Raw genomic sequence first — 109,232 nt, forward strand, 5'->3', positions numbered from 1 at the left:
TTGAATTCTCATGAAGCATCAACATTCTGGCAGACAGAATGGCGTGTCACTTATTCTGGAGAGCATGGTGAAGTTCCCTTAAGGTCACACAATACTTGCTGTCAAGTTCTACAACAATTGGCTTAACGTCACACCAACACAGATAAGTCTTATGGTGATGAAGGGATAGGAAAGGCCTAGGAGTTGGAAGGAAGCAGCCGTGGCCTTAAGGTACAGCCCCAGATTTGACCCTTTTGGGTCCATGTAGTGTATGTATCCATTTCCTTTTTTTGAAATTTGGTGTTTATTTTCTTTCGGTTTGGAATTATTTACCTTTTCTTTCCATTTTCATTTCAAGGCTTGTCGTAATTTGAGTGATCTTTATTCTAACAAATTTAACTACTGGTTTCCTGGTTTTGTTTCTGGGACCACCACTATTTCTTTAGAGTTGAGATGTGTCTGTCTCGCTCGGCATTCTTGTTGTACTCCTTGTAAGTGTCAATTTTTATTACTATATTCAATCAACAGGTAACACACTTATTACTCTCCTGATTTTGGTCTTTAACAAAAAAATCACAAAACTGATCTCCTTTAAATAACGACCTTAAGTGGAATTTAATTAAACAAAAGTTGTATTATAATATCCGAACATAATTTGATTTAGGTTTAACTAACCATCTTTGGTATTGTTTTTTAATAACCTAATTCTTTTTAAAAAACGTTTCTTCTTGTATTTATATTGAACCTTATTAAATCGTTGTTAAAATTAATTCAGGGTTATCATTATGTACTCTGACCAGCAAGTTGGCAATCACGTAAAGATCTCATAGACTTTGGGTAAGTTATGGGGTTACCTTCTTCTACGTCACCTTGATTTTGAGTGTTTTCATATTTGATGTCCATGGTTAATCAATTAATTAATCATGATAAAGTCACAAAAAACCATCTTCAAGCTGCCGACAGTAGGATTCGAACGCAACATCTCCCAATCATAAGCTCACAGATGAACAATGCTAACCACAAGGCCGACTCATTTGGTCCCGTGTGAATAAGGAATGAGCCGGAACTTGTGTCAAAGAGCTGAAAATTAGGATGAGGAACTATGGGTTTTGTCACACAAGAACAAGAAGTCAGACTAACTTAAGTAGCTAATTCATTGTACAATTTATTTTCTTTGAAATTCATGTTTAACACTTATATACTCAGTCTCTGTCAAGAAATAGTTCCAGGGTCCTACCTTTGCAGATACGACATGATGAAATAACTAGTCCTAAACACAATGAAATATCCATTCTGAGTTCAGCTGTCTTTAAACTTAAAAGAACAAAATCATACGTTTCTATCTTTGGATGCTTTCTCATTCGGTTCTTCTTAGTTCTGGTAGATACGCAATAAAAAATGGAGCAAGAATTATGAGTGTGTGAGAGAACTTCTTTGTTAAGGCAATGCCTGAACTGTAATGCCTGTTGCTCACGGTAAAACTTTCTGTCAAATTTATTGTATAATAATTTAATTTTATAAAATTTCTGTTGCTCACGGTCAAATTCAAGTTTTATAAAACCTTTGATAAAACTTTTCATAAAATAGGACAGGTTTTATTCCGTAAAATTAATTTTACGAAACGAACCAATCAGCGAAGCTGACATCACGATAATGCTGGCGCTACGTCGTGAGAAGATTGTGAAGCTCGATTGTAAACAAACACTTCTTTGTAAAATGGCAGGACCCGGGTGGACTAAGGAAGCTATTAGTGTTTTACTGGACGAATACCAGAATTATCCATATTTGTACGAGGTTAAAATGCTACTTTACCACAATAGAAATGCAAGAAGATAGGCAGAAAACACAATCGCCGAATTCCTATATGAATGCTGGTCTTCTAACCTCAACTAATTTTTGACCAACGACAGCAAACCTCTACCTTCTTCTCTTCTTTTGATCCAATCCCGAGTCTAGCATTTCCTGGCATTTCTTTTCTTCCTTTTTAATAATGTTATTTGCTTTACGTCCCACTAACTAATCTTCTACGGTTTTCGGAGACGCCGAGGTGCCCGAATTTTGTCCCGCAGGAGTTCTTTTACGTGCCAGTAAATCTACTGACATGAGGCTGACGTATTTGAGCACCTTCAAATACCACCGGACTGAGCCAGGATCGAACCTGCCAAGTTAGGGTCAGAAGGCCAGCGCCTCAAACGTCTGAGCCACTCAGCCCGGCTTTCCTCCTTTTTACCACCGTACAACATATAATTGCAGCCAAAGCAGCAAGTTTTGCTTTGTTTGTTGGAGCCATACTCTCAAACACACTGTTAAGTTGAACGGCTGATTCTTGGTTTATAAGTTTATCGATGGATGGCAGCACATATACGTCTTAGTTCAGAAGGGAGTTCATAGATGGTCATCCCAATGTTTCCACGGATTTTATAAAATAATTTTACCGTGAGCAACACAACTTGTTTTCACCAAATTTTTATAAAATTAATTGTACAACAAATTTTACAAAACATTTTACCGTGAGCAATAGGCATAACTGTGTATTGTGCAAAGAGGTGGACAAAATTGTAATTCTGCTGAGTGGTTGATTTGTCACAATGTTCAAAATAATAAAACAATTGTTATATATTGCCTGTCTCTTCCCCATCACAAAAACAGAGTATTTTCGTAGCTAGTCTACGTGCTTTCTTGTTCCATATAAAGCAGAGTAACTCTTCTTGAGACTAAATTTCTTATGGTGTAGGTGAACTGAAATATTTCATCTTTTACAATCAGCAGCAGCTTCACTTCCAAGTAAAATAGCAGCTACTTGACACATGTTCCTGTCACTGTAATGTTTCATATTATTAAGAGTATGACAAAAATGTTTTAACATAGACTCACGTTCAACAACGGGTACATGGAAAGAAAAATGTTTAAGACGCTTTTAGTGTTTGGGTAGAACGCGTATATTGCCGAGAGTATTAACAATAACTCAACTGACAGATAAAAGAGGAGGCTATCTGTTACAAAGAAAAGAAATCGAAAATCTGAAACAGAGTTTATATGAAATACTGCTTCAAAGTAAGGCTAAACATGTGACGTCACATCCATATCTGTTATATGATATGCTTAGTTGGAGGCGAATACATTGTGGTCAGTTGTACAGAATGACAAATTTAATAACAGAAGAGTATAACTGACATCGTATGCATACTCTGTTAATAATAATAATAATGTTATTGGCTTTACGTCCCACTAACTACTTTTTTGTTTTCAGAGATGCTGAGGTGCTGGAATGTAGTCCCGCAGGAGTTCTTTTAAGTGCTAGTAAATCTACCGACATGAAGCTGACGTATTTGAGCACCTTCGAACACCACCAGACTGAGCCAGGATCGAACCTGCCAAACTGGGGTCAGAAGGCCAGCGCCTCAACCGCCTGAGCCACTCAGCCCGGCACTTACTCTGTTATAAGATGACGCTGTGTTGTCTCGTGAGCTCAGCTGTAGGTTAGCTGTCGTCGTGAATACATCGTAGTCAGTGTACCATGTTCTATTGAATAAAGTTTATTATCCACATAACATTCATCTTTTATTTCTAATAAGTAAATCTAGGAATCCCTCAAAACCCTGCACCCGTTACTATAGTGAAAGCTTAATCTGTCAGGTAAATTTTTCTGTTTATGTGGACTGTGTGTGCCTTCTGTAGCTAAGCAGCTAATTTCTTGATACTGAACATCCTGAAGTCTCTTTTACACTATTGAAATGAGTGGCTTTTCTAAAAATCTGTCCTTTTCATCGCAAAGCTGAAGTACTGGCTGATATGTGCTCAAAAACCAAGTGCAACATCCTCTGCATCCAGGAGACCCACCGTGCTGCTGATCAGTGAACTGCCAGCAATTCCAGCTCAACAGAGTAATGAGAATCATCTAAAACCACTCCACTACACTGGTTCCCAACACTCAGTCGTATAGACCCCTCTGCATTAGGGAGACAAGATACACTACTAAAGGAATATTTGAAAATAATGAACAATCTCAAAGTTCCGATTCATGATGACATTTGAACACATCTGACAATAAATCGGCTTCATACCACTAGCCCAACTGCTTGCTAATAGCAACTTCAACATTGATGCTAACTGACATGACTTTTACTCGTGCCTGTCATTTTCATGCAGTCAAAGATGAAAGTGAATGTGTTCTAGTTTACACCAACTATATCTTACCACAGACGGATATGGATTTTATAAATATATGAGGTACAAGAACAATGAAACAAAAAGCAATAGACCTATATAACAATTTCTATTCATGAACAAAAAAGAAACTACTTTTCCCTTTTGAAAATCAAACGACCACAGATATGTCTTCCGGTCATGGCTGCTAATTTCAGATGGTAACCAGCCACAAGACAAAGCCTGCATGGTTGCTATGGTTACACTTCTGCCACACATTTTGTCATGTCACAAGGAAGGAATTTGACAGAAAGGTAGAAGGAAGATGACCCGTGGGAAGGCCACGAAGGAAATGGATAGATTTAGTTAAGAGCGATGTAATGCTGAGAGGTCATGATTGGGACGAGTTGGTGGAGGAAGAATGGTACAAGGACAGGATGAGATGGAGGAGGCTCATATACCACACCCGGGAAACTGGAGATGGTTTAGGATGATGATGATGATGACATTACACAAATTTTTGGATGACTTCCAAGCTCAAAACATATTTATGTCAAAATTCACGTTTGCAGAAGATCACCGAGTGTTTCAATGTAAAGCATTCAGCACAGTCCGTTCGTTGAGCGCTTAGTGGATAATAAGGTTTGGGAAATTGACTAACCAGTCCAGAGTTCCAAATTAAATTCTACTGAACTCCTCCCACAGAGGAGCTAGTACGATGACTTTGCTCCAGGTGGGTATGACCCCGCCCCCCCCAACTGCCTGGAAAACAGCCAATATTATACCAGTATTCCTAAGAGTTTAGACCCACAATCACCCTCTGACTATCGTCCTGTGTCTATACTCCTTGTGCTTTCTGAATCCTTTGAACGTTTAATATAAGAGCAAGTTCTGGAATACCTAAATAAAAATGCTCTTTGGGCCCTTTGCAATCTGGATTTAAGAAGGATCACAGTACCACAACAGCACTTTTGAAGGTTACTGAAGAAATTAGAAATGCTGTGGACAAACGACTGCTCACTATACTTATCCTTCTTGACTTCAGTAGCGCCTTTGACACTACAGAAATTCAGTCTATGTTTAAGAAAATGGAACTGCTAAATTTCGACCTGGCTGCACTTAAGTTTTTTAGTTCTTATTTGAGTAACCGTCAACAGCGTGTAATAGTAAGCGACAAGGCCTCTAAATGTAAAATGAAACTTGGCGGTGCCCCACAGGGCAGTATTCTAGGGCCCTTACTTTTCTGTATTTACATCAATGACATACCATCTGTGACCGGAAATAACACGCACCACCTCTATGCTGACGATCTTCAAATTTATCGACACTGCAAGACTTCAGACTTAGGTGAAACAATACAAGATATTAACAATGATCTCCGACAACTCAGTATGTATGCACAACAAAATTCTCTCTCCACAAAATCTCAGGCAATCGTAATTGGATCATGAAAATTACTGAACTGCTCAAACAATGTTGCAATCCTGCCTATCCTACTGTATGGTAACATTATTCCCTGCAGTAAAACAGTTAAAAATCTCGGCGTAATTATGAATGAAGCACTTGATTTGTCTGATCACATGAAAGGAATCCATAAAAAGATTTTTGGAGTGCTTCACCCTCAAATGGCAGAGGGATGTATTTCCATTTGAGCTAAAGGCCAAACTAACACAGGCACTGGTTCTCCCTATTCTTGATTATTGTGACGTCGTTTTAGTTGACATGATGAGAGAAGAAACACTTAAACAACGAGCACTGAATTCCTGCCTGCGATTCATTTATAATATCGGGTACGATGTTCATATCACCCCGTACTATCAGGCTTTCTCATGGCTGAAGCCTGATCAACGTCGCCAACTACACATTTTAATGATGGTGTTTAGAGTGTTAGCTAAATGTCAGCCACTGTATATTTCATCTAAATTCACCTTTTCATCATCATTTCACAACTTAAATACACGCTCTAGATCCTTTTTTTCTATTCCAGTGCACCGCACAAATAAAATTAATAGATCATTTGTGGTGACCAGCACCAGATTATGGAATTTCCTACTAGCTCAGGTCAGAGAAACTAGCTCTTTACTAAGATTTAAGGTCACCTGCCAAGACGATCTGCTGCGGACAGCTGACTGAATGGTTGAAGTATGAATGTGTGCATACCTGAGGATTAGTCATTATTAAGAGTTTTTAATGTTAATTAGTTTTAATGTTAATTTAGTTAAATTTATTTTCAATTCTATTAATTTATGTAGTTTTAACTATTTTAAGTATCTTAGTATTTTATTTAAGATTTTGATTAGTATGTGGTTAAGTGTAAGAGAGGGCCTCGAGCCCCAACTTTGCCACTGTAAAAACGGCATTAATAAATAAAATTTCCTTTTTACAGTAAAGTACTTCTTCACTGTGGTTAGGTGACCTGCATACATGTGTTCCTAAGTACGCTTGCTACACCACTAAAATCTGCCATTCCCCTAGAGACGTTTTGATACCCGCAGGATTCGAGCCATAATAAAGACCAAAGATGGTTAATCCCATATTAATGTCAACGTCTGGGCAGTACTTGAAAGGGAAGGGAGGGTACTGGGAAATTGCCGAACTCACGTAAATTTTCTCATGTTAGAGGACGCTTTTGATCGGATAGTGTATTTACTTTCCTCAAGAATTCAGTTCTGAAATTTGCTTTCAGAGACAGGAAACAAACCCTTCAAAGTACCAAAAACTTATTTTTTTCTTCCCCCCCCCCCCTTTTTTATTTTTTTTATTTTTTACAGTAAGGTATTTTTCATTGCAGTTAGGTGACGTGCATGCATGTGTTCCTTAGACTGCTAGCAAGCATACACAAGAAAGTGAAATGTTCTCAGAGTTTCTACATGAGAAAGCACCCCCAAAAAAATCTAATTTGATATTCATGAGCCTAGAGAAATAAAACTAATCATTCCTTACAACCTCACTTTAGTACATATAAATACAATACTGAGAAAAGAGTAATGTTATAACCTAAAAGTAAAACATAAGTGGAAAAAGGGCATTTCATGTATTGTAATTCTTTACATATATTTCAGCAGACATTTTAAAAACTGCAATCTTCTTTAAAGCTAAAACATATACACTCTCAATGTGCGGATGTAAGGTCCAGGTAATGCCCGAGAATCCTTTGACCTTTCTTACATCTCGGTTAAACTCTATGTTTCACGATGCTTGCCTATGTATATCCTGTACACTATTGCTATCAACCACATCTCCATACCGTCACACGCATTATCAATCTGCTGTTTTGCTCTCTGGGTACAGAGATGAGACATCTAACAAAATGGTTAAAAAACATGTGTGTATCAAAAACCTGTCAGTCTGTAATATTTACACTTCACTAGATCTCACAAGACTCTGTACTTGTAGAAGTTCATCACAGTCACTGAAACGTTCCATCCTGTCGTCATAATTACTATAAAGATGATCACAAGAGCAGTCAATGGGTATAACAACACATGTGTTCTGTGAAGAATTGATAGACCTGAAACAAGAAGAAATCATGTCACCACAGAAGTACCAGCTGTATAGCTCAATTATGGTCAAGAGTGGATTCCAGTACAGATCCAGACCCCCTGGCCCTTTTTCCCCAGACCTGCATGCTTTATACCAGCGCTCGACAAGCCCCAGACACCTGGTCGCCGTAATGACGAAAAGAAATGTGTATATAATAGGAATTAATTGAGAGATGTTCCACCATTCAACACAATATGTAATACATAATATTTATTAAGTGAAAACCAGTTTTGATTCCCTTGGAATCATCAGTTCACAGTAAATAAATAAATCAAAGGATCTTAACAACAATCAATATGAAATCTGCCTTTAAATATATTTAGAACAGTTGACATGGGTTATAGACATAAAAAACATTAATATTTACTGAACGTCCTAGCATCCAGGTCACAGATGACTGCAGGGCATTTGTACAATGTTGAACAGAGCTTTAAGATAAACTTGAAGTTGAGGAATACTGTGAGTTTCTGATTTGTTACTGTAGATGTAAAAAAAAAAACATATACATTCAAAGATAAAGGTAGAGGATTTTCCACCTGTTCAATACAACTTCTAATGTGATATACATTAAAATGTCACATTTTATTATTAATTTTTAGGTACCGGTTTTGGCATTTTTTATGCCATCATCAGCCTAAGGTTAAGCAAAAAAGGACATTGAGTAAATTACATATATAATCAAATAAACCTTCTAAAAGTCTAGCAACTAAAATTAGCATCACAACATAAAACATTTGACTGTATAAAACTCTCATATGTACATCAGAGTAAAGTTCAGAACAAAAGGTAAAATTGATTTATGTACAGCTCTGTGCATTTCTATCACCTGGTGATGTTAAATGCTATGATTGTGTATAGAGTTACTGTAGCCAATAAGTTTTTGTAAAATCTTCTGTCTAGACTATTTACACAGCTGATTAAAATTGGAGTATTGACCTTCATGTAATATATAAAAACTTTTTGAACATTCTACCATGAGAGATTTCAGCATATATATATATATATATACAATATTAGCTAAATTTTTTCAGAGTATTACTATAGTATAAGAGAGAAGAGCATTTATTGTCCGATGTTTGTAAAGGATAGAATAAAATGTGACGTTTTAATTTATATCACATTTGAAGTTGTATTGAACAGGTGGAAAATCCTATACCTTTATCTTTGAATGTAAATCTGTTTTTCAATACGGACCAGTTATGAAGTTTTTGACATTAAAAAAAAAAAAAAAAAAAAAAAAAAAAAAAGTTAAAATGTTCAAATATTCGCAGTTGAATCGTCAATGGAGGGTATAAACATGCACCAAACTTGACGATCTTGTAAAGTGCCTATGTTAATACAATTTGCAGTTAAAACGATTAGCTGAGAAGTTGGGGGAACATCCTTAGTTGTTTTGTAACATGTGCTTGGTTGTTGAGTGCAGCTCCTACTTTTCTGGCGGCAAATTAAGAAGAGTGAGGAATAAGGGAACATCCACCTTTCACGATACTGTGCCATACAACCAAAGCCATACCATCATTCAACTTTTACTTCAACAACAATAACAGCAACAGTTTCAACAACCATACCCAAGGTGTTCCTCACATAAGTGCACTAACTGCAGGGACTTGCACTATACCGTAGTGTTCCTCACACAGTGGGTGCAAATCACAGGCAATGCAGACCAATGGTGTCACTCATATAGTGGTACTAATCACAGGCAACACCCAGACCGATAGTGTTTCTCACACAATGGTGCAAATCACAGGCAATGCAGACCAATGGTGTCACTCATATAGTGGTACTAATCACAGGCAACACCCAGACCGATAGTGTTTCTCACACAATGGTGCAAATCACAGGCAATGCAGACCAATGGTGTCACTCATATAGTGGTACTAATCACAGGCACTGGAAACCGACAGTGAACCGCTCTCTGCTGCTACTAATAACAAACGTACTGTGTACCTAACATAGTGATGCTACTCATAAGTAAAGGCGACCCATGGTGTTCCCCACGTGATGGTACTAATCACAAGTAGTTTCGTTGTTCTAATTCAGTCATCCCTTAGTCGCCCCTTTTAGTCACCTCCTACCATAGGCAGGGGATACTGTGGATGTATTTTTCGTCAGCATCCCCCACCCACAAACATTTACTTGAATCAATATGAGCGTTCGATATATCTCGCGATCGCTCATAACAATTAAAATGATAAGCTAAACTTTCACTTTTAACTGATCTTGGTGCCGAATTTTCTCCATCATATTCTTTGAGTACTGCACTACTATGTAATTCATACTGCTCGGGGTTTAGTACATTTGAACTCATGAAATGAAGTGCCTAGAGTAGTGAATGTGATTTAAGAGTGATTAAGATGAATTATTTTTATTTTATGTCTGGCAACCCAAAAAATTTTACTGGTTCCTAGAATGTCTTCTGCTTTGTCCAGCCCTGGTTTTTACAAAAATAAGAGTAAGAAATAAAGGGAAAACAATTGCATTTAGAAACAGTAAAAATATTTTAGAGAGTAATACAGTAGAACCTTGATAATTCAAAATCGGTAAACTAAAATTCCCGCCTAATTCGAAGAGGAAGGACAACAGATATGAAGTTCATATTCACAGGAAATGTTCATTAGTATGTTCTGCAGAAACGATTAGCATTTCAGTCACCTAGGTTCAGCATGGGTCTGTAGCCTAGTAGGAACTGGGTCCTCCACGGGCACTGATAACTTGTTGCACGCTTGATGGCATTGACGTGTATAAGGCGTGAATGGCATCCTGGGGTATAGCCATCCATGCTGCATTCACCTGGTTCCACAGTTCATCTCAGGTGGTTGGCATTAGGTCACAGCACCGCACCCGTCATTTCACCATATCCCACACATTTTCGACTGGCGACAAGTCTGGCGATGGGGCGTGCCAGGCCTACAGTCTGACATCCTGCGACAACAAGAAGGCACATGTTCGTGCAGCAACATGTGGTCGCGCATTGTCCTTCTGAAATATGGAGTCTGGGGTGTCGTGCTGAAAGGGTATGGCTACGGGTGGCAGGATGTCATTCACGTAGGTCAAACTGGTCACAGTGCCCTGGACACGCACCAACTGTGATTTGTGGTTGTACCCAACAGCACCCCACACCATGAGGCCTTGAGATGGCCCTGTATGTCTTGTGCGAATGCAGTCAATGTGATCCTCTCCCCGTCTGTAGCAAACGAAAATGCGGATATCATTTTCAAAAAAAACAGAACCTGGATTCATCCAAAAACACTATCTGCTGCCATTCCTGTCCTCAGTGACATCGTTCCATACATCATTACAGTCTAGCATGTTTATGCACATTAGTTAACGGTAGGCGGAGAAGTGGATGACGCGCCGGAAACCTAGACCGCAATAAATGGCGACAGACTGTCACTCCTAATAGTGTAGAAAGTGTTATACTGTTCCACTGTTGTGTCAGAGCTGAGAAGGATACAGATCTGTCCTGCAATGCCATTCGGATGAGGTGTCGTTCTTTTCGGGGGAGGGGGGGGTGGTCTGGGTGGTGCGACCAGACCCATCTCGTCATGTTCTATGGCCTTCTGTGAACCATTCTGTACACACCCATTGCACTGCCGACACAATTTGTACCACAGAGCAGCAATTTCCCAGATGGATCATGTTCTCTCATGCCAATAATGCTATTTGCTTTACGTCGCACCGACACAGATAGGTCTTGTAGCGACGATGGGACAGGAAAAGCCTAGGAAGTGGAAGGAAGTGGCAGTGGCCTTAATTAAGGTACAGCCCCGGCATTTGCCTGGTGTGAAAATGGGAAACCACGGAAAACCATCTTCAGGGCTGCTGAAAGTGGGGCTCGAACCCACTATCTCCCAATTACTGGATACTGGTCGCACTTAAGCGACTGCAGCTATCGAGCTCGGTGCCAATAATGCACCCTCTTTCAAACTCACTCATTTGGCGGTATGGTACGATAAAAATACGCATTAACAACTCAATACTGGTTAGCAGAGGAGGATACTGCTAGCAAGTAAGGCCACACAGTGCCCTTGTTAACTGAGTTCACCCAAGAATTGTCGAGCTGCTGTTCGTACTTCTGTGACGATAGAAATACGCATTAACAACTCAATTTTACAAAGGTGAAAAAATGAGAGTGTCCTCCTAATTCAATACATCAAATATTCCATCATTAGACGGAGTAAAGAAATACAAATTCCAAGTTCAGTGTGTGAGTGAAAGCATCACAAAATGGAAGTCAACAAGCAGGAGCAACAATCGTATATTAAAATAGCAGTTCTCTGTGGCAGAATTGCACGCCAATGCCATACAGAGCTGCGGGAAACATTAGGTGTGCATGTCATGCCCTATAGAACAGAGGCAACGTACATGGAGACGTTCAAACGGGGTAGAGCATCAACTGCCGATTTGCCTCCCCCAGCCGTCCAGTGTCCATGGTGATGGGAGGTTCTTCCACAACCACCTTATTCGCCTGATCTGAGCCTATGTTACTATCATCTAATCCCCAAAGTCAAGAAGTCATTATGTGGACAATGGTTTGTTAACAAAGGACATCGTAACAGCATTTCAGAGAGAGGTGTCGCACGTTACCGATACACATGCAGCGAATGGTATTCAGCACCTGCCCCACCACTGCCAACGCACAGTGGAAACCTTGGGCGATTATTTTGAAGGTCTGTAACCAGTGGAGACCTGTCCTTTGTATGTAGTCTTGTGTATATGCTGCCTATACCATAATAAAACAATGTTTACCAATGGCCTGTGTCCTGCCACTTTCCTACAAGAATCTCCTGAAGTCAGAATTTGTCTTCAGGCATTATACATAAGTACATGCCCTATATTCCCAAATGCATATCTTAGATTTTCCGTGTTGTCTCCTGTTACAATAGAGTAAATTAATGTATTACTTGGGTCCACCTTTTCAATACAAAATGTAAATAGTTTAAATTACATAAATGATTAGGGACTAGTTTCGACCTAGTAATAGGTCATCGTCAGCCTAAAGCAAAATTAAAACACAAATAACGAAGAAATTAAACAATCTAAAGACACGTACGGTCTCGTAAAAGTACATACCATGTGAGATATTGTGCAGCACTATGTTAAAAAATAACTCTCTGAAAGAGATTCATAATAAGTCCAGTGCATATTAAAGAGATGTTATAGATAGGAATCCTTGAGTTGCTGGAATATGCTAGCTCCTTTAAGATGCAGGTATCCAATTGAAGAACCACTGAGCTGAAGTTACGTCGTTTATTTATGAATGAAGTTCAGTGCGCCGTATAGCATTAAAAAGTCCAGTGCGCACTAAAAAGATGTTATAGAAAAGAATTCTTGAGTTGCTGGATAAGGAGATTAGAATATTCTGGCTCCTTTAAGATACTGGTATCCAATTGAAGAACCACTGAGCCGAAGTCACGTCATTTATTTACGATTAAAGACCGGTGCGCCGTATATCATTAAAAAGTTGATAGGGATGGAAATTTTTCAGTTGTTGGTCAAGGAATTCAACATATGCTACGGGCTTCTTAAATTTGCTGCTGTATATTCGAAGAACAACCGAGATGAAGTTACGTCGTTTTTTAAGATATTCATAGACGTAAAAACACATGGATGCTGGAAAGGCTCTTCAGTTTTTTGGAACATGAAGGAAGGCAATTGTTGCGCATGGAGGCTTAGGAATCCAGAGATGCACTACATTATGTTAAAAAATGAAGATCCATAAAAAGGTCCCGTGTGCCGTATAAAAGTAACAAGTTGTAAAAGTAACACTTAAGTTGTTGGTCATGGAAATCGAAAAAAGTTGGTTTTCAAGCGATGCTGCTGTTCATTCAGAGATCAATTGAAATTACAGTACCGTAACATTGTCTTCTCAAGATGTTTATAAACTTGAAATAAATGTCAATCCGAAGTAAGATGCTAGAAGAAAGCTCTTCTGTTTCTAGAATCTTGAAGGACGATGGATGTTACGCGAGGAGGATTAACATATATGGAGTTAAATAAAGGTGGATAGAAATTCGCAGTTCAATGCGGACAATACATTTGACTGAGAATGCTATACGGCGCACTGGACTTCATTCATAAATAAACAGCTTAACTTCGGCTCAGTGGTTCTTCAATTGGATACCTGCATCTTAAAGGAGCTAGCATATTCCAGCAACTCAAGGATTCCTATCTATAACATCTCTTTAATATGTACTGGACTTATTATGAATCTCTTTCAGAGAGTTATTTTTTAACATAGTGCTGCAAAATATCTCACATGATATGTACTTTTACGAGACCGTACGTGTCTTTAGATTGTTTAATTTCTTCGTTATTTGTTTAATTTTGCTTTAGGCTGACGATGACCTATTACTAGGTCGAAACTAGTCCCTAATCATTTATGTAATTTAAACTATTTACATTTTGTATTGAAAAGGTGGACCCAAATAATACATTAATTTACTCTGAGTCAAATGCATGGTCCGCACTGAACTGTGAATTTCTATCCACCTTTATTTAACTCCATATATGTTAATCCTCCTCGCGTAACATCCATCATCCTTCAAGATTCTAGAAACAAAAGAGTTTTCTTCTAGCATCTTACTTCGCATCGACATTTATTTCAAGTTTATAAACATCTTGAAGACAATGTTACGGTACTGTAATTTCAATTGATCTTAGAATGAACAGCAGCATTGCTTAAAAACCAACTTTTTCGATTTCCATGACCAACAACTTAAGTATTACTTTTACAACTTGTTACTTTTATACAGCGCACAGGACCTTTTTATGGATCTCCATTTTTTAACATAATGTAGTGCATCTCTGGATTCTTAAGCCTCCACGCGCAACAATTACCTTCCTTCAAGTTCCAAAAAACTGAAGAGCCTTTCCAGCATCCATGTGTTTTTTTTTTTTTGCTAGGGGCTTTACGTCGCACCGACACAGATAGGTCTTATGGCGATGATCCCATGTGTTTTTACGTCTATGAATATTTTAAAAAAACGGCGTAACTTCATCTCAGTTGTTCTTTGAATATACAGCAGCAAATTTAAGAAGCCAGCATATGTTGAATTCCTTGACCAACAACTGAAAAATTTCCATTCCTATCAACGTTTTAATGCTATACGGCGCACTGGTCTTTAATAGTAAATAAACGACGCGACTTCGGCTCAGTGGTTCTTCTATTGGATACCAGTATCTTAAAGGAGCCAGAATATTCTAATCTCCTTATCCAGCAACTCAAGAATTCTTTTTTATAACATCTTTTTAGTGCGCACTGGACTTTTTAATGCTATACGGCGCACTGGACTTCATTCATAAATAAAAGACGTAACTTCGGCTCAGTGGTTCTTCAGTTGGATACCTGCATCTTAAAGGAGCTAGCATATTCCAGCAACTCAAGGATTCCTATCTATAACATCTCTTTAATATGCACTGGACTTATTATGAATCTCTTTCAGAGAGTTATTTTTTAACATAGTGCTGCAAAATATCTCACATGGTATGTACTTTTACGAGACCGTACGTGTCTTTAGATTGTTTAATTTCTTCGTTATTTGTGTTTTAATTTTGCTTTAGGCTGACGATGACCTATTACTAGGTCGAAACTAGTCCCTAATCATTTATGTAATTTAAACTATTTACATTTTGTATTGAAAAGGTGGACCCAAATAATACATTAATTTACTCTATTGTAATCACAGTTCAATACGGATCTATCATTATGAAACTTATTTCATTTAATTGTCTCCTGTCCGCGAGAAAAAAAATAGTTGCCATGATTTATGACTCGACCGTCGTATATATTAATACGAGTTTATTTAATGTAAGAACACGTAATTAATAGTATATAATTTATTATTACCTTTATATATGATGTATAATCCACTGCAATATTGTGCAACACACTGTAATAGTCCAGAACAAAGCTATGTGCAACCAGAATTATGTAGAAAATTTCTTACATTGGAAATAGGCTCTTGGAGACTCAAAATTACGAGAAAACTATTGTGTTATATTCTCCTAGAAGCCTGGCCAGGCAACGTATGTAAAGAGGCAGTCTTGAGAGTATAGTTGAGTTGTTTTAATGAGACTTATGTGGAAGTCGTTAACTCGTGTTGTGACAAGCTAATGGAGTAGTCGTAGTAGTAGTAGATTTAGTGAGAGTAATGAATGCAAATCCAATATGTGAATTTGTTACGTTGGTAGTTGGTGGTAGTGTTGCAGTCTCCAGTCTACTTCTTATTCTTTGTAGTAGTGTTTTGTTTATGATGGCAGTTTATTAGTGCGCGTGTGTAAAGTACGTAAATAACTTGTAAATAAAACAGTGCACACAATGACAGCATTTTGTGTGTGTCTTTGTGGCTACATCAGTCCCCTGGCCTGAAACAATATTTGCTCCACGGATGGCATTGAGTATTTACTTTGTGTCCTCTTCCCTGCCTCGGTCAGTAGTTAGCCATTGCTTGCTCCACACACAAATTACAACATAACGTGTTCTTTATACATCAGTGATCTAGGGGTACCTTGTCTACCTTTGACTCAGGGGCCCCATTTCTGGCCAGGTCAGGGATTTTTCCTTGGATCTGCAGGCAGTTTCACGGTCCACTCTGCCCACATGAGAACAACTGAGAACCTATCTGAAGGTGAGATATAGGCCTCATTCTAGAAAACCAAAAATAATGTTGTAAGAGAGGACTCATCGTGCTGACCATGTATCACCTCATAATGTGCAGGCCATCGAGCTGAGCAGCAGTTGCATAGTAAGCCAAGTTTGTCAAGGCTGTAGCACCATGGGATTTGGAATTTTAAATTTTAAAAAATCAGGATTAGAGGTTCCAACATAAATCTCTTATAACAAAAGGTTCAGAATAAAGTATTTAGTTAAAACTCAAAATGAATATTTTTGTTATGACTTATGATAAGGCTTCCTGAATACAAAAGGTCATCCAAAGCCTGTAAGTGTTCTATCCCACCCCTCTGTGGTGGTGGCGGCAGAATACATAAGCTGTATCCCATGCCTGTCATAAAAGGCGGCTAAAGGGGCTCTCATCATTCCCCCTCGCCCCCCACCCCAAAGGGAGCTGAACTTGGACTTTAATAAAAAATATCTGGAGTGTCACTATTCATCTCAAAGACCCCAAAAAGTATGGATTCGACACTATTTTCGATTATTTTTATATATCACTCCCCCCTTGCCCCCCCACCCCCCACCCCAAAGGGGGCTGAATGAGGCCTTCAAACAAAATCCGAAATGTCACTATTCATCTCAGCGACCCCGAAAAGTATGGGAGTGTGGGTTGGCTTCCACTTAATTGTGCCAGGCTCCTCACTTTCATTTATCCTATCACACAACTCTTGTTCTTTTCTAACCCTGACGGTATTAGGTTTCCGAGGCCTTGGGAGTCTTTCATTTTCATGCCCATTGTGGCCTTTGTCTTCCTTTAGCCGATACCTTCATTCTTAAAAGATTCAGACCCCTTCAGATTTTTCCCTCTCATTAGTGTTAATAGAGGATGGAGAAAATAATAATCATAACTTCCTTAAGTTAAAAATACCAGGTTGAAGGGGTCTGAAGAATCCTGTCTGTCGAGAGACTGACCCAATCACCGGCACAATGAAGACGAAAAGGATCTCGTATTTCTTTCACATCTTGCGACTGCCAGGAAACTGGATTTTACGGCAACCAGAGATGAGAAATCTTGGAAAGAAGACAGAAGAGCAATGGATCCACGAAATTTAGCAAAATATCAATGTAGGAGGACTCGAGATAGAAGATGCAGGGAACAAAAATAAAACTAGCACCCTTTTTAAGGCTCACAAATTTCCAGCAGGAACGACACAGAGGGCTACAGCAATTACAGACAAATTGAGAAAATTACGATCGGAAAGAATGAAAGAGTAGTCGGCAGATCACCACCACCGAACAGCACAACCTTTGAAGAGAAAGTCAACTTGCAATGACTCAATTGGTTCAATATGGTCAATAATAATAATAATAATAATAATAATAATAATAATAATAATAATAATAATAATAATAATAATAATAATAATAATTCCTTCCAGAGAACACTGGATTACGGATGGGGATTAAAGCCGACAACCTAAGGATACCATGCCTAGCCTTTGCAGACGATCTGACTTTATTGGCAAATGACATACAGGGGGGCTACTACTCAGCTCCAAACTCAGCACTCAATAGCGGCTAAAACGGGTCTTTTGATCAATATAGGAAAGACCGAGTTTGTTACTAACATCAAAGATGCCCCTGGAATGATGAGAGTCAGTGATAATATCTACATCAAGAGAGTCAAAAGTGTAAAGTACTTTGGGGAATGGTTCTCAGAGGACCTCAGCGAAACAATGGCTCTTGAACACAGGAGACTCAAACTAGATAAGGCTTACCATGCCTGTAGAAACCTATATGCTTCAAAAAATCTGTCAATGAATGTCAAACTAAGACACTACAATGCAGTAATCAGACCTTCAGTCCTCTATGCAGCAGAGTGTCTATATTTAACTAAGAAGGCCCCACTAAGAGCCCTCGAGATACTAGAAAGAAAGTTCCTGACACGGATAGTGGGACCAAGAATTTTACCAGATGAAAGCCGACGCTATCAACCAAATCGTGAGCTATATAAACACCAAGAAAATCTCATAGATGCCATCAGAAGAAGGCGACTGGCTTTTTACGGCCCTATCCAGAATGGACTCAAATAGGTTATCCCATAGGATCTTCAAGGCTGCTAACAAGGGCAAAGCTACTGGATTCGTGTGGATGAAGCAAGTGGAAAAGGACCTTTCGGAACTCCATACAAATCAAAATGACATAGCTGATCAGAGTAACTATCATACAACTCTTAAAACTAAATCCTTTGTAACATCCCTCACAGAAGTTACCCACAGACAAAAAGACGAGACCAGGAAATGGTCTGAGGAACGTAAGATTGAATTTACTCAGAAAATGAAGGACTACTGGGCCATCAGAAAAGCTCGAGGTACCAACAAGGAAACAGCTACCAAACCAACTGTTAAGAACACCAATTGTGGCAAACAACGACGATGACATCAAGAAACACAAGAAACAGCTAAAACACAAGCACCGTGGTCCATAGATGGCCCTAACGAAAAAAAAAAAAGAAAAAAAAAATAATAATAATAATAATAATAGAGGATGGTTGCCAAGATGTAATTCCTCTTAAAACAATAATCACAACCACCACCTTAGGATTCCATCTTTATAATGCACTGACTCATGATCTGGTTTCTGTACACACATTAATATCACAGAAATAGAGAGAAAAAAAATACTTACTACTATATCCCAGGAATGTCACATAAAGGTAGTATCCCAGGGCTATGAGCCATAATGTGTTTCCAAACAGCCTTGACAATAACCAGTCTTGACTAATGAAAACTGAAACAGAAATTAGAGCATTTTATACATAAGTCACAACAATTACACAATGTCAACATTTACACCAATTACATAATACTTGTCACTATGTATAATGTTGGAAAAAGAACTTTTCTGGGGTTAGATTGTGAGCTGGCCAACCCGACAATGCTACTACTTAGAATGTCACATGAGAAATAAAAATGAAAGATGGGGGGCAAAAGCAGAAGGAAATGACCAGCTCCCAGTTACCATCTCTGAATAGTAAATCATTAGATCAGTCTATGGGTGTTGCGGACAATGATGTAAATATCTGCTGTACATTAATCAACAGTTGAAATTGTCACATTAGCTGAGGAACGCTTCAGAGAAGATACTGAGACTTTTGAAAGCACAGAGGTAATCTTAAATACATCACTTAAAAGTATTGATATTTAGAAGTAAATATACATGGTCTTTATTCTCCATATTTCTTTATGGATGCAAAACCTGGATCATGCAGGCTGTGGACATAAAATGCATCAACGTGTATGAAATGTGGTGCTGGCACAGGATGATGAGAACACTGAACAGCTAGGCAAACAAAATGTTTCCATCCTCCATCAAGCGGGAGTAAAAACTCAGGTCTGCAATATTGTTTAACAGAGAATCCTACAGTTCTTTGCTTACATTATGCAGAAGAAAGATAAAAACCTGGAGAAAAGGTCAGGAGGACATGCAGCAAAAAGGTTGTTACACCAGGTTAAGGATGCAAAACCTTGGGTCATGATACTCAACCATGAGTGGATTGACTGAGTAGACCTAGAGCACGCAGAGCTACAAAGTTGTTACACATCAAATCGTACAGGTTTACATGGGCCCACTGTTTAAAATCTGTTGATCCAGCCACAACAGTGAGATACTGTGAGTGGTATCTTGCATCATTGAATGATCGTTATTCGACCCACAGCTTGTGTTCTTTCATCTTAACAGTCGTGTGAAAAGTCATAACTCTCGCTACTGGTGAGCAGAAAATTCTAATGATGTTTATGAAGTCCCTCATTATGATAGGAAGATTGGAGTTTGGTTTGCTGTTAGTGCAAGGTGAATAACGGGGCCTATTTTTTTTCTTTTTTTTTTTTCAAGACAACAGTAAAGGCAGAGAGGTACCAAGAAGACATTTTGATGGTGTTCTTCCATCACTTAATGGAAGAAGAATCGCATGGGTGGTTTCAACAAGATTCAGACCCTGCTCATCTAGCAGAAGATTCCCTTCTTACAATCTCGGAAGTGTTTGCAGACAGCGTGATCAGTGCTGGTCTATTTCCCCCTAACAGTGCGTGATTTTTACTCGAGGGGTAAACTGAAAGAAAAAGTGTATAGAACAAATCCTCACTCATTGAAGGATCTGAAAGAAAACATTACGAATGAATCGGAGACATTACAGAGGCAGAACTCACTTGCGTCAGCCAGAATATGCCAGTATAATCCAGGAAGGACGACACTTCCAGCATCTTTTATAAGGTAAGATTGTATACATGCTTAGAGCAGGGCGATCGCACGTGACGTAAGTTCAGCTGAGGCTACTGCTGTAGCGCAGAGTACAAGCACCGTGCGTTTCGTCTGGGTTCATGTGAGAGACCCTGGACATGAAGATTACTGTATTGTACTAATTCCACGAACCGAATAGACTGTACTTAGGTTGCATATAAATTTCTTTGTGATGGAGAGTAGTAGTGTGCTTTACTAAATGTTTTAACAATAATTTAAATAATCCTGTGTACCTGTCATATCTATATAGTCATACAAAGAATAACAAACTTACCATTATAAAAAAATAACTGGAATACATGAAGAATAATAAGTAATGGGAAAAATGCATTCAAATGTACATCAAATGCGTAACCCCACTCCACATCTTGATCTCTACACGTTGGCTTGATGAGATACTTATTTGTAACAAGCCTGGAAAGAAGAGACAAGAAAACAATTAGCCCCTTTTGAAAGTTACTTACCTTCAATAATAAGACTAACATTACCAATATCACCAATGAATAAGTAGACTTAAAAATACAAGTACAGTAAAGCTCCAATTATATGCGGAATTGGACGACAAGGGCACCACCGATAACTTGAAAAAACTAAAAATGAGGTGTAAACGCGAAAAAATATTTTAGCATAAGAAGTGCATTTTAATGTACAAAAAAGGTAATAAGGGAAACTTTTAAAATATCTACAGCACAGCAGAAACCTTTGCTCTACATCTAAATCACTAAAATAAACAAGAAACAAAAACAATACTGCACTGTTAACAAAAAATGTTCAGTTACACATTTAAAGAAAATCAATCACTCATTTTTGCTTCTTGCTTTGGACACTTTTCTTTATTCTATACAGTAGAACCTCGATAATTCGAAATTGGTTACTTCAAAATGCCGCCTAATTTGAAGAATCTCTCGTTCCCGGAAACACAAGGTATGGTTTTGCATGTTATTTAAAATTGTTTAATTTGAAATACGAACCATTCGTAATTTGAAGAACAACGTCGGTCCCAGTATTGAAATTCAGACTTTTAATTCAAAATTGGCCTTCATTTTGTTAAAAATAATATTTTACGGCGTAATTTGAGTGGAAAATTCTCTGCATCACGATAGAAGGCGTGTTCTGGAACGTGCAGGCGTATATTTCCGCACTTTCACTTTGACGTGTCTACAGCGTCCTTCAGAGTTGCCAAGTTCTAGTGAAATCATAGTTCTTTTATATTCTTGTAGTTACTCGTTTTATTTAAAGTTTATTGAGCAGTTATAAACTTCGAAGTTGTTATATTTTATTAATACTGTGTTTTAGTTTATTGTAATGGTATTTTAGTTTAGGGCACATGTGTTGCTTTTTTATGTTGTGATAAGGCTAAGCGTCAGTATTCTTCCAAGACACTCAGCAAAAAAGTGAAAATTATAAGGGAAATAGCTAAAGACTTTGGAATTCCTGTGTCCATGCTTCCAACATTTTAAAAAAATTGTGAGAGCATAGAAGCTCAGAAAATGTAGGGTGTAAATGCAAAGCGAATGTGCATTTGAGGAGCTAAACGCTCTGATTTTTAAGTACAACTGATTGAGTGGTTTCGGCACGTTCGGGCAAACAATATCCCTGTTGATGGCAAGATTATTAAGGGGAAGGCGAATAACTGGCGCTAAAGATGGGGCTTGAGTTTCAGTGTTCAAAGGGGTGGATTCAGTGTTTTAAGGAATGGCACAATATCACGTGGCAGGCAGTGTGTGGAGAAGCAGAATCAGTGAACACTAGCGATACAGGCAGTTGACGAAAAAGCGAGGCTCACATAATCAATTTGTATTCACTGAACAATATCTTCAATGCCGATGAGACTGCATTGTTTTTTAATGCCGAGGCCAAACGGACTTATGGTTTTAAGGGAGCGAAATGCCATGGCGGGAAAATTACAAGGATTGGGACACGGTCCTTCTGTAAAATGCGAACGGAAGCGAGAGACTTCCTCCCCCCGTCATAGGCAAGTTCGAGAAGCGATGATGCTTTAAAGGCATCAGGCACTTCCCGTGCAAATACAAGTCGTCTAAAAATTCCTGGATGACAGGCAAAATTTTTGAGGAGTGGCTGGTATGCCTTGAGTGCAAAATGGCATGCCAGAACAGAAAAACACAATGTAGATACGGCGCAGGCGGCAACTATTCTGTCAATAAATGATGTACTTGCCACTCTAGACGTGTTGGATTCTGTGATAAGTGCAAGTGATGCTGACGACTGTGTACTGCCCACATGGAGCAGTTCGTAGCTAGTGTTTATAAAAAAAAAAAAAAAAAAAGATGAAGCAACCTCTCATACATTCTTTCTTTAAAAGGCAATAAGCCTAATGTGTGAAAAAAAAAAAAGCCCTACTGGACCATTAAACATCTGCAAACTATTCAGGTACTGTACAAAGTTATTATTCTTGATATTTGTGTTATATCGCTATATGTCTGGGTTTTTAGAGTTTGTTTTGTTGGTGTCATGTGTTTCCAATTTGGACAGTCTTGTTGGTTCCCCTGTGCAAGTACTGTATACTGCATGTTGAGAAAAGTGCTTATAATGTAACGTTAACACAATTTAACACAAATGCTCCAATTTATTTACATAAAACAAGTTTACAATTCACTGCACTGACCAAGAGATACATTGTACGCCATGATCTACACCACAACCAAAGATTACACAAACAAGATAAACAGTGTTGTGTCACTTGTAATGTTCATAGATATACCAGTAAGATATGACACGGCAGTCCATGGAATAAATGTGGTTCCGTAACATCCTCCCACCTTGCAATTGTTATTTTCAATTGCAAAATACTCCGTACCACAACTGAAACAAAAACACATAACACAATAAATAAATGAACACAAAAGCAAGGTCACATCAAGAGTATTCACAAATCAAGTCTTGATGGCACTTTAATTCTCCGCCCCCCTTTTGACAATTTGAATTCTTCATGTGGAGGCTTTGTCTCAGGCGAAGTGATAGTCACAGTTTCAGGCTGCTTCCACTCCTCTGGAGTTGTGTGCACCTCCAATGGATAGAGACGCTGGAGTGGTCTGATCAGCTCTCCCTCAGATGTCTTCAGTTTGGCTACTCTTGCTACTTCATCCTTCCCTGGATACACTTCCACGACGAGCGCGAGGGGCCAGTTGATACGTTTTGTGGAATCTGCTCCTATCAATACCACACTGCACTTAAAATCAAGTAGGTTATAACCTATTTGCTTAAATTGTGTCAAGCATATACAGTAGATTACCGTACCCTTTGTCTCTGGATCGTGTTTTATTTTTCCCAGGTGTGAGGTTACGTTTGACAGTGTATGGCATTATCCAAGAGCATTATTTCAATAAATGCACCTTGTTGGATACATTTAGGAATTCTTTTTTCCACGGCATTTGAAATGTTTAACTGTGAATCAAGATGATTACATGCTATAAAGGATCTTAGAATATTTTGTGATGCAGCAGGGGCTGGCATTTCTGAATTTCGAGTTAGTGGCGGTTAATTCGAAGTCCGATTTTTGCGTCTCAACGACTTTGAATTAAAAAGGTTTTACTGTATTGTACTTTCCTTACCATGAGTTTTTTTTTGCCAGATGTGTGTCATCGTCTTGTTCCTCTACAAGTTGAAGCAATCCGCCCACGTGCTGCAAAGCAGCTCTGTGCGTCATTCACGTACTTTCACTTTGTTATTTTTCGTTCTTGTTCACTCCCATTGCCTTGTTCGTTATATCTATGTCAGTCAGTCGTTCAAACACTGGCTCATTTGCGTCGCATTCCAGCCACTCTTCTGCATTTTCTTCCACCTTCTGGAACGGATGTCACTAACTCAACAAGTGTAGCGGTTGGCGTGAATTCATACTCTTCTGCATAAATGTTTTGGTTGACATTTGTTTTGATACTCAGAAAGAGTTTTCTCCATGATTTAACAAAGGTTGAGAGTTTGATGCAATCCCATGCAGATGTAATATCGTAAATGCTATCCAAAGTTGCATAATTCTTCCAAAATTCTTTGAGATCGCAGTCTTCTTCGATTTTTGACAGTGACAACTTTGTTCTGTATGTTCTCTTCGTGGTTGCAAAGACTCCCTGGTCCATAGATTGTATCAGCGCAGTAACGTCTGGGGGCAAAAACTTTGCAAAGATTTAAGCACACTTGTAGTTGGGAGTGAAGGTGCATTGTCAATTAACAAAACGGCGCTGTAGGCCTATAGGATTATGATGCACACTAAAATTGTTGTTGTGTACTCCTCCGGAGATACAAACTCAGGACAGCGGCTTCCTCTGAGAATCGACCCACAGGGAAGTAGGAAAAACTGCTATGACATTATGTACCAGAGTTAACCACCGTAAGGAGCTGGGATTCATTCGGTCGCAAGGGAATACCGTAAGAGTCATGAGGATGATAATTCGGTGTACACAGGACATAGATCAGACTCGGGAGTTGGCCGAATCGTAAGAGGAAGAATACGGGTTTCCACGCCTATGCCCGGTCGAGCCCGTAACCCTGTAGAATGATATAGATGTTGATTCCCATAGGGAACCTGAAATATTTGTCCTGAATCAGTAAATTTATAATACCAGTATAGTTGGTCCGTTATTGGACATTATACATTTCTCAGCCAACTCATTCCTGGTTGCCAGCATTTCGGGACAAATATTTCAGGTTCCCTATGCAAATCAACATCTGATGGCCGGGCAGGCACCAATTTTTGAAAATGAGACAAAGTCTCTCATAGTGCATTGGCACTACCGGTGGCTCCAAGTAGCCTATGCAGTGGCCTCCACAGTATGCACTAGCCATGCGTTTTGGTAGGTGTTCTGATGAGCTCAACTTAGCACACTGGGGCAAAATACTGGCAACCAGGAATGAATTAGATGAAAAATTATAATGTCCAATAACGGACCAACTATATTGCTATTACCCTGTAGAATGTTCTATGGTACGACATCAAAGAACATTTCCATAAGCTTCGAGAAAGGCAGCCCTACCCCGAGGCCTTCCGTTAAGAACTTGCTGGAGCAGGTGCCAGATGAATCTCTGTCAGTCGACAACGAGATTGAGCAAATAATAATAATAATAATAATAATAATAATAATAATAATAATAATAATAATAATAATAATAATAATAATAATAATAATAATAATAATAATAATAATAATACCCGTGTGGGGATTTACCAGTTACCTCCATCGGGCACGTCCCATTGGAATTGGAGAAGCTCGCTGGCTCTGCTGCTCTTTGAATCGAGGAATGCCAATTCAATCAGATGCAACATTCGGTGTCAGCTGAGCATCATGTCTGCAGCTAGGGTGTCTCCACCTTCCATGTTGGCGCTTACTATTGAAGTGAAGTTAAGTTACCTCTCTTAGGATATGGCTATACCATTTCAGATGCCCTTCTCGCATTTTGTTCTTGAATGGAAACAACTGCCATCCTCTGCTGGATCGTGTCGTTGGTTATGTGATCTATACTGAAAGTCAACTCAAGGGCTTAGGAAAAGTATCCTTCTGCATGTGAGCATGTCCCCTGCTCCCCCTACCCGTCTCCGTTCTCCATCTCCATCTCCACCACAACCAGCTTATTATTAACGTCGTGCATCTATCTGACAAGTACTTCAATCTCAAATAGTGAAGCATCAGAAGAAATCACTTACTTTCACATAGCTGTACTTTGATTACGTACCATACCTATTTATTCCTTTACTGAGCATAAAAAACCTACAGATTACCGATGAATACCGAGGCAAGAGAAGCAAGGTTTATTTGTATTTCCTAATGCAATTTGTGTGAGACACATGGGGACTTAAAACATAAGTATACGATTCCTCTCTCGTGCAACGACTGTCAGTGGCAGTTTCTGACAGTTCAACAATGTGAAAATTCCACCTGTGAGTGGGATTGCAAAATACAATTTTCCAGGAATGTTGTAAATGTTGTAGTCTCATCATTCAGAAGGTAAAAACGAACTCATGATCCCGTCATGACAACATTTCTGCAGGTAGAGGGTGGTTATGAATATAAAGTCCAAATTATTATTATTATTATTATTATTATTATTATTATTATTATCATCATCATCATCATCATCATCATTATCATCATCGAATACGCCAAGGATCCTATTCCCATATCATGTTAAGGCCCTTCCTGTTTTACTTACGGAGAGTGCATAATTCGAACTGAGCTGACACATAGCCCTACTGACGAACAGCCAAACGAGCAAACGTTTTCTATCACATAAATGTGGCATGCAGCTTAGTTGAGTGACATTTTCCTTATCACCTTGACTGCTTGTTTACATCCAGTCCTGCCATACCTTAGATGCTGTATGTCCAGCACTGCACCAAGTTTTGTCGAGATAATAAACCGTGCGCTTCTGTTTAAGATAATCCTTGATTGACCTTAGGTACCTGTGATGCCACTGAATTAAATCCGCTCATTCCAGTAAAGCTGAAGCTCTATTCCACCTCTTTAAGACAAATCCTAAATCCGTTATCAATCTCCGAATTGTACTCTCACTGAAATTAGGTAACTCGGCATCCCTATTTACTGCAGTTGTCACTTTCTTGACAGTCGGAATTTTGTTCTTAAGAAAAAAACTACGCACTTTTTCTCCGAACGCCACTTAAAACAAAATCAGAATATTGTGACACACGAACACGCTTCCCTTTGGATGCCGGTCGACCTTTCACTGGAGACTTGGATTTTCCGTGGAGTTTAAATTCCGCGCGAGCGGTGTAAACACTGTACACAGAAACGCCGGTCAGGTCAGCTGCGCTGTCTTTTCCACCACATCTTCCACAGTCCACAGCGGATTCTCATCTTGTAGGCTACTGTAAATGTTTAAAACAATTTGTTTAGGTTTCCTACTCAATTTTTCTCCACTTTTGTTAGCTTTAAAGTATTTCACAGGGGACTCAAGCGTCACAGCATCACACACACGTGTTGCTCACAGCTGGCACCCATTATGAATACTGAACATGCTGTTGCAGCCAGTATTGCCAACAGTTTTCTTGGATCTATCTTCAATGTCGCAAATATTATGCGAACTTATCAGCAATGGAATGAACTCAAACAAAACTTTTTTTGTTTTGCTATTTGCTTTACGTCGCACTGACACAGATAGGTCTTATAGCAATGATGGGATAGGAAAGGGCTAGGAATGGGAAGGAAACGGCCGTGGCCTTAATTAAGGTACAGTCCCAGCATTTGCCTGGTATGATAATGGGAAACCACGGAAAACCATCTTCAGGGCTGCCGAAAGAGGGGTTCGAACCCACTAACTCCCGATTACTGGATGAACAAAGCTTACTAAGTACACAGTGCAATAAGATATCAATCTCATATTAAATAATAATTATTTATTTTGCTACATGCACCACTCAGAACAATAACTATTCATAGCCATCTACGTATGAAATATAAGCGTTGGTAAAGAACCCGAATAACATACAACCTGGGATATATTTTCTATATTTATACAGGAAAAAAATTTTTAATTCGTCAAGTCAGTTCACCAGAATATCTAACCAAACTGAAGGAAGCTCCTGACTTCAGGAACAAGTAACAAACCTGGGGAACTATTTAGCGCTGCGGAAGCCTTTTCCCCGACCATAAGTCTGACTATCAAAGGGACTGCTTAGGTCTTGAGTTGACTCTCAGTAGTAGTAAAACTCCAAGACACCAATGATTTAACATGCATCTCAATGGAGTGTACAGGGTGCTCCCATACAACGTTGCACGAATGACAGTAAAGTACACCTCTGATATGAGGTGCCAATTGCACAGTACTCCTGTGACTTCCCTATTGCATTCGCTCTAGCTCGCACTTCCTGATCAATGCCATTGTCACTCTGCAGGTGCTATCCTAAATATTGGAAGCAGTTAGTTTTCACTAGACTGTGAATGTGAGTGTTAGTTTCCGCATACTTGGTCTTCTTAACAATTAGATGCAGGCTGTATTGGCCTACACAACACAGGTCTGCAGTTCATGATTGGTTGTAGCTGCAGGTAGGATGTCGCCTACTCTCATGCAGGTCAAGTACGATGAGCAGCGATGGCAGGACTGCTACTCATACTCTCACAGGACCACTGGCTAATAACAGGCCTGGTGACATCAAGTCTATACCGTCTGACACTGTGGTTAGCCGGTTTGAATGTCAGGCAGCGGCAGCCAGTGGTCTCTCAGGTCGGAGGGGGGAGTCTTCTGCACGAAAACAAACTAATTCACTGCTGCCAACCCTCATAACACACGGGATACAAGCCGAGGCCCAATTTGAATCAAAATTACTGGTCTCAAATATACATACATACATACATACATACATACATACATACATACATACATATATTATCATTATAGACTGTTATGCCTTTCAGCGTTCAGTCTGCAAGCCTCTGAGAATTTACTAAACGTCGCCACAATCCTCGATTTGCAACTAGTGTTGTGGCCTCATTTAGTTCTATACCTCCTATCTTTAAATCGTTAGAAACCGAGTCTAACCATCGTCGTCTTGGTCTCCCTCTACTTCTCTTACCCTCCATAACAGAGTCCATTATTCTCCTAGGTAACCTATCCTCCTCCATTCGCCTCACATGACCCCACCACCGAAGCCGGTTTATGCGTACAGCTTCATCCATCGAGTTCATTCCTAAATTAGCCTTTATCTTCTCATTCCGAGTATCCTCCTGCCATTGTTCCCACCTGTTTGTACCAGCAATCATTCTCACTACTTTCATGTCTGTTACTTCTAACTTATGAATAAGATATCCTGAGTCCACCCAGCTTTCGCTCCCGTAAAGCAAGGTTGGTCTGAAAACAGACCGATGTAAAGATAGTTTCGTCTGGGAGCTGACTTCCTTCTTACAGAATACTGCTGATCGCAACTGCGAACTCACTGCATTAGCTTTACTACACCTTGATTCAATCTCACTTACTATATTACCATCCTGGGAGAACACACAACCTAAATACTTGAAATTATTGACCTGTTCTAACTTTGTATCACCAATCTGACATTCGATTCTGTTGAATTTCTTACCTACCGACATCAATTTAGTCTTCGAGAGACTAATTTTCATACCATACTCACTGCACCTATTTTCAAGTTCCAAGATATTAGACTGCAGGCTTTCGGCACAGTCTGCCATTAAGACCAAGTCGTCAGCATAGGCCAAACTGCTTACTACATTTCCACCTAACTGAATCCCTCCCTGCCATTTTATACCTTTCAGCAGATGATCCATGTAAACTACAAACAGCAAAGGTGAAAGATTACAGCCTTGTCTAACTCCTGTAAGTACCCTGAACCAAGAACTCATTCTACCATCAATTCTCATTGAAGCCCAATTGTCAACATAAATGCCTTTGATTGATTTTAATAATCTACCTTTAATTCCATAGTCACCCAGTATGGTGAACATCTTTTACCTCGGTACCCTGTCATATGCTTTCTCTAGATCTACGAAACATAAACACAACTGCCTATTCCTCTCGTAGCATTTTTCAATTACCTGGCGCATACTGAAAATCTGATCCTGACAGCCTCTCTGTGGTCTGAAACCACACTGGTTTTCATCCAACTTCCTCTCGACGACTGATCGCACCCTCCCTTCCAGGATGCCAGTGAATACTTTGCCTGGTATACTAATCAATGAGATACCTCGAAAGTTGTTGCAATCCTTCCTGTTCCCTTGCTTATAGATAGGTGCAATTACTGCTTTTGTCCAGTCTGAAGGTACCTTACCAACACTCCACGCTAATTTTACTACTCTATGAAGCCATTTCACCCCTGCCTTCCCATTGTACTTAACCATTTGAGGTCTAATTTCATCTATTCCTGCTGCCTTATGACAATGGAGTTTATTTACTATCCTTTCCACTTCCTCAAGCATAATTTCACCAACATCCTTTTCCTCCTCCCCATGAGCTTGGCTGTTTGCAACACCACCATGATGATTTCCTTTTACATTGAGAAGATGTTCAAAATATTCCCTCCACCTCTCCAGTGATTCCCTGGGATCTATTATAAGTTCACCTGAATTACTCAAAACACTGTTCATTTCCTTTTTCCCTCCCTTCCTAAGATTCTTTATTACTGTCCGGAAAGGTTTCCCTGCTGCTTGACCTAGCCTTTCCAGGTTATTACCAAAATATTCCCGACTTCTTTTTGGATTCAACCATGGGCGCCCGCAAGGGGGGGCAAGGGGGGGCAAGGGGGGGCAAAGGGGGGGGGCACTTGCCCCCCCCCCCTGGAATTCTAAAATGTTGATGTTCAATTGTTTAATACCATACCAGATTATTTCATAAACTGCAATTACTGACAGTCACCTAGCATCTGTTCTAACCGGAAATTTCTGTAAACAATTTAATGTTGCTGACGTTATATTGGTTTTTATATTCAAGAAAAAATATTTTTATATTCAAGAAGAATCGAATTGGTGAGAGGAGATCGATTTGGCTAAATTTGACGAGAAGAAGAGATAGAATGATAGGACACATCTTAAGACACCCAGGACTTGTTCAGTTTGTTCTTGAAGGAAGTGTAGGTGGTAAGAACGGTAGGGGTAGACCAAGGTATGAATATGACAAGCAGATTAGAGCAGATGTAGGATGCAATAGTTACGTAGAAATGAAAAGGTTAGCTCAGGATAGGGTGGCATGGAGAGTTGCATCAAACCAGTCTATGGACTGATGACTCAAACAACAACACATATTCAAGAAAATTGTTAATTTGCACCCCCCTGGAAAAGATCCTGTGGGCGCCCATGGATTCAACAACTATTTGTTTCGCTCAGCTTCTTTCATCTACGTACCAATCCCTGTCTGCCTTGGCCCTTGTTTGGAGCCATTTCTGATAAGCCTTCTTTTTACGTTTACAGGCTGCTCTCACTTCATCATTCCACCAAGATGTTCGCCTTTTCCCATCTTTACACACAGTTGTTCCTAGGCATTCCCTTGCTGTTTCTATTACAGCATTCCTGTATGCCACCCATTCACTTTCTATATCCTGAACCTGCTTACTGTCTACTGTTCGAAACTTCTCACTAATCATATCCATGTACTTCTGTCTAATTTCCTCATCCTGGAGACTTTCTACCCTTATTCGTTTGCAGACAGATTTCACTTTCTCTACCCTAGGCCTAGAAATACTTAGTTCACTACACATCAGATAGTGGTCTGTATCATCGAAAAATCCGCGAAAAACTCGTACATTCCTAACAGATTTCCTGAATTCAAAGTCTGTTAAGATATAGTCTATTATGGATCTAGTACCCCTAGCCTCCCATGTGTAGCGGTGAATAGACTTATGCTTGAAGAATGTATTCGTAACAGCTAAACCCATACTAGCACAGAAGTCCAGCAAACGCTTCCCATTCCCATTAGCTTCCATATCTTCCCCACATTTACCAATACCCTTTCGTATCCTTCAGTTCTATTCCCAACTCTCGCATTGAAATCGTCCATTAGCACTATTCTATCCTTGCTGTTGACCCTGACCACGATGTCACTCAATGCTTCATAAAACTTGCCAACTTCATCCTCATCTGCACCCTCACATGGTGAATACACGGACACAATTCTTGTCCTAATTCCTCCCACTGACAAATCTACCCACATCATTCGCTCATTTACGTGCCTAACAGAAATTATGTTGCGTGCAATGGTATTCCTGTTAAAGAGCCCTACCTCAGACTCTGCCCTTCCCTTTCTAACACCCGTCAAGTACACTTTATAATCTCCTATCTCTTCCTCATTATCTCCCCTTACCCGAATATCACTTACTCCTAGCACATCCAGATGCATCCTCTTTGCTGACTCAGCCAGTTCTACCTTCTTTCTTCCATAAGCCCCATTAATATTGATAGCTCCCCATCGAATTCCATTTCGTTCGCCAAGTTGTTTCCAAGGAGTCCCTCGCCTGTCAAATGGGAGTGGGACTCCATTACTCCCATAGGTCCGAGGCTTGCTTAAAGTGTTCTGAGCTCGGTAAATTCATGAAGCAGGATGCTGCCCTTCTTGCACATAGTCCAAGTGAGGATCTCTCCTCTAACGGGTTATGGACCACCGGTGAATTGTATAGTCCTAGCCGCCTGAGCACAAGGAGGGCCACGACTCAGAACATGTCCGAGATGCCCACTCCCATTCCATAGCAACTGGTATCCCGACTCTCAGGACCACGTACTAGGCCACTCAGCCGTTGCCCGTGGTTCACGAACTAGGATGTGACTACAGTAACCCACAAACAGGAACCATCATATCAATATAATTATTTAGTATTTTTCTTCTTAAAATATAAATAGGGCAAACAATGTCATCAATTATTATTTAATCTTACTGCATGCAACCATGGACATTTGGCTGGCGCATGCTGGTATAGGGATTTGTGAGGACATCTATACTACATCTACTGCTACAATGCTACGGACTCTGCCCAAGTAAAAGCCAATTCCCGCACTCTTTCTCCCTGCCAAACAGCGCACTTCCCCCTTACATCTCAACCCCTGAACCAGACTATGTCTTTGGATGGAAGCTCAAGAGCCTGCTCCTTATCTTCAATCTGAAAACATTTACCAGTGAACTGTGTGTTGAAAGTCAGTCACCTAAGTTTGATATTTCCGAACACACTTCCTTATTGATGAGAATTTACAGTTTGACAAAGAAATGTAATTTAAAAAAAAAAAGCATTATTCAAGTCCAAAATTTGACTTTAAATACCAAGAGAAAATAAAAGAACCTTTTATTTCTCTAGGGAGGACACCGTCCTGGAGTCCTTTAAGGGTCGGCCGCTACTGCCATCAGGGTAGGAGAGGTGGCGGTATACAATTTCCAATTTTTACAGCGCATGCCAAAAGCCTGCTTTAAATTCGAAACCTCTTTGCAGTGATGGAGTGAGGGCACACAATGATGTTATTGTTGATAATGGTAATTCATCTGTCAGATGGAGACGATAAGCCTTGAGCAGACCCCCTTGGTCAGGAGTAGGCTATGTGCATATAGCGGGTTTCCCCCTCCCCTACCTCATCACCATTATCCCCCCCCCCCCCCACATCCAAATGTGTAGGTGCCTATGAGCATCAAACAGAAAGACCAGTACCAGACAAGCTGGACACTTGCAGCACTTCAAGCCAAACAAAACAAATACCAGCTGAAGGAGAAATATCAAATAAAATTCATCAAACAACGGAGTTCGTGGTCATCTGGGAAAAGCGGGAGATGGGGACTTGGGGTAGGGTGTGAAGCACTATTATTACATTAACAATAAGCTTGCAGTACTGAACAATGGGAGTGAATTCAATAAATGACTGGGATCATTAACCGTGTTATCTTCTTAAACCTCGAAATACAATAATAAAACATGTTTGTAACATCTAATACCAAGCATTTAAAAATATAAAACTATCCCATATGGCATCATCAAACCCATAAAAATTCTGAAATCGCAAGACCAAAATCGTGAGGTTCATGTTTTATGCAACAGACAAGTGGTAACACAAATAAAAAGTTAAAGCAATTAAATTTTAGGAATAAGGCATTTTTAAACTTCAATTTAAAAAGGTTTAACCTCTTATTATAAATTACTAGGCAATAATCATTGTACTCACCAAAAGAAGGTGGCAATTAGAAGTCCTACACCTATGCAATCCACGAATATTACGTACAAAAGGAACTTAACGAATCCCCAAAAGCCCAGTTTCAACACGAAGGCGAATCCAACAGATGAGGCTGTAATTAAACACAAAATTGTCAAGTGTCTGTCGAAAATGATTTTGCTTATAGAAGGATCATCCAACAGTTACTGAGGAGGAAAAGTAGGCAAATATTTAGAACACATTCAAGCTGGAAAGGTAGCTTCCCCTTCTCATCCAGGTAAAGACAAAGACACAGAAATATTTCCTTTCATGGCCATTTATACTTCTTCCCCAGATGAGCAGAATATGAGTTGACAGGGTGTGTAGTAGGTCCAGTCCTACTGCAATATCGCCAACAAGCCAGGAATCCCGCGCTTCAGGGGGACTGCGAGAGCATTATCAGTCTGAGATAAATAGCTGTGCCTATACAGTAGTGTGCTAAAAAAATACTTTGGCTAATAACAGGCTTGAGTATTTTATTCCGCAAAGACTGTAAGTATGATTATACGTGTATACAGAATCAGTCAGGCTGCCAGCAGGTAATTTCACATAAAATACCCTGATAATTGAACCCCAAGTTGTACTACATTTCAATGCAAACAGCTGAGGAAGTGTTTGACAATAGAATTATTAGTAACAACATTTGGTCTGTCCACCCCCATGAATTATATCTCTGAGATTCAATTAAAGATAAAGTGTACAAGACAGGACGTAGCGTAGAAGAAGAAAAAGAAGAGTTCCTCAATGAACTGGAAACACACATTGTTGGAGATGGGATCATGATAATAGGAGATCTGAATGCACATGTGAGAACTGATAGAATGGGATATGAGAATGTTCTGGGCCCACATGGGTATGGTGATAGAAATCAAGATGGAGAGAAACTGTTGGACCTTTGTATCAGAAATAACTTGATAATAAAGAATACATGGTTTATGAAGAGGAATAGCCATAAGATAAGCCGATATAGCTGGGATGGACAGTATGGAACAGACCGAGAATGGGGAAGATACGTCATGAATACGAAGATAATCCCCAGTGAAAGTATGAAAGGTGATCATAGCTTATTGATTGTGGAATTAAAACAAGTAAAAATCCCTAAAATTGTATTGAAGAAGAAACCAAAGATCAGGATTTGGGAATTGGAGGAGGAGGGTAAAAGAATGGCATTCCAAAATTGTACAAAAGGAAGTTGCCTAACACGGAAATATGAAGTGGAGAAGAAGAGTGGGACAATTTAAGACAGACATTTGTGGAAGCAGCAATTGAGGTATGCAGGAAAACAAAAGTAAAGGTTAAGGGAAAGGAAACATGGTGGTGGACAGACAAAATAAAAACAGAAAGAAAAGAAAGGAACAAGGTGAAGAAAGAAATGGATAAGGAAAAGCAAAAAACGTATCAGAGAGGTGAGAATAAGATAGAAAGGTTACATGTGGAATACAAAAGATTGAAACTACAAGTAAAGAGGAGTATCAAGGAAGAAAAGGAGAAATTTTGGGGAGAGTTTACCAACAAAATTGAACGAGATAGTTGAGGAAATCAGAAACTATTATACAGAGTAATAAAATCAAAAAGAATAAATCAAGAAAAAATCAAGGCATTAGCGAGGGAAGATGGATCCATAGTACATGATGAAAAGGGTCTTCAGAAGCTGATGGCAAAGTATTTTGAAAAACTTTATAATGAGGATGCCTGCTCGGAGGAAGAAGGAGATAAGAAAATGGAGATAATGGACGGAGAAAAAGAAGAGAACCCGATAACATGGTTGGAACTTGAAAGGGCAGTGAAAGCAATGACCAAATATAAAGCAAGTGGAAAAGCCAAATTCAATGTTGATATGATAAGGCAGCAGGAAGCATTGGACTACAGTGGCTATACAGAGCCCTCAATGCCATATGGAAGGATGAAAGGATACCTGAAGATTGGCAACAAGGAAGCATTGTACCATTGTTCAAAAAAGGAAATAGGAAGAAATGTCAAAAATTATAGAGGTATAACCCTATTATCACGTGGGCTAAAAATAATGGAGAAAGTCACAGACAAAAGACTGAGGCATATAATAGAAACACAGTTAGAGGAAGAACAATATGGCTTTAGGCCAAATAGATCAACACACTTGATATTTACAGTGCGAACGATAATGGAAAAACATCTGGAAAGGAACAAAGAAAACCATCTTTGTATTTTTGGATTTGGAAAAAGCTTATGATACAGTTAGGAGAAAACTGAAAAGGAATGTACCAAAATCATTAATTAACAAGATAGAAATGTTGTATCATAAGAGTAAAAGCAGTGTACAAGTGGGGAGTGGTGACTTTGAAACATTTTATATATATATATATTTTAAAAAAAGTCTCAAGCAAGGAAGTGCACTGCTGCCATTATTGTTTATTATACTGATGGATGAAATCATAAAACGTGTAAAACAGAGTATCAGTAGTGATGAAGTGAATGCTTTGGTATTTGCAGATGATGTGGTGATTTGGGGAAAGGGAGAAAAGGAAGTACAAAGGAGACTGGACATTTGGAATGAAAATCTGAAGGAGTTTGGAATGGTAATTAGTACAAAGAAAACTGTAGTCATGTACTGTGGAAAAGAGAAAAAGAGAAGCCAAGTGAACGCAGACTGAGAACGGTCAGAGAATGTAGAACAGTTTACATATCTAGGTAGCAGTATTAATGGAAGTAATGAAATCAACCCTGAAATTAATAACAGACTAAGTAAAGGTTCAACATTTTATCATGGGATGACAAAGTACCCAAGAGAACAAAATTAACATTATATAAACAGTATTTCACACCAATTGTAACATACGGACTAGAAACACTGGTAACTAATAAGACACAAAATACTAAGATACAAGCAGTAGAAATAAATTGTTTAACAACATCGGTTAAAAAGACAAGAAGAGATAGAATTCAAAATATTAAAATCAGAGAAGAGCTAAATTTAGAACCATTAGTACAGAACATACAGAAAACAAGACTGAGATGGTTCGGACATGTAAAAAGAATGGGAAAGGAATGGGTAGCAAGAAGGGAATTGGAAAGAGAAGTTAAGGGAAAGAGACTAGTTGGGAGACCAAGAAGAAGTTGGACGGATCAGATTTGGAAGGACATTAGAGAAGCTGGATTGGATGTGGTGGAAGTAATGGAGCAGGAAAAGTGGAAAGACAGAAAGGAGTGGAGGAGGCTTGTTAACCACACCCGGGAAACTGGAGTGGGGCATTGATGATGATTATTAAGATGATGATGTACAAGACAAATTTGCATACCTCAGAGGAACTGAAGACTATCATCCGTCAAGAAATAGATCCAATTTCCCTGACAGAATTAAGAATAATAATGTTGCCATTGATGCTTCCACAGCCTGTACTTATAGACATGATACAAGCTAATGCTGTGCTAAGAAAATAAGGTGAAATTCTTTACGTTTCACGAGAAAGACTTCTCCTAGCATGCAGTTTGATTTAGACATTAATAATAATAATAATAATAATAATAATAATAATAATAATAATAATAATAATAATAATAATAATAATTATTATTATTATTATTATTATTATTATTTTCAGAACAAAGTCTCTACGAAATGTAAAGAATTTCACCTTATTTTCTTGACAGGCATAAGCCAAAAGACTACATCATGAATATAAGAATAATAATGTTAGTGTTTTTTATGTCCCAAAATACTTTTGATTGTTTTCGGAGATGACAAGGTGCCGAAATTTTGTCATGCAGTGGTCCCTTTATGTGCTATTGAATTTACAGACACGAGGCTGATGTATTTGAGTACCTTCAAATACCAGTGGGCTAAGCAAAAATCGAACCTGTGAAGTTGGGGTCAGAAGGCCACCGCCTCAACCGTCTGAACCACTCAACCCCGCCGGAATTAACAAGATTTATGAATAATCTCATTAGTCTATCACAGAAAAATTTGGAAAATGAAAGATAAAGTTCCAACATCTTGTTGGGTGATTCCTTTTTCTGTAATATTAATGTAATTAGCTGCCTCTCTGGATCAGTGGTAGTGTGTCGGCCTCCAGATCCAGGTTCAAACCCGGCAGATGTAGTTGGATTTTTGAAGGGCAGAAGAAAGTCCTTTTGACATTCCAGGTTGTACGATGTCAGCATGTAAAAGATCTCTGGTGACACATTTGGTGTTTACCCAACAAAATTCATTAAATCTCAGCCAGACACCCAGAGAGTTTCGGTTTACTCGGTCTGCCATCTAGTAGGTCTAGAGTGAAAGGTGAGCCATACCCTCCCCATCTATCACTACATAAATCAGCGATTCAAGCAATAACTTAGTGAAATATTCACGGGGAACAATATTTGAGGCCCGGATCGTGTCGACTGGGCAAGGCACATACATAACCCTGAGCTGAAAACCCCCCCTTGTAATCAGGCAACAAGGGCAAGACTACATCTAATTGAAATAAAAGAAGAAATGGTTTAAACCAGGGGATTTATTAAATAAATATGAGAGAAAAATTAAAGCAAGAAAAGAAAATCACACAAAATAAATAGGGAAATTCATCGTATTACTGATGGACGTACCTTGTTCTTTCTCACATAGTTGAAACATGGCGTGAAAACTCACTAATACTCTTCAAAAAAAAATGATACGTAATTTAAAATGCTCACTGCTCCTCGACACATCGCTATTACAATACCAGCAGCTTCCTTCCATCATAAACTATTCAACTAGGTCGCCCGTTTTACCAAGATTCAAATATCCAAGGCACTGCATCATGTATTCATTAGGCAACTAACAATGCGAAAAGTTCGCATAACAATAAGCCGTGCCGGGGAACAAAAGGCAGATAAGAATAACGACAGATGAGACTGGGCACAGCCTCCATGGACCAATCAAAGCCGAGACAAGACCCAAAGAATACAATAGGTACGCCCATTCGCAAATATGAAACCAACATGGCGGGTACTCAAGCTGAGCATCAGCCATGAATAATAAATAAATATAACTCTGCGCTGAAAACCAAACAAGGCGCAGAATTTGAAAGACAAATACAACAGGTCAACCGGCATATCAACCTTTCCTCTCCCACACATTCGAACTCACATGCATACCACATTCACGCACACACAATGAGGGTATCGGGAAAATAAAACACGAACGGCCGTTCAGATTTCGTGGTCAAATACAAACCATAAATTATGACTCCACGGTCATTATCAGTGGGTCTCACGTACTCAAATGTTTGCGTGCGGCGTGCAATTACACATAAGGTCAGAATTGGACATTACTTTATTCACATCACTGGCATGTTGCGCCTTGTACAACCTGGATTGGTCTCTCCTGCGGTCGAGACAAGGGGCACATCATGAGGATCACGCAGTATTAAAGCACGCAGCGCACCAAATCATAACCACAGAGACCCTTTTTCAATCATAACAACAAGACCACAAATACATTCATTCAAAGCACATCGTATGACGGAGCGGAAAGATGTATGCCATCGACCGTAACATACGGGAATAAATCGTCACCAAATTTAAATATAAACCAAGTATCACATACCTGTGATTATCAATAGTAAAATCGAATAGCAGTTAGCGTGAAAGGTCCAGGCTTGAACACATTAAATGAATATTTGAGGCATAAAAATGCCACACCGAACATAGCGGCAGCCATTGTTAGTATCTGCCCCACATAGAACAGCAAAAGAACTCCACAGAGTAAAAATTATCGCTCAGCAAAACGAACGACCTCACAGATAAAAACATAGCGTGTGCTGCTCCCTACTGGACGTCATTAGACTGACACATGTAAACATTGAAAGACAAAACTGAAGGAAGCCATTCACATAATTAAATGTCAAATCGTGGAACATGCGATAAGCATGGTTCAAATATCCAGCGGCACCGCCTTTTAAAATGCTCCGAAACTCGTTGATCAGACGAGTGGACGCATTTTAAAAGAGGTCCATAACTTAAAACTACGAGCGCGCGCCCACTTAACCTAGGTACTTATGAACTACTTATATCTACAATTATTTACAGACACATGAAATTTACAAGAACAGTCACCACATTATACATTTTAAATGAGAAAGTCTGCCTCATGGGAGGTCTGTATTAGCTTGTCACGTGCAACGCTGATTCACATCAGTCCATTATTACACTGTTTCATTCGCGCACTTAGGTTGAAATCTAGGCATTCAAAAGTCAAGGCGGTTGGGTATAATATTTCCATGCACTCAGGGATCTGGATGTGAATTCAGTTCAACTCCAGCAATTCGAACCACTTCCCTTTTTTTCTATTTCCTTTCTTTCCTTTCTTTCATTTCCGTTCTCATTCATGAAACACGAATTTTTACCTGAAAGAAAAGGCATGTTAGAAAACTGGGAATTCATTAAGGACAAGGTTAATATACACCACTACAGATACGTAAGATATGGAAATATACGAGGTTTACTGGCTTCTTTGACGGTAAGCCTTTACCATCGAGACGTGAGCCTTGCTCACCTTCTTACTTACTACATCTTCCAGTTCTACTGTCACAGGTCCTAGGAATCTGGTTACCTTTTTAGGCTGAGACCATTTATAACATAATTTGGCCGTGACTTGATTTGCCGTTGAGCTCAATGGAAAAACTTTCACTACGACCAAGTCTCCAACTTCAAGCTTTACTCTCTTTCTGTTCCGATTGTACCTCTCAGCCACACGGTCTCGAGCCCTGGTTAACTGTGTCACTGCTTCCTTCCATTTGGCCTCTACGTCCATCGTCCTGGACGGTTTGGACAGATACCCAATATTCCACTTCAACTGCAGTGGGTCGACAAGATCCCTGCCTAGAAATAGAGCAGCCGGGGCTTGCCGGTGCGACTCATGTACACTGCTGTTGAATGCTAAAACAAAGAAATCAAGATTACAGTCCCAGCTGCGCTGGTCAGCATTGTGAAAGGCCGTCAAACAAGCTTTGAGATTTCGATGGAACCTTTCAACGTGCGAGGGTTTGGGATAGTGAGGGCTTAAAAACACATGCTTGATTCCCCACCCAAAGCATAAGTGTCGGAGCTTACGACAGTTAAAGGTGGACGCATTGTCGGTCACTATCGTCTTAGGGGGTCCGTAAATTCCAAAAATGTGCCGGGATAAGAAATGCACAACGTTGTTCGAATTTATCTTGCGCACGGGAAATAGCCAAACAAATTTTGAAAATGCATCAACGACGGACAAGATCCCAACGTTGCCACTCTTGGACTTGGTGAGGGGGCCAAAATAGTCAATGAATAACCTTTCCCCGGGGCATGTCGCTATGTCAGCAGAATGGGGTCCAACGAGAGAAGACTGCGCGGGTTTAGCCCTCTGGCAAACATCGCAACTTCTTACATACTCCAAAACATCACTTTTCAAGTTAGGCCAGAAGTAGTCGCGAGAGATTCGATTTAAAGTTTTATATTGACCTAAATGAGCGCCCAGATAGGAGTCGTGATAAAACTGAAGTAGCATGGGCCTCAATTTCAAGGGTACGTAAATTCTGTCACTACCATTTTTCCGACTTCGACGGGACAACAATCCTCTCTTAACACTATACGACTCGTCTTCAAGAGAGCCATCCGCGATTCGTTTCAACAACTCACGACACTCGGAGTCGTCCTTCTGGTGTTCGGAGATATCCGTGAAGGACCATGGGAAATTTTGCAAAATACTAATGGTGTTATCTTCTTCGGTTGGGACACGGTCTTCCTCAGGTTCGACCGCACTTTCCTTCACTCCCTCGAACATGCGCGACAAGCAGTCGGCTACAACATTGTCCTTTCCACGGACATGTACGACAGTAAATTTGTACGCAGATAATCGGAGAATCCATCTGGCGGTTCGACCAAGTCTTTTCACATTAGCGCTCATCCACGAGAGAGCTTGATTGTCCGTGTGGATGTAAAAATGGCGGTGCTCAAGATACGAGCGAAACTTTTCGACACCCAAAACTACTGCTAGGCATTCTTTTTCGTAAATGGAATACCTCAGTTCAGCTCCATGTAGTAGTTTACTGAAGTACGCGACGGGGACTAGCTTACCCTGCTCATCGGCTTGATTGAGCACCGCGGACACAGCGAGCTCGCTGGAGTCGCATTGCAAGATGAAATCGCGGGAAAAATCCGGACTATGTAATACAGGGGCTTCACAGAGTGCCTGTTTCAATTGTTCGAAGGCCTGGGTTTGATCATGGCTCCAGACAAAGCGACAACCTTTTCTTTTCAGCAGGTTTAAAGGGGCCGAAATCTGAGAGAAATTTTTGATGAACCGGCTGTAAAATCCTACCATACCAAGAAATCTTCGCACACCGCGAACGTTTTTGGGCGGGGGAAAATCTTTGATGCACTTAACCCGATCAGGGTTTACAGCGATTCCAGAGTCAGATACAACGTGGCCTAGAAAATTTAGCCGTTTGGTACAAAGAGAGACCTTCTTTGGGTTGATCGTGAAGCCGTGCTTGCGCAACCGACTGAGAACTTCGCGAAGATGGGCCAGGTGCTCGTCAAAGCTGTGCGAAAAGATCAGAAGATCGTCCAAAAAATTAAATACACAGGAAAATTTGAGGTCACCGAAAATTGAATCCATCACGCGGCTAAGCGCTTGTCCTCCCACAGAAATGCCCATCGGGACTTTATTGAATTCGAACAATCCAAACGGAGTGGCGAAGGCAGTACAGGGGCGACTTTTAAGGTCCAAGGGGATCTGATAATATGCGGAATTGAAGTCAAATACAGTGAAGTACTTGGCGCCATGAAAATGCTGGAAGGCACTTTCGATGGTGGGTAATGGGAAGCTGTCGAAGACAATGTTCTTGTTGACCTTTCTGTAGTCTATCACGAATCTCAGTTTGCCGTCCTTTTTAGGGATTAGGAAGGCGGGACTACTAAAAGGGGACTTGGAGTGACTGATGACCTTCTTATCTAGCAGGTCGTTGACATATTCCCTCATAGCGGACAACTTCGGGGGCGAACAACTGAACGGAGGGGACCTCACAGGAGTGTCATCTTTGAGTTCGATGCAGTATGAAAAATTCTTAGCACACCCAAGCTTATCGGTCAAGACGTCGGAAAACTCCTCTAACAGGCAGTTCAACATGAGATTTTGGTTTTCGCTGAGCTCACATGAGGCATTGATAAGAGGAGGTTCCGTCAGAGCGTACACAGTGGGACGCTGAAATGGTGTCTCAAAGGGGTAACTGACATCAGATTTAAAGCGAAAGGCAAAGGATCGATTAATGAAATCGAGGGACAAGCCGGTAGACAACATAAAATCGGTGCCTAGTATGATTGGCGCGGACAGGTTGGGCACAACATGAAACGTCCAATCCCACGACAAACCATGTATCTTGATATGGCACTTGGTTCTACCAACGGGACACACCTCACGACCATCGACAGACACGTACTTTCTCGGGTTCTCACTTTCAGGAAGATACTCTAATTTCATAGAAAGCACTAGGGATTTGTCTACAAGAGAAATACACGAGCCCGTATCCAACAAGCCATATAATACACGAGACCCAATATAAACTTTGGCCCATGGGGTAGATGACGGAAGGCCCCAGATCCTTTTATTGAGACCGACCTTAGGCGCCAACGGCGGGCCATCACGCCGGCGCGCCTCTAGTTTCCCTGCTGAGGGTTACAACGAGGACATACGCGCGCTGTGACACCAACAAGACCACACTGAGAACACTTTGCAGGGGGCCTGGACCAACAGTTCTTTGAGACGTGGCCTAATTTACCACAATTCCAACATGACTTGACTCTACCACCCTTTACAGGAGCTGTGTTGGATGGTTGGGTTGCATTGACATAAAGCGGGGGCGGAGTTTGAGGGCTGGGCCTGCGTTCGGGGCTACGGACGAGACGAGACGGAGGAGGGGAGGTACCAAAACTAACAGATTTGATGGGCGTACGACAAGCGACGTCAGGAAAAGAGCACTCGGATGGGATGGGAGGCGGACGGTATTGTTTGTTTTGGCTGACTACCCCCTCGAATTCGCGACCCAGGTTGATGATGTCGTCGACGGTCTGAACTAGAGACCGTTTAATGTGTAGCTTGTAGTCGGGGGCAAGATTTCTATAGAATTGGTCGAAAATCTCGTCTTCGGGCACCTTAACATTCATGCGGTTAAATAACGTCAAAATCCCAGTGGCATAGTCGTCGATGCTTTCACCTACTCCTTGCGTTCTACGGAAGATTTCCTGCTTCAGACAGTAGTCCATATCAGATACCCCGAATCGCTCCTTTATGCGGCCGGCGAATTCACTCCACGTTATGATACTCCCTTTAATAAGCCTATACCATTTTAGAGCTGGCCCTTCTAGCATTCCCGGGATGACGGGCACAAACAAATCGAGAGGTAACGAGCTACACTCAGCTATGTCCTCAACTCGCTCCAAAAATTCAATTACACTGGAGGTTTTCCCTTCACCAGAGAAATTTAACCTCCATTTTCTCACAATTTCAAACACGGGGTTCACTTCAGCATGCCGGTCGGAACTGGGCCTAGGAGATGGGGAAGTTAATCGCTTACGATTTTCGTCAGGAATACGATTACGAAAGGTAATGACATTGTTATCGTCAGGGCATGAATTACAGCGGTTGCTTCCCGCGGACGAAACATGGAGTTCATTCGTCCCTTGCTCCATTTCGCTTTCCGGGTTAGGCATGTCGCTAGTAACCCTATCGTTACGATTATTTATTTCTACAGCCTTCTGATTATCCATATCGCAACCCAAGTTTCAAAGGTTTGAACACGAGACACATACACAATATAACAACAATGGATTTGAATTCAACAATGCACATAAATTATAGATCACACTTAAAATTAGGGCCAGAGACTAACTGAATCATGAGATTAAATTAAAGCGACCAGAACTGACTTCGAATGGGTTTCCAGCTCTACCTCGTCCGATTTCCTTTCAGAGGAGGTATCCCAGTCGAGCACGCTTCTGCTACCATTTACTGAGCCATACCCTCCCCATCTATCACTACATAAATCAGCGATTCAAGCAATAACTTAGTGAAATATTCACGGGGAACAATATTTGAGGCCCGGATCGTGTCGACTGGGCAAGGCACATACATAACCCTGAGCTGAAAACCCCCCCTTGTAATCAGGCAACAAGGGCAAGACTACATCTAATTGAAATAAAAGAAGAAATGGTTTAAACCAGGGGATTTATTAAATAAATATGAGAGAAAAATTAAAGCAAGAAAAGAAAATCACACAAAATAAATAGGGAAATTCATCGTATTACTGATGGACGTACCTTGTTCTTTCTCACATAGTTGAAACATGGCGTGAAAACTCACTAATACTCTTCAAAAAAAAATGATACGTAATTTAAAATGCTCACTGCTCCTCGACACATCGCTATTACAATACCAGCAGCTTCCTTCCATCATAAACTATTCAACTAGGTCGCCCGTTTTACCAAGATTCAAATATCCAAGGCACTGCATCATGTATTCATTAGGCAACTAACAATGCGAAAAGTTCGCATAACAATAAGCCGTGCCGGGGAACAAAAAGGCAGATAAGAATAACGACAGATGAGACTGGGCACAGCCTCCATGGACCAATCAAAGCCGAGACAAGACCCAAAGAATACAATAGGTACGCCCATTCGCAAATATGAAACCAACATGGCGGGTACTCAAGCTGAGCATCAGCCATGAATAATAAATAAATATAACTCTGCGCTGAAAACCAAACAAGGCGCAGAATTTGAAAGACAAATACAACAGGTCAACCGGCATATCAACCTTTCCTCTCCCACACATTCGAACTCACATGCATACCACATTCACGCACACACAATGAGGGTATCGGGAAAATAAAACACGAACGGCCGTTCAGATTTCGTGGTCAAATACAAACCATAAATTATGACTCCACGGTCATTATCAGTGGGTCTCACGTACTCAAATGTTTGCGTGCGGCGTGCAATTACACATAAGGTCAGAATTGGACATTACTTTATTCACATCACTGGCATGTTGCGCCTTGTACAACCTGGATTGGTCTCTCCTGCGGTCGAGACAAGGGGCACATCATGAGGATCACGCAGTATTAAAGCACGCAGCGCACCAAATCATAACCACAGAGACCCTTTTTCAATCATAACAACAAGACCACAAATACATTCATTCAAAGCACATCGTATGACGGAGCGGAAAGATGTATGCCATCGACCGTAACATACGGGAATAAATCGTCACCAAATTTAAATATAAACCAAGTATCACATACCTGTGATTATCAATAGTAAAATCGAATAGCAGTTAGCGTGAAAGGTCCAGGCTTGAACACATTAAATGAATATTTGAGGCATAAAAATGCCACACCGAACATAGCGGCAGCCATTGTTAGTATCTGCCCCACATAGAACAGCAAAAGAACTCCACAGAGTAAAAATTATCGCTCAGCAAAACGAACGACCTCACAGATAAAAACATAGCGTGTGCTGCTCCCTACTGGACGTCATTAGACTGACACATGTAAACATTGAAAGACAAAACTGAAGGAAGCCATTCACATAATTAAATGTCAAATCGTGGAACATGCGATAAGCATGGTTCAAAGGGACCGTCGAAATTGACGAGCAGACAGCCAGGTGGCATCAAATTGAAATGTCTGCACACGGTGGCTGAGGCGAAATGATTATTATATATATAATGACGTGTAATTCTAGTACTGAAGTTGTAGTTTGATAAAGACTGGAGTCGTGCTGCTGTCCAGCAGGGAGTACATGCTGTTCTGGCACATGGTAAACTCATAATCTGCTCACCTAGTATAATTTATGTAAAACTATTGCATTTATGACTATCCTGCCTGTACCCTACCTTTCCTAAAAGAACATTCCGGCACTTTCATATTTATTTGACTTTACTTTCATAATCCACAACAAATATCATAGCAACATCAATTTATATGATCAGAGATGGATGATCAAGGAAACTAATTAAAGAAAGTTTAATGTTTTGTAACTTACCACAAAGCCAAAAACTTAACAGCACCAGAAATGCTGGGTCATCTCGAGCAAACTGTGATTTTGTCTCTGAAATGAATATTAGAACGATCAATACATTTCACAGAGTAACGGTAAGATGAGAGAAAATCAATTACAATTCACCCTAGTTATGCCTTGCTAAGTGAAAAATGAATCACTAGTTAAATTTAGACATTAACATTGTGAAATACAATTTTAAAATATAAGTTAATTCACAAATCTAATATTTTGATAATGACTATTTTCCAAAGAACATATGTCTACCTGTTCATCCTGTTTCCTGAGACGAAGTTGGGGATGAGGTGAGATTAAATGATGTGGCTGGATGATTTTCCCAAGAATAAATAACCTACTTAATATCACTCATTCAAGGTTAAAACCAGACAAGTTCTTTTTTTATTTTACTTTTTCTCATTTTTGCAGTAACCTACTAAGGTGAATGCTGTCTATCCTTTGACATTAACAAGATGAGCCATTTCATATTGAAGTAATAACCCAACTTTACTTCCTAATTATTCAATAGTCACCAGTAAGAACCAGATAAGTTGAGTTATCTTGTTAATAAAAGTGGCTTCAACCAGGTAAGTCAGTTTGTATAATACATTACTGTGGATGTGGATATCGTCACCCTGTCAATGAATTATTGACAGTGAATTTGCACAGCTGCTTCTGTTAAGGAGAACTATTAAATGTGACTTACACGCTTTGGTTTTTACCGGTCTACATAAGAAAATAATGCCTGTCAATATAGGAGAAGTCAGTTTCATTTGCGATACTTCATTGAATTAACCAAAACAATTATTTAAAAAGTTGTTTCACATAATGTTTGGTGTTCACTTCATGGTATTGAATTGTGGTCCACCATTATACTATGCAATGTTTACATTACATTTCTAATCTTGACTGGCTATCATCAACCTTAATGCAGAACTGTACACACACATCCAATAACTAAAACAAATGACATTAGAAAGTGTTAAAAACATCTGGGATGAACTATGTGGACAACGTGTAAAATATTATGAACTTTTCACCATTTTCATGATACAGTATTTTAATAACAAGCACCAATGGAACATTTTAACATGATGCAACGCATCTAAGAATTTTAGATGCCCGATTTTAATTTTGTTTCGTTTTTAACACTTTTTAATGTCATTTGTGCATGTTTGTACATTTGTTTTAGTTATTGGATGTGTATGTACAGTTTTGCATTAGGTTAATGATGGCCAGCCAAGCCCCAAGGTCGAAACTAGTAATGTAAACACTGCATAATATAGTATTGAAAAGGTGGGCCATTATAACATAAGTTTAATTAATATTGTTTTAACATTTGGTGTATCAGTGATTTTGTATTGTTTAAAAACAAAATATTGCTTCCCTTGAAAACTTTAATTTTTTGACATATCTTTTTAATCCCTGAGGTGATTGATATTTATCCATTCATATTTTCAATTTGTAAGCGCGCGCGCGCGCACACACCCACACCCACACACCCACACACACAGAGAGAGTCACCTGAAATGCTTATGTCAACCATAAAGATATAAAAATTTGTCTTCGCTGCCAGTAATGTTCCCCCAACTTGCAGACTTCTAAGAAGAGTGATGGATAATTTCTTTAGTCAATCCCAGAAACAGTGTTCGATGGCACTGACCTGATGAGAATTACCACACTCTATGACTACATCAGGGTGGTATATTCACTGCCAACTATATGACATCTTGTAGTGTATGATATCCCTGCTTCCTGCTTTCCACGGTGCTGAGATAACAATACTAACTTCCTTTTTTTTAAACGCAAATACATTGTTTTGTACACCTAGCATTAAGGTTATGAGCACTGCAAATTCAGGGGTGTAATTATTTTTAAAATACAACAAGTACTTGTTGAGAAAATGTCTTCAAACATACTTCACTCGCCAGTGGTAACATCTGAACGAATCGCTAACCAAGTGAGCACTATGTATGGATCATCAACGGTTGATATACACAAGTCTTTCGTCTTCTTCTAACATCTGTGTATTGACTCCACTATGTTCCAGTCCTCGAAAATTCTTGGTATTTCTCTTTCGCCAGAACACAGGAGGTGGGAAGTCGAAAAAGATATTTTGTTAACGATCATCATAAACCAGATGTATTGCATTACTCTGTTATTAATTAGGCCAATTATGTCAGCTCCATTATCAAGTTGTAGATTGAATAATGCTGATTTAAAAAATGAGACATTTCTTTGTAAGCTTATCCCTTGCGCCTTGCTTGCTGGATCTGGAGTGTTTGGTGGCGCTGTTCTGACAAGAAATAGCACTTGTCTATGGCTACATCTCGGTGGTTCATTTACTGCCAGCTATAGGACATCTTGTAGAATAGGGATATCAAGAGAAAGTTTCTGCTTCCTTTTTATCCTGTTAATGAAGCTGATTCCTTAATTACAAAATACTGTTGCTACTGCAATGCATGCAACTCAATGACTTGCCCAAGGACTCAGGAAAGTTGTGTGGAGTTTCTAATAGCTCACCTCTGACGATATTTAACCTTATCGCGATATGCTGTTAGGGTGTTATTTTGCTGCAGACATAAGGAATCCAGAACTTTGCACTTGGTACACATGTTATTCTCGACTATATCAAGGCAACACTTCAAGTAGTGAACCGTGTTTCTGCTCAACCTGTTATAAATTGATTCATTTTCTTTTTCTTTTTTCCCTTTTTTCGGTAACAACTAACTCACCACTGGAGGGTGGATGAGTACAACTTCTGAGGGCTGATGATAATGTATGATTTAAAACCCTTAATATCATCACAGGCAACAGGTATAGGAAAAGCAGACAAGCATCGGGCTTTTAAATCTTTAATTACCGAGGCTCCATCAATACGTAAAAGATCTCTGGTGACACGTTTGATCCACAGATCACCTGAAAGAGATCCAGTTTAGTCTGCCATCTGCTAGAGTAAAACAGTCATAAATGATGCGCAGGCAGCCTAGATGGCAAATGCCTCCACACAGTAGTTGAGGCCATACAACTTGTCTTAAAAGGACCCTCAATTAAGCAGGAACACGCCTTTAACAGAAAATTACCTCAGTCTCGTAATTCAGGTGTAAATCATAATGCAAATCACTCTGGATTAAGCAGAAACTGTCAAATGAACAAACAGGATTCGTCGTGCTGACCGCATGAAACCTCGTAATCTGTATGCGTTCAGGGCTGTTGGGTCACAGTCTCCTAGTCATATATAGTGTACTATTCAATGTTGTATATGTCAGATGATTATGATTATGATGATGCTTGTTGTAAAAAGGGGCCTAACATCTGAGGTCATTGGCCCCTAATGGCACGAAATGGATGACATGAGATGATAATTAAAATTAAATGACTACAGTTAAAAATAAATGGTGATGAAAAATGATTATGAGATTAAAACATCAGTGGATCTAATTCGCAATGCCTTATTTTCTAATAAAAGTTAAAAAAAAAAAATTAGAGGTGATAATGGAATAAGGCATTGCCTGGAAGTACAGATATATTTTTATATATATAATTCATATCAGAAGTTAAAATAACACATTAAAATATGCAAACATGAACTAAAATAGAGTCAAAGGGATAAACGCGCAGTTAACACAAATACACTAAGACAAAGGACATTATTACACGCGATAAAAAAGGCCACTATCCCTCATAAAAATGACGAGATCTTCTGACTGCTCACCATATCGGAGGATGAGGGAGATGGTACTCGGGAGTGTTAACCTACGGTGCAGATCAACCAGGTCCACGCACTCCGTAAGGATGTGTACCATGGTAAGATGATCACCGCAAGTACACACCGGAGGGGGTTCTCCTTTCAACAGATGGGAGTGCGTTAGGATACTGTGGCCGATCCGAAGACGACATAATACCGCTGCTTCCCTCTGAGAAGCCCAAAGGGAAGTCCGCCATACCTTCGTTGTACTGAGACAATGTTAAATAGTGTGAGCCTCCCTTTATAACCTTTTTGGACTGGCCTTGTGCCCTGGAATATCTGTGTCAATCGGCTGTTCGCCAAAATACGCTTTTTTTAAGCTAATGTATGCTGCGCGCCATTGTCCTGGCTCCGTGTGGTTGCGCGTAACTGCGCATGTGCCCGCCGGCTAACAAGAGACTTGCTTCCTACTCGCTTCTGACGCGAGGGCAGTTCGCTTGAGGCAACCATCATGAGCGCGTGTGTGATTGTGTGCTGCGCTATGCAGTGGTGGTTTACCTTAAAACCGCCGTGATTAGGGCATTAACGGGGATGTTCCCCGGTAGAACTAGTTGGAGACCTCCTACCATTTCCTCTGATCATATTTGTTCAACTATATTTCTCCTGGATACTTGCTAACGAGGTCTTGTTACTGGACGTGTGACTGCATTCTTCTTTAACAATGGCCAGGTTTGAATTTCTCACAATTTCTTCACCACCAAAGGTATGTACCAGTGTTTGAAACATTTTATAGCGTCGTCAAGAAGAGGATTTTGATATTTTCAAAGATTTCAGGAAACATTGGAAAAATAATAATAATAATAATAATAATAATAATAATAATAATAATAATAATAATAATAATAATAATAATAAGGATTTAAATTTCGTCGTTAAATTGGTACCTTTGGCGTGTGCTGTTATGAAAATCTGAAAAACTGTTTCGGCAACTAATCACAGTTTCTTTTTGGCACTTTAAATTGTAACTTTCCTTGTGAACCAAGGTACAGTCTCCAAGATAACGGGCTTAACTTTCTTCGGGTTTCTGTTTGCTTTCCTGTGTTTTGTTTTCCCATTCGTTAGGTATGTTTTCTTCTCCCCTCCCCCTTCTGGGGTTTTTGGTGAATTAAATATTTCTCTTGCCTGTTTACCTCCTCCTTTTTTGGAGGCGTTGCTTTGTTTTTGTGGTTACCTTGGCAACGGTTTTGTGTGGTGATTGTTGTCGGTTGTTGAGGTAGTCTGGCGCATGGAGCCTGTGTGGATCTTGAATTATATATTACTGAGTTGTGTGTATCGTTTACTGTTTTAAATGTTAATTAATTTATTTTTGACCACCCTTTAAAGTTGTGTTTCCTTTTCTTGCCCCGAGTGGTGGTGTATTTCTACGTAAAATTCTATAGGTCTTGGAAACTGTCCTTGGTGGAAACTGCACGTTTTAATTTTGGTAATCATGAGAAGCGGCCGCGTTGAAAAACAATCTAATTGAAAACCTTGTTAACTGAGTATGGTATTTTTAATTAATTAACTATCCGTGATCGATCACACTTTTTTCAAGGTAGTATTTATGTAATGAGGTCAATTGGTTTTCCGTTGTTTTCTGATCACATTTTATTAGGTACGGAGGTCATCCTTTTCTTTTCTTTGTTGTTTTCATAATATTATAATTTATTATCTGTTAAAGAATATTTATTTACCCTAATTGTTAATCACTAATGAATTAATTTTTCTTTTAAATTATACCTGGTAATGTCTGATTCATTTTATTAATTGTTATTTACTTTTCCCCTTTTTCAACTTTACGTTGAATTTATTTATTGATTTTGGTTTTACTTCTTAAAATAAACACAGGTTTTATCAACTTAAAGATTTAATTTGTTACCTCCAATTTACCTTTACAATTAAAGTTCTTTAATTTTATTCAAGTGTTGGTTTTCATTCGCCACGTTCGGTGGAGCACTGCCACTGATTTTCTTGTGTATTTGCTTCCACGGCCTTAAGTCGTCTTCTTTCGCTGCTTCCGGTAAGTGTGGTAACTTCATCCTTTGTTTTTTTCTATGGTTTCTTGTATTTTATTGTGCTTGGCCCCTTGTTGTCGTTTTTCTTGTGCCCTTGGTTCTCCCTCGTGTTCGCTATAACTCCTATTTTGGGGCGGACACGCTAGCAACCTTCTCACCAGGGTCTCTATCTCTCTCTCTCTCTCTCTCTGTCCTGTTTCCTCTCTCTTCTTCTCTCACCCTGGTGGGTAAGGTTATTGACCTCATCATCCCTAGGTCGTACCGGGGACCTAGAGGGTGGTGATGGTTAGAGTGGTATCAGAGCGGTGGTTGTTTTGTTGTTCCACTGTTGTTCTGAACCCGATTTGAGTGGTAGCAGACCTGTTGTTGTTGTTGTTGTTGTTGTTGTTGTTGTTGTTGCTCTGCTGCCTAATCTCTGTTGTTTCTGCCTTGTGCAGCCTAACTTTCCTCCCCTCCTACCCTTGCTTGGTGCAGTGCTGTAGCGAATGTTGGTGGATGGAAATCAAAAACTAAGAAACTAAAAGTGTTATTGTCAATAACTATTGTAAAAGGAAATGCAAGGATCTCGTGTAATTCCCTATGTTATTTGTTTCATGTACCTGTGATTTGGAGTTCCCTGTTGCTTTCAACTGTGTTTATGCTGAGCTGTATGGACTTACCTACTTGCTGATTATGATTTTGAAACCCTATGGGTACCTGTGCTGTGTATTCTGCTTCTGCCTTGCTGTTTCGAGGTGACCTGTAAATTTTTCTTCCTTTTCCTGGCAGATTTGGTGAGTGACTGCATGTAATTAATTATTCTGGGTTGGTGGAAGTTGTAATAATTGAACAACTTGTAATGGAGTATGACTTGGTTGACTCAGGGCTACTGGTGTACTACTGCTTAGTACATGTCCTGTATTATGAGTACCTGCTGTCAACCTTGTATTTTTGCTGCCTACCTGCATACTGTGGTTGCGATTTCGGTGTGAATTAATCTGGTTTTATCGTGGAGAGCTTTTCTGATCATTATGTTATGTGAAGGTTGCTCGGTTGCTTTTGGAGAGTGACATAGTGTGTCCTGGGATCATTTTATTGTGTTATCTGTTCTGGCCTTGCTTTGGGCTCCATGACTTAATGATGTTATTATCATTTCTAGCATATTTGCTGTATGGTACCTTGGTGGTGTACGTGCTAACCGTTTATTTATCTTCTAAATTTAATACTTTCTACTGCGTTAACTCTGGTGTGTGATTCTGATCTATAATTTGACCTAGCCACTAAGCATGTCCAATTATGCCTACTTATATGTGTAAACGGTTATGTGCTGGAGTGTACGGTGATGTGTTATGCCCTTTCATGGTTTTGAACTGTGACCTGGTATTTTGGCGTTGATGGTTGTATGTCTTTCCATTTAATTGGTGCTGTGTGGGCAAAGTTATTTGGCCCTACTAACTTATGGCTAACCTCTGTTGTTTTCATGCCAGTAACCGTTCTTGGCTGTTAGTATCTGATAATCTGCTGAGCAACATCATGGTATCTTGAAAATTAATCTAGCCTGTAATGTTTCTGTTCTCTTTGGTTGGTGTTTACTTTGGAAATTGCTTATCCTCTCTTGTCTTTTATTATTTCTTTAAATTTGGTTTAGGTTACGGTTATCTGAAGTGTAGTTGGCTTTTAGTGTGCCGTTAAATATGCACCCTTGTGAGATCATGTCTGGGTTATTTGACCTGTTACTAGAGACGTGTTCCCATCCTTGTGTGGAATTTGGTATATTGAATCTGCCTATATGATGTGCCTCAATCATTACCGAGCTTTGGTGTGTTTGTGCTTTGGCTGAGTGTTGTGTGCATGAGTGTCCTTTCATTTCATCATCCCATCCGTGAATATTTATGTATGCTTGGTCTTGGTTTGTGATTGGAGTTATTCTTTTGTCAACTGGTTGTGAGGCAGTCATCAGTTATGGTTGGGCCATGTTGGCCGGTATTAGGTTGGGATAACTGGATGGCCTTGTGCCTGAGCTGTTATAGTTTTAACTGGTTTTTTCCTTCCCGATTATTGGTCGAGCGTGTTTCACTATTTCTGGTGTGTCGTGAACCATCTTCCTCGTGTAACCTATCAACTAGTTGAAGTACATTTATCTGGTGTCATGGCCACTTCTAGTTTCCTACTCGTAACTTGTCTTGCTGTGTTTTAATTAATCTAACTGACCTTTTCTGTACTACTGCTTTGGTTTTCATCCCGGTGTAAACGTTACTTGGTAATTTGGTGTTTCTTATGCCTGTTAATTCTCTCCATTTTGGTATCGTGCACTGCCATGGTAATTATATGCCTAGAATATGTGTTGTCAAAAATTTTGTTAACCTATTGGTACTTATCTAATTCCTTTGAGTTGTGGGTTCAAGTATTCCCTACCATATCTACTTGTTGGGTCTTGTGTTGTGTTGTTGATGATCCTCTGCCTGAGGGGTGGTATATGCCCTTTTGAACCTTCATTGGGATGGCTTTGGACATATGTAAGGTGGTTGTGTTGTGACGGTACCGTGGATTGTTTTTGGGATTTATTTTGGGGTGGCATGAGAACTTCACGGCATGTTGTTGAGGATGGTTTGTGTTCCTTTAATCCCTTTGTGGGGCTGACACATGTCCGGTGTGGTTTGTCATGGTTTGGGTTATTCTTGTTGTGTTGTATTATTTGGTGATGTTGGCACCTTGGTATGGGCAGTGTTCGTGTCTGTCTTTGATTTACCTCCGTGTTCTGTGGATATGGCCATTTCTTCTACATGAATCTACTACTCTCAGAATTAGCTTGTTGGTTTTCAGTAATGTGTCTGTTTAGTATGCTCGGGTTCTTCTTTCCCTGTCTCCATGCATTTCCTATTGATCTGATGTTGTCGTGTCTGTAACTTCTTCTACTGTAAAGCTCATTGTAATTTTACCTGCCACTCTATGGTGTTTTATTTTTCTCAGTGGATCTCTTGTGTCTGTTGACATTGGTGTTTGTCATCTTACCGTGCTCTGGGTTTGCTACTCTGGTATGGGACGGAGTAGTGCTCCCTTGGTCGGTACTGGAATCTTCCTGCGAGTAGATTATGGGGTCTTCTTGTGGAGTACTGCCTTCTTCATGCTACTCTGAGCATTTTCCATGGACTCTCCTCGTATTCCGCCACTTATGTTTTATTTGCTTGCTCTCCTGGTGGATAGGAGAAAGTACCTGTGGCCGTATTGGGACAGTGTGATGGGAAAGTCACGTATTCATAGACCGGGTAATGCCGAGACCCTATTGGGTATCCGGTGGTGTACGTTGTGTGCGTCATTGCTCGATATTTTCAATTTTGGTCTTTCGATCTGAGGTTTTACTTTGCCTTTTAATTTGATTGGCTGGCCATTGTGAAATTAATTGCATTTAAGGTTCTGTGTGGTAGGTTGGTTACTGATTCCAGTCTGTGTCCCTCCTGTGATTCTTCTATCCTTATTTCTGTTCCGTTAAGTCCATGTCGCTTATTTGTGACTGATGATGCGTGCGGTTGCTTGGTGTTGCTTGGCTGATCTGTTGTCGATGACAGACTATTCGCGAACCCTCCATCTGGATATTTTAAGAAGTCTCCAACCGGTCCAGTCAATCCTTCCCTTGCTCTAAACACGTTTACCCTTTTAAGCCTTGGATTTTCCATATTTTATATCCTAACCCTGACTCCTTGAAGCTAGATTTATCAATTGCGTTTTGGTTGCTTGTCCTCACTCTTATTCAACTAGGTGGTGTATTTTGATGTGGGAAGTTGAACTGTGTTTGTGAAAATTTTGTTAATGCCCTGGTCAGTGGATTTTGGAATCTGTTAGTGATTGATTCTTCACTATGTCGTAGCCCTGTATCTACTAAATTCTAAACTTTGGACTTAACCTACTTTCATTGGTGTATGCCTGTGTATTGACCTTCGTCTAGATGAAAAACCTTCTTATCCTATGTCATATTTATTTACGTTTAGCTAGTGGTGGTAAGACGTTGTACTGTTATGCTGGTACTTGTAAGCTAGGCGTTGCTTCACTCTGTGCATCTAATTTGGGCTCCTGTGGAAAATTGCTTTTTGACCCTGCGGTTATGGCACCTTATGTTGTGGTTGATGCTCTTGATTATGGGTTGTTGTTTTGCGGTAATTTCTATCCTGCGTATTTGGTTGCTAACCGAACCGAGTGTTGAAGTTTGAGATCTTGTTTGGCTATGGTGATAGGTGTGGTTGCTCATTCCATTCCGGTATCATGGATTCTCCGTGTACTACCTGTGCTTACCCTGTTGACTACCTACTACTGTGTTTTGAGTGGTGTACCGTGGTCCTGACTCAATCAAGTGTAACAAACTGTATTGATCTAGATTTTGCGGTTCACTTATTTTGTAGATTACATTCACCAATTGCGCCTCCTTTGGTCCTCCCCTGATCCCGTTGTGCGTTCCATTTCCCTGTTGTCACTTTTTGCAACTCGAGATCATGCATTCCCTTAATATCAGAGGAGACTTGTAAAGGTACTTGTGCATTAGAATTAATTTACCACCGTGCTTTGGAAAGTAACCTGGATGCGTGGACTAATAATCATGTGGTTTTCGTCTGATTTTGGTCAGTATATCTGTGATTTGTGTAAGAGTTGCCAAACCTCAAAGGTGAACTGGGTCGTGTGTCAAAAACTATATCATTGTGTGATGCATTGAACCAAAGTGTATCGTGTGGACCTGAATATTTGGTGAACTCTGGTCATTGTGCTCTCTATTTGATGAAAAACATTACTCTGGTGATTCTCTGAGTGCTCCGGTTAACGTTTCTGGACACTGATGTTGATCGCACCCCGCCAATTATTTCTAAAAACAACGTGATATGGAACTGTGGTTTAAACTATTAACCTGGTCATGTGAACTCCTAACTAAAACTAGTTTATCTTGGTGGTCGTTTTCTGTTGGACTACTTCGCCCAAATTTAGTATATGTGTGACCACCACATCATTGATGGCATATGCATGAGATTTTGTCGTCGTTTCGGGGCGGGAGGGCTGAGACAATGTTAAATAGTGTGAGCCTCCCTTTATAACTTTTTTGGACTGGCCTTGTGCCCTGGAATATCTGTGTCAATCGGCTGTTCGCCAAAATACCCTTTTTTTAAGCTAATGTATGCTGCGCGCCATTGTCCTGGCTCCGTGTGGTTGCGCGTAACTGCGCATGTGCCCGCCGGCTAACAAGAGACTTGCTTCCTACTCGCTTCTGACGCGAGGGCAGTTCGCTTGAGGCAACCATCATGAGCGCGTGTGTGATTGTGTGCTGCGCTATGCAGTGGTGGTTTACTTTAAAACCGCCATGATTAGGGCATTAACGGGGATGTTCCCCGGTAGAACTAGTTGGAGACCTCCTACCATTTCCTCTGATCATATTTGTTCAACTATATTTCTCCTGGATACTTGCTAACGAGGTCTTGTTACTGAACGCGTGACTGCATTCTTCTTTAACAATGGCCAGGTTTGAATTTCTCACAATTTCTTCACCACCAAAGGTATGTACCAGTGTTTGAAACATTTTATAGCGTCGTCAAGAAGAGGATTTTGATATTTTCAAAGATTTCAGGAAACATTGGAAAAATAATAATAATAATAATAATAATAATAATAATAATAATAATAATAAGAATTTAAATTTCGTCGTTAAATTGGTACCTTTGGCGTGTGCTGTTATGAAAATCTGAAAAACTGTTTCGGCAACTAATCACAGTAATGTGGAAGGTCCACAGTGAACTGAATTGGGATTTTTTTTTTAAGTTTAAAATTTAAATGAGTTCTTTTTGGCACTTTAAATTGTAACTTTCCTTGTGAACCAAGGTACAGTCTCCAAGATAACGGGCTTAACTTTCTTCGGGTTTCTGTTTGCTTTCCTGTGTTTTGTTTTCCCATTCGTTAGGTATGTTTTCTTCTCCCCTCCCCCTTCTGGGGTTTTTGGTGAATTAAATATTTCTCTTGCCTGTTTACCTCCTCCTTTTTTGGAGGCGTTGCTTTGTTTTTGTGGTTACCTTGGCAACGGTTTTGTGTGGTGATTGTTGTCGGTTGTTGAGGTAGTCTGGCGCATGGAGCCTGTGTGGATCTTGAATTATATATTACTGAGTTGTGTGTATCGTTTACTGTTTTAAATGTTAATTTATTTTTGACCACCCTTTAAAGTTGTGTTTCCTTTTCTTGCCCCGAGTGGTGGTGTATTTCTACGTAAAATTCTATAGGTCTTGAAAACTGTCCTTGGTGGAAACTGCACGTTTTAACTTTGGTAATCATGAGAAGCGGCCGCGTTGAAAAACAATCTAATTGAAAACCTTGTTAACTGAGTATGGTATTTTTAATTAATTAACTATCCGTGATCGATCACACTTTTTTTCAAGGTAGTATTTATGTAATGAGGTCAATTGGTTTTCCGTTGTTTTCTGATCACATTTTATTAGGTACGGAGGTCATCCTTTTCTTTTCTTTGTTGTTTTCATAATATTATAATTTATTATCTGTTAAAGAATATTTATTTACCCTAATTGTTAATCACTAATGAATTAATTTTTCTTTTAAATTATACCTGGTAATGTCTGATTCATTTTATTAATTGTTATTTACTTTTCCCCTTTTTCAACTTTACGTTGAATTTATTTATTGATTTTGGTTTTACTTCTTAAAATAAACACAGGTTTTATCAACTTAAAGATTTAATTTGTTACCTCCAATTTACCTTTACAATTAATGTTCTTTAATTTTATTCAAGTGTTGGTTTTCATTCGCCACGTTCGGTGGAGCACTGCCACCGATTTTCTTGTGTATTTGCTTCCACGGCCTTAAGTCGTCTTCTTTCGCTGCTTCCGGTAAGTGTGGTAACTTCATCCTTTGTTTTTTTCTATGGTTTCTTGTATTCTATTGTGCTTGGCCCCTTGTTGTCGTTTTTCTTGTGCCCTTGGTTCTCCCTCGTGTTCGCTATGACTCCTATTTTGGGGCGGACACGCTAGCAACCTTCTCACTAGGGTCTCTATCTATCTCTCTCTCTCTCTCTCTCTCTGTCCTGTTTCCTCTCTCTTCTTCTCTCACCCTGGTGGGTAAGGTTATTGACCTCATCATCCCTAGGTCGTACCGGGGACCTAGAGGGTGATGACGGTTAGAGTACCTTTGATCGCTCTCGGCTTATTTGCAAGTGCAGTGGCCTGCCACTCCTTCTCCCAATGGGACATAACCAGATGTCTCAGCTGAGAGCGAATATCACTTGCTGGAACCTTGTAAGGCAACAGGGGTAGTGTTACTGCCTCCTTGGCAGCCTTATCTGATAACTCGTTTCCTTCTACACCCATGTGGCTTGGGAGCCACATAAACGTGATTCTGGTGCTGGCATCCGAACACCCGGCCAGCAGGTCCTGGATCCGCTGCACCAGAAGGTGCTGAGGGAAACAGGTATCAACAGACTGTAGCAAGCTCAAGGAGTCAGTACACAGAAGAAAGTGTCGATGCTCATCGGACAGTACGTATCGCAGAGCTTCACAGATAACATAGAGCTCCGCTGTGTACACACTACAGGTTTCTAGAAGAGCAAAAAGAAACCTATCAGTGTTGACAATGAATGCAAAGACCATTTTCGTGTCTGTTCTCGAGCCATCGGTGTAAACGACGAATGAACCTGGATACCAGCCAACAACAGGAAGAGCCTGCGATAAATCGCAGGGTCCGTGTTTTCCTTCAGGCCAATGTGCAGATCCAGGATTATTTCAGGTCATCGTACTATCCATGGATGTACCCCACTTGGTTCTCTGACAAGGCAAAGAACCGAAGGTATGTGAAATAATCTGTGACTGCTATAGAAGCATTTACCAACCGCTGCGTTGCTCGAGGACAAGCAGCATACAGACGACGGTTTCCATTGTTGAGTACGCAGGGATAGCTTGGGTGAAGTGGCATCTGTAACAAATTTGCAGCATACGATAGAAGCATTTGCTGGCACCTCAGGTGTAAAGGCGGCACACCAGACTCAGCGAGTAGGCTAGTAATGGGAAAGGTTCGAAAAGCTCTGGTCGCCATCCAACCCCGCTGTGGTGGATGCTATTCAGTTTCGCAAGGACATTTGGTCTTGCTGAGCCATATGCTGCACTGCGGTAGTCTAACCTGGATAAAATATGTGCCCTATAGAATCCCCAATTAGTGTTTCTAAGGAACTTCCAGATATTCAGTTTCTCGGTGGATTGCACTTTTAACTGTCGCACATGTGACTCCCACGATAATTTGCTATTGAAAAGGAGCCCAAGGAATCCATAAGTGTCAACCACAGGAAGAGCAACATTTCCTAAATAAAGCTCAGAATACAGGTGAAGACTGCGTTGTCGACAAACGTGGACAACAGAGATCTTTGTGGTGGAAAACCAAAAGCCATGTTCTAAGGTCCACTATCCACTCTCCTAATAGCTTGCTGTAATTGTTGCTCTGTGACTGCCATGTTATGTGAGCTATAATGCAGACCAAACTTGTCCACATATACCGACGGTATTACTGCTGAACCAACAGCAGTGACAATAACGTTTATGGCAATCGCAAACAGAGTGACACTAAGAACCAATCCCTGTGGGACTCCATTTTCTTGAACGTGGTATTGCGAATATGTCCTCCCAACTCTGACACGGAATAGACGGAGGGATAGAAAATTTGCAATAAATACCGGCAAGTTACCTCGGAATCTCCATTGGTGTAGGACTGAAAGGATACCATATCGCCATGTGGTGTCATAGGCCTTTTCTAAGTCAAAGAAAACAGCCACCAAATGCTGTTTGCGGAGAAATGTATCCTGGCTAGAACTCTCCAGGTGTACCATGTGATCAGTGGTCGAGCAAGCAGCTCGAAAACCACATTGATACTTGGACAAAAGTCTTTGTTTCTCTTGACACCACACCAATCGGCGATTTACCATCCTCTCAAATAGCTTACACAAGCAGTTAGTGAGACAAATAGGCCTGTAGCTTCCTGCGTACTTAGGATTTTGGTCAGGCTTGAGGACAGGAATGACTATGCCCTCTCGCCACTGAGACAGAAACTCACCCTCTATCCATATTTGGTTGAACACTCAAAGGAGATATAATAGACTATCCTCACTAAGGTGTTTCAACATCTGGTTATGGAGATTGTCTGGCCCAGGGGACGTGTCCTTGCAAAGCGCCAAGGCGCTGCAGAGTTCCCACTCCCTAAAGGGCACATTATAGTCCTCTGAAGCTTGAGTGGAAAAACTAAGGTGATGACCAGAGCAGTTAGTGCACTTGTACGGAGTTGTGCACTCTTCCGCGCCGTGAGCTACTCTTCCACATGTACCACACACAGACTGATTCGAACAACGAGATACCATACATCCGAATCTCTGGCATTGATAGCATCTCATAGGAGGTGGGATGTACGGCCTCACATCACAACGATAAGTTATTACCTTGACTTTCTCTGATAACACTGATAACTTGAAAGAGACGATGAAGGCACAAGTGGCAATGTCTTCACCCTTGACTTTGCGCGTAATGCGCCGGACGTGTGTCACGCCACGGTTCTTCATGCCTTCCATCAACTCTTTGTCAGTCTTCAAAATAAGGTCGCAGTGGAAGATGATGCCGTGAACAAGATTCAAGGATCTGTGCTCCTCCACTTTGACGAGGATTTCGCCAAAGTGGTCACACTTCAGCAACTGATTGGTCTGCAGTGCTGTACGAGTCTTCAAAAGCAAACTACCATTGCGCATTTTCTTGAGATCCTCAAGTTCGTCGTACATGCCTTCAATGTGTCTCCTAAAAAGGATCGGTTTTACCAGATTAAAATCATACCCATTGGTTCTGGTAGCAACCAGAAACCTAGGAAAGCTGGATCCCATTCCTTCACGCTGCGCATATTCCCAGGAATTTGAACCTGTCAGGGAAGCAAAAGTTAAAGACTTCAGTGAGGGACCATCTTGGGCTTGTGCATGACGTTTCGAAGCCATGCCCGAAACCATCCTCCTCAAATGCCACCCACTCCAATCAGGGGTGTCTGTAGCCGAACCAAGCACCCAAGGCAACACCCACCTGGTCATAGCCGGTACTGCCCGGGGTCCGATGTTGGATGATGCCTAATACGGGATGATTGAGGCAATGAACACTAGGACTCCCTTCCTCGAGTCACCTGCAATAGTACGTACCCCACAGCGTATACAGAGCACCAAATATAGCGAAAAAATAAAAAAACAATAATAATAATAACAATAATAATAATAATAATAATAATAATAATATGTCCTTCTGGCATTCGTCTGTGCGGGGACCTGTGTTGTCAGGCAGATACTATTGCAAGGGTACATGATGCTCCCACCCGCCGCTTCCTGGGTGGTTAATGTATTCAGCCCCTCCCAGCGACAGGAAGTCCAACACGTTGTACCAAACTACAATCCATGTCTCCGCCTAGCTCGCCCCTTTCAGTCGCCTCTTACGACAGGCAGGGGATACCGCATGTGTATTCTACATGTGCATCCCCCACCCGTAAGGGGTGTGTATATGTCAGGTAATTGTATAAAAACACAGTATTTTTGCACCTCTACTAGTGCCTTGGACACTAATGAATGTATCTAATAGTATTTCAGTGCCTACAAGTGAAGTGGCGATGGTCGGCTTCTTTACCGTAACCTAAAAACTTTTTGAGTTATTCTGTACACTGTTGACACCTTCTGGGAACTGAAATACAAGCTCTAGCCCAGGCAATCTGTTATTACTACAAGATATTCCTTGTCTGATCAGGAACTATACATAAAACTGTCTAATGCAAGATCAGCTGTACTCGTATGACATTCTCTGTCACTGCATATCAATAAATTAAAATATAAGTACATAAATAAAACTTGTTAAACTTACGTTTTCTATAATGAAAATTTCTGTATACTTTCTGGGGTGCAATAAAAAGATACAGCATTTGCCAGAATGCAAATTCAAAATCCATCTGCTGAAATTTCACCAAGCGGCGAAGATATTTGTATCGTTTTGCTGCAGCACTCATACAATCCAACCTAAATAAACAACACAAGTTCAGTATAAAAAATGAAGTATGCAAAAGCAATTTTTTTATTTTTTTACAGTTTCCTTTACATTGCACTGACACAGATAGGTCTCATGGCGACGATGGAATAGGAAAGGACTAGGAGTGGGAAGGAAGTGGATGAGGCCTAGTGAAGGTTCAGCCTGGTGTGAAAATGGGAAACCACAGAAAACCATCTGCAGGACTGCCGACAGTGGGGTTCCAAGCCACCATTTCCCAAATGCAAGATGTTCCAAGGAAAAGGTCCATTACTGAGAGAGGAGGCAATATTTGTAGAGCTACAAGACAATAAGAAGAATTAAGACATGAGATCTGAGAAATGAGCAAATATTTGCCATTACTGTGAGCTCTTTGGCAAGAAACAGATGAGAATGAAAGGCACTTGTTTCTGCTTCCACCATTTTTGTGGCTGCCAAAAAGTGGACTGACAACTACAAAGGTCGTGTAAAATATATTGTCTATAAATGATTAGTACACCATATTATACCTATCACTCAGTAAAATCATCTCAATCAATAATACCTCGGTATAGGACAAAAATATAGCTACGAGTATAAATGATTTCTGACTTTTGTTAACGAGCCTCTCAGGGCTGCTAACGTGATGTTCTTAATAAATCCAGATTAGATTTCTTCGATCTCAGGCATACAGTGACTCGTGCAGTGGTCCATCGTCTCCACCATAAGGCATGTGTTGTATGTGCAAAAGTTGTGAAATATGTAAGTAATGGTGCCTCTTGCTTGTATCATCAATCCTCTATGAAGTCCAGATGATATTTCTCAGCGTAATATGGAATTGTATTTTTATATATGTATCACATTTCTCTTTGTGTACATCACATGGTTGAGTAGATGATGCCCCGGTTCTAACTGTGTGGTCTATTATTTTTCTTAAATGGAAAAGAACAAGGCCTCTGCGGGCGCTCCAGGGCGGCGCGGTAACAACCGCAAAATTTTTCACATGATCAGCACACACAACGACACATGCCTTATGGTGGAGACCATGGACCACTGCACAATTCACTGTATGCTCAAGATTGAAGCAACTTTGCCACCAATTGTCTGCTGTCACTGCATCCGTTATATAAAAGTCACTCCAAATATCTGTCTTCTTTGATTTAATTCATGTAACAACTTTTGATATCCTTTTGTAATAATGTTACTTGCTTTACGTCCCACTAACTACTGTTACGGTTTTCAGAGTATTCTTTTGTAGATTGTAGAGTCATGGTATGTAGTACTTCCTCAATGAAGAAAAGTTCTTGAGTCAGTTCATATACAAGCCTTGAGGGTGTGTGTTTAGATACACAGTGCTGTTTTAAGGAAAATTGCTTTAACCCTTTCTATTTTTCTTAGGTCTTTCTTTTTCAGCAAGGTCCATTTGATTTCAATGCTGCAGGTCACGAATGGTGTGTAACTTTTAGATGGAAAATTTCAAGGCTGTTTTGATCGATAGTTGACTAAGATCTATGTTGTTTATTGCTATTATTGCTGCCAGAGTCCGGCTCCATGGCTAAAGGGTTAGCATGCTGGCCTTTGATCACAGGGGTCCTGGTTTTAACTGTCATTGGTTAATTTCGCTGGCACAAGAACTGGATGTATGTGTCGTTTTCATCATCATTTCATCATCACGATGCGCAGGTCACCTACGGTCAGCAAATCAAACGACCTGCACATGGCGAGCCAAACTTGTCCTCGGACACTCCTGGCACTAAAAGCCATAGGGTAAAAGCACCAGTCATTGACACCCTTAAGGAAAATTTATACTTCATTTAATTCTACTTCAATTTCTTTTTTGTTTGAACTTCTTTTCATGGTGTAAATATAATCTACAGTTCTTTATCTAGGATATATTTTTTTAAACTATGATGTTAGTAGTTACTGGATATTTTTCTTTGTTTCAAATGTAAAAACTTAACCAGTCATTGACATGTTACAAAACTTAAAACACAAATAGATGACACAGTAGAGAACCAATGGTTGACAGTTAAGAAAATTATAACTAAGTACTATCTGCACACTTTTTAGCGATAGATTTACACCCTAGTGCTGAAGCGGTCGACCTCGGCAATCTTCGAGATTCGTACTGGCAATCTTTGAAACACAAACTATGAATCGCTGTACAACATCTGGCGTACACTTTACGTACTAGTACTGTTGGTATTTACACAGCAAAGCAAAACTATAGAATTCACTCTAGGAATAAGTTTCGTATCGAGAAAAGTTATATAATGTTATATCATGTGTGTGTGACACAGTTGTTGGTTTAAAATAACAAAGGTTCAGAAAATTCATATCGATCGATCATATTATCGATTCAATTCAGATTTCATTTCCATTCAGTTGGCAGTGCTAACGGAACCGGAAGTGCTCCCTCTTTACTCCTCAAACCCGTACACAAATCTATCGCTAAAAAGTGTGCAGCTAGTACATTATCATCTCTAATGGCAATTGCAGCGTAGGAATATAATGTTGGAACATGAAATAAACTAAATTCTGTTAATAATAAAATACAATAAAAAGAAAATACTTCAATTGTGTCCCTCAAAAAACAATGATATCTGAGAGTTGGGCTAAACTCTGAAATTTGCAAAAGTTACTATTTAGAAGACAGTCTTACATAAACACAGAGGCCTAACATCTCATTTCTAAATTAGATTGGTAGAAATATAAAACCAATTAATTAGCCTATTTGCCTAGAAATGTATTTTCTACTGTTCCATATTTAAGCAATATGATCTACCAGTCCACTTCTACTGAACAAGGAAACTGGTAATGAATTGTTGAGCCTGGCGTGCCAAAAGTTAATGGTTTAGGCAGAATTTGAAGGATATCATTTGCAGAAACATTCCTTTTGTCACTTTCATTTTTTATGAATACATTCCTCAAATGATTGAGGGGGTTTAGGATAACAGCTGTGGCACTATCTTCATGGAGAACCTCTGTAATTTGGAGAACGTATTTGAATATTTCCTCATTTTCTTAGTTTGGTATATAACAAAAGTACCTTCTTGGACTGTAATATCATTGTATAGGCGAGGCAAATTCTTAATAAACTTTATCTCACTTATGCCTAACAGATGTTTTTCCACTGGTTCGTTCACTGCCGAAACACTGCCTTCATCTTGCATTTTAGAGGAAGATTTTTCGTAAGTCACAGGATCTAACTTTGAAGACAAATTGTTAACATCAACTTGGTGCTGAATTTCTGAATCTTCAGTTTCTGACTCGTCAGTGAGATGGATGCTTACATCGTCAATACTACTTCCTGAAGGAATCCATTCTTTTTCTTCTTCCTCCGAAGAAATGATTTCAAGCTGCTTTTTCCTTTTCCTGACTGTCTTCCTTGCCATAGTTTTTAATTTAATTTCATTCCTTCTTTTGTTTTTCCATGGCCTTCAGCTTCTTGCTTTCCTCTAAATCTAGCTTCTTCCTGATCTTACTCTTGTGATATTCCTGCCACGATTTTGAAGGGACAACAGATGGTAGCATTTCTCCTTTCCTCTTCTTCTGCACAGTAGAAACATCTGGCCAGAAAAAGTATATTTTTAAATGGACTGGGGACATTACCTGGGATTTTTCTTGGTGCTGTTTCAACACTTTTGCTGGTTGATTGCACTGGGATGTCTTCGTTTCCGGGGATGGTATTTGGTGCCGATTTAATAATAGTACTTGAGATGGCATTGTAACATCTTCCAAGATTAGTGGTTCTGGTTGCTTTTCATGTTCAATCAAATGCTCAATGTTTTTCTGCAGGTGTGGGATCACATCGTGACTAATACGCTTTGTTGTAATTTCTCTCCATGCATAATATAATGGTGTGTCCTTTATCTCTCCATCCCATTCTTCAGCTCCTTGAAATTCTGATAATTTTCCTTTCCCAATAATATTTTCCAAAACTTTAAGTTCTCATTCAAATCAAATTTTGAAATAATATTTACATTCAGATTTTCATTTCCAGAAGGAAATTCATGGTCTAGCACAGCGGATGGATTCCAAGGCACCAAACTGCACTTCCTAAAGCCGTTCTGGATGGCTGTGGAGGAAATGTCATTAAGCACCTATTTTTAAATCGGTGAAAAATATTTCTTTTTCAAGATCAGCGAATCCATATTTTCTGTTCTCCATGAATGAACTTTCTCCTTCCAGCGGCCTTTCAATGATCTGAAAACAAGAAACATCCATAGGTTGGATGAGATGCGTTGCGTTGGGATAAAGGGCTATGAGAATGATACCCTTTTCTGCGCAAAACTCACTAGTGTGAGGAGTCGTGCGAGGAATGACCATAGAGGAAAAGAATCACAGAAAGATCAATGTTATTGCTGGTGAGCCATGGTGACATTGGTGACAAATTCATAAAATAGTGCTCCGGTTATCCAACCACTTTCTGAACGGCCAATTCCCCAATCTGAGGGACTGCTGCCTGCAAATTTTTATGGGATCCTTTCATATTTAAACACAATTAATGGAGGGGCCATCACACCTGCTGCACTGGCTGTTATCGTGACAGTTAAAACATTCCTTTTCATCAGGATTTACCTTTTGGTAAATCTTTTTTTCTCCTTTCTTTGCTAAAATTTTCCCTCCTTTCAGATTCAAAAACATCCCAGTCTTGTCTGCATTAGAAACCCTAACCGGATTATCTAGTACATCCAAAACATTTTCATCATACAGGAAATTATATATTTCTTTGTACCAGTTCTGCAGGTCTTCAGCTGACACCGATGCTCTTGATGTTGTTAGGTTTTCTTCTTTTTTTTTTTCCTTTTTTTTTTGCTAGTTGCTTTACGTCGCACCGACACAGATAGGTTTTATGGCGACAATGGGACAGGAAAGGGCTAGGATTGGGAAGGAAGCGGCCGTGGTCTTAATTAAGGTATAGCCCCAGCATTTGCCTGGTGTGAAAATATACTGGATACTGGCTGCACTTAAGCAACTGCAGCTATCAAGGTCGGTGTTAGGTTTTCTGGTGTTCATAAAGAGATTGTGGGGTGTCTACTCAAGAATGATTTAAACCATTTACGGACAGATTTGAATTGGGACTTCCTATTTAATCGTATTAAAAGTTGCTGAACACTGTTTATTAATTTTTCTTACAATTGGAAAATCAGCCTTTGCCAAAGATTGAATTCAGTTCACAAGAACATCTTCCTCCTCTAGTGACAAAATGGGGTTTGGGCCTATTTGGGATTTTTAAATTTTGCCTTGTACCCTATACATCAGCGTAATTCTTGGTACTCCATGCCTTTTAGCTGCTGATTGCACCGAAGACCCATTTCTAACATCTCCTATTGCTTGTCCCATTTGCTCCAGAGCATAATTAAGAATTTTTCTCCCCTTTTTAATCATTTTGTGGCCAAAAACGAAAGATAGCATTACATTAGATTAAATGCCAAAACGTTAATAGCATAAAACATTGATAACCTAGGCTAATAAATAACTATATTTTGTAATCAATCACCAATAGTTAACACCTGAAAAACCTGAAGTTGACACCCCCGTCATCTTTTGGTACGGGCTATTCAATTTCACCAAAATATCTACCAAAATATTCAGTATTTAAAGCATATTCTACCAGTAACAACAAGATTTCAAATTTAAGTTAGGTAGTAAACACCCATTATTGACAGGGGGTGTCAATGAAAGGTTATAGGCATTTCACTAAACCAATAATTGACACTCTAACGGAACATTGTTACCTCCTGCCTTTTTTCACACTGAACACAAAAATGAAAAGAACAACTGTTAAACTTTCAGACTACATGACAGGATTTACTTAAATAAGTGAATAGGAGGAATTAAAATCAGTGGAACACACTCACCTGCTTAACAAATCTGAGAAGAAAACCATGTGCTGTTAAATCTTGCAACAGGTGTCATCACTAAACTACATCTATCCCGACTCTAAACACCTCATCTGATTAGTTCTCAGCCATTACCGCCAGAGGGCTTCAGAGTGGTTACCGCCGAAGTTTCAGATCTCATGTCTTGTTACACTCCTTATGTTTACCGAGTATTCTCTAGGGTTACAAGTAACTAATCTCATTTTGTTCCATACTGAAGATACAATAAGTAAATTCTTTCTTGAATAAAATTACTGTGTCCACCTATTCAATACAAGAAAGAATTTACTTATTCTCTAGGGTGTCAACAACGGGTGACCCTGTCAATGACTGGTGCTTTTACACTACGCCATTTCATTTCATTGTTGCCAGAGCCCTTTCTTTTATGTGAGCTGTAAATGTAGTCCCAGTTGTTTGGAAAATCATTCTGTGGGGTCTATTATAAAACCATTACTTGAGCCCTGCGGTTGAAACCAAAAGTAGCCGTTTGTTTGTCCATGTACTATGCAGAGTCCCTTTGATTGTGTATGTATCGAAAGGACGCTGAAGTGAACAGTAACAAGTGGAGTTTGTAATATGTAAACTTATTCCATGCTGTAGTATTTCTGTATCAGTTGGGTAAGTTGTATCAGATCATTAAAGTATGAAGGCTTTCACGGCCAGTGTCAATATAATAAAAATCTTCCGGGCTATTATGCCGTGGTCCACTCTTCTCGCTTCTCCCAGACGTTTCGACTACTGCTGCGGTAGTCATCTTCTGTGGTGTCGTGTAGATACACTCTCCTGTATCCCACTGGCGACTGCGAAAGTTGTTTGGGAAGCAGCTGTATTTATATGTAAGTGTGCGACCTCCAATTGGTTCGCGCCGTGCAATCCAACATCTGATTGACTATCTGAAAGCACGACCTCCGATTGGGTCGCGCTGAACAGCCTGGTGTTTGGTTGGGTCTCTGAGCACACGACCTCTGATTGGTTCGCGCCGTGCAGTATGTCATCAGGTTGAGTATATGAGGGCATGAATTCTGACTGGGTCGCTCCGAGCAGTCTGTCGTCTGACTGGATCTCGGAGTGCACAACCGAGCAATGGATCCTCTGGTTGGTTGACTGTAATGTCCCTGATCTTAGTAAACTTCGGCCGTACGTTATATAAAGGGGTGTACCAGGCCTTGCTGAGTTTCAGCCCTTCCTCTTTTCTATTAAAGTTATTCGGATGTTTATGTATTTCGATTGCTTCCCTGTAGAGACGGGCGTGAAAGTGGGATGTTGTGGCCAGTATGTCAGTATCCTCGTAACGGATCTCATGCTTTCCGTCAAGCAGTGCATGCTCCGCTACTGCTGATTTGTCGTATTGCCCCAAGCGATAGTTCCTTTTGTGCTCTGTCAGGCGAGTATTGACACTTCTGCCAGTCGTGCTAATATAAACAGCTCCAGCTGCACGGTATCCTATAGACCCCAGTAGATGTTAAAGGGTCACATGGATCTTTGGCAGAACATAACATGTTTTGTAGCTGTCGGGTCGGCTGAAAAATGGTTTTAACATTGTGACGTTCAAGGAGCCTTCCAATACAATCCGTGACGTCCCGTATATACGGCAAATAAGCGATACCTTTCTTCCTGGGTTCTTCTCGCTTACTATTCGCTGGCTGTCTTCTGGGGCGGAGTGCTCTCCTGACCTCTTGTACCGTGTAGCCATTGGTTTGTAAGGCTCGATCAAGATGCCGTAGTTCCTTCTCGATGTACTCTGGTTCACAGACACGAAGGGCGCGATCCACCAAGGTCTTCATCATGGCGCGCTTCTGGCCAGGATGGTGATTGGAAGTTTTGTTTAAGTATCGGTCTGTGTGTGTCCTTGATGCCCTAGGGATCCATCATTCTTCCTCTTCACCAGCACGTCTAGGAAAGCTAATTCTCCATCCTTTTCCTTCTCTACAGTGAATTGTGTACGAGGATGAATACTGTTCACTGTTCAGATGTGTAAGAAAACCGTCAAGTGTGTCCTCTCCATGTCCCCATATCACAAAAGTGTCATCCACATAGCGGAACCAACAGCTGGGTTTATTTACAGCAGTCTGCAGGGCTTCCTCTTCAAAGAACTCCATATAAAAATTAGCAATAACAGGGCTAAGTGGGCTTCCCATGGCAACACTGTCTGTCTGTTCATAAAATTCATGTTTCCATTGGAAAAATGTCGTCGTCAGTACATGTTCAAATAAAACTATTGTCTCCTCTGAAAAGAGATGTTGAATATGTTCAAGAGTATCCTTGAATGGTACCATAGTGATTCTGTACTCTTGTCTCCTTCTGTTGTCTGAGAAAGGAATGGCAGAGCTTAAAGAAAAGAAGGTACCAGAAACTGATAATATCCAGCAGAACCATGGAACTGTATGAACTTGTCTGCAAAAAATGAAATTGTTAAAGCTTGATCCAGGCTCAGTCTGTTTGTACCTGAAGGTGCTTAAGGACACCAACGCCATGCTGGTATGATGCAGTACTTTGAACTTTCTGCTATATATCCACATTTCAAAAGCAGCACCAGTAGCACAATTTCAGATGTTGATTCTTCTTCTCAAAGTGCCATATCCTCAATGGTCTATCTGGTCCAGGCCTTTCTACTAACAGCTGCTCTAAACAAGCCAGCTGATGAAGAACCGGACTACTGGCAATTGCATTATTAGCCAGGACCTCTTCTGACATTTAATTTTCCTTGAAGTATAAGTTGTTGGAGGTTACATTTTTCATTATGAATAATGTTTTCTAAGTTTTTTATTTTTATTGGTCTTTGTTACTTGTAATTGTTTACTCATGCGCTGCATAGCCACGTCGTTTGTTATGTGATGCAACCAAGATATTCTAAGCATATGACAATAACACCAGAACTCAAAGGCATTTAACTGTTTAATTATTACAATTGTGAGTGCTCAAGCTTCCACATCGTAATAAAAAGTGGAGAAGAGGACTTGGGTTCTAAGATGAAGGTTTAAGTTCAGATTAAATAATACTTTCTTCATCCAATAGAATGAAATGGCATAAGGCTTTTAGTGCTAAGATGTATCCGAAGAGTTCGGCTCGCCAGGTGCAGGTCTTTTGATTTGACGCCCGTAGACGACCTGCGCATCACAATAAGAATGAAATGATGATGAATACTACACATACACCCAGTCCCCGTGCCAGGGGAATTAACCAATTAGCCTATGGTTAAAATTCTCGACCCTGCCGGGAATTGACCCCGGGGCCCTTATGACCAAGGGCCAGCACGCTAACCATTTAGCCATGGAGCCAGACCTACCTCTGTGGTTCAGTGGGTAGTGTCAGGCTCCGGAATCCAAGTTAGCGGGTTCAAACCTGGCAGAGGTAGTCTGATTTTTGAAGGGCGGAAAATGTCCATTCGACACACCATGTCGTACGATGTCGGCATGTAAAAGATTTCAGTGTTTACCCAACAAAATTCAATAAATCTCAGCCATAGATGCCCAAGAGAGTTTCGGTTTACTCGGTCTGCCATCTAGTAGGCCTAGAGTAAAACAGAACGTCGAAATTGACGAGCAGACAGCCAGATGGCATCAAATTGAAATGTCTGCACACGGTAGCTGTGGCCATACGATGATTATTATTTTTTATTATTATTATTACTACCATAATCCAATAGAATGGCACTTGTGCTTTCTCAATTTGGATTTTTATTTCTTGATACAGATGTAGATTAGTGGCTGTCTAAATTATTGCAAGATGAACATAAATGCAGTAGTATGATATGAAAATCAGTATTTTTAAGGAGAAAATAATACCTATTTGGAAAACAAAAATGAATATGAGCCAGAACATAAGAGCACTCAAGCCACTCTTAGTATTTGGGCTGTGTAAGTCATCAGGGCTTTATAGTGAGAGGATACAAATGATGTAAAAAAAAAAAAAGTAAATACTGTGAATTATCATTTGCAAGCTACTCTACTTTGTTAGAAGAAAATTAGTTACCAGTCCAAATTATCATCCTTATATGAAAAATTGGCAAAAAAGCATTTTAGTTTTTTATTATTTTTTATTGGTATAGCTTATTTGGTTCACATTTATTTAGTTTCCACCCAAGTCCTATATCCTTATCCACATGTCTTTTGTTCTCTTGATATGAGCAGTTTTCTTCTTTCCTCATTTCACATCGTCCGTAGGTGATCTCCAGTCCTTGACTTTTTGTTTAAAGATGTTTCTGTCCAGTACATTTTGTTCTGCTAACGCGCTCAGCCACCTCTTTCTCTGCCTTTGAGCTCCCGAACTTGTATTCATACGAAGCACGTGGCCTTATTTTTCTACTCACATCCATTATCTTTCTCACCTTGCTCTTCCTGAGCCTCCATGTTCCTTCTATCTTTATGGGTATAAGATCTTTCTCAACAGAGCGAGTTAGCCATGTGGTTAGGTTGCAACCATAAACTGCGGCTTCCCATTTTCACACCAGGCAAATTCCCATTTGCAGAAGACAACTATCAAAAATATGCAATGGAAAGTGAGGATGAAATAGTGTCAAAATACAGAGGTGAACTTCTTAAGATGGAGGAGTCTGAGAAAGGAATGGCAGAGCTTAAAGAAAAGAAGGTACCAGAAACTGATAATATCCAGCAGAACCATGGAACTGTATGAACTTGTCTGCAAAATTTATGAGATAGCAAAATTGCCATAAGACTTCATGCAGTGTATCATTGTACCAATACCTTAAAAAAAAACCAGACACACGTTCATGTACGCATTACAGAGCTTTGATTTTAGTGGCATATGCACCAAAGATAGTTATTCTAATTGTCAGTAGCAGAGTCGAAGGTATAAGAGACTTGTTTGACTGGAATCAGTTTGGTTTCAGAAAAGGTGTGTGGGAATTAGAGAGAATTTTAGCATTTAAGACAGATAATAGAAAAGCAATTGAGGAAAGATGCAAGAACATTTATTTTGTTGATTTAGAAAAAACTTTTAACAATGTTAAATGGAATAAGGGTAGAATTTCAGTATGCGCTACTGGTACTTGCTAAGTTCTTTACTGCAATGCGCTGCTGCTTGCTGTGGCACAACTGCTAGTGTCTTAGTTACTTTCTACAAACTGTTCTCAGCTAATGAAGCACTCTTTCCTTATTGGTCTGTGCATGACCTGGCTAACGACAAAACCCACTGATCTACATCATCAGGAGTGCAGAGCATAGAGCCTCTCGAAGGAAATATTTCATGTTAGACCATTGGCCTGGAATTTGTATTTGAGTTTTATTGGAACAAACTGTTCAATAGCCTACACAATCTGTTAAGAAGGAAGCCATTCTTTTTAGTGAAGACTTAAGTTAATATAGCATTTAAGGTTTTCAGTCGGTCAGACAAAAAAACATAAAATCTAAGAAACATTATAACATACGTTACCTGGAAAGCGAACCACATTATTAATAAAAGAGGTGGTGGTAATTCATGTGTTGTTCTGTAAGAACATCTGCAGATTTCAGTGTTTCCTGAACTTATCTTAATAGTGCAGTCTGTTACTGTTTATCTGCACCCCACAGCAGCTATGCTTGGGCTGACCTATCTGGATCTTGATAGATTAGAGAGAAAAATAAGAGTTACTTCTTGGGAGTTTAAACAAATACTACAGTGTCTGTTCCTTCATTATTTGTAACAGATTTACTACTGTACATGTACTTCCACTAAATGATGCAACAAAAGCTGTAGTACTTGTCACCATTAAAGATTTGCCTGAATTTCAGGGTGCTTAGAGAAAGAAGTGGACTGTCCTCATCCTCAAATAAGCCTGTAGCATAATTGGTGAGTTAAACACAGCTTAAAAGAAATTAGCGTCATATGCAACTTTTTAAAGCTTAACACACGAGTGTTTTTCTGAATTTGTTATGCTGAAACATTTCCAGAATAGATCTATATCACTGTTCCACAGACGGATTTTAATCGAATCCTGCTATAAATTGTCAGTCTTTCATGTACTTTTTGTGAAGTCCAACCAATTAAGCCATCACTTTCTGCTAAAAACAAGGACGATGATTGAAAACTCCAAATGCTGGAGTGTTGTCAACAGTCCTTTTATCTAAAAACAGAGAGTGTACGACTGTATTTAAAATGGATATATGAATTAAAGCACTCTTGAGTTCATATAGAAAGGAAAAGGAAGCTTCACAGGTGGCAAAAACTGGAAAATGATAATTGACTTGCCAAGCCTAACAGAGTTGGCAATTTTGAAGTGTGGGAAAAATCAAAATAATACTAGAACATAAGAAACACACATTTTATACATGAAGTATCAGATTTAGGGACTCAATACTTGATTGTCACATTTAAGACTAAATTAGTGCAGTTGGCAGTTTCATGATTTCAAAACTAACCTGTAAGCCACTGGTACTGGAAGAGGTGATCCGGCTCTAAAACTGTTACCGAGCGAAGAGGAACTCCTGCTAGGTGTTGGCGAAGTGTGGAATTTAGGGCTGGCCATTCTCTCCTACAAAAACACGATAATCAGCGACATGACAATTTAAATGTATGTGGCTGATTACCGACACAGGAACGGCGAACGTTGGTTAGGAGCGTATAACAACACCTTTTAAGGACGAAAGTTAAATCTAAAGCACGAAACCATAAATGTATATCAATTTATAACATATTTCTTATTAATAGAATACCGTTTTAACGTCTAGAGAGTAAAATTGCAAGAAGAAACAATCTATATTCAACCCTACTTGCCTAAACGTCATTACTATTCGCAATGCGCCTATCATTTGTTTTTTATAAGTCAATCAGCTGACTACTTCATCAAATTATGAACTCTCCCCATTATTAACAATGCTCTCCAAAAGTTAAAAGAAATCAACAAAAAATACAAATACGAAATTTTCTGGTGTTAAAAGCCTCCTTTCAATGCTTAGCTGCCTTGCATATTTCGCTTTACATTGTAATGTATTTAGTGGCTCTAATCGACAACAAATGAAACATGAAACATCTGATCTGACATCTGATCGACTTCACGACGTCGGGCAAAATCCAAAATGGTGAAATTTGTGACAGTCGGGTTTAGGAGTGTTCTATCGAATTCTTTGTTTATTGCGGTTTTCTGTAGTGTAATTGATGCGACATTATCTCAGATAGACGGAGAGACAATCTCTACAGCAGAGTTATATAGTATTGAAGGAAAAGTATATCCTCCAGATTCTCACGTGTTACTGAACTGGCAAGCTCTTACGCGTGTCTTAGTTAATGGAGGTGAACATATAGGATTTTTAAAGTAAGAAGCTCGCGTGACTTGTTACTGAAGTTTTTTTTTTTAAATTTGTAATTATTTGATGATGTGTGTGTGGTATATTTCCTATAGTTTGCTTGGTTTGGATTGTTCGCCCTTGTGACCACTGCCGTTGCATGTTGTACAGTTATGTGAACATAACTTAATTAATTGTATTTTCTCTTCTCTGCAGGGAAGATGGTACATTCGTAATAAATAATGTGCCTTCAGGTTCCTATGTTGTTGAAGTTGCTAATCCAAACTTTGCCTATGAACCAGTGCGAGTGGAGATAAATTCTAAAGGCAAATACAGAGCCAGAAAAGTAAATTATGTTCAGACGTCGCAAGTTGTACAAGTGCCATATCCCTTGAAATTGAAACCTCTCTCCCGATTCCGATATTTTCAAGTGAGGGAACAATGGAGAATAACGGATTTCTTATTCAGTCCAATGGTAAGAATGATTGGTTTTAATTTCTGAATACGTCATTATCTGTTCATGCATGTAATGTTTTGCATGTATAGGTTATCACAGAGAGTAACGATTTTGCTATAATCATGATGCGGGAAATTGTGTTCTAAATTATGGAGAGAAAGAGTTTGTTTGTTTGTTTGTAAGTAAGGTATTATAGTTCATCTTTATTCTTGTCGAAAGTTGGACTCGAGGACATCTCTTACATTTAAATAGAACATTAAAATAACATTATGTAATAGAAATAGTGAAACAATAAAACCGTGTTTAAAAATTAAATAATAAAATAGTATAAACATCAAGATAGTAGGCCTAATTATAGAATGTTTTGCATGACAGGATGGATGAAGATAACATCAGTTATAAAAATAACAATAGTAGGCCTGATAAAAAAAATTGCAGTTTAAACCTATAACCAGCAAATAACTGTCTAATTTTAAGGATAATATGCTAATTCACATACTCATTCACCAAGGTAATTTGGTACACCTGAATTTGAAACTCTTATAGAAGTGACAGCATGTGGAGACTGATACTCATGCACACAAAGCCACGACAACTCCCTTTAATAAGGTGAAATGTGAGAATCATATCACAGTTTAAATTGTAATCTAATGCCTAGATGTTCAAACTCGCTGAGTCGTAGTAAGCCTAAATATATTCTGTCAATGGTTGCATGTATGTATTAAGGATAAGAGCGTTTTGAAGGTACTTCGTATATTTTAATATGTCCCATTTGTCGTTAACGCTAACGATAAATAGAAGTCTGCCCAAAACTGGCTGATTTGTTATGCTTCCACTGATACTCGTTGCCGGCTGTTAGTGTGGTAGGAACTTAAAAATTTCAGAGATGTCACATGAAAGTTGAGGCTATGGTGTCTGTGTAAGCTGAACTTTTTCAATCTAGCTTAAAAAAAAAGGACATAGTACCGTGACGGCATTACTGCAAGTTACAGATTATATCGGACATGTGATAGACCAGCTCCAGTAAAGAAGTAGGGGATTGGAACTAATAATAATATTTTATTGAAAATTACATGTGTTCAGTACTCCATTTTGAATATTTTTAGGTCTCGAAATGTAGCATTTTTTAGTGATTTTGTGGGTAATATTGGTAATAATTACTCATGAAGTAGGAGGATGTATTCATGATATCCATCTTTGTTTCAGAGGTATCATGGGATAGACTGATCACTTTGACTTTACAGCAAAGCAACGAACTTACAGTAGGTGAGGAAAGCATGGAAGTTATAAAAATAACAATAGTAGGCCTGATAAAAAGATTGCAGTCTCGACTGGTTAGGGTAGCGCCTGGACTAGACCATTGGTCTGGATAGACCAGTCATGTGGGGACAAGCAAAGTGTGTCTGGGAGCATAAGCCCCCAGGTTAGAGCTGCAAAGCGGCCTTAGGCCTCTAGATTCCACTGCAAACACCATTGTTCTGGGCTGGTTAGGATAGGGGCTGGACAAGAGCATTGGTCTGGATAGACTAGTCATATGGGGACAAGCAGTATAAACTAGAGACCTAAGGCCGCTTTGCGGATCTAGCCTGGGGGCTTATGCCCTCAGACCCCCTTTGCTTGTCCCCAAATCATTGCTCTTCTTAACACCATACCATACCCTATGAAAATATATTTTCTTATATCAATAACAAAGCTTGTAACTTCCATGCTTTGCTCTAAAGTCTAAGTGACCAGTCTATCTCATAACACTTCTGGAAACAAAGATGGCTATGATAAATACATCCTCCTACTTCATTATGAGTAATTATTATCAATAAAATCACTAAAAATCCTACATTTTGGGACCTGAAAATATTCAAAATGTAGTACTGAACACATGTGAGTAATTATCATACATACATACATATATACATACATACATACATTATCATTATAGACTGTTATGCCTTTCAGTGTTCGGTCTGCAAGCCTCTGTGAATTTACTAAACATCGCCACAATCCTCTATTTGCAACTAGTGCTGTGGCCTCATTTAGTTCTATACCTCTTATCTTTAAATCGTTAAAAACTGAGTCCAACCATCATCGTCTTGGTCTCCCTCTACTTCTCTTACCCTCCATAACAGAGTCCATTATTCTCCTAGGTAACCTATCCTCCTCCATTCACCACACATGACCCCACCACCGAAGCTGGTTTAAGCGTACAGCTTCATCCATCGAGTTCATTCCTAAATTAGCCTTTATCTCCTCATTCTGAGTACCCTCCTGCCATTGTTCCCACCCGTTTGTACCAGCAATCATTCTCACTACTTTCATGTCTGTTACTTCTAACTTATGAATAAGATATCCCGAGTCCACCCAGCTTTCACTCCTGTAAAGCAAAGTTGGTCTGAAAACAGACCGATGTAAAGATAGTTTCGTCTGGGAGCTGACTTCCTTCTTACAGAATACTGTTGGTCGCAACTGCAAGCTCACTGCATTAGCTTTCCTACACCTTGATTCAATCTCACTAAATTACCATCCTGGGAGAACACACAACCTAAATACTTGAAATTATCAACCTGTTCTAGTTTTGTATCACCAATCTGACATTCATTCTGTTGAATTTCTTACCCACTGACATCAATTTAGTCTTCGAAAGGCTAATTTTCATATCATACTCATTGCACCTATTTTCAAGTTCCAAGATATTAGACTGCAGGGTTTCGGCACAATCTGCCATTAAGACCAAGTCGTCAGCATAGGCCAGACTGCTTACTACATTTCCACCTAACTGAATCCCTCCCTGCCATTTTATACCTTTTAGCAGATGATCCATGTAAACTACAAACAGCAAAGGTGAAAGATTACAGCCTTGCCTAACCCCAGTAAGTACCCTGTACCAAGAACTCATTCTACCATCAATTCTCACTGAAGCCCAATTGTCATCATAAATGCCTTTGATTGATTTTAATAATCTACCTTTAATTCCATAGTCCCCCAGTATAGCGAACATCTTTTCCCTTGGTACCCTGGCATATGCTTTCTCTAGATCTACGAAACATAAACACAACTGCCTATTCCCCTCATAGCATTTTTCAGTTACCTGGCGCATACTGAAAATCTGATCCTGACAGCCCCTTTGTAGTCTGAAACCACACTGGTTTTTATCCAACTTCCTCTCAACGACTGATCGCACCCTCCCTTCCAAGATGCCAGTGAATACTTTGCCTGGTACACTAATTAATGAGATACCTCGATAGTTGTTGCAATCCTTCCTGTTCCCTTGCTTACAGATAGGTGCAATTACTGCTTTTGTCCAATCTGAAGGTACCTTACCAACACTCCATGCTAATCTTACTACTCTATGAAGCCATTATCTATGAAGTAATTATCAATGCAATATTATTATTATTTCCAGTCCCCTACTTCTTTATCACCACCAAATTTAATTTAGCCTACCTGTTGTAAATTCCTGGTGATGGGTTGATTTGGACCACCAATCCTGAAGTCAGTAGTCTCGTAGCTTTACCACCACTTCACTAACATGTCACTTGACAAGTAAAGATTTAAAAGTTGTATATATAGGCTATCCAGATACATAGTAGCCTACATTACCATTACGGCAGATGTAATTGCAAAGTATTTCGTATTTACCGCGAAGGACGTCACTATCGTAACTGAATTGCTATAAGCATGAGTTTGAGAAACTATGAAAAGGATGTGAAACCCAAATCACAAGTTTCATTACCACGACACATTCTTGCAGTTAAAAAAACCTTGTAGCTTATCCACCTTTATTTCAGCCACATGTATAGTATATTCAACAAAATCTGCAGAATCACAGTAGAAGTCAAATTCAATGTTTTTAAATAGAAATAGTCCAGTAGATACATTGGGGATGTTGGCCATATTTCTTTTCCTTAAGGAACAGAGAGTACTATAAATTAGTATCCTCCATCATTATCACAAATTCCTTCCAGCGAGCTCGGTAGAATGTTTAAGAACGATGTGCCTCCATTAATTACTGTCCTGGTATGCTTCTTTTCTCTCTAGGGCATCTCATATTTCTCTTCTCTAGGTCTTCTCTTATCTAGTGGTGGTGGTGATTATTGTTTTAAGAGGAAGTACAACTAGGCAAAGATCCTCTATATAACACTAATCAGAGAGAAAAAACGGAAGGGGCCCGACACTTCGAGAAATGAAGGTATCTGCCAAAGAAAGGCAAGGGCCATTAAGAGTGTGGAAATTAAAGACTCCCTAGGCTTCGGGAACCTAATACCATCGGCGTCGGAAAAGAACAAGTGTTGACCATAGGATAGATGAAAGTGAGGAGCCTGGCACAAGTAAATGTAAGCAGTGCCACTTCTCTTATCTGGTCTAACCACCTTTTTCTAGAGCGTCCAATTAATCTTTATCACGGAACAATCTTTTCAAAATACTTTCGTGATGTTCGAGTCTCCTGCATCCACTTAATGTGTCCTAGCCACTTCAGCCTTGCAGCACTCAGCGTTTCTTCCATGGTCAGGTTGACCTGCAGGTTTCTTCGTATCTGATCATTCCTAATTCTGTCCTTCCTTGTTTTCTGTACAGCTGATCTAAGGAACTTCATTTCAACAGCTTGCAAGTTGACTTGCTTCTCTTGTATGTATGATGCAACCCTCCATGATGGGCAGGAGATAATTGTTAAACAGGGTCTGTTTAGCCCTCTGAGGAACTCCTTTGTCCCATACTACGTTCCGTACTTGATGGAAGAAATTGGATCCTTTTTGCCCTCATTTCTGTAAACTATGTATGGCGTTGGTTCGCCAGTCCCTGGCGTTTCTGAGAAAACTTTGATAGACCAATAATTGATTCCATGTTTATGTTTACTGCATTCAGTCAGTGTCTCTCAATCAGAAATTCTTTTGCACCTAACGGATCCTAACCTGACCCTGTAACTATCAGTGGTTTTCGGTGGATCCCAACCTAACCTGTCACAGTTTGTGGTTTTCACTTGTCACTAGTTTCCCAGAGATGCTAGAGGCCTACTGGCCGCTTCGCGACCGTAACCTGGGGGCTTATGCCCCCAGTCCAATGGTCTTGTCACTAGCCGGACCTATATCATTTTCTGTCGTGTTTTTGTTGCTACCCATGGTCATGGTCTTGTTACGAAGTGTTAGCCGTAACGTAAACTTCTCTTGTACAAACCAGTTATAAACGTTTTACCCAATGTAGTGTCCCCTTAATCTGCTACGCTTGATCTATATTTGTATGTTGTATCAAACAGCCAAAAGATACCAGGTTGTCAACCTCCTTTCAAATTATCCATCACCATTAATGTAAATCTCAACCTTCCAACGCTGTCGCCCATGACGTCATACAGATGCATGGCCTGCATTTGCGAAGCCCGTGCTCACCCATTCCGATGGGTCCCAAATTTATATCTTGATCAGGTATTCAGTGATTTGTGCATGAATCAGACATTTGAGTGTTCTTGAGTGGAGTGGGAGAATGGATACTGGTTGGTATTGTGATGGAGAATCCAAAGTACAGTAGTGATGTAACATTTCCTAGACTCAAAATGCTGTGCAGCAGACTTCAGACTTTGGATTCCTTAATACTGAAATTGATGGACCAAGGCAATATTGGCTCTGTTGCCTTCCCTCTGAAACTATAACTTACCAAGTAATGGGTTCCGCAAAAAGGAAAGTCTAAGTTGTTACATATGGGTCACCTATCCTTTATTAGACCTTAGATTTCAAACGCAGCCGTAGACTGAAATGTTGTCCGAAGTCACTTATCATATTTGGACCTAACTTAATGTTGGTTCAATAATAGGAGAGTCATTCCATGTCAAATCAGCACACACTGATTCAATCTCACCATCTTGGATTTTGATTAAATTAGGCAGAGAGGTAGTCTCCATACATACTAAGAGAAATGCAAACTTTTATTAAAATATTTCAACCCGTTTTCAAAATACAGCCATGTAAAGCATAAAAGAAAAAGCATTCAGGCTGCATGGCGAGCATATTTTTAAATTGCTACAGCAGATTTCCAAATTAAGCTATACAAGTAGGAGAAGTGTCATTTGACGACCACATTTTATGGGCTTTCCTGTGATAAGCAACAATATGATCTTTGGTTTTCAGACTTTAAAGTTGACATTTTAATTTTGAGAAGTGCCTCTTAAAAGAATTTCAAATTATTGTAGGAAATAGTTTGTGCTAATGTGAAATGATTTTATGTTCACATTTTAGTAAGTGTGCTGCCGTTATAATAAAGTTGGTGAAAGTGTTGAAGCCAGCATTGCAACTATTCAGTGTTGAAACCACGCTAACCACATGTGGCCTTGATAATCTGTGGAAGAACTTAAATAAAGTGATCTCAGGGTCATGGAGAAAATGAAGGGAACTTTGTTATATTTATATTGTTGCTGTGCCTAAAGAAATCACTATGTGACCATACTTCATTTTTAATAACAATTATGGATATTTGTAATTCAGTGCTATGCTGTTGTTGATCCTAAATAAATAAAGCTTCCAACTCCAGAGGGTAAGGTTATGCCATCTAAGGTTTAGTATTGTGTGATCGTAAAGCTGTATTTGTGAGGGTGCAAAAGAGGAGTTAGGAATCCAACATGGCACGTCTTGCACAACGTGACAACACAAGGCACCAACTTATAGCGGATAGTTAGACCATTGGTCTGGAAAGATTATAGAACCCTGAAGTGGCCCACAGGCCTCTGTGACAGTATTGGTTTATCGGTCTGGATAGGTTAGACCATTGGTTAGTGACAAGAACACGAGATCAGCGCATTTTTTTCCGATAGTGGACAAAACTTCTATTAATTAACATTGACTTACTACTTCAGCAGGGGATACAATGTGCTCAAGCTAGTAGAACGTTGACTGGGGCCTGTTTTCCAGTTACAGTTACCGCCCATTTCAATTGCACAGCATAATATTTTCATACATTTGTCCACAAAGTTTTGGTACCTGGAGGGAGATTGGACTGGAAAATTGAGCCGAGTCCACTTGTCGCACCTGCAACCCTACCAAGGTGCGGGAAAGAGGAGGAAGAATATACTTTTATCTCCTTTGTTTTTATTTTTCAGGTTTTGATGATGGTTTTGCCTTTGCTTCTGATTATGGTTCTTCCCAAGATGATGAATGATCCAGAGACAAGGAAGGTATGATTATTGTTTTAAAGTTTTTAACATTATAGCTCTTTGTTAAATTCATAAGCCAGTCTTAAAAATTGTTTCTGAAATTCCTTGAATATGCGTGATAGCATTTTTTACTATCATTTGAAGGGAAAAAATTGATAGTTTTTAGGTGAATTGTAGTTTATTTCCTGGTGTATCTTTTTTTTTTAAATTCTGTCTTAGTCTAACCTGCTAGATGACCTGACATCATCCATTTCATTTATTTAACCAGATCCAAATGCATTTCTTTCTCTCACATTTTCATTTCTTACTTTACCTTCCCCCATCCCGCCCACACTTTTTTCTTAGACACCCTCCTGCAATTGTTTTTCTCCATTTGTTATATTGTTTGAACTTTTCTTGTGCCTCCCAACTGTCAAGGTGGTGGATACTTGCACATCTTTCCCTTGCCCCTCAAAAGCCATCAAGCTCCTTAAAGACATTTGCTTATCATTAGTTGTTACCCTGAAGATTTATTTTTTCATCATGGTTGGGGTAGAAAATACCTTTCTTTTTAAACATATCTTACATATGGTTCCCAGAGTTATGATAGAAAATTATCTAAAGGCTAGGACCATACATACAGGATCAAAGCATTAACAGGTCAGTATGGGAAGAGGCATACCTGAAAACACTACAAGATGAGAAAAACATGCATGTCTTCAAGATCCTTTCCTCCTCTTGTTCTCCTTCTGGTAAGTTTTTTATTTTCCCCAAGCTTCCATATGGCTAAAAGAGGTGAGGTGATGAACAGTTTAATGCCAAGCATGCAACCTTGGTGATTAAATTTTAAACTCTGAGGTTAAGTTTTTTAAGTGTGCCTGTTGAATGTGCGTATTGGTGTACTCATTCTGTAGTTGAGGTGAGCACATCACCTTAAGGCCAAGAGTAGCACTGAATGCTTTTGAACAGAATAAAAATAATAATTATAATGAAACATAATTCATTCCCAGGTACACAATTTGGCATGTGTGCAGTCTAGAGTTCCAGTAACATGCAAAAATGTGGCTGTTTTATAAAAATGTTCCTTCATTTTTAACCCTACCTTCTTGAATTAGTACTTACAAATATTTCCCTCAACAGAGCAGTGTGCCAGCTCTGCATGCTGTCAGTTTTGAGACACCAAAGAAATCTCCAACCATATTAATTTATCACTGAGCAAATAGCTGCACAACTTGGGTCATGTAGCTACCAACTTTCATTCGGCAGATCCTGGGTTCGAACCCTACTGTCTGCAACCCTCAAGATGGTTTTCCGCAATTTCACATTTTCACACCATGCAAATGCTGAGACAGTACTTTAATTAAGGCCATAGTTGCTTCCTTTTCTCTCCTAGCCATTTCCTATACAATCGTCGACATAAGACCTATATGCAGTACAACATAAAATAAATCGGCAAAAGGAAAAGTCTTTACTTAGTCAAAATGTTCATAGAATTCTGTCGTTTCATACTTGAAAATGATTTGGATGCATTCTAATCATTTTTTGGTCTTTTATTCTGCATGTGAGCTAAAATAATATGCATTTCCTCATCACTAATACTATCTTCTTCAGAAAACAGGTAGGCCTAGCCATTCCTTACAGATTAAGTCATAGATGAGCTCAGCTTATCACTTACACTATCCGTTATAATATCCATCTGAAGCTTAAGTGAACTCTTTGAAACGTGGCTTTAGGGATATAGATTTATTATGATTATTATAGTTAAAAATAAAGAATAAGTAAAATTAAAAAAATAGCTAACTGTAAAAAGGTCCTAACTGTGTAGTGGTAATAAGAGTGCAATGAAGTTTCTTTCCTGAGAAATGAGTTGTGAGTTACGATTCTTGACCTCAGAGGCACAGATATCTGTAATAGCTAGGAGTAAAAATCAGAGATAAAACAGTAGGAACAGGGATATGTCTTGTATTATCTGAAAGGAAGAGTTAGATGTTTTCAAATAAATATTATAACAATGGTAGACCACTCCCTGTGGGTGAGGGACGCAGATGAAGAATACACCCACGGTATCCCCTGCCTGTCGTAAGAGGCGACTAAAAGGGATGACCAAGGGATGATCAAATTAGAACCATAATACTACTTGTAATTAGTACAACCACGCAGGGAACACCATGATTACATAAAATAAACTTCATTATAAAGCCCGTATTATCGTAAGTATACGTTGAAGGTTGAGTCAAATGTTCCACACCGGGCGAGTTGGCCGTGCGCGTAGAGGCGCGCGGCTGTGAGCTTGCATCTGGGAGATAGTAGGTTCGAATCCCACTATCGGCAGCCCTGAAGATGGTTTTCTGTGGTTTCCCATTTTCACACCAGGCAAATGCTAGGGCTGTACCTTAATTAAGGCCACGGCCGCTTCCTTCCTACTCCTAGGCCTTTCCTATCCCATCGTCGCCATAAGACCTATCTGTGTCGGAGCGACGTAAAGCCCCTAGCAAAAAAAAAAAAAAGTTCCACCTTTACAATACCAAGATTCTTTATTAACTAATTATTTACATACATTTTTAAATATATCGGGACATCTTTTGTCTAACTTGTAGACATCATCAGCCATAAAAACCTTTGAGAAAAAGCTACAATGACAAGGACAAAGTAACACATTAAAATAATTCGGATGACCGAATATGTCATTTAAAATGGTGAAGAATTCAGAACTTTTCGGAGTACAGCACTTGAGAATACCGTTGACATTAAAATTAAAATTGTCCACATGGGATGATTCAGTAAAAACTTTGCGTTAAAATTCTTCCTTTTTTTGTGCTGTGTTAACATATAATATTCTGTTATGTCGTGAAGGCTTGATGATGAATTGCACAATGTTCATTCCAGTAGGACAACAACGTGTAAGAAATCCAGCGAGTGGATGTTAAAGCCGTCTTATTGGTATGTTGACATTTCTTGTTGAGAAGTTAGGTGGAATATTTGAACGTGATAACGTAATGTGGAATGTACAGTAGAGGGCTCTAGAACAAAAATAATGGCTGTTGTTAGTATTGAAATAGGCAAGTTTTTGTGTCTTGAGATGTAAAGTAATGAAAGAATGAAAATAAGATTATTATGGATTTTTAGTTGTCCTTCCATTTCGTCTCATTTTGTTCCATTAGGGGCCAATGACCTAGATGTTAGGCCCCTTTAAACAAGCATCATCACCACAGTGGTAGACCATTGCCTGGTGTGAAGAACAGAAAATGAGTTAAATTTAAAATGCTTATTTTTGTTGGTATTTTGTTCATGTGTTTTTTATAAAATCATTTTACTTCAAAATGTTTTCTGTTTTTATTTTTAGGAAATGGAGCAGCTTAACAATCTAACAAAATATGATATGCCTGAAATGTCTGAGGTCCTGACATCTTTCTTTGCTGGTGGAGAGAAACAGAAAGCTAGAGCTGTTAAAGCAAACAAGAAGAGACAGTGATAAAAAGTTACAGTATTTATGTACTTTGTTAATTCAAATATTTGTGTATTCTTTTCTGTTGGAATAAACATGCTTCCAAGTATTTAAAACACTAATTAGAATTGTATAATTACATGCTGTTTTGTTTTCCACAAGTTTGTTACTTTTGTATATACATACTTAATTAGTTTGATTGTACATATATTGGTATTAGCTTTAATAATGTACATCTGTAAATACATTTCCTTCTCAGAGATATTTTACTTTGCAAGGTAAGGAAAGCACATGAAATAAAGAATATACTATTTGTTAAAACTCTTTCCTGATTTGGAAATATGCTCGTAGATCCCTTATTTTCAAAATCTAGTTCGCTTATTTCCTCCAGACTGGTGATCTTCAGAGAGAGAACACTTCTGTCATAAGTGTGAAAGCTGACAATTCTACTAGATCAGTCGTACAGTTATTTCTGATGATGGCCATTGTCGGATGGACTATTTGGCAACTGTTATCTGTACACATTTTTTCCTTTCATCAGTAAAGCTAGGAAAACTTTTAAATTTAACATATATATTACATGAGAAATTGTGCCCTCTGAATGTTGTAACTTTTTGTTAATACCAATAAAATAATCATAAATAAAATTACTCAAGAACTTATAATTGAATTAATAAAATTAATTAGTCAAAATGTCCGTAGTATGGGCGCCAGAGTTCAGCAGAATAGATCCTTCGAATTTTGATAGAGCATGATAATTCTTTCTCTCCCAGGGCGTGTACATAAAAGGTGCGTACTGGTACATCTGCTACAGGCCTTACCTAACCTTCTGAAAATGACTAAATAGGTAGGAACTGCACCTAGGCTCATCAATAACTCCACTGATTCTAAAATAACTTATATTCTCAATAAAATCCGTGCATGAGCACCTCTTCAACACACCAAATATATATAATACATAAGAAGATGTACAATATTATAGGGAAGGATCCACCTTTCAATACTCCGTAGTAAAAAGTAGTTACAACCTGTTTAATGGGACCGGTTTCAACACATTTAGAGTGTCATCATCAGCCAATTAGCGAAGATCTTAAAATAACTAACATATTGAACACAGGCAAAATATTAACATTGTATCACATCGTGGCAATTCAGTTAATGTTCAAAACACAATAATCACAGTCAAGAGAGTAAACAGAACATCACTATCTTGCGCCGAAAACAAATATATTTGAAGTTCATAAGCAGATCAAGTATGCACTTATGTAAAGTCGTTGCTAGGCAGGTCTTGTAGGCATTTGTTTCTCCGGCCGAAGAGTAAAAGGTGACGTGAATGAAGTCTTAGGGAAACAGTGTAGGATTTAATTTCGTCAAAATCAAAGTGGATATATAGGTTTGAAAATAATTTAAAACGTAAAAAAGAATAAAGCCAAATAAAAATATATTAAAATGGGAAGAAATAATGAAAGAAATACGAGGTTCAACTCGAAACAACTTGCCGTAGTAATTGATAAAGAAATGATAAATAGAGAAAGGGGGTGGGGGACGTTTATTAGAGGGTGGTGATGGTGGTTATTGTTATTAGAGTAAATACAATTGGGCAACAATCCTTTATATAACACTAAATCGAGGAAAAAAGAGGAAAAGAACCGACACTTCGAAAAATGAAGATATCGGTTAAAGGAAGACAAGGGCCACGAAGGGCGTGAAAATGAAAGACTCCCTAGCCCTCGCAAACCTAATAGCATCGGGGTCGGAAAAGAACAAGAGTTGACCAAGGGAGGTCGGACAGGATAGATGAAAGTGAGGAGCCTGGCACAAGTAAGTGGAAGCAATGCCAGGACTCAGCTAAGGGCCCCGTGGTCGCCAACCCACGCTCCGAAGTTCAGAGCCCCTGGGGGATGGAGGGTGGGAAGGAAAGAAAAATGGAAGGGATCCGATACTTCGAAAAATGAAGATATCAGCCAAAGGAAGACAAGGGCCACGAAGGGCATGAAAATGAAAGACTCCCTAGCCCTCGGAAACCTAATAGCGTCGGGGTCGGAAAGGAACAAGAGTTGACCAAGGGAGGTCGGACAGGATAGATGAAAGTGAGGAGCCTGGCACAAGTAAGTGGAAGCAATGCCAGGACTCAGCTAAGGGCCCCGTGGTCGCCAACCCACGCTCCGAAGATTAGAGCCCCTGGGGGATGGAGGGTGGGAAGAAAAGAAAAATGGAAGGGATCCGATACTTCGAAAAATGAAGATATCAGCCAAAGGAAGACAAGGGCCACGAAGGGCGTGAAAATGAAAGACTCCCTAGCCCTCGGAAACCTAAAAGCATCGGGGTCGGAAAGGAACAAGAGTTGACCAAGGGAGGTCGGACAGGATAGAAGAAAGTGAGGCGCCTGGCACAAGTAAATGGAAGCAATGCCGGGACTCAGCTAAGGGCCCCGTGGTCGCCAACCCACGCTCCGAAGTTCAGAGCCCCTTGGGTGGGGAGGGGGGAACTAAGGAGGATCAAGGGAGGTGTTGCGGAAGGGGGAAGTGGCATGAGAGGGTATTGTGTAAATTGTGAAAGATTGATTCCTTATTTGTTGACTTCAGGTTATTTAAAAAGGAGATGAGAAAATCGAAAAGGGCATTGGGTTTCTCAGAAATATCATTCAGATTAAGATTTGGATTGAAAAACTGGTCAAGGTGTATAAAACAGTTTTCGGTGATGTCTAGGAGAGGGCCTTTATTTAGAGTGCTGAGAATTTCAATATCCTGGTTTATTGTAGTGAAAGCATGTTTTGTGTCATGTATGTGTTGTCCCACTGCCGAAAATCTGTTGTGCTTTATTGCATTAACGTGTTCAAAGTACCTAATTTTGAAGTTGCGACCAGTTTGACCTATGTAAGAAGAATTACAGTTGTGGCACTTAAAACGGCCACATAAAGAGTTTTCAGTGTTGTTAAGAAAACTCAGACAGAATTCAGGCCTACATTAAGTACATCTGCACTGGAATCGCTTATGGTTCTGAAGACGAAAATGTCATCTCAGGGGGAAGTATGTTACAAGAAAACTTAAACCGAAAAGCAGCTGCTGGGTGCGAAACAAGCTACAAAGAATTTTTTATCGCAGAACTAACAGGTAATGAGAAAATTTTATTGTGTAATATGATATACTTTAGAATAGATTGCTGTAGGAAAGGGCAAACGGGGTGCTTTGGATTTGACTCGTAAACGTTTTTGGTGTGGGGGGGAGTGCGCGAGTTAAAAATGGGATTACTGATAACCCACTTTAACGGTTGGCACCTCTGCACATGGATACTGTACCTCATAATACTATGTTCACTGATTCTAAAGATACATTCACTTGAGCAACACATGCTGGTTGTTCCTGAACATACACTATGGAAAGTCTGAGATAGCTTTCACCAACATACAATACCCAGCCGCCACAAGTGATACAATATCAAGCGCCTAAGCACTCCACAGTTTGTAGGTCAGTCACAATCCACAAACGTTTGAAGTCCAGTATACTGCAGCAGTGTCCCTCCAGTACCGTATCAGAAGTTGTGTCACAGTGTGCTCCTCACCTTATCATCACATGCCTAAATAGATATCAGCTTTCCCCTTCCTCTTACATTATCCGTATAGATTCATCCTGGCCAGCCAATCGTGAGTAAATCCTCTAGTCAAGACCACACCTTGAATCTCTTCCTGGCCCCAAGCCAATAACACCATCAATGGACACTAGGGTGTTTCACATGAGTCATCGGAAGTTTTCATCTACAATAACAAGTCCACCTCATCAGGCTTTGGGATGCCCGCATGAGTCATACATAGTTTCAGAGTTAAAATAGCAATGTTTTCCCATCAGTTTGTACAAAACAAATTACTCATATCACATATGGAAACCTCCCAGCTTACAATATTAAGAATAAACGTAGAAATGAAATAATAATAAATTGAATACTGACAATATCTTGCACTTCTAAATACAGTGCAAGGGTGTGATATATGTAGTATCACAATGTATTCACATGTAAATGTAGATAGATTCTGGATTTTAGGGCAAATTCTTGTTTTTGTCCCTTAAGGAGGATACAGAATACAGGACAAATATTTACTTTTCGTGAAAAATTGAAAGCTGTTCATAGGGTTTAATTAGGGCCCAATTGTTTGAAATCCCTTTACAGTACCTAATCATAATAATAATGTTATTTGCTTTACGTCCCACTAACTACTCATTTACGGTTTTTAGGGATGCCGAGGTGCCGGAATTTAGTCCCGCAGGAGTTCTTTAACGTGCAAGTAAATCTACCGACACGAGCTGACGTATTTGAGCACCTTCAAATACCACCAGACTGAGCCAGGATCGAACCTGCCAAGTTGGGGTCAGAAGGCCAGCGCCTTAACCGTCTGAGCCACTCAGCCCTACAGTACCTAAACGAATCTGCAGTTTTTATTCACTTGCACATGTTGGCAATACTAATGGATTAACACTAGCTGGAAATAAAGTAATGGATAGAATGGTTGGTTGAATTCGTTGGTAGATGCAGAGTGGGTCTCGGCCCATAAGTGGCCACGGCTGGTTCGTGGTCCAACAGCTCTGCACTTTGACCGACCAACCGAGTAGAGGAGGGGTGACCACGGCTCTACAGTAGCTCGACGTCTCTGCATTTGGGAGACAGCACACGGCTGGCCCCAACCGTCAGCTGTCCTTAGAATGGTTTTCCATCCTCCTGCACTAAGGCAAATGTCAGGACAGTTCCTAGTGTAGGCCACAGCCGCCAACCCCCTCACCTTCCCAGGGCATCTCCTTCAACACAACAAATCTCCCGGCCTGAGAGACGGGGTCACTAAGAGGCCTGCCTCCCCCTTCAGGGGAGGAATGAAAACGTTTTAGTAGTAGTTGGTTGAATTTTCTGCAGGCCATGACAAACAGTACAGCACCTCAATATGGCCCTACTCGCTAACGGGTACAGCCATAAAGATATATAGTAAGCACTCCATCCCAGACGACCAACAACCAGGAAGAAAAGAGGAGCAGCTGGCAGCTAAAGCCTTTCTGCCGTATACTGGGAAAACAACTGACAGAATAGGGAGGCTACTGGATCCCCACGGGGTAAAAACCGTAAGTAGGCCAATGAAGAAAATCCAGGAACTACTTAGGTCTGCCTAAGACAAGTACCATCCTCTCTCTACAGCAGGTGTCTAGAATATCCCGTGCAGCTGTGGCCAGGTCTGCATAGGCACTACAAAACGTAGCATCACCACACGATTGAAGGAGCGCAACAGACATTGTCAGCTGGGACAAGCAGATAGATCATCAGTTGCTGAACACTCACTGCTAGCAGGCCATGACAAACAGTACAGCAACACCAAAATACTGCCAACTACTATGTCTTATCCCGCCTGGCTACAGAGCGAAGCCGTTGAAATCCTGAAGCACACCAGCAGCTTCAACTGTAAGGAGGAATCTGAACAGGTAAACAAGGACTGGTTTCCAGTCCTGAAAGCCTTAAATCCTGAAGGACACAATGGCCAAGACAGAAGAGAGAAAGCAAGGGGTGATCAGTTGCCTGTCTCTGACAAGGCAGGTCGACGCACATCAGGCTCCTTAATGCTTCAACCATTGGCCGAAGAACAGCCAATCAGCGCCCTCAGCATGGTGGACCAATAGGCGAGCAGCGTACCGTAGCCTGCATTATATAATTAGGTGGAATTACACCACCACTTCATTCCACTGAGAGCTTTGCTGCTATCGCGTCAGTTGGAATCATTGACAATTGCAAGAAATTAGCTTTAATGCCGAACGCAGTCTTCGTTGAAACATTGCGACAATCACATGCTCCTGGACCACGGCCTACAAGCACGGAAAATGCCGACATGATTTGTAGTGCCAACTATGAAAGCCCCATTTGCTATATTTCTGTTAGATCTCCCTGTTAAAAGTTGTGGGGTGGACGACATCGACAATTTTGCATATGAAGGGAAAATATTTTGCCAGCTTTTTAACAAGGAGGTATGTAAAAATAGTCCTGATATTTTCATGAGTAGATCTATTATATGGAGACATGGACAGATCTATGCTGAGGTGCATTAAGAAATAGGCCTACTTTATTTGAAAACTTATTTTTACCAATTTAAATTGCTTGTACACACATTGTAGAATAAAATTTTGATAGTGTTCAGATCCTAATGGGTGGGTAGGAGATAGGGATCTGCACTCAGATGGCCTTCACTTAAACCGCAGTGGTACATATAAGTTAGGAAATTTGTTTAGAAGGGTTATAGGGAGGTACATTCAGGGAAACAGGGTGGCCTAGGGAGCGGTGTTAAGGGAACAGGGAACTGTAAATCAAGTAGGGATGATATAAAACTGTTAGTGCACGAGTTCGTGTTTGTTCGCCGTGCGGTACGATAGCTCGTGAGTGAGTCTTATTCGTGTACGGCGGTGGTGACTAGTTTTCCTTTTGTGTGTGTGTAGAGTGTGTAGGCCATGGCTGCCTCCAGTGGAGGGCCATCGCCAGTGTCGGGTGATAAGATATTAGTGGGGAGTGAAATAGAAGTTCAAATGGAGGAGGATTCCATCTCCGATAAATCTTCCGATTCTGAGCATCCTCCGCTACCCAATTCAGTCAATAGTGATCAATGAAGTCCAGCTATAGGAACTGAACTTTGTTCTACTGAAGGCCAGCCTGATCAGCAGTACAGCAAGTGGTTACTGCACTTGAGTATTATTATAAATTCCACCGTGGTCCATATATAGTTTTCGTAGAATCCACTGTAGATAAGAATGTCGGTAGATTACACCCCATGGCCCTTGGTCGCCGTTTTTATGGACAGGACGTCAAATCAATTCAACGAAAGGGCAGAAACAGGATCCAAGTGACCTTTCATACTGCCATGCAAGCTAATGCGTTTTTGCGGAACTCTATATTAGAAACATTAAAAATCAGGCGTATATTCCCTCATCACAAGTATTACGAGTGGGAATAATACGTGGTGTTGATAAGGACTTTTCACATGAGGAAATCCTCAACCATTTGGATACTGTAGTACCGGTTAAGTCTGTTCAGCGGCTTAATTGCAAAGTCGTACAGGATGGTGTAACAGAGTATCTTCCTACCGGATCTATTAAGATTATTTTTCGTTCACAAACGCTTTCTCAACAGGTGGCTTTGTATAAAGTATATATGGATGTAGAACCTTTCATCTTTTCACCTATTCGTTGCAGAAAGTGTCAACGATATGGCCACACCGAAAAGCAATGTCGAGCAAAGAATTCCCGATGTGGTAAATGTTCACTGTTACACGCAACTAACGAGTGTACTGAACAATTTATTCAATGTGCCTGTTGCAAAAAAGACCATCTCACGGGATCACTTGACTGTCCCGAGCATAAATACCAAGTTCGAATTAAAAAACTCAGGATTATGGAATACCTTTCATTTCCTGAGGCAAAAGCTCGGGTAGCACTTCCAGTTTATTACCCAGACCAACAACCAAACCAGTTTCCCCCATTATCGCAATAAAATAGGTCACCTCCGATTGAAAATCCACGGAAGCGAAAGTTTACTCAGTTTGTTCTGCAATCTCAGCCCTCAGCACATGAGCCAGGTTATGACAAACAGGGTTATTTAGCCATTCTCCGTAACGAAAATGTACCTTCAGAGCGACTAACTCCGCCACCGAGTAACATCAGCGGCAGCTGAATCAGTGTTGCATACTCAACCTACGCCCCAACACCGAGGGCAGAGAAATATTTCAGCCTCTCAGGCCCAAAATTATACTCCAACGAAGGAATACCTTCACCAAGAAATACAACGCATCCTGGTAATGTTAATACAACTCTTGGGTCACGAACCCCAACTTAGTAATGTACTTTATAAATTAAGGGATCATATCGTGACTATCAGTTCATGATCAGACAACTTCAATGGAACAGTAGAAGTGTCATTTTCAAGTGACATGAATTACAATTACTAAAACACGAGACTCAGGCTAATCTCATATTTTTACAAGAAACGTGGTTTAAACCTCACTCTCGTTTTCGATTATTTGGCTGTCAGATAATAAGACACGATGGTGATGGTTATGATGGGGTAGCCACGTGCATTCAGAATTCTTTAAGTTATACTATGTTATCTATTCAAGATCTTATACTGCACACTTATGCAGTAGGACTTATTTATAATAATATTTGTTTTCTAAATATATATTGTCCTCCACAAATATATATTACCCAAGGACAATGGGCGCAATTTTTTGCTCAATTTGAACAATTTCAACACATCTTCGTTGTAGGAAACTTCAATTGTCATCATACCGAATGGGGAAGTTCAATAGATCCAGCAAAAGGGTTAAATTTATTATTACTGTCCAATAGACACAATTTTTTAATTCTAAATGACGGCTCTCCAACTCGTATTTCACCTCCCGGTTCCCCACCTAGCGCGGTCGATCTAACACTTTGCCGTAGGAACATGGTTCCAGTTACCACATGGCATACTTTGGCAGATACTCACACTAGCGATCATTTCAATATCATCATCACGTATGGTCTAAGTAAATGTGTCCCGACATCATTACCATTGCCAACAGTAAGTAACGTCCGCTCATATAAAAATTTTAATCCCAAAGCTTATCGTGAATACGTTAATCAAGTACTGCAACGTGAACGTGGTAACAACATAACTTTCCCGTCCTTATTTGCCTTTTTGACCCACTATTTAAATACCTTTCACCCTTGCAGATCCATCAAGACATTTAGACCTCCCCCAGTTACCGCAATCAAATGGTGTGATAAAGACTGTCACGATCTTATATCTCGGCGCAAACTGTTATTCAAATTATATCGTAAGTACATGACTCAATATAATTATCTGCAATTACGTAAGCATATCGCGAAAACGAAACTAATTTTTAATTCCAAGGAACATAAGGCATGGCAAACATTTCTCTCCTCTTTAACCCCTCACCTACCTTCTGCATAATTATGAAACGCAATTCGTATGACCACGAACTTTCCAATATCAAACCCAACATTCTTTTCCTCGCACGGTATTAGAAGAATTTCTACAGTCGATCACCCCGGCCTCATCAATACCCCCATTTATACCCTCGTCAGCTCATGATCCTCGTCAATTTCCTACATTGCTACAACCAGTAACCTATAATGAACTTCAAACAGTAATATCCTACGTAAATAGTTCATCACCAGGACCGGATGCCATTACGTATAACATGATTAAATTACTCCCCTCTCAAGCTCAGGTTTTATTAATGCAGTATTATAATGATATCCTCAATTCCGTTCAAGTGCCAATGCAATGGAATACTTTTTTTATAACTCCCATATTATAACCCTATAAACGTCCAAACGTTCCAGAAAATTTTCGTGGAATAGTTTTAGGTTCATGCATCTGCAAAACATTTTGCAAAATTTTACTTCGAAGACTTGTGTGGACATTGGAGTACTATAAGTATCAATTTGCTTTTATGCGAGGATGCAGTTCACACGATCCTATCATAATATTGATCCTTGATATCTTATTAGTTAGATGGAGGAAGCAAACCACTATCAAAGGCGCTTACGATTCAGTCTTACTGCATATTTTATGGGCAAAATTATCTAGCCATGGATTTCCCTCTAATTTTATATCTATTTTGCACCAATTATTCACAAACCGTACAATAACACTAAAATCTTCTCAATACCAAATCGACAGTCGTCAAACATCACATGGCTTACCACAGGGGTCCATATTGAGTGGAATATTATTCGCTTTATATATGAAAGAACTAGAATCTATTGTAACTCCTTACGCATGTATATTAGCTTTTGGCGATGACTATGTAATTTTTTTTTCCCATACTGACATTGACGACTGTAGGAAAACAATATCGCAAGTCATGTGTCTTGTTTTTCAGTGGCTAACTTCCCATGGCCTCCACCTTTCACTTCCTAAGTGTGCAGCAATGGTTTTCACTATAGTGATGGGACATTCGATTCATTTTACTGAATCGATTCATTTGATTCCGTTCACGTTACTGAATCGATACAGTGATGCGATTCACGGCTCATTGGTCACCGCTCCTACTGCATCTGTGTAGTATGTACTGGTAAGACAGCAGCAACAGCATTCAGTGCTCGCAGCTGCCATCTGGTCTTCATACTATGAACTCCTTTCTTAGAAAAAATGCTAGTTAGTCTAATACATCGAAAGTTTCCGGTGACGCAGGGTGGGAAAGGTTAGGATTAGGAAGGTAGCAGCCATGACCTGAATTAAGGTACAGTCCCAGCATTTTCTGGTGTGAAAATGGGGAAACTACGGAAAAACCATCTTAACGGCTGCCGACGGTGGGATTCGAACCCACCATCCCCCGAATGGAAGCGCATAGCCACGCGATATTAACCGCACGACAACTCGCTCAGTCATTTAAAAAAAAAGTATTTTTCTATCAGCTGAGGATTTTTTTAATAGTCATACTTTGTTTAGGCTACCCGAGATGTACAGTAGCCCGCTGGTTTTCTGATTCAACATACTGTTGGTTATGTTATTGCGTCTGTCCACATAATTATGACTGAAGTCTTGTGCAACGATGTGACATATGAACTGAGAGAATACTGAGCCGTTCTTCCCAATATAAAACAGGTACTTTTGAGTGGTCATGAGCATGACTCATAGTCATAGGGCAGGCTAGAGTCGAGTTTAATTGTCAAATGTCAACTAAGTTATAATACTAAGATTCATTAAACTAATAAATAGTATAACCTAATAGCCTACCTACTTACTAGCTACTTCAGAATTATGTTGTGACTACCTTTTTAACACTGCAAATAAATCCATCTATTATTTAAACCTCCCTGTAAGAAGAGTACAGTGAATGCAAATGGGTATTATTTTCAAATGAGCTGAGCTCGAGAGTCCATTATAGCATTTGATTCTTTCAGTGTAGCATGGCTCACTGTATGTCTCGCTGCAGTGAGCCGATAAGGAGCCGTGTGTATCTTGTGTCTCACTGAGCCGCGCTCGTTCACGATTCTTTCGATGTGCCATGGCTCACTGTATGTCTCGCTGCAGCGGAAGCTCGGCTCTCCGCGTGTCCAGTGAGCCGATAAGGAGCCGTGTGTATCATGTGCCTCACTGAGCCGCGCTCGTTCACGATTCTTTCGATGTACCATGATTCACTGATTCACTGTCTCGCTGCAGCGGAAGCTCAGCTCCCCCTCAACGTCCAGTGAGTGCGCCACTCAGCACTGTCCGCTGGGAGTAAGCTGAATCATGTGCCGTGAGCTCGCCGTTCCTGTGAATCGATTCACTCGGACACTTGAATGAATCGATACACTGCTTCGAATCATACATTCAGTAGCCAACACTATTTCACTACCAAGCGTGTGTTTGATAAAAGTCCTATCCTTTTTGATGGCTATAGTATCCCCTTTGCCCTCCAACACTCGTATTTAGGTATTTGTCTGGATCAAAATCCTAATTGGAATTTTCAGCTTCAGTGGTTATATCGAAAGTCAGAAGGTTATCTTAACATCCTGAAAACAGTAACTAGGCGTAATTAGGGAGCTGACCCTTCTTCAGCTTTACAGTTGTATCGAGCTACAATTCGATCTACATTGGATTACAGTGCGCATATAATTGACTTAGCACCTAAACAAACTTTCTTAAAATTAGATAAAATACAATATTCCGCCTTACGCATAAGTATTGGTGCTCTCAAAACTACACCTACCAATTCTCTGTTAGTTGAAGCCACAGAACCACCTCTTCACATTCGTAGGTTAAAACTAGCAAAAAAATTTATTCTCAAACATATAGCTCGATCAAATTCCATTACAATTCCTAAACTGAAATTATTGTATGAATATTACCAGCAGCGTCCCCCAACAAATAGATGATACCCAGCAATATAGCCTATATGGCATATGTTGACATGCAGAATATTCAAGACTCAATCCTACGAACACCTCGCTTAATTATGTATTCATACAATTATGATATTCTCACTTTCAAACCGTCAATAATTATACCTTCTTCCTTCCCATCAGCCCAATCTTCGCGCGGGACAGAATCTACTAAGCTTATTCACAAAAAATTTAAAGGATCATTAAACCCACAAGATTATAATATATTTATCAATGGGGCAAAATCCCCTAATGGAGTAGGAGCAGCTTTCTTTGACTCTCAAGCACACATAAGTTTTAAATATCCTCTACCGAATATTATAACTATATTCACAGCAGAACTATATGCGATCTATCAAGCACTATTATATGTCCAAGGTCTTGGTTTCTGGAAGATAAACATCTTTACAGATTCTCAAAGTGTTCTCCAGGCTTTACAGTCCTTTTCACAATCCCACAATATGTATTTATACGAGGTTAAATACTTGCTTTATCAACTTGAGAAGTCAGGTATCTATATTACGTTGATCTGGATAAAAGGGCATACTAATAATTTCGGTAATGATCAAGCCAATTCTGCAGCCAAGGAGGCAAGTCATGATACCGCAAACCCACTACAAATCAAAATTCCGATTTCTGATCTCTTTTCTCGCATTAAGCAAGACGCTAATCAAGCTTGGCAAACATTATGGCGACTTTCTGCAGGCACGAACGGAAAATACTATTATCAATTACAGCCCAATATCCTGATACAACCATGGTTTTTCAAAGGTACGTACACGTGCCAGCACATTATCAATATAATACAATTACATTTTAATCACTCCTTAACCCCAGCCTACAAATATCGGTTTCATATTTCTAATCATCCATCTTGTACTTGTGGCCACAGAAATGGAGATAGTGATCACCTATTTTTCCAGTGTCCACAATATGCCTTCCAACAACGATTACTAATTCAGAAATTAATAAGTCTCCACGTACCTCTGCCAACACATGTTTCAGTATTGTTGTTTGAACCATCACCACATATAATCACTCTTATTAACCAATTTCTTGATTCTACTCAAATACGGTTGTAATTATACTACATTCATTTGTTTGTTTGTTCACTACGTTCATGGAAATGACACTCCTACAGGGTCTTTTAAGTGCTTAGTTAGCATCTTATCTCATATTGATATTTGTTTATAGGAAGGGGAGTTAGGGATTGGAATAACTTACCAAGGGAGATGTTCAATAAATTTCCAATTTCTTTGCGATCATTTAAGCAAAGGTTAGGAAAACAACAGATAGGGAGTCTGCCACCTGGGCGACTGCCCTAAATGCAGATCAGTAGTAACTGATTGATGAGGTTAACGAATATATGGGCCCACCTGCAAAAACCTCTGCCACAAATACCACTTATCAATAACACGCACAAATTTAACTGCAGCAGCTAATATGCATAACTTCAACACAATATCATCATAACCATCTTTCCAAGTGTTGGGGTGTGTCCCATTCTGGTCTTTCATTTTCACTTCATCAGACATCCTATAGATCTGTTTCCCCTTGGTGGGTAGCCTTTGGTAGTCTTTCAGATTCCATCCTCTGAACATAACGTTTTCAGTTTTCTTGGTACCGTAATCATAGATGTAATTCACATTCAGTTCCTTCAGCACGTTTAATTTCTTTTACGAGTGCATTTTGCAGAAGCCTGCTGTTTGGCGCATGAATGTAATTTCACATGCTGTACTTCTAAAAATGTCCTGAGTGCTTAACATCCATGCCTTGCTGCTGTAGCAGGGATTGGGCTAGAGTGTTATAAAGATGCAACAGAGTGTGTTTTTTGACAAGGAAGGACTTCATGTGATGATTTATAATTCCTGTTGGTCTGGTATATTTGGTTACTTTTGTAGATATATTCATTTCTCCATGATAATATTTGTTTCAAGGAACATGTTGCACAAAGACTAAATGAATAGGGCTGAAGGAAACACAATAAAGGAAGAATGGAGAGTCATGAAGAATGAGGTCACTAGGGTTGCTGAAGAAATGTTAGGAAGAAAGGAAAATATAAACTAAGAGTCAATTGATAAGTCAGGAGATACTATGTAGACCTGATTGATGAATGACAAAAGTATTACTGTTAATAAAGTATTATAGAATGTTAAAGTACAAGAATGCAAGAAATTAAGAGGCCAGAAAGGAAACAGGCGATTAAATGAAGTGGATAGGAAGTGCAGGACAGCTAAGGAAGAATGGCTGAAGGAGTAGTGCAAGGATGTTGAAGGTTGTATGGTCCTAGCAAAGGTAGATGCTGCCTGCATACAGGAAAATCAAGGAAACTTGGAGAAAGGAAAACTAGCTGTATGAATATTAAGAGCTCAGATGGAAAACCATTTCTTTAGGGAAAGATGACAAGGCAGAAAGAACAGGCAGTAAAGGAAATCAAAGAGGAATTTGGGAATGGAAACACAATCCAATGAGAGGAAATCAAAACCCAGAGATTTGTTGATATTTTTATTTTATCTGAGACTGTAGAAGATTTGGAGAAGTAGCTGAATAGTATAGACAGAGTCTTGGGTAAAGAGTATAAGATGAAAATAAATAAGTCCAAAACAAAAGTAATGGAGTGTAGTTGAGCGAATTCAGGTGATGCAGGAAATATTAGATTAGGAAATGAAGTGTTAAAGGAAGTAGATGAATATTGTTACTTGGGTAGTAAAATAACTAACGATTGCAGAAGTAAGGAAGACATAAAATTCAGACTAGCACAAGCAAAGTCTTTTCTTAAGAAAAGAAATTTGCTCATTTCAGAAATTGAAATAGGAATTAGAAGGATGAGTCTGACGACTTTCGTCTGGAGCGTGACCTTGTGTGTGTATGTATGTATGTTCAGTCTTCAGCCCTAAGGCTGGTTGGGTCCTCAAAAGTTCTGCCATCAGCTGTCATAGATTGCCTAGGCATTGATGAAAAGGCGTACTAGGGAAATGAGGAGTGAGGTAGTTTCCCGTTGCTTTCCTCACTGAGCCAGAAGTTGCTATTACATATCAGTCTGCCAAGCCCACTGAAATGCATGCACCGACCGACCCTATGAGCAACATTTTCATACCATTCATAGCAGGGACTGGCTGTACAAGGAATGGCATTACTAGCATCGCTCATACCTCAGTCACTTTATTGTCAAAGCCAAAGATAAGGCAGAGACAGATCAATGAAAGTAACAAAATTGCTCTAGCCTATACCAGAAGACAAAGTGCACTGTAAACACTAGGTCCTGCCAGCAAAGGCATCGTGGCATTGTATGGAAGCAAAACATGGACGATAACTAGCTCAGAAAGAAAGAGGATAGAAGCTCTTGAAATGTGGTGTTACAGAAGAATGCTGAAGGTGAGATGGATAGATCGAATCACGAATGAAGAGATACTGAATCAAATTGGTGCGAGGAGATCGATTTATGTAAATTTGACCAGAAGAAGAGATAGAATTATAGGACACATCTTAAGACACACAGGACTTGTGCAGTTGGTTTTTGAGGGATGTGTAGGCAGTAAGAACCATAGGGGTAGACCAAGGTATGAATATGACAAGCAGATTAGAGCAGAAGTAGGATGCAGCAGTTATGCAGAATTGAAAAGATTAGCACAGGATAGGGTGGTGTGGAGGGCTGCATCAAACCAGTCTATGGAGTGATGACTTGAAAAACAAAATGTATGTTTAATCAGATTTTACTGGGGAAAGGGTCCTGCCCCTTAAAGGGCCTTTGGTCTCTCCAGGGGAAATTATTGTATGGAATTCTGATGAGTTTTATTTTTTAGATTAAAAACTGACAACTGAAGATCAACATCAGTGAACAGTATAGCATCCAAATGTGTGAGATGTCTGCTAACTGGTATTAACGTCTTTCATGCCCCATTCCTGTATTATGGCGTTCATGAAGATCATGAACAACAAAGAGAGAGTCCACAACTTTGTCTTTCCTAACTTTACTGCAATAAGGTTCTCACTGTACTTGTTGTATATGGTATCTATTAATTGAGGGGCTCCAGAGCAAAACCTGCTTAATGCATTTTTGACCAATTTCAGTTATTACTGGTGTCTGGAATGTAACTTACTGAAGTACGCGAACATCTGCATCGAGCTCATTTATTTGGACATATTAAAAGGCTGTTGAATATGAGGCTCTGCTGCAAAACCTGCTTTATGCACTTACAAATTAGAAGCCACCTGTCAGGTTTTGTTGAAGGTTAGCTGCATTATTATGGACATTACAGACAGTATTGTGGAGCACAATAACGCGAGGTTGTTAAATTACAGAGGGAACATCAAAACCACTGTCTACATGTCCCAAGGCTCCAGGAGTAGAGTCCCAAACGCAGAGAAATGGAAATGAGCCGTAGCCATCAGAGAGAGGTATGGAGAATTTTTTTTTTCTTTTCTTGTCAGGAGCCTGATAGTTCACACAGTTTGAAAGATTACTTACGTTAGCATTTTTCTGTAGGTACAGCGCAAAGCCACTGAAGTGTCCGGCATGTGTGTTCACAAAGCCAAAGCTTAAGGCTTTTAAATGCAACAAATTGACAGAAGCACATGTGCATCAGTTCAACAAAACATTTTATTCTCATACGACCAAGCAACTGCAAGATATGTTCATACTTAAATACGTAAGTGTTAGTACATGTCTGAGATGGACTGAGGCTAAGACAACTCGAGAGAGACATCTATCTGCACACTACTTTGTGAGAACTGTTGATAAGTCTCCATCTTCACTTTCTCATTTTGAGATGAACTTCTCTGTACCCGGACATTTCTATATTCCACCTGATACGGTTTTTGGGAATATAGAAAAGGAAATACAGAAGACGGGTGAAATAAGAAAGGCTGAAGATTACACAGATATGGTAAAATGTTTCGGAACTATGTCATGATGCGATTCTATAAGTAACTGAATATAAAACGCACGCGTGTGAATGGAATTGCTTGTCATTTTAATAATACTGAACAGATGCAAACTGAACACCGTGGAGGTGACAGAATATCTATCACATTTAGGAGAAAGAGGGTGGCTGTGAAAACTTTCATAGAGAAACTGGCTGTTAAAGAAGTTTACTATTGCAGGGCAGGAAGTACTTGCCTGCTAATCTCACTATGTGTAAACTACACCAAATGTATTTCACTCTACAAAGGTAAAATTAAGTGTATCCTCCTAATTCAGTACATCATATAATTCCATCATTAGATGGAGTAATCAAATTCAAACATGTTTTGACTTGTTTGAGCCATCTTTAGTGAAAAAAAAAAACAGGGGAAATTGAACTAATTTACATAATACAAGCTAAAAATGTGCCAAAAAACATAATGAAGGAACAAATGAAAAACCAAAGAGACATAACGGAAATAAAAACAGCACATTTGTCTGTACATTGCTCAGAATTTGAAAAGAATGGTATTTCTGTATCGATCATGTCCATAGCAACAAGGAAATGCACTTTTTACTTTTCCGTAATTTCTGTCTGTCTGTATGTATGTACATGTATCACGAGAAAACGGCTGCAGAGAATTTAATGAAAATTGGTATGTGAAGTCGGGGGATGAACCGCTACAATCTAGGCTATAATTCATTTTACTCACATTGAGTGAAATGGTAGTTTAGGGGAAGGCCTAAAATTTAATTCTCAAATATTTATATTATTAGTGGTCCTATCGATAAATACCTACATAACTAAAGTTATATAGAATTAAATTTCCGATCATTTATGTCATACATTGTTACCATACCGGCTTTGATAACACAGATATTCATGAATTTGTATTTTTGTTGCCAAGTCCATATCAACGCCAAGCCACGAGAAAATGGGTTAACAGAATGTAATGAAAGTCGGTACATTGAGTCGGGGAATAAGAAACTACAGTCTCAGTTATAAGCAATTTTATTCTCCCAGCATGAAATTGTAGTTTAGGGGAAGGCACCTAAAATTAAATTTGAAATACCTATGTTATTGGTCCTATCGAAAAGTACTACCTAACTTTAGTTTTAGAGAATACAATTTCCGAGCATTTGTTTTATTCAATTTTACCGTACCGACTAATATAAGAGGGTATTTCAGAGTAGGAAGAAAACTAAATGTGAAGGCCTACAATACTGAAAGCGCATAATATTGATCAACAATAGCATTACATTGACCTTTGTTTGTGGTGATGTTCGTTGTCTCTTATGCTTCCGCTCAACTGCGATAGATGGTATTACTGCTGCATACCGAGTATAACAGCCTGACTGAATATTGGCAGGAAATAGCTGGGGAGTCAGAAAAAGTTTTTCTTTAGCATTTCATTCCCCTGCTTCATACATTTTCTGATACCGTACTGCAGGTACGTAACTCGCTGGTTCATCATAGTATTCCAGCTATTCGATCCCTACTCCGACGCGCTGTTTTGAATTAGCAGTGTGCACACTTAAGGCAGAGGATCACGTAGTAGTAGCAGTAGTATGACCTGGTCTAGAATTACTATTTAGGCATATTCCAAATTATAGCACCACAACTAGCTGATGTGTGAAAAGAGCTGTGCCTTAAAAAGAGCTTCTTCCTCTTCACTTTTATTCAATTCTACATTCATTTTATTAAAATTAGCAGTGAAGAGGGGGTTTCTCCTCTGGCTTGGAAGAAAAAATTGCCTCCAAGTCAATAGATTTTTCCGCCGCCAGTGTAGTGAATTGAGATTATCCAACTCATCGGGTACTCCTAGGAAAGAGATTAGTAAAAGGGCATAGCTTTTGCCCTGGGACTCTCCACTATTCGACCTCCCCCCCCACCGAAAAAAGACCAAGAGTGTTCACGGACCACGGCTTTCTGCGGCCTGGTCATTCCAGCTCTGGAACTTTGGACTGTTAGATCGGCAGCGTAGTACTGTTCATTAAAAGTGAGAAAATATGTGGTTTTCCATTGGATCGAGTATTTCATGCGAAATCATTGCTTTTACTCGCGCCATTCCTACTGACGTCATTTTAATGACCTTTGTTCATTTCAGTTGGGAAGAGTACTAAGACAGTCTTTCTGAGGATGTAAAAAGGCAGGTGGAGAGTGAGTGTCCGCCATTACAATGCAATTCCCTAACGCAGTCGTCAATGAGAAAAGACTTTTAGTGATTTCTCCGTCGCATTTCTAGGGTGACGTTAAGAGCTATGCAATGTAATACAGTCTTGCTCACAACCTGTACTCTACCTAACCTACAATTCTGAATACACTGACTGACAGAGCAAATGCAACACCAAGAAGGAGTGGTTCGAAAGGGATGAAAGTTGGGGAAAAAACAGAGACGGCACGGACGAATAATTGATGTTTATTCCAAACCGATATGCAGGTTACACAATGCGCACGGCATTGACTCAGTAGGATGTAGAACCACCGCGAGCGGCGATGCACGCAGAAACACGTCGAGGTACAGAGTCAATAAGAGTGCGGATGGTGTCCTGAGGGATGGTTCTCCATTCTCTGTCAACTATTTGCTACAGTTGGTCGTCCGTACGAGGCTGGGGCAGAGTTTGCAAACGGTGTCCAATGAAATCCCACACGTGTTCGATTGGTGAGAGATCCGGAGAGTACGCTGGCCACGGAAGCATCTGTACACCTCGTAGAGCCTGTTGGGAGATGCGAGCAGTGTGTGGGTGGGCATTATCCTGCTGAAACAGAGCATTGGGCAGCCCCTGAAGGTACGGGAGTGCCACCGGCCGCAGCACATGCTGCACGTAGCGGTGGGCATTTAACGTGCCTTGAATACGCACTAGAGGTGACGTGGAATCATACGCAATAGCGCCCCAAACCATGATGCCGCGTTGTCTAGCGGTAGGGCGCTCCACAGTTACTGCCGGATTTGACCTTTCTCCACGCCGACGCCACACTCGTCTGCGGTGACTATCACTAACAGAACAGAAGCGTGACTCATCGGAGAACACGACGTTCCGCCATTCCCTCATCCAAGTCGCTCTAGCCCGGCACCATGCCAGGCGTGCACGTCTATGCTGTGGAGTCAATGGTAGTCTTCTGAGCGGACGCCGGGAGTGCAGGCCTCCTTCAACCAATCGACGGGAAATTGTTCTGGTCGATATTGGAACAGCCAGGGTGTCTTGCACATGCTGAAGAATGGCGGTTGACGTGGCGTGTGGGGCTGCCACCGCTTGGCGGCGGATGTGCCGATCCTTGCGTGCTGACGTCACTCGGGCTGCGCCTGGACCCCTCGCACGTGCCACATGTCCCTGCGCCAACCATCTTCGCCACAGGCGCTGCACCGTGGACACATCCCTATGGGTATCGGCTGCGATTTGACGAAGCGACCAACCTGCCCTTCTCAGCCCGATCACCATACCCCTCGTAAAGTCGTCTGTCTGCTGGAAATGCCTCCGTTGACGGCGGCCTGGCATTCTTAGCTATACACGTGTCCTGTGGCACACGACAACATGTTCTACAATGACTGTCGGCTGAGAAATCACGGTACGAAGTGGGCCATTCGCCAACGCCGTGTCCCATTTATCGTTCGCTACGTGCGCAGCACAGCGGCACATTTCACATCATGAGCATACCTCAGTGACGTCAGTCTACTCTGCAATTGGCATTAAGTTCTGACCACTCCTTCTTGGTGTTGCATTTGCTTTGTCAGTCAGTGTACAATGTAAAATTCTGTAGCGAAGCACGGGTACATCAGCTAGTATACAATATTTACATCATCATATGGACCAATAAACAACTCGATGCGATAAAATTAAGTGAAAATGGGTTAATATAGGCTTGGTTTCTCAAACTTTTTCGCTCCCGCTCCGCTCCTAACCATTCGATGTGATGGTTTTTCTACAAAGGCAGACTTTCGGCCAGAATTTTTGACACAGTGATTTCATCCTGTTTTGAATTGTTGTAAATCCAAAATTTTGTGAGCTAAGAGGTCTGCAACCTCGCTGTGCACACTTATTGTTTGTTTCCATCTGTAACATTTGTTTTCATTTCTTTTCTTCTTAGGTTAACACAGTTTTTAGATTCAATTATGTTTTGTATTAACACCTGTTTTCACTGAATTTTATTGCAGCGAGTTGTTAATTGGTCCATATGATGATGTACATATTGTATATTGTGCTGTTTTTATTTCTGTCATGTCTCTCTTTTGTTTTTTCATTTGTTCCTTCATTATGTTTTTTGGCACATTTTTAGCTTGTATTGTGTCAATTACTTCAACCCTTCCCCCTTTTCACTGAAGATGATTCAA

The 109,232-nt window shown here is 39.9% G+C and overlaps 2 protein-coding genes across 3 annotated transcripts; one reads left to right on the forward strand and one right to left on the reverse strand.

Moving 5' to 3' along the window:
• Positions 1-1,124: 1,124 nt before the first annotated feature.
• Unc50 (Unc50 RNA binding protein) lies at positions 1,125-76,722 on the reverse strand. Of its 2 annotated transcripts, XM_068226768.1 has the most exons (8): positions 76,589-76,722; positions 76,234-76,346; positions 63,855-64,006; positions 47,230-47,295; positions 34,189-34,309; positions 20,856-20,995; positions 18,971-19,072; positions 1,125-7,636 (listed from the first exon to the last, which is right to left on the reverse strand). In XM_068226768.1, exons 2-8 carry the CDS (start codon positions 76,338-76,340, stop codon positions 7,500-7,502), a joined length of 825 nt encoding a protein of 274 aa, XP_068082869.1. In that variant the 5' UTR covers positions 76,341-76,346; positions 76,589-76,722; the 3' UTR covers positions 1,125-7,499. The 2 variants fall into 2 exon arrangements, with proteins under 2 accessions (XP_068082869.1, XP_066999810.2); XM_067143709.2 differs by having other exon boundaries at positions 76,234-76,702.
• A 130-nt stretch (positions 76,723-76,852) lies between these two features.
• Positions 76,853-88,757, forward strand: EMC7 (ER membrane protein complex subunit 7). Its single transcript, XM_067143710.2, has 4 exons — positions 76,853-77,126; positions 77,314-77,572; positions 84,630-84,704; positions 88,006-88,757. Exons 1-4 carry the CDS (start codon positions 76,891-76,893, stop codon positions 88,132-88,134), a joined length of 699 nt encoding a protein of 232 aa, XP_066999811.2. The 5' UTR covers positions 76,853-76,890; the 3' UTR covers positions 88,135-88,757.
• Positions 88,758-109,232: the final 20,475 nt, after the last annotated feature.

This window comes from Anabrus simplex, chromosome 3 (assembly GCF_040414725.1).
Source record: "Anabrus simplex isolate iqAnaSimp1 chromosome 3, ASM4041472v1, whole genome shotgun sequence".
Classification (NCBI taxonomy): Eukaryota; Metazoa; Arthropoda; class Insecta; order Orthoptera; family Tettigoniidae; genus Anabrus; species Anabrus simplex.

Bases quoted from the DNA above. Each gene is read 5' to 3' on its own strand.
- EMC7 (XM_067143710.2), top strand. From the start codon at position 76,891: ATGGTGAAATTTGTGACAGTCGGGTTTAGGAGTGTTCTATCGAATTCT. The intron at 77,127-77,313 runs GTAAGAAGCTCG...TCTTCTCTGCAG, and splicing joins GAACATATAGGATTTTTAAA to GGAAGATGGTACATTCGTAA. The intron at 77,573-84,629 runs GTAAGAATGATT...TTTATTTTTCAG, and splicing joins ATTTCTTATTCAGTCCAATG to GTTTTGATGATGGTTTTGCC.
- Unc50 (XM_068226768.1), bottom strand. From the start codon at position 76,340: ATGGCCAGCCCTAAATTCCACACTTCGCCAACACCTAGCAGGAGTTCC. The intron at 64,007-76,233 runs GTTAGTTTTGAA...TTGTTTATTTAG, and splicing joins CCAGTACCAGTGGCTTACAG to GTTGGATTGTATGAGTGCTG. The intron at 47,296-63,854 runs GTAAGTTTAACA...TATTCATTTCAG, and splicing joins AAATTTTCATTATAGAAAAC to AGACAAAATCACAGTTTGCT.